The sequence below is a fragment of the Zonotrichia leucophrys genome, chromosome 1 (genome assembly GCF_028769735.1).
Source record: "Zonotrichia leucophrys gambelii isolate GWCS_2022_RI chromosome 1, RI_Zleu_2.0, whole genome shotgun sequence".
NCBI lineage: Eukaryota > Metazoa > Chordata > Aves > Passeriformes > Passerellidae > Zonotrichia > Zonotrichia leucophrys.
The window spans coordinates 96,901,490-97,045,668 of record NC_088169.1 but is presented as its reverse complement, the minus strand read 5'-3'; the positions used below and the strand labels follow the sequence as shown (position 1 = coordinate 97,045,668).

The 144,179-nt window shown below is 38.5% G+C and overlaps 1 protein-coding gene across 1 annotated transcript; it reads left to right on the top strand.

Moving 5' to 3' along the window:
- The first annotated feature begins 51,342 nt into the window (after positions 1–51,342).
- Positions 51,343–113,690, top strand: NECTIN3 (nectin cell adhesion molecule 3). The gene is made up of 10 exons (XM_064701749.1): positions 51,343–51,378; positions 51,970–53,182; positions 76,620–76,958; positions 83,716–84,012; positions 85,700–85,817; positions 87,877–88,028; positions 101,863–102,001; positions 103,353–103,434; positions 110,197–110,259; positions 110,757–113,690. Exons 1-10 carry the CDS (start codon positions 51,343–51,345, stop codon positions 110,931–110,933), a joined length of 2,616 nt encoding a protein of 871 aa, XP_064557819.1. The 3' UTR covers positions 110,934–113,690.
- Positions 113,691–144,179: the final 30,489 nt, after the last annotated feature.

Here is a 144,179-nt window from a genome sequence, read left to right as displayed (position 1 = left end):
TATTTTCATTAAAAATTTGAGTCAAGCCTGCTTTTATCGTGTAAAAAGATATACAGAGCTAGTCAACCCTTCCTTAGTTTCAATTCTGTGCCTGCTTGCTTGAACTGGAGTATTTTATGTTACATTTCACAAACTGAAGATTCTTTTTCAGATTTTTCATATGAACATTATTTTCTTGTTTCCAGTACTGTAACACTTTTATTAGTGCATATAATATTACAGATTTTTAAATGAAAGATAATAAAATGTCTATTATAAGCATTCTTATTTTATCCAATAAGTCTGCTGTACATCCAGTTCGTATTTCCACAGGCTGCAGCGTATTAATCCTAAATAATCAAGATTAATAGGAAATTCTGTGTTGCTTTCTTCTGCTCTTCTTCTGTATGAACACATTTTACTACAGAAGGTTTCTGGCAGCTGGCGCTGTCTGTACTACTAGCACAGGAGAACTTGATCTTGCCCTTGGCTTCCTTATATAAAGGCTATTCAGGCTTTTGTAAATCCAATCTAGTTGGCTTTGTTTGTAAAGCAACATAGAATTCAAGCTTCTTCATTTAAGAAAAAGTTACCTATTTATCTTTATGCAACAATATGGACATTTAGTGAAAGCAGATGGGGTTTATTTCAGACATGTCCAATATCCAGATTGTCAAAGGGAGTTTTATGAAAGCCCAGTGAGGCTCTGAATTACCATGAAAGGGGGCCTAGGCTAAAGGTACAAGAGGCCAAGCATCCACACCTGCAGTGCAGTGATAGCTTCCCAAGTCTAACTTCTATTAACTATTCCATTAACACTTTGTTTAACAAGTGCTACATTTTGTATGACTTACAGCACTTTCTATGAAAAGTACAGATTATAGGCCTAGTTTAAGCCTTTAAGCTTTTAATTGCCAATAAAGAGCTCTTGGCTCATTTGACTTATTGCCCCATTAGCAGACTTTGTATTACTTCCAAGTTTTATTTGAGATTAGCACTGATTCACAACTGCTGTCAACAGGATTGTCCTTGATGCAGTGGCTCCAGAGAAATAACCTAGAGCATTTCCAAGCAAGACTTCTGAAGAGCTGAATCAGGATAATTATCCAAAAGGGTTAGAGTGTTGCTGAGATCTGAAGACCTGATTGAGTAGAAGAAGGGACTTTTGTCCACAGGCAGCAGGTCCTTTAAAGATTTATCACAGGAGGTCACTAGAGAACCTGGTGACATCACTGAAATTCAGTGCAGGCAAAATTTTGTGTGAATTTTATATAAGAGAAAAATAGCCATGGAAAAACACCAGTGTCCATCAGGTCAGTGATCAGGGAAAAGGTCAGAAAATTATTCATTTGCTCTCCAGACCCAAGGGTGAGCCTCAGGTGAGGATTTTGCTAACAGTAACAAAAGGACAGTATTTTCTAATCTGTGTAATCAAGAATGTAATCCTTTCTCTTTGCTAGTAAAAAATATGAGGTTTTTTCACTGTAAGCTTGTGTAAATATATGAAACAGACTAAAATAAAATTGACAGGCAGTAAGCATTCTCTGTTTTTCCAACACTACAAAATGCAAACCCTAAAGGACTGGTCACTCCAAACAAATTAGAGGCTCTCAAAATTTGGTCTGTCTCTCCAGAAAGATGCAAGAATAATTTTGAAATAAAAACCCATTAATAACTCTGATCTTCACTTCAACTACTCACTTGTCACTTGGGCAAAATCTCAACAAGTAAGCACACTGTTTCTTCATAAGAAACATAACCTCCTCATTTATTAACTTTTGCTGGTTAAAATAAAAACTTTTAAGTTTTGCACCTCATATATGTACTACTTTAAGTACTGTCCATTGGTACTAACTGTGAACATGCTTGTTGTGTAGTTAGAAGCATGGCTAAAAGCACTTAAAGTTCTATGCTTTAGGTATCAAGACCATATTTATGCATCTCATCTGATGTAGCTAAATGCTTTAAATTCATTCAGAAAGGCCATATTTTAGGATTCAGATTCCACCTCTCAGATCTTTCTAGACAGTTGTGTGATCCCATATCTTTTTGTTTCGTTGATTCTTCATTAAAGTCTTGGGATTCCTACTGAATGAGGAAGACAGAAAGGGTTACTGGTGTCTGCTAGCATAGTTTCAGGCAGAGTTTTCTTCCAAAACCTGGGAGCAAAGGAGCAGATGTGTTGAGGAGGAATGTGTTTTATGAACTTCACTGTACTCACAGATGACTGGCTTTAGTAGCCCCAGCTTATAGTGCCAGAAGCTATTTCTGCTGGCACACCTCCCTTCAGCTCTGTGCTAATAAACCCTCCTAGTTCAAGCATGGTTTTACTAAGTTTAGTGTATGAGCTTAAGTAACTTCCACCAACTCAACAAAAGCTTGAAACTAGTGAGACAGTGAGGAAGGATTTTCCAGCTATTAGCTTATGGGCCACATATTTATTTCTTCTGCAGAATCCAACCTAAAATATATCTTCATCACCTTACACTGTGTTGGAGTGAATGAAGATGAAGAAGGATATAATTTAGAGCCAGGATTTTGTTGTTTTGTTTTTTCTTTAAATGAAAAGTATCTCATGCTCAAGCAAAGAAAAATACTAGTCAGGAATTACCAGTTTTATCATTTTAGGGAGTTAAGAAGTTAATTTATGCTACTGTCGCTACCTGTAAGTTTACCCTGTATTCATATACATATCCTTCTTACATCAAATTATGACACCAGCTGTCTTCTTCCTAAAATCCAGTTTGCCTCATTAGCCTCACTTCACTAGGTAGGTGCTACTCATATACTTGTCTGCAAGGTCTCCTTTGGGTCTTCAACTTGTGTCTGTCTCTCCATCATTCCCTGCGACTCTGCAGCATAGAGTGATCCCTGGAAAGGAATGGGGATCAACTCACCACCTCCCTGAAATACATCCTTGTTTTTATCACCAAATTGAAAAATCTGGTCACAAAATTTTACACTTATGCCAAGAAACATTCAGGCAGCCTCTGTTGTGACAAAATCCAAAGATATCCCTCCTCCTCCCTGCTCTGAATAGGCAGAACACAAATAAAGAGTGGTGGGCCGCTCCTAACAGATCTGTCACTGCCCCTCACCAGCCTGCTTCATCAGAACTACAAAGCTGATCCTCAGAGTGATTTCATACAGTAGGGCAGGGGAGAAACAGAGACATACTCCTAACATGCAGACAGTAAGTAACACTACTTTTGCCAACTTCTCCAGTTTGTATTATATATTTATGGTGAAAGTCCTAAAGAATATCTGAGAAACTATGGGTCTTTCTGGCAAGTTGTATTTCATCAATAAGCAGAGATGTCTCTTCCACTCAAAATGTTCTTGGGAAGTAGAGCTGTGCCTGAGGCCATTTAGCAAGGATTCCACAGCCATAAGGATTTGCAGTAGCGAACTTTGAAATCAAGATCATAATAATTCTCATGCCTTTTTAGAAGAACTGTAATATCGGTATTAAGTCATGATCATTTCAGCATATAAATTCTAAGTATGGTTAGTCTTTATCTGAATTTCCCACTATTTTTCAAAGTATTGGTCCTGCCCTCATGCTTCAAGCTGAGTTTTGTTCTGAGGCTTGAGGAATACCTGCCTTAAGGAGGCTGGAGTTGGAGACCTGGTCTACTGAACATCAGCAGAAGTGTTGTGGTATTACTCAATAGGTTTATTTTTGTTATGCATTTCAGTAGCAGAAAAAATTCCAAGAGCAAAAGTTTTTTCTTTCTGTGGCAAGTGCTAGGCAGTAGTATCAACGTAGGCCAGTGAGTCAAATGGGTGCAACCTTGGAGATCCCTACAGAATCTTCTTACCATTCCATTTCAAGTAGCCTTTTTTTAAAAATACTTACTTTTTAATGAGAAACAGTATGTAACATTATTAAGCTTGATTAGGCAAATTTAATTTGCTAGTTAATGTATTTGTGCAAAAGAAGTACTCATCTTAATCGTGGTCCTTAATCTTTCAGTAATCTAGAATAATTTAAATAACTACAAAGTCTTTAATTTGTAATGAAATGTATTTGAAGTAACTTCTTCTATAGTCTCTTCAAGTGTCTCATACACATTGCATACTTGCCTTTCTGGCACTGGTGCTCCTCAATTTCCATGTCTCAGGTGGCACAGCCATATCCCTTTTCTGTGCCTTGATCATTTGGACAATCTGGTATCAAGAACACATTTTATGACTATTTGGCATTCTCTAGTTGAGAGTTTTACCATCCTGGGTTACAGACACCAGGTGTAATTAGTTTCTCGGCACAGCAGCAGTGCTTGCTCTGATATTTGTCTCATTCATCTTTCTATTCACTAAGTTGCTGCATTACCAGAGCTCCTTCCACCGCAGGGGTCTGCAAGAACAAGGAAATCAGAACAATTGAACCTTATACCATAGAGCTATACTAGTATAACAGATTTTCTGGAGGAGTACTTCTAATCATCACTTTCCATCCAGGACCTTATCTTCCTTTTTCCTAAATTTGCCCTGACTTCATTTTCAGTATGGCAACGCTCAGCAGAGAGGTGGCAATACAGCAGGACACTAGACATTTAAATAGTCAGCTACAAGTATCTACAAAAGAGCAATCCTCCTCAAAAGCAATTGTTTTCTTGTTATTTCATACTTTCATCTTAGCTGTTATGACACACCTTTACATATATCTGCTCCGGCTACTCAATTTTAGTTATTATTTCCTCTGAACAAATAACACTCCTGTTCTGTTTTGGGTTCTACTATTTTTATCTTATAGACTTGTGTTAATTCTCACTTAATGGGTAAAGGTAAATGACTTCTGATGCCTGTGATTTAATTTTCTATTTTACTTTATCAAATGAACACTTCAGTCAGTAAACTTAAACCTCTTATTATTTGAAGCATGCAAAAGATGCTAAAGAATAACAGCTGACAAAAAATGTATCTCTGCTTCAATGTATTCTGTAGAGTTCATCCCTAATCACAGCCTAAATGAAATCAAATTGAAACAAAATCTAAGCATAATTTTGTTTCACTGCTGTTTGAGTGCTCTGTCCCCGCCCATTGGTTTTCAGAGTGCATCTCTTGTACTTGTAACTAAACAAGCCAAAGCTGACTGTTGTGAAGGGCTGAAGGTTTCAGTTTGCTAGATGTGTCCCCCTGCCTTCAAAACAGAGCACAAGCATGACATTGCAAAAGGGCAAAAGTCCTCCAAATTTCCCCTGTTACAAATAATATGTTTTCATACCAACCATGTTTGGTGGTTTTTTCCCCTTTCTTTTACAATTAAATAAGGAATAAGCAGTACCAATGCACATTTACTGATCAGAATTACACCCAGGCTATTACACAATCTACCACTACTGGTATGTTGTCTGTGCTCCCATTATTTTCGACCTGCTTTCTGCAAATGATGGGAAAAAAATATGTTCTACACCATGTTCATCATAAAAAAACCCTCCAGGCATCAAATTCAGCATACGCTATCATAGACAAAGTACAAAAAGCATCCAATTCTCCCTTTTCATTTATATTCTCTCCTGTGGTATATTTTTTAATGTACTTGTACATTAGAGACATCTAATCCTATTATTTCTGCAAGGTTTCATCAGTATACAAAATAAAGTTCCCAGGCATTATGTTGGTCATCCTTATCCCTGTGTAAATGAACAACCCTTTGGAGCAACAGTGCATAAGTTTCTCTAAATGAGATTGAAGAAGTCTCCTAACTGCAATATATAGTGTCATTATTGCTTCATTCTCTACCAAGAATACCTTTGGCAAATTCTAGAATTGTCTATAATAACCTTTGTTACAGCAGAGGTTTTCTCTCTTTATGCCATAATATACTGAGACTACCAGCTTATATTATCCCCTATCACAAAAGTACAAGACTTTGCCTTTCGTGCTGTGAATTTTTCGCCATTTTTACTATATCATTTGTTTTGCAAAATATTACACTTCTGGTTTCTATTAAAGATGCTCCCAAGGTTTGTCTTAGTGCATTTTATTATTAGTGCTCTTAGTATACTTTTGCCTATCATATTCAATATACATATTTACTGAAGGTCCTATGACATATCTTTGCTAGATGCAATTAGTTAACTGAAAATTAGTTAATGAATTATTAAAAATTTACTAATTAATATCTGAAAATTCAAAAAATCTTTATTTTTTCTCATTAATAAGGATTGCTTATTTAATATTTCTTCTACCAATTTCTAACTTTGTCTGTTCTGCATCATTTTGATTTCTTTGATTTCTCTTCTTGCATGCTGACAACTGCCCTGTGCTTGCAATAAATCATATTCACTCCTTTGCTACTGCAAAGGAGTGAATATCGTTTATTCCAAGCACAGGGAATTTTTCCAGGCCTGTTTGTTGCAAAACAGGAAGTTTTTCCTTGCCTGGAAAAACTTCCTGTCAAATATTCCGCTCCACCACTTAACTTCTAACCCAGCTTGCAAAGACATTGGTTATTTGGTAAGATTTGGGGTGTTTTTATCTTTACTGTTTTTTTAGAAAGAATTTAAGACTTTTCTTTTGATAACAACACTCAAATTCATGGTAGAAATTCTCTCTAAAACAATATTTGTGTATAATATTCCTTTCATACAAGACTTCACAAAATAAGTTCTTCATAAAGGGTCTTTGATACTTGTGAAGAAAACCCTCCATGCAACTCAACAACAACAACATGCTATTAAAAAAATAACCTTCCAAGTAAGGATTACATATTTCCCAAGGGGAATAAAGAACATCCAATAATTCATTTTCAAACAGACCAATAAACTATTTTGTGCCCTGTTTAGAGGCTTAATAAGAACTCAATAAATCAAAACTTCTGATATGGATCACTGTTTTAGTCTTTTAAGAAAAGTATCCAGAGGACAAACATATTTATATTCTTGTTGAGGTCACTCCATGGCCTATTGGCTGAAACATTAATGCTTTCCATAGTCTAAGGCTATATGGATGTTACTGCCAGGCTATCTTCCATTTGCCTTCTTCTTTATGATTTTAGTAAGACACTAACTTACAAACCAGTATAAATCTTAAAGCTACTTTTAAAGAACTATTTATTCTGCCAATGCATTAAATTTCACACCTTGTCAAAGCAAGTGATGCTCAGTCAATCAAATTATGTAAGTGCATATGTTAGTGTACAGTTTTGAATTCTTCATTTTATTAGAAGTCTAATACAAGTTGTTTTTCTGGTGTCAAATATTTGGTTATTGTCAAGCATTTTTCCTTTAAGTTTCCTGTTAAATCTCAACATGCAACATGAGTTACCTTGCCTATTTCCACCAACTGTGGTCAAGTGTTTTGTACAACTGATCCTCATTGTAAGATCAGTTCTAGATATGTCTCAGGCAAATAGACCTCACCCACATGATGTAGACGCTTGTTAAGCAAAACAGTTAACTGAACAAGTTAACTATTGAAGTGTGGCACACAAATCAAATGGGTGAGTCCTGCTGAAGATTTGTCACAAGTTTATCAGGATGCCACAAATGCAGATACTATTTTAGAGGGTCACGCTGGGATTCACAGCCTCCTTTTCAGTTTCCCTACCTGTGTGTTTGTAGTCTCTGATTCATGGAAATAGCCTGCTTTGAGCAACAAGTTCCTTCTTCTTGACAGGAAACTTACTCTGTGTGTGTTTGAGCTATTCAATAGAAATGGGTTTTCCACAAATCTATCACAGTTATATATTCAGCATTTTATATGAAGGGTGAACATGGAGCCATGTGCATCCAACAGAAATCATGAAACAAAAAAAAAGAAGTCTTGTTGGTAAACCCATTTCAATTTTTACTAAATTTCCAAACACTATATGGTGGAACTAAGTGACCCTTATCTGGCCATGCTGCCACCTGTTCTGTAACTCCTTCACCTGAGGGTCACAGCAGGATGACATCTCCGCAAGATACATAAACTCTTGTTCACTCTTGCACACAACCAGGACTGAGACTGCAATGCCTGCTGTCTGTGCCATGAATGACCACACAGCAGCAAAGGGTGCACTTTCTCACATTTTTTGGCACAGGTTGCAGGTGGAACTTCCTTCTAATTCTGGCTCATTTGTCTTCCTCCCTAGTAACCCTGGGCACCACTCGAGGAAAACATTACTGATCCTCTCTGCCAGGTTCCTTCTCTCTGCCTGGCATGCCATGTACATCTATGCACTTCATGCACAAATATTATAGTTTCTGGGTGGAATATCTTACTGCAAATCATGCTGTCTTTCTGTGTGATAAACACTGGAGGTTTTCATTTTCAATTCTTTTGTCCTTCTACTCCCAGGACAGCTCTACTATTTATTGTTGCTTTTCTCAGTTTACAATGTGCCCTAGAAAACCTGTTCAGCTAGTTTTTCAGTTTCTTTGATTGATTAACTTTTCTGTTACTAAGCCTGCTTTCTGGCAGTACTATTTTGTCTTCTTGTGCTAAACTTTGCAACAGGATCAATCAAACTCGAATGAACCAGAGAACAATGGTGGAATATACATTGTTTGGTGGTCTGACACCTGACCATTACTGCTTTTTTACATCAAGCTCCCTAGAATGATGTAAGTTTTCCTAGAACAATGAATTTAATATTCAACTTGAAATAAATATTTATTTCAAGTTGAAATTATTTATCTATCTCTTTGCAGAGCATAGATCTTTAGTTTTGAGTCGCAATCTTAGCATACCACCTTTGAACATGTCTAATTTTCTCTTTTGCTGTAGCCCACAGCTTTCATGCTGAGCATTGAATGACAATAATTGGAAAATTCTGGAAACCTGAAAGATACTAGGTCATTCCACAGGCATCCTGACTCCTTATCTTTTGGTTTTTTTCTGAACAGGTTTCTTGCCAGGCTGTGCTGCTGTCCAAGCCAGAGGGGAGAGGCTGGGAGGAGCCTGGATCCATGCCACAGCACAGGGATTCTTCCCTAACAGCTCACAAGTGACATGCAACTACAGTTGGGATACTGGAGCTGCACAAAGGTGTTCCCACTATGCTCAAAGCATGAAGATAAGCAATGTGGAGAGCTCTCTGAGCTCCTTTGCCTCTGGATCCTGGCAGTCCTGTTTTTCCAGAAGCCTGGGCTAGTGCTTAAATGGGAGGATCCACAATTTAAATACTGTCATCTCTTCCATTTCAGTGCTTCTAGATGTTGATGTTCCCAAAGATTATCAGCTATCTACTCCCATTAGCAGTCAGTCTTCATTGTTTTTCCTTATAGATTTCTTACCACCCTCTGAGCCATGTTAAAGAAGTCGCTATTAATATGCAACAATGTTTATACTGAAGGGTTTTGTTTTAGTTTTGCTAATGGAAAATCTAGGACGACTTCTTTTCCCCTGTACAGCTTTTAGTGCTGTTAGCAGCTTTCAAGTGCTCCAGGTACACCATTTTCAAGAGTTAAAATTGGACAATTTAACTTTGACAAAAATTCCTCTTTTGTATCTTGAAGTCTAAAGTGTTTGCCCACTCCTCAATCCTGCTCTTTAGTACATGGTCAATTTGTTTTGCATTTATGTTACTTACATGCACAAAGCTCAATTCTTATCCTTTCCCAGAATTTGCCTACACAAACAGTCACATTTAAATTTCATAGCTCCATGGTATGGGAGGGCAATGAATGTTAAACTTCCAGTTTAACCTTTTTTACAGCAGTATGTCATATTTTTCGTGACATTTTGTTGGGCATTAAAGCGTACAATTTTCTCCTCTCACTGCAGCAGCAGCAGTCATATTTTAGCTCTCATTTAGTAACAGTAAAGCCAACCCATATGGTTCTTCTATTACTTTTAGAGATGCAACAATACAGGAAAAAGAATTTGGTTTTTCATGCCCTTCAGGGAAGGGAAATACTAATTGTTTCTGATATTTATTTTGTGGTGAAACTGTGGCATATTGGAATATTCTCTCAAAGTATACTGGGAATATTAAGTTGCAAAAGTCTTCAAGTCAAAAAAACTCATAATGAACATGGTAAATCCAAGTTTCAGTTAGTTCAGGTTTGACAATTTGAATACTGCTCATTCATTAGCAGTATTACTGCTCATTCATGCACAGCCCCAGAATTTTCAACAAAATTTAAATATTTCCTGATACTTTTAGTTAATATTTAATACAGTGCTGTGCAAACTAGATCAAAATATGTCTAACATGTCTTGATCATTTCATAGGCTCTATCTCTGAAAAGAATTTTTTTTGGTCATGTGCATGCCCATTCTGCTGATACTTTCGCACCATTTCTAAGTCCTACAACAATACATCTCTTTGTCTAATAGCCAAAGGTATCAATACCTCCTCCTCCACCCCCTACCATTGTTTCTCCATTTCTTTAAAGATCAAAATCACTCAAAACCAGAAAACCATACATTAAGTATCTTGGCATTCAGTATTGCTCCATCTTTGGTAGCCTCATAATGACACACTGTATTCATCACTACAACAATGCAAGCTCAGGGTGTTTCTTTCAGAAATCTACATTTTGCATGTGAAATAGAGCTAATTAGCTGTAGTATTTGGGGGCTTTAAACTTATTATTGCACAAGTTTTCCCCAAGATCTTCCTCTCTGTTCTAGCAAAATTATTTCAGTGTTTCAGGACTTCTGGAAACCTTCTGGAGTTCAGGAAATAGCTCTACCGTGATCCATCTAAGTCACTAGGATAGGCACACCAGAGCATTCTTAGTTACAGGCTTCCACTTGCCATGTTTACACAATAAGAATACTTGCATGACCTTTCTGCAACATTTCAGGTCAGAGTTACTTAGAGAGTGTTTCCACATTTTAGCTTTGCTAGAGGCAAGTCAGGTTCAATGGCTGCAATGACACCGTCATTTTGTTGCCTTTTTTGCTGCTATGCTGGGAATTCAGAAGTTATCTTCCGTGTCCTGTCACTATTTGTCCTGGTTTAGGACAAATCTGGGAGAAAGCCGCACCAGGACAAAATCCCCATCCCATAAGCTGCTTTGCTTCTCTGTAGAGATTTTTCACATGTGGAAAGAGACTGAGCGTTGCACAATACTTGAAGGTAGTATATGCAGACCACTAACTTCTGGCTCTTCACTCGTGCCCCAAGGTTACTTCCTAGACATCTTGGATGTTGGGTCCAAACTTTTCTAATGCGTGTTTTCCAGGCTTACAGTGCAAAGAGAATGCAGAGCTTGGCATCCTCCTTGGCTCTAAGGGTGGAACCAAACCCTCGCAGGAAACAGACATCACATACTGTGTGAATGCAATGACTTCACGAAGTCACCACCTAGATGCCATGCCCCAAAACTGGAGACAATCCCTTTCAAATACAGGATTAAAAGCCCAAGAAGAATACCACACATGATGCAGACAAGTAGAAAGCATCAAGGGGAAGAGCACAATAAAAGGCAGGTTTTAAACAACTATCCTGATAGTCTTAGTGTGCAAGCAAGGCTTTGACACGTATTGGAGGGAAAAATATTCTCAAAAGGAAGACCATATAATGATCTATTTTCTCAATAAAAAGCAATAGTTATACTGGAAAAAAACAAACAAAAAAACCCCCAAATTACCAAATTTTATGTTTGGCTTCTCAAAGAATAAAAGTTGTAACAAGTGTTGCTAAGCTGATTTGTGAAGATGAAATAATGGACTTATTAACATTGGCTTTTCCTCACAGGTAATATTTGTTTGCAGTTGGATATTTTTCTTTTGTCAAAGTTGCTGGTATGGCAGTTATCAAAATGAAAAGATATACTTATCTCTTGAAGCCACCCATTCTGATTTTCACTGGCTTAGGTACTTGCCCACACAATGCATTCCTTGGTTTTAACTGGCTTAACTACCAGTAAATGATAGTGCTCTATTTCTGAGTTTTCAGGTCTCAAAGACAAGCTGCTGTTTGAGGACTGGTGACTCCTTTTTATGCTGCTTTGTGCCAGCCCTAAAAAGCCTGTGAGCAAAGGAAAGCCAAGCTGCTCCCTAACCAATGATCCTTTAACTTATAGCAAAAGTGACTTTCACTACATGCAAGAAGAGAGTTGTAACTTGTCAAAATTTAGCAGGGCTTGCATTTTAATCTGCATGTATGAAAATAATTTGAATCTCTGTTTTATGTTAAGATGCAGTACCACATATGATTTTCTACTCTTGTTTTATTGTGTGGATTTGAACAGATCTTAGGCAGCCACTATCCCTGTTCCCTTTGTGCCTCAGGGCTTTATTAATTGTGAACAATAGGTCACTGTCCCTGAGAATGAAGAGAGGCTAATGCTTCCTAAGTACATTATTGCCTATTCATTTGCCCTTAAAATCATTTGGCTGAATTTCATCTGTTCTTCCATCTGTGAAATCATCATTTAGCTGAATGGTGATTATGCAGAGTTCCTTTCCAGTTCTTCATTACTGTTTAATAGCTGTGCTGTCTTTAAAAGATTGTCTCATTTTTAATATAGCTCAAATGCTTCAAACAACTGTGTCTTCACATATGATGAACCCTCTCCTTTTCCCATCACTGAGTTCACTGGTGGGAATGCTAGGGTAGCTCAAATACTAGGAAGGACTGGGATTTTTTTTTGTCTTCTCTATTCACAGTGGAAGTTTAAGGTTGTTTCTCTATATTGAAGCCACCACTGTAGACATTGAACTATTAGTGAATGAGCAGGGTTGTAAGTAACAATTTTACATAATTTTAATGTATTTTACCCATCATTCTATTTCTTCTTTAATCACAGAGACCTTCTCTGGCCCTAGAAAGCCTTAGATTAGAGAAAATCAACTTCTATCTAGCATGATATTTTAATGCTTGCAGGGAGTACTATGACCAAGCTATGAAGTTTACTTTTTCACTGCCTGTTTTAAAACCTTGTCTGTAGAGAATATTTTATTATATATGTATTTGCAATGTATCCTCACATTACCATGCTTTTGTCATCCATTGAAGCTTTTTTAAATTTGGGGGTTTTTTTCCTAGTTAGCAAAGATTTACATTCCTCTATTAATACAACTAATCTATTTTACAGGTGATTTCCTAGGAAGGGAAAAATGTAAAAAGCAAGTGAAGGCTGTGTTGCCCTGTTTGTCCTAGAGCAGGCAGTTTCAGGTTATTAAGCTGTTAGCCACAAGCAGCCTGTGACAGGTACATTGCACTCCAAAGACACAGCTCAACCTGAGCCAACAGTTCCTCCTCTCATGTCTGACTATCGCTTGACTCATGGCTCAGTTCCATCAGCATCTTCAGGGTATCTTTTCTACACAGACAAACACGAATACTGTCTTCTAAAGTTCTTTTGCCACTGGCAAGCAGATTTCTATTTTCTAGATGTATTGTATTAATAATTAAAAAAAGGTCAGAAAACTTCTATTTCAAGGTGTATAGAGTCTACATTCTACCTTGTTGCAACTTTCTCTCATATTTGAGAAGAATGATAAGAAGCCAAGTGCTTTCAATGTCTTTCAAACAAATAAGCCACAGTCCTCAAACCAAGAAAAAAGTCTCCATTTGGGGAGGGAGAAAGAGTCACTTTGTTCCCTGCCACAGTCTTTCCTACCCAAATGGAATTTGTCTACACAGCAAAATCAAATGTGATTGCTGGAAAATAAGGCACATCTTATGCAGCATCAGTATACGTCTCATGTCAGGATTAAAACTCACTGATAATCCTGGGGACTTGCTCTGGGAGCAGGCTCTGGTACCTGCATTTCACAGTGAAATTACATAGGGCAGGTAAAGGCAATTATCAATAACCACAGTCCCTCTTTCTGCTCTTTAGGGGGATCATTTGGGGTCTTTCAAGGAGGAATAAATACAGGCATTAGCTTAACTGGGGTTTTGCTCATATTTTGATTATAATATTAGAATATATGTGTATTTGCATAAATTATTCCAAACTTCATAAATTGAAGATTATTTAGCTTTTTTGGTAGAGAAAAATGAAATCTACTTTAGGTCACTGGTAAAGTATCTCAAAATAATTTTGTTACGTTAGTGTAGATATTCATAAACCAACTTTGAGTTAAGCTATATTTTGAAATTTGTCTTGAATTTCAGGCAGTCACATTATTGGTCAATTACATTCAAAATTATGTGCATATATCTCATATGACAAACTAGAAAAGGGAAATAAGCTTTGTCTTTTTCCATAATACATTGCACAGGTGGGCCTGAGCAATTTTTTTCTTTCGTTTTTAAAGGCAAACATTCATATTGGTGGGCCAGATCCCTGACTGTTTATATACAAAACAATTAAATTTAGGAAGATTATTATGGCATAATAATGGAAGTTCATTTGTATTCCTTGCTGATCACACCCCTAGGATGCACAGAGATAAATACAACATGCCCTGTACTTACATCAGTATGAGCTTATACTTTCATATAAGTACAGACATTCTGAGGCTGACCCCCATTTGGCTCTGACCAAATCAGGTCTCTCAGCAATCTGTCTTGACAACTCAACAGCAAGAGGCCAAACAGGTTAAGTATACATTTTATCTTTATTGGCTGCTAGGAAAATTAACATCAAGTTTTCCTTTATGGGATGAAAAACTTCTGCCCATAAAGAGTGTAAGGAAAAACTGAAAGTGGTAAAGGTGCATATCTACTAATCAGTCAGCAAACTTTGTTGAGATCACAGGAGTCCACTTTGTATTTCCAGTGCTAAATGGATGTAATCAGAGTCTAATCCTAACTGGTTTACTCCATAACACATCCTTCCCTTCCCCTACCTTCAACAAGTGTAATGATAAGGCTTCTCTTGATGATATAACTTTGTATTTACAGAGGTAAACTTATACATTGAAGTTCAAGTTTCCTTAAAACAGCAGACAAAGGCTTATTATTAAGGCTTGTTATTTTCATTAAAAAGTGCCACTATGAGCAATTCTATTGGCTCAGTATTGTATTTTCATTCATTTTGACTTCATCTTCATAACTTAACCATTCAGCTGTTTCTGCTAACTATACTTTATTCAAACCTAGCTATCAACATTATGTATGTCCTAGATGAACAGTGTGAACTGAAATGCCCATTAAAAGCATCCATGTCAATGTAATTATTTTTGCATCAAATATCATTGATAGTTATGTTTACTGCATGTCTGCAATCTTGTGAAAAAATGTAAGTATTGATAGTCCAGCTCTCATCACTTACAAACAAGTCTCTCACCCTACTTCAAAAGAAGAAATGGAGATTTTAAGTAGCCTAACAGCAAGGGGTGTTTATTAAGAGTGAAATATCTTTTGTAGTGGACTACAAGATTGTTATATAGTGTATCAATTATTCCATTTGTGCCAGAGTACAACTCAGCAGAAATTCAGTGGTTGGTAAACTAATTATTTAGCAAGCTCTTTCTTCCAGCCACCAACAATCAGCCTCTCTCCATCCACTCAAACAAGTTTATCCTTTTTAAATAGACATAAATTTTTGTTTTGTCCTTGGGACATCTTGCTTACGACTAAAGCAGGCTGGAAACATCTGGAACCCTTGTTGAAGGGGTGTGGCAGGCTGTAGCTAAATGCTCTCTGCAGGTGTTTTTTTATCAGTTGTTTTCAGTTTACCTGTAATGCTGCTGTTTGCTATCCATGGAGGAGCCAGCAGGATGCACCCCCTAACACAGCCATGGCTTTAACAATCTTCCAGGGGAGCAGTGCAAATTGGTATATCCTACCTGACAGTTGTACCTCTTGATTTTGACTCTTTTGGGGCTTACCTATTATCTGGTCTCGTATCACATGTTAGGAAGAACTCCAAAGTGTTCAATTCTCAGTCTTCAGATAAAAGCACTCTTTAAGAAGAGCACTATGTTATTTACAGCTACCAAGATAACCAATGATTGAAAAATACCTGAGTTTGTAAAAGTCATGACTGTAACATGTGTGACACTGTGGAGTATTGTGGAACAGACTAGAAAATTTAAAAGAATTGGTGTTAGGAAAAAACACAGTAGGGAATCTATGACTAAGAACTTTTTTCTCTAGGATTTTTTAACCTGATCATTTGAAGAAGTCTGCTCATTGCTCACACTTCTCATCAATAACCAAGTAACAACGTCTCCTATTGGATATTTATATATTATCATAAATCTCTAGTTTATTTTACTTATAGGAGGCACTTGAAACTTGAGAAACTTTCAAGCAAAAATCTGTAATGAAAATCTTCAGTTAACAGTCAGCCATTATACCATGCATGATACTAAATTTTCAAATAAGAGTAGCATTTTATCAAGAACACTGTTGGGATATTTATTTCCAGTCATTTCATGAAAAGTCTTGAAGTTTAAGGTATTATGTCAGCACTTTTTTAAAATGACTGTCAATTAAATGGCAATAAATAATTCTCTGTCAAAGACTGAAAAAACCCATACACTGAATCCCTCACCCCAAAAGAACTACTGAATGGGTTTATATTTTATTAGCATTTGCTTTCATGAAGCAGCAAAAATTAACAGATAACTATTTCTTCTTTTTCTAATAGAAATATTTCACTTCGTTCTTTGCATTACAATGTTGGTATGCAAATCTTTGGCTTGCACATCACCCCAGAAAAAGAGAAAATGAAAGAGAAACCTTTGGCAGGAGAGGAAAAGAAACTGCCAAGAAAGGCCAGTCATCATGTAAACCCTCCCAGAAATACAGTAATCCCATCACAAATCTATGTGCTGGAGCTTTAATTTTAACATTGAGGCTTTGAAAATTCTAGCAATGGGAAATGAAGAAATTTATTATTTTTAAGGAAAAGAACAAGAAGTCATCAGTGTTTTTCTCCTTGCTACATCCAAACATGATTTTTGCACCTGTTCTCTCTGAAAAGGAGTTGTTCTTTTTGTGTCTTATTTTCAGTGATACAGGCACAGTTTTGCAGAAGGCATGCTGGTATAAACATTTTCATTCTAATGTCAGCTGACTTCTAATGAGAATTAGGCAATGTTTTCAGAATGACGTATGCACACATGTTTTTCCTTTCTAACTCTAGAGGAAGAAAATTCTTTTTTCTTTTTTTTAAATAAACTTTTTTGTTTGAGCAAGCAGCTATCTCACTAAAATCTTTGTTCTTATAGTAAAATTTACAGTGCACAAGAAAATACTTTAAGCATATTAGAAGGAAATTAATTATAATGTCCTTGTGACAGTCTTTGAAATATACACACACACATGCCCAAACACATGCTTAAGTTGAGACTAAAATCAGCACATGTTTCTGATTCTGGTAACATTTCTGTCTATTTGAAGAATGTATTTCCCTCAAATTAGAGCATACCTTCCAAACAAACTCTGACAGGGAGCATAGATTCTCATCACAAAATTTCGAAATGTTTACATCTGAGAACCCAGACTATGGAGCCAACTGATTCACCTCGAGTTTATATTACATGACTGTACAATTACTAAGTCAGAAAACTGCGTTGCATTCCTGATTAATGCAGCAATTAGAAATTATTTTGCAAATATAGCATCACTGAATTTTCTCACAGTCAGTTACATTTTAGCTGATCTGGTTTTCTAGGGAAAACAATGATTTCATGTTGTCTCCATCAGCTACCTCAGATGTGTCACTCATCTGTGAATGTCAGCTATCTACCACAGCCCCAAGTTCCAGGGATGTCAATGGTACGAGAAGTACCTCATTATTCTGTTAGCCTATTTTTTTCTTTTCTTAGAAATGTTGACTTTAATTAACTGAAATAAACTTTAAAGGCATTTTTAATAAAGAAAATATAAATTTATCTAACATTTTTATAAGCAAATATTTTTGTTATGTAATTTGGCTTAGTTTGGTTCATTTTTTATAGAAATGTCTCAGTGATTCCCAGGAGAAAACAGAGCTTCTTTATCCACAGTTATATCCACAGCATCTGTATATGTAGGTGTATATATATATATACTTGTGTGTGTGTATATATATATATATATATATATATATATATATATATATTTAAGTGAGAGAACTGTATAACAAACAAACATTGGATTCTGTTTTTCACAGAGTAAGCCAGTAGCACTATACCAGTGAATTTCAAGTGTGGAAGAAAACATCATACACAGCTACCTCTCAAAAGCCAGTATACCAAATATCTATCCATAAGTAAAACACTTCACCTGTTGAATGTTCTGTCCCTCTAATTTTGCTAGAGTTAAACAAGTGTAACTGGAGAATAATGTCACCTGAGCACAAGTATAATTGGCAGCACGCTCTTTCCTAGGAGAGAAATACTATCAGCCAGTGCACACTACATTAATATACAGGACTGAAGAAAAGTATGAAGAAATTAAAAGAAGACTCTTTCACCACAAAATAATTCAGAATGGGAAGAGAATACCTCATTCAAACAAAACTAGAAGATTCTTGAAGAATACATTCTTTTTAAGCAAGATTTTTGGCTCCCTTTGTAATAAGGGGAGCACAGCAATGTTGTATTTTGCTTGTAGAAAGGACCTTGCCCTGACCTTATGCAAAGCACATATAAGTTTGTTTTCTCATGCAGTGCCATGTGGAAAGTCCATATTTCACTACTGAGCCCAGTCATATTGTTTTAATGTCCTGGATTAACAATGTGAGAAACAAAGATTATACAAATGTCCTTCCCAAAGTAGCAGGAGCAGAGCTCCCCAAACGTGCAAGACTTACACAGACCAAGTAACTCAAATCAGAAAAGAAGTTTTAATGTCATTTATGCTGCCAGCAATGTCCAAGTCCATTTAAAAGGATTTTGACATAATAAATGGGTCTATCAGAATACACTGACAAGTGAAAATCTCACATAATTGACTATCTCCATTTGGACTTGAACTGTTAGCTCTTATCTGGGCTGATTTATCAGTTCACATCAGAGAAGTCTCCAGGATCCTGGAATAATGTGTTGTCTCATATTATCTGTGTGAGCACATATGGTATCTCATGAAACACAAGATGAGAAAAATATTTTGCTACTGTACATCACCAGGAATCCATCTGTTTTCAGCATGGCTGCAGCAGAGACACTGCTACTCAAAGCCCCCAGCTCTTCTAAGAAGACTTCATTTGAAATATTGTTTAGTGTAAACCATAATCAAGCAACGGGAAGAGACCAGGAAAATGCCTAATACAGTGGTCAGCACCATCATCTGCCACTCAGTGATGAAGTGTATGACAGAGCATGATATTTTTCACTAAAAGGGATAAAATAAGAACTGCTTGTGGGATTACTCACAAGGTCTAGGAAGACAGTTTTGTTCTGGGAGAACATGGAAAGAAAATGTTAACGGCTGACAGAACCTTCATTATTCTTTCCTTCCTTAGGTCTTCCCAGAGACAGAGTGAAAATTTGTGATCTTTCAGACTTTTCCTATCTTCCTGCTTTTTACTATTTAGAGTCATTTTTTTACTAGTGACTATGAGAACTTTGGAAAACTTAGCATCACCAGCCTGAGAATCCTTCAGGAAGGCACAGGTTGAAACTTCAAACCCATGACTAAAACTCCTATATAAGACTATAGATTGACTTGTGAGTCAATTGTAATAGTACAGTTATACATGCATGGATTTTAACTTCATTTGTTAACACAGTGAAAAAAAAAAAAGCATGGTTGATTATATGCAGTCTTGTAATTCATCTTCAGTAGAACTACAGCTTCATTTTTGCACATGAAAGAGTGCCAGGTACTGGCATTTTAACATAATCATTTCTATTTAGCTGTGATTCTAGGAAGACTGGTAAATGTGTACACATTTTACCCACAAGAAAAGAAACACTGTCAAGAGCTTATGAACACAGGGATGAATTTGTAATCTAAAGCCAAGCCATGGTGTGCTAGTGCAACAAGAGTTCATAATTCTTTATGCAGGCTAAGGAACATCAATAAGCTGCTTCATAAAATAATGAATGTTTGTAGTAATAATTTCATGGATTGACTTCAATTTAATAGCCTTTATTTCAATATAAGTTCATGAAGGACATCATTGGAAAATAGGTTCTTATGAAATACATTCAGTGAGAATTACCATTAAGCTCATTTTGGTGTATTTGGTGAAGTCTTTACATGCTGTCACTGTTTATGTGATGATTCTGTTTCATAAAATTTTATGTGTCAGTTAAAAGCTGGACATTTGCAATGGCTTTACTGAATATTCTTATTGATTAGCTAGAGCTGGTGTGACTCTGTGTTGCATCAGTTTTATCTTTGTCCAATACAAATTACTTCTGAGTGTCTTTTGATTTACGCAGCATGAATCCATAGACACTTTGCATCCTTTCCCTCCATCTGCCTGAATTTGTGGTGCCAGACAGTGTCACATTCACTACCTGAGGGATTAATTTTCTCATTATTCAACAGGGACAAAGCAAGAAGCAGACCTGCCAATGTGCTCAGCCTTGACCTGCCTCTAGGGCAGAGCAGGTAATGCATTCCCTCTGCTCTTGCCTCTTTAATAAGAGAGCTAAGAGCAAAAATCTGTGCTATTAGCAGTCCTCTGCGAAGAAATGGGCCTCAGATCTTTTACTTGTTATTTGAACTAGTGACCTGAAGATAAAGACTTTGCATCTTTTTCATTGAACCTTTGCAATATCTGGGTTACACGTTTAAAATATATGCTTGATTTATATTCAGCATGTCCAGGACACAGTTAATTCATTGAAATATTCATGTATTTTTTATGACTAGCAAAGCTGGATAGCTCAGTTCTCACTATCCATTCCCATTCCCTCCCAACATACCACTCTCTCTGTTGTGAATCAACAACTGTTTGTGCAGTGAATCAGATTTTAAAATGGAGACCCATGAAAAAGTTATACAAGAGAACAAAGTGAGCGCTATGTAAGCCAGTTCTGATGTCAAAACAAAAATATGTGCTACCAAGTTCTTTGTTCATCCTTTACTAATTATTTGTAAATTACAAAGAATAGTACAGAAATTATTTTTGCATTTCAAAGCTTGCAGAAAAAATCCATATAATGAAATAGCAAATCATTCTACAACTGCTGTAAACTAATCTTTTCTATGCAAACAGCAAAGAAACCCAAACAATAAACTATTAAATTGGTAGTGAAGAGAATGCAGCAACATATGACAATGAGAGCAAGAGACTGACCAGAGTTATGACTCAACTCTGTGCAAGTCATTTCCAAGTGCTTAATTTTTTCCTTTAAAATGTAAGTAAAGAAAAACTCACCTTTCAGTGTTAAGAAGCTCTGAGCTCTGGAGTACATGAAAAGAGTTATATAAGTGCAAATTGCTGTGCATATTTATATATATTAGGAAAACATCAGTTTTTCATTAAATGCTTTTCTTTGTTCAGAAGTCCATGTCTTGATCTAGCAAACCTTACTCAGCCCACTCAAATGACCAAAATCTGTGATTCGTTCACTCTGTGCATCAACACTAAAGCTTTGCAACAGCTTTGCAATATGCCCCATGATGAGATAGGCTGTGATGTCAAAGTCTGGCAGCCTAGGGCATGATGTGAGTTTAGATGGGAGATCATCAAGAATCCAAATGATACTTTTTAACATTTACTATGTCCTTTGACAGGTGTCATTTTTCCTTGAGTCCATACTGAATTAAGAACTCACTTCGCAGTGTGCTTTTGGAGGTGGTCTTCACTCAATAATAAAACAGTGACAGAAACCCCGCTGGACAGGTGGGGTTCATTTTTTGTGGGACACTAGTAGGGCTTAAAACCTTTCTTAGCTGCTAAGAAACATCACATACTTGTTTTCTTTCAGAGAAACACCAACTATTATGACATCTTATCTTAACTGCTTTATCTTATCTTAATCCCCGTGTGAAAAACAGGGTTTCTCCACCTCCCGGCTAATTCTTACACAGTGTGCACACCCTGTTGCTCAGCAGTTCAGAGGTTGATATTCATTCTTTTTTGATCTAGTCCATTTTTATTACTGTTTCTCATCTCAATTCTATCAGCAACCTTGGATTTGCTCCTTCTTAATCCACTTTGATGTAAGACCAGCCACTAACTGACTCATCAGTTCACAACCACCATCAGATAAGGTCCTGTTTTCAGGGCAGCTGTTTCCAGCTCTCTGCAGTAGGATTATCCATAGTGCTAGTCCAGAACCATTTATGAACTGTGCCTTCCAAATATTCAGACATTACCTACACATGCATGTTTTATTTTTTAAATCACATTTTATTTTGGCTACTACATATCTTAATAATCAGCATCCTCTAGTGTAATGTATAGTAATATTGCCAACAGTAAAAATGAGCTGTGCTTACTAGAATAGGCTCAAAAGGTTGAAATACTGAGCTAAGAACTCCTTCAAAGCTGTTACAAAGTGCTACAGACAGAACAGCAGGAAGGGGAGAATAGTCTCAGCTTGCTTGAAGTGAGTTTGAGCCTACCCTGTGACCTGACCCATCACAGGTTTATCTCAACCCTCCTGCATCAGAATAGCCTCAGAGGGCCATGCCAACATGGGCTGCTCATAGCTGAGCAGAGTGAATCTAGACTAAATGGAGATATCCTGCTATTTTATGATGTGTCCACTGGGCTGCCAACAGAAAAACAACTTAGAAGGAGGGTGGTAGCTCTGGATAACCTGGGAATTCAGCAGAGGAGGGAGAGGTTCTAAGGGCACAGACACATCACACAGCAGAGTTTAGAAGTAGAAGGTTGTAAAGCAGCTTTTTATGTATTTCACTTATGTACTGGTTTAGGGCAAATTTGTTAAAGAATCTGCAAAGGAGGGCCCCTCCAGAAAGCGAAACCCACACGGCCCCTCCCCCCAACCAGTTCGGGAAAAAAATTCCTCGGAGAGAGGTGGAAAGAACCTGTTTATTTGACTGGCCCCGCACCCCCCAGCACACAAAATGAACAATACCCGATGACACCGCTCTGAGAAAGATGGCAAAATCAGAAAGTCTCTTTCGGGGGTGGTTGCTCTGTTCTCAGTCCCTCCGGCGCTGGGCCAGCCGCTGCAGCCGAACCTTCGGTGTTCCCGGGTCCCAGTCCGGAGCAGGTTCGAGATGGTCACAGGAACAGGAGAGGAGAAACAGTCCAGGAAGCAATGTGGACTGTTTAGCTAGAACTAGCTAATAAGCAGAGGCAGAAAGCAGAGCAGAAGCAAGAGCAGAAAAAGAGAGCAAGCAAAAGCAGCAAGTAAAAGCAGCAAGCCCCAAAGCTGGAAGTAAAAAAAAACCAGCTCTGTCTACGGCTTGTCTCTGTGTCCTGATAAGAGAAACCCAAACAAAACTTCCACTCTTCAGTGCCGGTCTTAAAGGTACAGAACAGATGAATGGGGATATACAAGCATCATAACGTCACCCCAGGACAACTTACAAATCTCTAATGCAATAGTATTCCAGAAAAAAAAGTTGCAAAAATGCAATGTATTGTCAGGTTTCATCTAGTGTTACTTAATTTCTCATTTTTCTGATGTTTATGATGTAAAATGAAGTAGATATGCTCAATATGCTAAGACTAATTACTGCCTACTTTTCATTAGCAGAGACTTGCTGTTGGTATCCAAAAGCATATCCTGTTCCATGAGTTCTAGCATGTGTATGGAGTACTAATAGAAAGCTTGTTTATCCAAGAAAATAACGCTTAGCTGCTTAACACTTGCTGTGTAAATTGTTGAGCTTGCTAGTTCTTTCATCAGGTTCAAGAGAGACCTAAAATCCAGCCTAACAAAGGTCAAATACATGCAAAATGATCAGTGTCTCTCAAACCAGTGGAATTGATGCCGTTTCCTATGATCTATTGGTGAGACTTCTGCAAAGATATCAGAAAGATGGCACTCCACGCTTTTCTTTCCTTAGGATTGCAAAGTATGTATACGCTTACAGCTGATGGCTTCCTTGAGATGCTTAAATAAAAACTAACAAAACCAACCATGAGAGGATTTTCTACACATTGTGTAGAAAACCCATGCTCCCGCATACAAGACATGTCTCATTTCTGAAGGTGAAGAGGGGGTTTATACTTGAGCTTTGAACCCAAGTATGGGTGTGTCAGTGATGATGTGTGTCATCACAAAGAATTTTGAACATAATTACATTGGTGGCAAATGCAACCAAATCTTTCAAAATGGTGAATGGAGATTATCGTACAAAGAAATATTTCCATGCACCTTAGATTAATAGAAATCCAAGTCTAGAGTTATAAATAAAGTTCTGTATCAGTGGCAATCTGAAGCAGATTTTGAACTGAATCCAAATCCAAAAGTTTCATCTTGCCCTTCCCCACAACTGCTTTTGTATCTGAAATTCTGAAAGTTGACAACAGCATTGTTGAATCCAAGACTATTTCCTCTACAGGCTTCAGAGTTGGTCTCCATGCCCCAGAACATTAGAAGTATAAATGCTGACTCTGTGTGCAGAAAAACCACCAAGGATGGGAATAAATGTCATTGCTTCTATCAGCCAGAGGGCTCATTTAAATCAAACATGGCGTTACAGAAATTTCCCAAATTTATCTTTAGAAGCTGTAAAGTGAAGTAATCATATGGCATGAATCAGGCAAATGGTTTGGTAATGATTTAAAAGCTGAGCTTTAGGCCTATACAATAAGTTTTTGTTAAGAAGTTAACATGTTTTAGCTCAGCACAGCAAAACGGGTATGAGAGAAAACACACTAATTAGACCCTTAAACAGCCTTGTGATGGGGCAGGATCTGTAAGTCTTCACAGGCCAAGCTGATGCCTTGAGAGGCTACCTAAAACAGAGGATAGACAGTGTTAAAAGAATTAAGTAGGTATTTATTAGAAGGCCTTCGAAGAATACACCTTGGGCAGTACAAGAGCCTGGCTAAGGCCACACCCAAAATGGACAACAGGTCACACATTTTCACACTTTTGTAAGTTTTGGTCGATTTGCATATTAGGGTTAATTGTCGGCTTACAGCTTCAAGTCATGAAGTCCCATCCTTCCAGATTGCTCTCCTCAATTTGCTGTTTATATTTTTGGGCCTGAAGCTGCAATGGTGTCCTTGGTTCTTGGGGTGGAAAAAGATTGTTTTGTCAACCTAAACTCTGAGGAGAACTTGTTAACACTTGATATGATGTTCAGAGTTACACACTAATGTAGAACAGAATCTGGATAATATGAAAGCTAAAACTTAAGGCATCAAAGTGACCCAGCAAGCAAAAAGTCTGAGGATCTCCTCTCTATGCCAGATATTGCTATAGATGTTGTCAGTTGTTAGGTTGCAAGTTGTGAAGTTAAGCTGATCCCCTCTGCCAAACATTTTGGGCACATTTTGAATTTAAAAAAAAATCATCCTTAAAAGACTAGCCTAAGGCCATCTGATACAGTTAAGAAATTATTTGTAAGCATATGCACATGACCCTTTGTTGACTTCTCCTTCATTCTTACTGCTGGTATGAATTTGTCAAACCAACGTTTGTATCAAACGTTGTACAAATGTATCAGGCCATACACTTGGGGTGTTTATATTTTTATTAGGAATACACATGTACGCTATTTTGTCCTCTCCTTCATTCATTTTTTCCACAGCAGGGCATCTCAGCCTATTTGGCATGCAGGCACATCAGCACAGTACCGTCTCCAGTGAGCACCAAGAGGCTTTCCAACAGGAAGATGATGAATCCACAAGACTGGAAAAAAGAAAGTGAGAGGGAAAGTTTGATTCAGTTTCATCCTGCTGCTCACTTGGAAGATCATCCCCGGGCTCTTTCCCTGCCAAACTGGCTCTGTAGCTCCCACTGCACCAGTTCCCTGTCAGGGCATCACAGGGATGTTACAGCCGGCAGGGACAGTCAAGGGGGACAGGGATAATTACACAATAGCTGTAAGGGAAATGCCCACAGACAGCACACTTGGTAGCAGTTCTTTGCCTTGCAGATGTTCTGTAGCTGTCACTGCACTGGAGGCCTAATTTATTGCAGCCCTTAGGATAAGAACTTCTACTTTATTATTAAAGTATTTCTACTTGTTCTAGTGGTGTTTGCTCTCCTCAGGTCCCAAGAGAAAACAGAGAAGTTAGACACTGGCTTCATCTTTTTAGTGCCTTCATGTGTCACCATGTTCAATATTTCTGTGCTGGAAGAGTCCTTGGGCATTTCTGAACATTTCAGTCAGTCACTTTCCGGTGTTTGCTGGGTGTCTCTGTTTGCACTCAGGTATTGCTGCCTCATTCTTTGCATTGTTTTCTGCAGTGAGTGGAAAAGGCACATTACCCTGCAAGCTAAAGGTGGTGCAGACTGTTCTCAACAACATCACTTACATAAACCTGTACAGGTAGAGATTTTGGTATTTTGTTTAGACCTGCATAGAACTTTCTCTTTTTGCTGCTGCTGTTACAAAGTGTACAGCTCTCTGAAATTGCTGTTTGCCTGCTAAAGGCTTGCTTTCAGGAGGCAGGAACTAGTATTTACCATTCATTTCAGCACAAGCCTGTAAAGGAAAAGGTGCTTTTTGACTCATTTTGACATGTAGCTTTTGATATTTTTCTTCCAGACTGAAGAAAATGTTAAAACAAGACAATTGCAAAACAAACATGACACTTCACTTTCACAAATGTTGTACTTAAACCAGATATTTTTCTGCTAACCACGTCACATTAAGACCTACTACAAAATAAATGATTTGATGAAAATGTTTGAGGGTTTTTTCTTCATTGTTCATGCTTTTCTCTTATTAGAGAAAGGAAGATATAAAGAAGGAAATAAAATTGAGTCAGAAAATTATTAATGACTTCTAAATGAGTTGCATGGGAAAGTGAGAAAGTTCCAAAAACAAGGCACTGGATAAGGATCACATGTATTAAGAAGAAAATGTAATAGAATTACAGCAAGATGTAGAAGTTCACATTTCTGGGATATAACACAAAGGAGATGATAAGTGAAACAAAGGTTTGAGGAGGCATCAGTGCATGTTAAAGTTAAGATGGTTTGAGGAGAGAGAAAATTAACAGCTAGGATGAAGTTTTTTTGATGGGGTAAAGAAAGAAAGAAAGTGGTTTCTGATTGTGATATGCCTTCCACAGAAATGAGAAAATTAAAGATCTGAAAAAGCTGCAACTTTGATGACAAGACAGGAGGATTAAAAAGAAAATTGCTGCATTCTATTTGCCTGTCTTTGCCACTGAGTGCATAAGATCTGGCTGATTCCTTGATGGCACAGCTTCAATGTGGCTGTGTAAGGGGCAGGAGGAGAATGAGCCTGGGCTTTGAAAACACATGAACTGCTCAGGGGGCACATGCCAAACAAGGAATCAGATCTTTTTAAATGAGATCTTAAGAGAAAAAGCAACTTTCGTCAGGGCAGGGAATGGCTATAATTTATTTTATTGAAGCTGACAGTTCTAGGTAATTTATGGTTAATGTAAACTATTTAGACAATATTTTCAGTTTTAGGTGGTTAAATGAAGGCATTTAAGTTGATTTTCAACACAGACAGGAAGGAAGTTTGGTTTTCAAAAGCCACAACTTCAGATGGGCTTATTGGTGCTCTGTCAGTTCCTAGCTAGCTGTCAAAATATGGACTTAGGAGCCTGGTCATAGTCAGCCAAGAAAAAAAGTCTAGTCACAAAATATACTGCTGAGCTCTCTGTGAGAGCCTTAAAAGCTCAGAGCAAAGCTTTGGAGATAAACACTATATATACAACAAATTTTGTTTCTTGTTCAAATATCTGGGCTGATTTAGGTGATCATTTTACTTGTTAGACTACTTCATCAGTATGTGGATGTTGTCCTTTCAAACAGGTGGATTTTCTCTCACCCTCACTAAGTCACCTTGAAACTTTGGCTAATTATAATGCCAGAGTGCATTTTTAGCAAGCACTACCATGGCCTGGTCTGACTCCATCAGCTGGACTTGGGCAGGGGGACCATTGTGGATTCCTGAGCAATGCCAGGTGGAGATGGCAAGCCTTGGACCATTGTTTCCTAGTGCAGGGCTCCATCCCCAGCCCAATCTGCCCCTCACACAGATTCTCTCATTTCCCTCTCCCCATGTGAAGCCTGTTGAGTTGTGTCAGCAGCACAGGGAGAGATTTGCCCGTAGAATGCACAGTATCTTCTCCCCTGAGAGGGTCACAGTGACTCCCTCAGGGCCCCTGCTCTGTGTGCCCAGCACAAACAGACCAGAGGTGGGGATGGGGAATGGATAGGAGAAGGGAAAGGGGCAAAACAAAGCCATAGGCGAAGTTGTTACCTGTTTGGAGTCTGTGTTCCTGGGAACAAAATACGTGACAAATCCTGGAATTGCTTGTCTCACATTTTTCCTAATGTATTCCCTTAAATATTCTTATGTTTCTCTGTACACAGGCAAGGAACAAATAGCTCAGGAAAGACATTCATTGGTTATTATTTTAACCCTAATTTCATTTACACTGTTCTGTGGAGAATTAAAGTTCCTGTATGCTTCTCCTCTAATCAAAAGGCAAAAGTCTTTTACAATATGCAATGATTAACAAATTAAGTGAAAGTATTAAAAAGATGGAAATAGTATCATTTAGTTTACCTGAAACAACCATAATTGATTTATTCTACCCCATTAAATTTTGAGTCGTTAAAAACCTAGGATAGAGCTATTTGTGACAAAGATTAGATTAGAAACATTAGATCACTCCTTGCTGACTCATGAGTTTTCCTCATCATTAGAACAAGCCCCCAGTTTAAAAAAAAAAAAATGAAGCTTTTTTTAAAAGGAATCTCTAAGGTTTATTCTGAAAGTAGTGTCCAGCTCAACACTTTTTAATACTGATCTATCTGAAAATCACTGAGGAACGCTCAGCTACCTCAAGTCAATAATAGGTAAACTGAGGGACCAAAAAAAATATTGGTCCATGCTAGACAAGAGCACTGAACACATTTGTTTTATCAAATTAGGAGAAGACACACAACTTACAGGCTCCTAGCAATGCTGTAAAGGAGCTCAGGGAAGTTATGAAGCTGCAGGAGTGCCTTGCTGAGCATGATAGTTTTCATCAATGAAAAGCTGGCAGCATTCACACGGCAGATTATACTGGTGGTTCTGCATCTGGACATATCTTCTGCCATCCTTTAAAGGTCCAGGTTAACATGTTTCTTCTACATATCAGCATTTGAACATCTCTTTGTGAAAGTGGTTGGAGAAAATGAAGGGCACCAGATGAGAACAAAGCAGTCTGAAGTGCATATATAACTGCCCTGTAAATAGCTGATAGAGGTTTTTGATAGAGACACTATCTGCACAAGTGCATTAAAAGCCACACTGAATATCCTTCAGTGTAACTAGCTGCAAGATGAATTTAAGCAACAGTTGAATAGACAGTCAGGACATGATACCCACATTCAAATCCCCGGATTAGCCCCACAGTTCACATAATGCAGTCCCCGAGGTCCACTTTGTAACTGTTTCTCATCATCCAAGATTTTCCTTTGGATTCATGAAATTATTAATGTCTGGAAATCCTTTGAATTTCCTTTCAGCAGCATGAGGAAGCAGTGAAGTTATTTACCCAATTAAACATCTCTGACTTCCCACCCTTATTTTAAAAGTGGTGATTTGGCAACATAGATAAATGAATATTAATGACAATTGTCTGCCCTTCCTTGGCTTATCTGTGTTTCATCGTCAGCTGTTGCTAAAACAATTTGCAATTTTATTTGTATTTAAATGTATGTAAATAGCGGTGCAAATTGGAGTTGCAGTTTCTGACAGAGGTCTAGAAAAACATCATTCCAGAGATGCTTATTTTTAAATGCAGAAATGTGAACAACTTTCTTTTCACAAAGTCCTCCCTAGACAGTGAAATGCTGCTCTCCCTCACAGATTTCTATCAGAGGATCTTTCAAACAGCTGACCACTTTCAAATCGTGCTATTGTCCCTACCTGCTACAAATAGCTTAGCCAACTTTGAACCAAAACCAGTCTTTTCACTGGATTATGCATTGCAAAAGGCTTTGGATTATTTTGTGTGACTGGAGCCCTTATTTACAACAAGAAGATTATGGTTTTAAACAATAAAGAATTTTTGGACTCATGAAGATTCAGATATTTTAATTAATTTGCTAAACATTTCAGGATTGAAGGCTCTTGGTAATCTTCTAGTGCAATTGATACCATAGCAATTCCTATGTTTATGAACACTTTAAAAAATAGTATGTGCAGCTCCTCTGGTACCCTGGGTGACAAAACGAGTCCCACTCACTTACGCTATGCAGATACTGATTGAAGCACCCAGGCTTGTTAACTTGGCTACTAGTTTTTAAAAAAACAACACTGGAGACCTCATAAATTCTGGCATTAGTTATTACTCTGTTGCTAAAACATTTGGCTGTCTCACAATCTTTCCATTTATTCATGGTTATTTACCCATGGGATTTGTAAATGAGATTAAACTCCCAGTGTTAGAAGAAGGTCCCCAGCAAAAAGTCCACTGCACAGGAGGTTCCACAAGCACCAGACTGATGAGGCTTCATTTCCTGTTAAGTGTTATCTCATGGTTCACTGTCTTTGGCGTTTTCATTCTGAGACCAAAATGAAACTTCTGCCATGGTCAGACATTTAATACACCCTTTATGTGTGCATTTTCATGTCTATATTAAGATTGGATCTTAAATGGCAGCATTTACCATAAAAAAAATGCCAAAAGGGTCTTGTTCACCCCTGTGACCCCTTATTTTCATTACATTTGTTGAAATTGGACTACCTTTTCAGCCGGTATCTCTATTCAAGATATTGGAGTTGGCCAGCTTGCTCCCAGTGGCAGGAAAGGTGGAACAAGAGCAAATGCCCACTAAGAATGCCAACTACTTTATTTACACCACAATTGAAATCAGCCCATGACCCTCTGTCCTGTAGGAGTTTTGGTCCAGCCTTTGCTTTAATGAATGTAGCCCCACAGGGCAGTAACCTGGAGAAATGTTTTGCTGCTACACCATGCAAGCTGCACTGCCTCACAATCTCTTCTCTTACTATAATAGCCAGCAACTTTGAAATGATTCAAACTGTAAATAACTTCTGGGGCTTATCAGAAAAGGAACAGTGTGGAGAATGATAAAATTGTTACTGCAAATAATAGTCGGAGAACTCCAGGTCATCCTCACCTCCAGTGAGGCAACTACCTACCTTCTCATGGAAAACAACAGCAGCTCCCCTCCCTTAGACAAGGATCCATGCTTTGAGAACAGATGGCGTTACTTCTTATGCCAAGCACTCTGTGCTTCACTGTTTATTAAATTGGCCAGAGAAGACTGGAAGATCAGCTCTCAAAAAACACACATTAGCCATGATGTTTGCACAGTGCACACTGAACCAGTGCCCACTGAGGACCTTTTACATTGTAAAGACATGCAATATGCACAGGTGGACATCAGGCCCTCTGGGACTTTTCCTCCAGATGATTTTTTTAACTCTGTTTCTATTTTATTAATAAAATTTTCTTCTCATTTAAATAATTTCTTGAAAATCATGGCAACTGCCTTATAATGCCCCCAGTACAGATGGTGTCTGTGTCTAAAGCTGGTGGAGAAGAAACACTATTGCTTTGACTTCACATCTTTCTGGCTCCCCTTTGAATCCGTCCTGTGACTTAGATACAGAGTTCTTCATGACTGCTCTACTTCCCCCTAAAACAAGTGCCAGAACTCTCAAGTGCCAGAACTCCCAGTCTTCAACATTAGCATGCCCATAGTTTTCAGCAGAGCAGAAAGCAAACCTCCTAGCTTTCCCTCTGCTCATCTCCTCAGTAGTGACCCAGTGTCTGGGTCACTGGCTGAAGTCTGGAACAATCAACAGGTTACAGGTGTTTGCTGTTGTAGAGGTAGTACTTGAGACATTTACAAAACTGGCATTTCTCAGGATTCAGATTTGTTATCATATTTATCTTCTCAATTTCAATTGTCTTTACAGTACTGTAGTATACTACAGTTTTATGATCTAAAAAACAAACAAAGAGACATCAAACAGTTAATTTCTGTGAAGAAACAGTTTCTGGAAAGAATAATTCCTGTTATTGATTTTGACTATTTGGTATTTTTGGGATTTTAGAGATTGCTCTGAAAAGAAAGTATGACCCTGATGTAGAAATTTGTAGCACTTCACCACAGCCTCAAGTACTTGACAAATGCAGTTATACATTACCTGTAATCATCATCTACAGGGGTATCTACATTGCTCTCAGCAGTAAAAAATCACACATTGCTCTGTTAGGAATGCCTGGCAGTGGTAAAGTTCCTGGGAGAAGCTCTGGACTTTCAGTTTGTGTGGGTTGACTGCTGAAAGATGAAAGTTGTTTAACAGGGCCTATGCCCTCTGACCATTCCTGCATTCACTGCTTTGACTTCCCTTCCTTTTCCTTTTTTTTTTAAATTTAAATGAAAAGAAACCCCCAAGTCTGCCTTGTGATGCATTAAATACTATGTTTTTGTTCTCAGTTTGAGGATTGAAAATTGATCTCATTACAAATAGACATACATTGGACAACCTATCTCTTCAGGTAAAGGTTTTCCAAGTCTATGGAGATCAAAGTGGCTCTGAAAATATTAAGTTGGAGAAGTTTCTTAGTGGTCAAACTTTAAGTTTACAAGCCAGTGGATCCTGCATAATCAAATCAGGTCTCAGAGTTGGTTCCAAAGCCACATCAGTGGGCAAGTTGGAGAAGCTGCAGGATGGGTTTATTGAAACCCAGAAGTCTCTGGAAACAGCAAGTTGCAATGAGACGGGAAGAAGAAGGGAGCTAGACGAGTCAGCAGGGAAGCAGTAGAGGAACTCTGACCTAAGACCACTCACTTTGTTCCATGTGGCTGGAAGCCATTCTTATTTCAGGTTCATTATTCTTCACCAGCCAGAGGACTTCAGGAAATCATCTTTTTTCTTCTTTAGTCGATTCCTGGCTAATGTACAAGCAGAGCTTTGCTTGCTAAAAAGAAACATTATTTACCGGGATTTTGCCATAAGGTTGGGTTTGCACGGGAAATCAAATCTACTGAGCATTACAATCAGCCACTGGCCAGCAGCAATGGGGGTACCTGTTGTAAGAGTCATTGCAGTGTCATCTTCCCCTGGATAAGGATAAACCCCTGAAGCCGCAATTTTGCTCAGTTTTTATAATCCAGCAGGCCAGGGCTCTACATGACCAGCACAATATGTACATAAGTTGTTGTAAATCCGACAGCTCACATAGAAAAATTTCTTAAATATCATAGCTACAGACATAAGATGTTCCACAGTGGCCATTTCTGGAGGAATGGTTCCTATTGTCTATTTACAAATTTTTATGTATGTACAATCCAATCACTTCAGCAACAGGGACATGTTGGTACACTCCAGCCAGGATGTCAACAAACATATTTAGGCATAGAAATTACTTTTATCAGGGGCAATTTCTAGATCAGTCTACAGTTCCCACTGGGTGGACTCTGATAACAATCAGTCAACTACTGCATTATGAAGGTCCAGTTAATCACTTAGTTTCAGTTTAGTCCATTGTCTCAAGCTTGTCCATTATCTCATCCATGAGGAGACAGCTGGGATATTCCTGAACCCCTCAAGAAATTAATGATTTGGTGTGCACATAGGCACCGTGTTACCAAGCAGCACCAAAATTATACCTAAAGAACAAGCTTGCTTTCACTATTTATAACTCACAAATTAAGTCCCACAGTTCTTGTCACACCTAGTTGTCCTGGATGGAAGGGAAAAGATGTGGAATAGTTTTCCTGCTCTTGATGATAAACAATTGTCTGCATTAGAATGTCTCACTTGCAAAGAATTTAATCAGCCAAAGAAGAGGATGACCACTCAGATATTTGCCTGCCCTCCTTCAGAGTAGCTGTGGGGAACTGAACTTTCAGCTGTAAGTTGGAATGTCTGACTTGTGTAGTTCAAAGGGAAGATAGCAGTTCTAGCATACCTGTTATTTCCTCTGCTCTGAGGAAAAGAAAGAATTGAGAGCATGATCTGGACTTTGATCAGGCTGCTTTAATTAAAATATACTGAATTTTTCAACTCTCAGCCAGGCTGAAAGAAAACTCAGATTCAGTCTTCATTCTTCTACTGGATATACAATTTATTAGTATGAAGTTAGCTTCTTCCTATTTGAGACTTACAATATCCTATAAAGTGTATTACTCTTGATGCTCAGATTTCATAAATAATACATTTCTAAAGTCATACAGAAAGGAAGGGAAGGGAAAAGGAACAGAAGCTTAAGGGAGGGAAGAGGAACCAAGGGATGGAGGGAGAAGGGATAGCAGATGAGAGGAAGGGAGGGGAGGAGGCATTTTCTATCTATTTTAATGTACTATCACTTATTCTAGCAAAATTGGCATGCTTTATACTAAATGAGAATCTAAATTGAAGTAACTAAATTGGTATATAAGCCTGACTCAACTAAAAAAAATTTAAAAAAACAAACAACCTGAGCATCTACTGAACCTGACACTTTCCCTTTTGATATGCATTTATGTAAAACAATTATTAAAGGCTTTTATGGGAGTTCATTTACTTCTGTCTCTCCAAATAATGACATTCCCATGGTAATCTTTCTTATCTTCAAAGCTTTGATCCTAGCTTTACAGGATATTTTTTTGCAACAGCAATGCTGACTGAAAGGTATCAGCAATGATATAATTCATCAGTAGATATTCCAGTAAATATTCTTTGGGACAGTCATCTTCTAATATGAGAGGAAAGATGTAGTCAAAGGGAAAATAATATGAAACTCTCTCCTTAGATCCACATTCTGCAAACACTTGAATATTCTCAATATTAACTGATCGACACATGAATGTACAATAGTCCCTCAGTGGAAATAATCTGCAGCTCACAGAATCAGATATCTTGTTTTAATGCTAAAGCAGCTCATGTAAATCACATGTAGCCAAAAACACTCCCTATTCAAAATTGTATGATTGATTTGTATCAAAACAACCAAGTTTTAACCATAGGTATTCAGACAGCTGTCTGAATGTCATACATGTCTTTTTACATGTATGTAAATGTTCATTAGAATGTCCAATAGCTTCCCTGGAAGATTAGTGAGATTTTACTCTGGGGTTAGCTAATAAAAATAAATTGTTGAAAACAAACAAACAAACAAACAAACAAAAAAAAGCAAGAATAATTGTCACAGGAATTGGATAAAATATTCCTGATACAGTCCTTGGGGAACAACTCCATTCCTTCCTTCTGCAGCAATCACTTCCTGAATAGTACATTAAGCTGTGTACAAAGTTATGTGTGATTTCACAGAGCCTGACATCAGCATCTTGTTTCTAATTGCCAGCACCATATGATGGGATGCATTAACTTAAAATACAAACCTATTGGAAGTGATTCTTATCTCAACCTCACTATCAACAACATAGTACCAAAAGAGTCATTTGAATTATCAATATTTTACTTTCTACATCTGCATTTGTCCAGCTATAAAGAAATTATATTAATCACTTATTAAATCACCTCAAATAAATAGATGAAATTTGCTGGAATCAACAAATATAATATCAGGAAAACACAGACTAATTCAATATGTATCTGAAAATATGCTTTTATTATTTTAGTGGTATTCTATAAACAAATGTGTTTTCTTATTATATGTTTTATATTCAAAATTGCATAAGTCAAGGTGATCAGAGTTCTAGCTAGCTAGCTAGTTGTTTGAACTAAAATTCTTTCACGAAGATTTTGGTTTCTGCTTTTCTGTCCTCGTTACAACAAAGATCTTCAGATTTGAAGTAATAAAATGCCATGCATTCCCATGGATAAAACCAGAGCTTAAAAAAAGCTCAGCAAAGATTTTGCACAGTTCACATGTCAGACAAACTTGTGCAGGCTCACATTGCAGCAGAATACAAAGAACAGAAATTCCTAGCAGTCTGTACGTATGCATTCACTGAAGTTGTCTGTAATTTTCAGGTGATATTGGCACAATATTGCACAGAAGAAACCACAAGCATTTACAAAAATCTCCTCTACTAAGAGTCTGAGAAGACAAAAGCAAGCAAAGACAATAAGAAGCCTGGGTATAGATTCTAAAGCTATTTCAGTCATGGGAATGCAAACATGGGCCAGTCGTGTTTCTCAGTAAGATGAAATGAAGCGACTCAGAGATCAGCATGGTATTACAATGGCATGGATACTGAAAATGTAAGAATTACATACAAATATTACGAGGTGAAAGAGAAATCTCAAATTACATCATTATTTGCATAAATAAATGTGAGTGTGTACACCATATGCAGACTCCCTCCCCCTGACTTCTAGTACAGAAAAACGTAAAGAGAAGATTTTCTTATACTCTTTTACTTACACTTTTTCTAATGTTGGATGACTTTGTCCTCCTTTCAGTCCTGTTTCCCACAGAAAGGTGTGGGAAGGAAAGGAGGTTCCATTAAAAAAATCCAGTCACTGTAGGCTGAATGGTGAATGTAAGGAACTTTCATCTAGCAGATAATTTACCTAAGAGGATTTCTTTCTTTGGGTACCAGTCCTGCAACAACGATCATTCAAATGATAATCAGAAGGGGTGGGGGACACTGGCTTTTCTATGACTATGTGGCTTCAGAATTGTATCAATATGGTTTCAGAGGTCTGATAAATATCAAGAATAACTTTAACACTGAAAGTCTAATGGCTGCTTTTTTGCACAAGAATTACAGAAAGGAACACAAATTGCATTCTTGAAGTGCACTTCTTTCTCTAATACATATGAGCATTAAGCAGGACTAGATACTGCATTTCATTTTTCGAACCGGTCATTTTTTTAACTTTGCCACACATTTCTTCATCCTGAGAAACACAAATTAGACTCCTAGTTTTTACAGAGATATTCACCATAACATTTATGATTAGAGCACTTTCCTATTTTCACTTAGCATCCCTGTGTGGAAGATTGTAGTTCTGTACCATCATTACCCTGAACAGTAAGAAACATTTAAAAAAATATTTTTATTTAAAGTGAGTACCACTTAGACAATAAAGAGTTTTACCTGCTATACATGAGAAGTAATGACCCAAGTGAAAAAATTGAAAATAAACATCTTAGGTGATGAACATAACATTTTAATGCACCTTGTCAAGATACTGATTTGACTTGAACTCTGGAGTGACTCCGGCATCTTTTTATATATCAGTATTCTCTATATATTTTATCAGCCTATCTTTTAGGTTTCTGAGTAAGCAGTGACCATAAATAGTAACAGGATAGAATATGTTAGAGCATATTTAAGTAAGGATAAGATGGTCAACCAAGACATCATTCTGAGACAGTATTTAATTAATTCTATCATGACAACAGGAGATATCTCTGCTTAACTTGCCCTATTTTCCAGACAAGCTTATTCAAAGGACTCAAACTTCTGGTCATTAATGATTGTAAAAGTGCCTAATGAATTAGTTACACTCACAAATTTCAATATTCTGGTCAAACCATATAGAAGTATATGTTTCCATTAAGTCCTCTCAAATTTTCCATTGGGGTTTTAATTTTTACTTCTTTAAAATATCTCAGTAATGGTATCCCTTCCAAACACCCATGCCTTCACTTGGTTGTGTTGATGTCATAAATGTGAAGTCTTGTGAGCTGTGAAACATCACCATGTGTCTGATCGTAGTTTGTTAAGATTTTTTAATTTTGCTTCCTGTTACTGTTTTTGGTAGGTAGTTTTTTCTTCAACAGAAAGTGTCTGCACTCTATCAAAATATTAAGACACATCACTGGCTGTCTCAATATTAATCTTATTTGTGGTAAAATGATAAAAATGTTCCCTCTGGAAAGTACAGAAGAGATGTTACAACAGCCATAGGAATGAGTTGATATTGAATCTATTTGATACGGGTAAGAAATTTTCATAACAACCTGACAAATGTCACATGCCTCAGGTTCAGAAGCTACTCAGTGTCATGACTGAAGTTTTAGTGTATGGCACTAAGCTGGAAAAGCAATCAGTAGGAGGTCCATAAAAAATTACTTTGATTGCATGTCACTGTGCAGGCCTCCAAAATGTTAAGCTCTCCCAAACTATATCCTTCAGTGGAACTAAAGGCTTTGTCATGTGAACAAAAAATGTAAGGGTATGTTCTGCAAATTACTTCTCTTATGGGATGCCAGAAAACAGAGAAAACACCATCCAGATTTCGCATTTGAGATGGATATCTCTGAAAGGAGAAGACTTAGAGTGGAAAATGGGTTTGTAGCACCATTTTTTATAATTAGTCAAGGGTAAATCTCAGAAAAGAGTGCTTTTACACATGAACTCACACATACGTGTACACTTACGTCCTCATACACATGGAGAGAAGAGTAACAGCACAAAACCTTTTACCAACATCCAAACGAGCCTCTGTGTCCTTCAGAACCTGACACCCCTGTATGTGTGTCACATTAAAAGGTGCACATACAAGAGTTGCATATGCACATTTATGCTTGTGATTCAAGTCAGACAAAACCTCCGTTTGGAAAGAAGATTGATGGTATTAGTGCCTCCAAGGTTTCAGCAGAGGCTGCTCCTTACTTCTTGTGTGTTCCATGAAATTGTTGCTCTCAATATCTTCCCTGTAGGCTGATAGTGTTTATGTTCTTATGGGACAGTAGAAATTAAAAAAAAAAAAACTTACAGGAATATAAAACTTCAGATAAGTAGAAATAAGTAAGGAAATTCAGAACTTTCAAAAGTTAGAGCTACTGTATTTCTTGTGCATGTGAGAAAACAAGAGTCACTTCTGGCAATTAGCGGAGCTCCACTACAGAGCTGCTCAAAGATTCAGCACTGGGACACAAATGGCAAGAAATGCTGCACCTTCCCTTCTGCAGCAACTCTGAGTCTGGGTTAGTTACAGCGTGGTGCCAACAACTGGCATTACAGCACAGCAGACAATGCACACAGCCAGCAGTGACCACAGAGGGCTGTAGTCAGAAAGGGTGCAGCATCTTTTCCCTTTGCTTTATAAACTCTATCCCATTTTCACTTTCACACACTTCCCAATTTCCTTTTCATGCCTATACAGAGGACACTGAGGTTTTCTCCAGTCACATAAAGTCTGTTCAGGTGCAAACTTCATACATAAAAGACTCGCAAAAATTGTGATGAATCTCGGCCCACAATATATTCCTAAAACTTCCCTTTCCCTAATTTACGTGTCTATAATGCCAATGCCTGCACCTGAGCTAGTTATTCAGCTTGTCTAATTGCCCAAAGTTAGAAGCAAGCACTTTCAAAGGTATGTTCATCTACTTTATTTTGATTGTCCATTTAGAATGAGATGCACTGCACCGCAAAGATGCTTTTTCCTCTACACTGTCTTTGAAGAAAATCCAGAATGGAAATAATAAATACATTTTTCACCAGATTAATCTCTCTATATTTTTCAAATCAAAGAACACCTTATAAAAGACACTTCCTCTAGCTGTCCATAGGCTCATCCTGAGCCTCAGTCTTTATGTACAATCCATGTGATAGTTTAATAACCTTAGCTAAGTTTTTCCTATCCTGCTGTGAAATTTTTATTCTGGTTGGTTATGATGGAAGAAGGGGGGCACTCCTTGTTAAATTACTAAAACTTTTAAAGTAGCTATCATCTGTTACAAAGCTTCCACAAAGCCATGTAATATACCTTCAAGGGAGGTTGCCATAACCATCTGAACAGGCAATTAGCCATAACTGTGGCTGCACCGCCAAACACCTTTACAAGGTTTCCTAGCGGCAGCTGGATGTGCTACAGAGATGCAGTCCATGGGTGAGTAAGTGCAGTTTCCCTAGCTCTGTGCTGTGTTTCTCTCCAGGAAGAAAAATCTGTCTCAGCCATTCAGACGCTGAAACTGGATCTGTTGTCTTGCTGGGGTTCCATCCATTAATTACCCTGAGGATTAAGTTTAAGGCCTTCGACTGACTTTGGGAATAGTCTGGAACCAAAAGAAGGAGAGTGGCAAGAACCTCTCTTTTGCAAATGTCTGAAGCTAGACAGCAGAAGGTGCTACACTTTGCAACAAATGAATTTGTCATCTTCGCCTACACTTGCTCATTCTGTGAATTATAGTTACTTTGCATGGAGGCAAACAATGTAGGAACCGTTCTATTTTGTTAATTAGTCCCATGAATTTTTACTCATATAAAATATCAGAAAGTTGCACATTTGCACCTTCATGGGTATATTAATGTCATTAGTTGTCTATTCTGAATGAATCGAATTAACTTTAAGCTGAATTTTGCATAGAGAGAAACAAAGTTCTTTTTGTTAGAGAAAAGAGCTGGTTTTGAATGTTCACATTCCTCTTTGGAGGGATCTATGGGTAGTCTGGAATCCTAACACAGGGAGTATTTTGTAGAAAATAGCTGGCTGCCTGATTGAGTCAAAAAGTAGCTGCTGCTGCACTAAATCTCTGCCAGAGTTTAGCATGAAGGCATATCTGAATGGGGAAACAGAGCCTTGCATTTTAGAAGCATAATATGAGAAATGAAAGTGTCACAGGTGACAAAAATGGCTATTTCACCTGGGAAGGAATATATATAAAATCAAAACATGCCATGAAATCGGAATCTATGATACATTTCAAAATGAGGGGAAACCCAGCAGATTAATGTTGTTTGTACATTTTCAGCAATTCTGCAGTCACTTTGTACTTAGCATTAGCCATGAAATGACAGCAGAATCAAACCCAGTAAATATTTATTTAGCCCTAAGGTATTAAGACTAATCCCTTCTGTTGTCCTCTCTGTTGTTCTTTCACACAAATGTGAAAAAGTTGGCACATGCAAACTTTAATTCATTAGTGATAACAAATGGGGATATAGAGCTATTTTAACTTACAGAGGTACTTGCATAAGCAGTTACAAAATCATTATACTGTTCCTGCAATGTAGGAGAAAATGTTAAACTTTGTAGTGTGGTGGCTCTTAACTGACTGGTGGATCAGAGGTTTTCTGTACAAAGGCCTGAACCCCATCATCTCATGAGGAGAATTTTATGCTGAGTATTTTTGTGCTGCAACCAGGAGCTGACAAATGCTTGGTGGGATTTTACTGGATCAGCTTTACATTAGTTCAGAAAAAAATAAGTGAAAGAACATGGTCCAAATCCTTTTTTTTTTTTTGTCTTTTGCATCAGCACAGCTTTTTTAATAGTTAACACTTGTGCACCCTGGAATTGTGCCACATATCCTAACTCTTCTCTGCCCATTTTATGGGCTCTGTGTGTTCCACTTCCATGCCAATTCTCTGAAGCTGGGGCCTGGTGTGCTCCAAACACATCTTCTAGATACTCACTTCTGAGCGCCATGAGCTTTCTGCTTGCGTAGCTATTTCATTCTGCTTCTTCAGCAGATCTCCATGAATTCAAGAAATACAGCAAGCTCACACCTTCCCCAATATCTGTCTATGCAGGATGGCCTTAAGACAGTTTTTCGATGAACTCTGTGGGCTCCAGATGAGCTTCTTATCATGGCAGGTTTTTTCTGCAAAGCTGCCTGGTCATACCCTGTACATCTTTCAAAGGACAGTTTGAATTAAGCCAGGCCTATTTGAAATCCTGACCTCATTCCTTGCTCTAACATACTTCAACTCTGAGGAATTTTGCTGGTCATCCATTCACACATGGTCTAGATACCTTTAGCCCATTGTGTTACCTGTGAATATTGAAAAAACAAATTAATTTCATTGTCACACACTTATGAGCTGGGTTTTTTTTCATTCAAAATGTAATTTGGTCTAAACTAATAGCCATACACTGGGTTATTGATGCCTACAATTATTATTAATACAGCAGAGCAAATTATGATTCTATTTAGTTCAATAATTACAATAAAATATAGAAAAATCTTCTACATTGAATTAGAAATTGACTTATTCTGTGTTTTTTCATTGTAATGCTGCATCTTGTTCCCAGATTATGTGCCTCTAATTATTTTGTCTCTGAAAAATATAGACCACTTGCCAATAAAAAAATGTTGTTTGAAAGAAGAAACCCAAAATGATTCATTAAAATATGTCAAAATAAGCAGTTAGTGATTTTAAAATGAAACATTTCTGATCTTTTTACACTGCTTCCATATTTTTTCAGCTGCAATTATTTGCCAAATTACATTCATTGATGTGAACAATTTTGGTCACTTTAAAACGGTACTTTCGGTGACTTTCACAGTAACTGAAAAAAAAATAACTCTCCCTGCTGTTATAACAATAAAGGATGTAAAAATATTCTCTGCAAAATGGAGCAGGAACAGTCATAACAGCTGAATAAGAAAGAATATTTCTGTTTCATGAAAGTATTCCAGTAGGCATTTTCCATCCTGTCTGCATTTAACAGTTGTGAGTGGTCTACAGCTGTGATCTAAAAGCTTTCTAGCACCTCACGTAAAACATTTTTTCATCTCCCAGGCTGAGGTTCCTCTCTTGCCTGAGTTAGAGTTTGTATTTGAGTCTCAAATACATACCCCTTAATCAGTAATTTAGTGTCTTCTTTCTTTATCAGGGCCCACACTGTCTTCTCTGTCTACTGAATATGTTTAATGTAATAAACATAATTTACTAAATAGGGGTTTACATATTTCAGATAACTTTTAGTCTTGGAGATTCTCACTCACCAGAAATTCCAACTTTTTTGAAAATGGTGTATACTCCCTTGTGAGAAAATCTGGTTTGAATTCACCTACATTTTCTTATTATAACAGGAGATTTTGGTGTAATTTCCCAACTCACTGTAATCAAGTCAGATCAGCACTTCTGTACTGCTAAGATTAACACATAGGCTGAATTCTACATGTGCCAGAGACACTATTTTTGTCATACCAAGCATATAAAATAAGTCATGTGCATAAGTCTTTGCAGGATCAGGTTACTTTTAAGAAAAGTTTCATATAACACACCTATTTATATAAATACATTCATACACAGGTAGAAAGATGAGAGATAGAGAAGATATGAGAATGATGACTGGGTCGCGGCTAGAATTCTATTTTGTGTAGAACACAAGAATTGTTCCTCTGGTAGTGTATAACTAGAAAGCCATAAATTTCTCTCTGTCTTCTACCTCTGAGACCTTAAATTTTAAAAGATGTACTTATGTATTACTGGTCAGGGACATATAAATATTTAATAGCATAGAGCTCTGCTCGTAATACACCAAAATTAAGGACTGTAGTATTTTTCCTTCTGGAAAGGAGTTGTGCAGTACATAATTTATCCTATTCTCCACACATATCGTGGAGGGCACAATGTCTTCTGTTTATTGACTGAACAGAGCACCAAAATCACCTTTTTGGCCAAAGTTCTAACACCCCAGTTCTCATGCAGGGTTCACATCCTTACAAATGAAGTTATTTATTAGTGCCTCACTTGAGTTATTTGCTTCCCTCATGGGTTCCTTATGGGTACAAATTACTCCTGTGGACATTCTAATTAGACACAAGATGAAAATTTTTCAGAAAGAGAATAATCAGCCACTGGAATCCTGCCAGGGACTCCCCAACACTGGACACTTTTAAGATTCAGCTGGGCCATCTTTTCCACGCCATGCTTTTGCCAGAAAAGATTGGACCATATGATCCTTGATGTCCCTTCCAAGACAGAGTTCCATGATTCTATGAATGTAATTTCTGAGATTATTAATAATATTATTAATAAGAATATATCAATCAAGTCAGTCTGACTTTGGAGAGGCTTTTATATTAATTCACCTTTCTGAGAACTTAAGACCTTGATGAAGGTGCTTCATGGAAAATGGAAGTGATACAACCAACAAACAGTGCAGCTAAAAATGGCTGTCAGGGTTTAGAATGAGTATTTTAGATCAGTCACCCACGAATCCTTGGAAATTTGATAACAATTGATAATACATTTTGTGCTATCACAATGTGAAATTTTTCTGTCCTGGCAAAAATGTGCTTAGTTTCTCATTGAATATCTACATGGTTTTGGGGGCTGTTGGCATTTATGCCTGAACACCGCCTCTCCCCAACAAGATCTGTTAGAATCACTCTGTTACTGATATAACCACAAGTATTTATGCAGTTTATTTAAACCTCATGCTAAAAAGGCATTGCACCATTATACATCTCATGACAAACCATTCATTTCTGATATGTTTAAAAGAGTCAGATTTGGGGTGCCAGCGATTCAGGATGAGCACGACTATCTGCTACTTCTCTGTATTTCCCATTTTACTTACTGTGAGTTTAATTTAATTGATTGCCAACAGAGAAGAACACAACTGATTAAAAATAAAGAATAGAAATAACATAAAACAATATTTGCAGTTTAAAATGTGTAAGTTAAATATCCAGCCTACTCAAGGCAGTGGTCTATAGTGGAACATGTAATCTTCTCTCGAAATGCAGTTCATTAACTGGATGATGCTCCTCCTGAACCACATGAAATCATTTACACAACAGAACTGCAAATATTAACAAGTTTTTTGTGATCATATTATCATAAACAGGGAAGAAATAAAGAAACTATGAGAAAAAAAACTCCATGAAGTTCCATGCCCTGCAAAGTCATGAGGTAATGACTTTTCTAAGATTTGTCATTCTAGGTGTCTCTGCCTATGGCAGAGGGATTGGAACTAGATGATCTGTAAGATTTTTTACAGCCCTAACCTTTCTATGATTCTATGATTCTACGATTCTATGATTCTATGTTCTATGACTCCATGATTCAGTGATAAGAAGGCTAACAGCTCCCATTGCACCAAAAGTGAATATGGCTGTCATCATGGTGTTTCGCAATCTACTAACTTCAGGAGAAAAATCTGAAGAACAGGATTTGTCAGGTTGGCATGGTTCTTCATGCTCATCAAACTGTTTAGAGAGCTTAGCTGAAGTAAAAAGTGAAATGGCATAGCAGCTGGTGCAAAAAAATCCTTAAACATTTGATAGATGATGTACATTAGAGAAAGCATTGCTCTGGCTGAGAGAGGGAGAATTGCAACAAAGACCCTAACTTATTTTTGCCATTATGTCCATTATACCTAGGATTACAGCAGAAAACAAAGAAAAAATGGCGTTGTTCCTTTCAAGTGCAAAGTGTGACTGCATTTCATTCTGCTCCATTCCTTCTGCAGACTAAAGCCCAAGAGTGACTACTATGTTTTTACACCAAAATATAGATACATAAATAAATCACTAAACAAAACTGATCATCTGCTGCAGGACAGATGTTAACAAAGCACTTGTGACACAGAAGTGAAATTGATATTAAAAACATTTGCAAACAACCCTGTGACTGGCAAGCATCAAAAACCAAGAGATTCATATTTAATGTTGTTACTTTTCTCTAATTCAGATGTATTAAAAAGAGACACCATATGCTCAGGGGTGGGAACAGGGTGGATATACCAAAGTGACATTATATAGAAACTATAATAAAATTACTGTTGAAGAATTATTCCCACATGACATGCCATTGAATGTGCTTGAATGTAAAGGAACTGACAAAACATATATAATTAAATATATAATTAGGCCTTAAAACTTCCTGTTGAAGGATAGTATTGAGGATGCAACTAATTTTATAAGGCATTAGCAGGTATGAGTTTGTGGGCAGGAGAAATATGTTTTACAGCCTGTGTTTCTCAAGGTATTTACATCTACATGTCACTTAGAGTAAGTATTCTTTTAAGTGGGTTCCTCTCATTCTTAAAGTCACACAGGAGCGTGTTCTACCAGCCAAGCCTCCATTCCTCCTGGATCGTGTCTGATAAAGGATGACATTAGAAGAATGTCAGGTGTTTCAGTTACTGTACACGTCATGTAGCATATTCCTTTAAACTGATATATTTCATGTCAGTTGAAAAGAGGACTTTTGTATTTCTGTTACAGGATAGGCTGATTTGGATTACTTAATCCTTTCTGATTGGATTGCTATAAATTAGGGACAAAAACCTCAGGCCTCATGAACACTTAAATAAGGTGGTGTAGGTGTACCCTGATTCCACTCTCCAGCCCCACTAGTTAAATATAACAAATCCAAACCTCATTTTTGCAGAATCTGAAAACATTTGTGAATTTGGGACAGCTTCCAGAAACTTGCAGAATGTCTCATTCTGGTGGACTGCAACAAGGAAACAGTAAATATTTCTGAAATGAAACATTGATACTTCACATTTAAATTATGCTTTTGTTGAAAAACTGACCTAATTTGAAGGGGTCAGAAATGCATATAAAAGCCAAAAAATTAAGCTTTTTTTTTTTTTTTTTGGCACAACTGAAATTACATTTTTCCCTGGATGACCAAATAAAAAAATCCACTGTTATGTGCTCTTAATCTACTCAGATTTTGAGCTTGTTACATAACGATTTTGATCAGGAGATGATTTCTTCATAAAATAGTTACATAATTGCAATCTAGGTGCAGTTATTATTAATAAAGGATTTTTTTCCCTTGCAGGTATAAGGCTTTTTGCTTCCTCATAAATGCAGCTTTCTCTTGTATATGGGAATAATAAAAGGGGTGCAAGATATTTGCATAGATGAAGACTCTGGCCTCAGCAATGCCCTTGTGTGTACCAGTGATGCTTTTCTTGGTGTGAAGACACACCTTGGCATTGATCTGAGGTTAAAACAGCATTTTTGAGGCTTTTCACCTGCCTGTAACAGTGTCTATTAAAAGAGACATGTCGAAATGAAGCACTTTTGTGCACAGAGAACTGTTTTTAAAGCTTCATAAGGTTGCTTCAGGTTTTTGGGGTTTTTTTTCTGAAAGGATCAAAAAGCGTGTAGGTGCATTCTGGGCTACCCTTTTCAGGCGGAAAGTAGAAGGGGAAATTCAGAATTCAATTACATATGTAAAACCATAAAAGTAAAGTGTAAAAGCCATCTAAAATTATTATGCACGCCTCTTTGCCACTCATAGTTTTAAAATACTTGATCTGTGAGATAAAATGTGCTCAAAATCATTCAAAGACTGAAACCTTCACTTAGTTTCAGGCCAAATCAATTTTTGTTGATACTCAAAAAAGGCAGAACAGAAAATGCAATGTACACAGGCTTCATAAAGTAGAAAACTACAGGTTTAACAATGTGACCTTTTATTACTGAACCATGCTATGTTTCAATCCTATGCTGGTTTTTGAACTCACAGAAGTTAAGATGGTTTCAAGAATCAAACATGGATGTAAGCAGCAGGAATACAGCATGTTACTGCAGTCATCTTGTGACTTTACCTTGATGCATCTTTCATACACTACATCTCCAAGCTGCATCCCTAAGGCATAGGCAGGCATAACCTTTTGGTTCATGCACTTCACTTATCACACAGTGGAAAACCTGCTGCATTTAACTATCAATCCACAGAGGAAAAGATGAGGAAAAAAGAAAAGGACCCAAAGTTTACACCATTTTTAGTACTTAAATCCTTGCCAAGATGTGCTCATTTCTAAGGGTAAGAATAAGCATTCTCAAGGAAAATGAAAAGACTAAGGGAGGAGCAGTTGAGAAGATGAAGAGAGTAAGTCTAAAAAGAGCAAGCTCCTCCAGGGAATTCTAAACCTGCTTCTACTTTCATAATTAAGTGAAGCTAGTGTAACAGCTTCAGAATAAATGTTCACATTAAAATGGATGTTAAAAATCTCTCTTCCTTTTCCTTGAATCAGGAACCAACTTCCTGCTGGGCCTGAGATCATGTCAGTGAATTGGCATAATGAACATATCACTGCAAAATGTAGGTATGCACTATAAAATTGTGACCTCATTGAGATATATATTTCTTTTTTGGGAGTCATCTTTCTTCTTTTTGGCACTGTAGAAAAGAGGGCTGATTTTGGTTATCTCCAGTTGTGAGAGAGCTCTGTGAAGACACCAATAATCCTCCTACAGAGCTGGACCATCCCTCCATAATCATCCCTCCTCCACCACTATACCACAGGGTTCGGATGAAACATGAGGTCAAGGTCTCTCCCTGGTGCAAGGAACTCAGCCAGACTGTGGAGGTGTGCCTGGAGGCGTGTTTGACCACTGGAGAGACCAGTGCCAAGGGCAGGGACCTGCCCTATAGGGATGTCCACCTGGCCCCAAGTAGACTGGCAACATCCTCAGCTTCTGGCTAATAGTTTTAGCCAGGGAGCAGCCCCAGGGTGAGTGAATCACTCAGCATCTCCCTCTGCTGCACCAGCTACTCCCCAGCTACAGACCAGGACATGGTCCTTTGGTTTTCTTCCCCTCTTTCTATCTTCTAACCACATACCTGCTTTTAAAATGTCATAGTACCATAACAAGCCCTCACTCACTTATTCTTTTTCCTCTCTTCTCTACCCATTCCCTTCACTTTCCTCCTCCTTGCCTTCCTGTGCTCCTTCTACTCATCTTAGGCATATAATGCTTGTGCCTAGAAAGGTTGTAATTTTAGAAGAAAAGTATGCAAATTGTGCATCTGTCCAAACAGACATGCATGAATCAAGTAAGTTTTGTATTTATTAGTATAAAATATCATACTTCAATAAAAATGCAAATAAATGAAGAAGAAAAAAGGCAAGAAAACAAGCATGCAGAAGGAGAGCAAGAGACTACAGTAAAGGGAAGCAGAGGAGAAAGAAAACAGGGAAGCATTGCCTTGCAAATGTGCTTCTGAGAGGAACCCTGAAGTTTTCTGTTCTCTTTGTCAATGAGGTAAGTGGAGACAGATCTAACTGGAAAGTCTACCATTTCCTCACCTATTATTTTTTGTCAGCCAGAAATGTATGAGGAATTTACTTAGTTGGCTGTGAGTTTTAAATCTCTTGGCTAAGACAACAGGAATCACAGTTGCACTGCAGATTGGATTATATGTACTCCTGATCACGATGTGAAACGCAATGCTGGAGAGTGATTATTGTCAGTAACTGCATTACTCTTTTGTGACAAAAAGCCTGAGGTCTGGAACTTTTCTGAGTTACATCGAGAACTTGACCACTCTGTGAGCAAGAGAAACAATTTTCTAGAGGTACTTTGTAATGCAGAAGGAGTCAGACACTCATATTTATCCTTAAATGGATAGTCCTTGATTGAAACAAGATTTAACTATGTCACCTTTAATAGGATTGGCAAATAGATTTTAAAAATATCATATACCATGCAACTATATGTATATTATTCTTGGCTAAGCTTGTTCATGATTTAAATCAAAATATTATGATAGATATTTTATGAGGTGACAACACAGATTGGTTTTCATTATACTGTATGCAAAGAGTGGGAAACAGAAGAATAATCCATCTTTATAATATATTCCTAATTTTAATCATTTATGCATAACAGACATGATTATTGAGCATCCTTCCCTCAAAAATTTCTCAGTGTATCCAACAGTATTAAAAACACACTCTACTAGTGGTAAGGCAAGCTGTGTGCTGTGGGGTGTTGTCTGAGCCCTTCCCAAACACATCCATGGATGATCAGAGCAAGGAGTCCATCACTGGGTCAGGAAATGCATACACATAAATATGCAGACCATGTCCTTTGGTCTTGCTGGCACTGCTGTCAGTCACGCCTGCTGCACAGCCTACAGAGATGCTTTTCCATGGCTTTCTAGACATGGAATTGGACAGGCACCTTTCTCCATACAGCACAGAAAACAGCCCCTCAGGCAGCAGTTTTGCTGAGGCACACCCAGAGACAATTAGTCTGACTTCAGCTGGAGGGACGATGCAGAAGCACAACCACCTGTTAGCAAATCACAGAAACTCCCTGCAATAACAGGCTAAATACCTCACCCAGCTGGAAGCACATGAAAAAAAGAGACAGGTTTTGTTTGGGGTTGGTTTGGTGCCGTTTTATTTTAAAGGGTCATAATGGGTGGTGGTGTGCAAGCATACATTGCCAGGGAGGCCCTGGTCCCATCCATTGGAATGGAGGCGAGAGTGTTGAGAAAAGCACATTGTTCTGCAGCAAATCTATTTGCCCATTCTCACTGAAATGAATAGCCCTTCATTCCAGTGGGAATTTGTGCCGTCACTTCAAATGTTATGCATATAAATTAATTTCACACTGCTTCAGGACTCTGTTTTCAAACTACCAAAAGGGTTAAGAACTGAGAAGGAAACACTTGCCAAACTCCCCGGTCTAAACTAGGCGTAAGATTTTTTTTTTTTTTTTTTTTTCCCTTGGGGGGAAGGGCAGGTGGGTGAACAATGGCCAGAAAGAGAGGAAAATGGGGACTGGAAATAAAGTACAGTCTTTTGTATTTCTACAGCTCAAAGATGCTTTTGAACAGGACAGCTGCCAACTATGGAAAAGAATCTTTTATGGAAAAAATATGCCAGTGACAATGGATTTACAAGAAGTGAGCCAGTGTGTCCTATATGCATTTATTCCATATTATGCAAGATTAATTGTTTGGAGCATCATGCCTTCAGGAGTGTTCTAAGCATCGAGGAGCCAAATTTAGACTTGGTATCATGAAGTCAAATTTCCTTTTGTATCACCAACTCCCCAGGATGCCTGATTACAACAGTGCTGAATCTGGCACTGGAAGATGTTACCTACAGACTGGGCACAGTTCTGCTTAAATATGACAAATTGCATTTGCTTCCTTAGCCTGCATGAATTGATGTACATAATTTGGTGCTAGACCTTCAAATCATTTTATTTTAAACAGACTTAATGCTTTTTGTTGTTTTGGAATGAGAAGGAATAAAAATATAGCAGATGGCAATTTGAATATACTTGTCACAAACAGGATTTTAAGGTTGCACTCTCAATTACACTGTGGCCTCATTATATTCCCTACCCATCCTAGGAATGCCTTAAACTTGGTGTAAATGTAATTATGAAATGTAATTTGTTTTGACTGCTAACTATAAAATCGGATTAATCTGTATAGGACTCGTCTATACAGGGAAATGGAATAATTACACCCAATTAAAACATCTACCTGGGATGTTACATCAGCAAAGCCACAGCAGTATAAATTATTCTGCTACAATTATGCTCATTAGTTTTCCCAGGTAAAAAGGCTCTTATCATAAATAAAAATGGGTCTCTAATGATTAATTCAGTATTATATTTATCCAGGTTTATTGGCATGGGGGAATACATTGGTTACCATGGAATCAAAAGGCAGAGTCTAACAGCAGAATAAAGGACCAGGCATCAAAAGTATCAGCAGAGTGAGAAACCGTCTTTTAAACAAAAAGGTTTGCCATATGAACATGTCTGTGAACCTTTGGACAGCATCCTGTGTACCACCTGAGTGACTCCATGTCCCTACTGCAAATTGGGACAAGTACAGTTCTGCACTAGCTGAGGATTAGACTGGCAAAATTACACTGATTTCATAAAACTTTTCAGTTATGTTGGTTTTCACAGCAAAATGTTGAGGAATGTCCAACATCCATCATAGCCAGCAATTTGCTTGTAGTAACTCTTAGCCTGAATTCTGTTTTGTTTCACAGTTACAAATAAATGAGGCCAGTTAATTGGCAAGCAGTGCGGCTGAAGATGGAATGAACATACTATTGTGAGCATCTGATAAACTTAGCCAAACACATCTTTGAGAGAAACCACTCTTTATGTCCACTATCAAAAGAAATCAGCAAATATTTTGGGGAATATGTGGTACTTATGTGAAACCCACTTGCAACAGCAAGTATGGTATTTATAGCAATTCAGTTTTTTCCTTGACATTTTGCAAGGACAGTGCATCTGAAATGAAAGAGAACCCCTAGACTGTAAAGAGGCAAGACTCTCAAGCCACTTCTTTTAAGGTTCTGTATTTTGCTATTGAAAAATCTCAGCTGGGGATACATCCATTGACACCATACCCACAAAACGATCAGCGCCGAGATGCAGTAAAGAAACTGCATTTCTCATAAAAGTCACCTTTAATTTTGTGACCTGGTTACAGACTGCTCTAATTCTCAGACAGCCCTTAGTTGGACTCCAGGGACCTTGGGCAGAGGCACAAATTCCCTCTTCACCTCGAGCAGTCACTTAGCCCTAACAATACTCGGAGCATTGGTCTCCGCCCGTGGCTGGGGCACCATCGCTCCCTGCGGGGCAGCTCTGCCCAAGTCGGTGGCAGCGTTTCCCAGAGCAAAGCTATGTGCTGTGCTACAGCCAAGAATCCCTAAAGGCATTAGCGTGACAGAAACGCTGCCTGCTGCCCCCGGACCCCTGCCGCCCCTCTGCGCGGGCTTCACAGGGCCGTATTTGGTATTCCTCGGTGAACTCTGCACAGGGCTCGATCTGGTCCCAGATAGCTTCAGACCTTCGGATCCTGTCGTCTCTGACGGGCTCGGTACCGCCTCGGAGCCGTGCGCTCCACGCTCCCCGAGTGCCGCCCAGACGTCGGCCCAAGACCCGTCGGGAAGAGCTGCGGCAACGGAGCCCCTGCCCGGCCCCTCGCTGCCCCGCACGGGGCTCTGCCAAGGGCAGCGTAAGCGACGCGAGGACAACGCCGGGAAAGTTTATTGTTGGCAAAACCAGTGGGCACGTGCTGCACGCCAGCGGCCCCAGTGCGGGGCTCCAGCCCAGCGGCCAGCCGCCTCCGCCGAGGAGGAACCGGCCCTCCACGACCATCCGGGAGCGGCCCCGGCCGGATATCCCGGCTCTCGGGAATGCCCTCGCCCGGCATCTGGCAGAGAGAGTGCTGCGGCCGGTCCCCCGCCGCTTCCCGCCCCGGGCGAGCGCTACTAGCCGATCCCCAGCCCGTGGGGCAGTGGCCGCCCAGGCCACCCCGGCCCGGCGACGGGGACGGCAGGAGCCTAAGGGGCGGCGCGAGAGCGGGTCGCGAGTGCAGAGTCCGACCGGGCGGGCGCCCCCGACAGCGCTCGGGCGGTGGCGGAATGTACCAAAAGCCCCCCGGGGGAGGACGCCGTTACGCCCCCTCCCACCACTCTCCCACGGCACCCTTGATACCGACGGGAAAGCCCCTCTCCGATGCGCGGGGCGCGTCTGCGAGTCCCCACAGTGCGGGGCGGGAAAGGTGGGGGCGAGGCGACCCGCCCCGGGGCGGGGGAGGGGTGGTGGGGGTCGCGGTAGAAGCGCCTGGCACACACGTCCCGCTTTCCCCTGCTCCCCCCTCCCTGCGGTGGGTGGTGCGGTCCGCTCGGAGAGGGCGGGAGCACCGCGCCCCGCCCCGCTCAGTGACACAGGCTCCGTGTGGGGAGGCGCCGGTGGCTCGGGCAGCGGGACCGGGTGGGACTGGCCGGGCGTCGTAGCGGCGGCGACTGCGAGCCGAACCCGGAGAATGGCAGGGGCTGGAGTCGCTGCGGAGGCTGCTGCTGGTTTCTCTCCTTCGCCGCCTCCTCGCGCCCGCCGGGAACTTTTCCTAGCGACTGGTGGCGGTGCCTCCCCCCGGTGGTGGCGGCGGCGGCGGCTGCTGCGTTTGGCGGTGCCTCCCGGGCCGGGGCTGGGGCTCCTGGGGCTGGTTTTCTCTCGTTTCTGCTGCAGTAAGTGAAACTTTTCCCCTTGGCGGACGGGCGAGGGGGCGGGTGGAGGAAGAGGAGGAGAGAAACCCGAGCCCCGGCAGCGCCGGGGGACGCGGCCGAGTTGAGGGAAACTTTGTCTGGCGCCCGACGGCGGGGGCCGCCGGCCGCCCTGCGCCGGGGGAACCGGGCAGGACGTGGCTGGGATGGTGAAGGAGGGAGGTATGCGAGGCAGGTCCGAACCGGAGCCCGCACCGCCAAGACCTATGGACTCTTTCCTCCGGGAACATCCGCTGCGACCGCAGTCGAGAGAGCGGGTGTCCCGGGAGGCCAAGTATCCCCGGCGGTTGGGCTGAGGTGGCAGCGGCCCGGGTGGGGCAATAGGGGAAGTTTATTCTCCTGCTGGGGCTTCCCCCGGCGGACGGCAGGTTATCCGCTGTAATTCCCGTCCTGAGCGGCGGGATTTCGCTTATTTGCGGGAATTCACGGGCGCTCCCCCCCCCGCCCCCCACTTCCTTATTTCCCATCCCGTAGGAAGGACAGAAGGGTCTTAGTGTTTTATCTGGGTGTGCCTGGGGGGAGGAATAGTACGCGCTTTGCCTCAGGAGGCGTGGGCTGGTGTCGTTGTTCCTCTCAATGAGGGTGAAACCCGTGCTGGTTTCGGTGTGGGGTCGCTCGCCGCTGCCGCTGAGGTGGGACCGTGTGCTTGCTCTACATCACCCGCATCCTGAGCAGCTGCTGCCGGGGACACTGCGGTGCGGGCCCGCCGGGCTTGGCGTGACCGCCCGCAGGAAAATGCCATCACCTACCCCCCCCTCCCGTTCATCTTCCTGTGGAGAACAAACAAGCAACGTAGCAGTTGGAAACTGAGCAGGAATTTATTTATTTATTTCTAATGTACTGCATGCGGTGTAGTGTTTTTTTTTTTTACAGCAGTGGAAGATTAGAGGGGATAAAAGTAGACTTGGACAAGTGCAAATCGAAAACCCTCATCCTGCCGTTGTATTTATTCCCAATGCAAGGGAATAGTTGGCAAGGATATTTTATTATAGGAGACGCTGTGTCCCTTCTCTCTTTAATGAAGGAGGAAGAAGTTAGAGGAGGTAGTCTCTGGAGCTTCATGTGATAAAAATACCCAGGAACGAGCAAGCCGTGCCGCCGTAAAACACTTGTGTAGTATCTGAGAAATGCTTTCTCAGGGAGGGAGTTGAGGCGCTGTAGGATTGTGCTGGTGCATGTAGTAGTCTCCCCCCTCTGGCAATGATGTAGCTTTCAAAAAAGGTGATTGTTACTAAGTTTGTAAATATCGAGAAGGCAAACTTTTTGCACTAGCACTTTTCTCCCCTCCCTTTGTTCAGTGTTTTTTCTGCTTTTTTGCAATTAAAAAAGTGAAGTTACAGACTTGACATGACCTTGACAAGCTATTTTTACATCTAAATGTAAAGTTAATAGTAACAATGAAGCTAATAGCATCCGTGCCTAGTGTCATACAGCGACTCAACCATTTTAGTCTTGATAAGTGTAATTTGGGTTGTCAGTCTTCCCAGGTTCTTTTTCTTTGCATAAGTGATAACTTTTCAGAAGTTCAGCCAGAAGTGCAGAAGTGGCAATGTTGTGTTGAAATAATTCTGTTCTTTGAGCACAAAGTTTTGAAGGTAAAAGGGAAAACTTGAAAAACTGTTACAGACTTTTAGACTTGGAGGTAAGCAGCAGGGAAAGAGGTTTTTTTGTCAGTATCTTAGGTTTTAGTTTTCTTTTCACCTTTAAATTTCCCACAGTTGTTTTCATTGTATTTGTAACTGTAACATGTGACTATGAAGGAAAAATATTAATACTGTGCTCTTAAATATGTTTTGAGCATGTTTACATGTTGATGGCACCCCAAACTATTTATTGCTTTTGGTTGCCTTTTGTCCTGCTACTCAGCTAATTCTGATAATGGTAGCAAAAGAAAGATTTGAAAACGCTGCCATAAATGATCCCAATCCTAGTAGAATAAAGTCGCTACAAAACCAAATAAATTTTTATCCAGTCATTTTGATTGACAGTTAGAAATTATTTATTTGAGCTATAATTCCTCAGAGAAATATTGCCAAAAACATCTCAACACTGACACCAAAAAACTGAAGGGGGAAAGAGAAAATATATCAGGAAATCTGAAATAGCAGCTTTTCTGTTTTTGAGTAAATATAGACCTGCTTTAATAAATGCTGCTTTTTTTACGAAAGTAATACTACTGGCTTCAGGTTGTGCATACAAGTACTCCTTCCACTTCCCTGTCAAACAGTGCACGATGCCACAAAGTGCATACTGAACTTGCGCGATCAAAGTAGTGTAACCTTGAACTAGGGGACTTGTGTGGCATCTATAGAAGCATCATCATAGCCTTTAATCTGGAAAGTAACTTATTTTGCATTGCAGCAAATGCTTTTCAGCTGTGCTTATTGGAGTCATGTCCTGCAACATATACTGTAAATGAGGACTTGTGTGCTACTAAATAACAAATTCCTCATAATTCCTGAGTCTCATTTGTTTGCACACGGTGAAAATTTTTTTGCAATTTTTTTTTTAAATGTAAGCTTGAATTAAAAATAAGCAGAACTGTAAAGTGAGGTGAATAGAAGGATGTTCAAGATGCATTTTTCAGATATTTTGTTGAAGAAATAATTTTTTTTTCTATTTAAATTGCTGGCTATGTTAAGTTTCTCAGTAAGGTTAGACAAAGAAGTATACATATGTCATCTAAGATCCCAATGAATTTTTTTTTCTTACAGGAGCCTGGAATGCAGATCTCCAGACTGGCAGTAGAGCTGGAAGGATTGGGTTATAAAGGTGTAGATAATATAAGAGTGCAGTGTACCATATACAAAAATAATTTAAAAAAATAAAATCCCCAAGTAATTATTGATGAGAACAATCTGGCTAGAAACTATTTTTACTATTTTTTCAGGTGAAGTCATGGTAAATTTGAATGTCAAGCAAAGCAGGTTGCCAACTTGGAAACGGGAAGGTGTAGTAGAGTTATCAGCAAGACAACAGAATGTGGTTTTTCCTCATTTTATGTTAATAGTTAAGAAATCTTTTATGTTTTGAAAATGGTATGGAAATGAATGCTTGTTTGAACAGGTGTTTGGTGAAGGAGTACAACAGCAGTGAAAGAAGGAATAGGAATGCTGTGGAAGGTGTTTGAAAAGTTGGAATGAAATAGTGGTGAACCATGTAGTAGGTTGGGCAGTGTATGAAGCTGCTGTGTGAAGAAACAGAGCAGCTGCACTGGTAAGAACAACAGATAGGAGAGTTTAAATCTGGATTGTTTGATAATTAACAAAAAAATTTTTTAATGTTGCCAGAAGTTTGTCCAGACTGTACTTGAGGATAACTCATTAGAATATGAGGTGTGATCTTTTGAAAGAATTCCTAGCTGTTTCATTGTGGTACATCTGCTATTTTTCCATGTTACTGTTACACTGTGATGCTTTTGGTGTGCAAGAAGTCCAATTTACATATAGAAGTGAAGTACAATGTTATTTGAGTTAGGATCTGAACACCTGGAGTGTTATAAAAGAATTGTGATGGTTATTTAGCCACTTATGCTACATAACAGTTGACCAGTTACTTGATTTAAACAGTGTTTCTCTCTTGCCTTCTTAAGCAACTTAATTTTATGTCATGGGATATGCATTCTCTTTGATAGTGGAAACAAAAGAAGCTCTAGCAGGATTTACTTTTTGTGAGATAGAGAGTCAAGTATCCTGTTTAAAAATGTGGTCAAATCTAGCTTGTTTTCTTTCTGATCTCTTTTATGTAGTATTGCTGACAGGGTGATATTGAGAAACAAAGGACTGTTCTGTAGGAGGAGAAGCAAAAATATGTAAACTTTATAGACTACTTGTACCAGTTGATTACCCTTCAGGTGCTGGTAATAGAGCTTTTAAGGTAGGCACAATGTGATGTAGATTGCATCTGGTGTGAGGAGGGAAAATGAGTTGGGAGTGTGTTGCTTCAGAAAGCAGTGTCTGGGGCTAGTGAGTGGAGCATTTGTGAAGCTCAAAGAAAAAATAAGTTGGAAACTCTAGAATCAAAAGTCTGAATTGTAATTTGTAGAAAACAAATCCAGAGTGAATGAAATTAAGATAAGAGATGAGTAAAACTTTCTACACAGAAGATAATCTTGCTAAGTGCAAGCTGCCTGCAATGCTATTGGTAAAAGTCTTTTTTTAGTGTTGGTTATGTGTTGAAGAGCAATAAACTTTGCATCTGCTGTTACACCAACCTGTGGCTGTGGAGGTGGCTGCTGTGTGGCTGAATTCAGCTTTGTCCAAACAGCTCTTTATCAGAAGGTGCGGTTGCAGACTGCTCGGGTATGTGTGCCAGCAAGTGAGAGTGCTGAGATTGTGTGTGTTGTCTGCTTGCTCTGGAGCCGCTGTGCACTGCCACTTAAAGGTGGCTCTGTGATGACGGATTACTTTGCTGTTTGTGTTTGTACCTTAAGCTTGTTTCCAGCTTGGAATGAATGTGTTGTATTGGATGAGAATTATTGGAACTTTGCTTGGTTGGTTTTTTTACCTTGATGACTTCTGTTTTGATTGGTATGTGGATTGTTATGCAGAAGTTTCTGTCAGGAATTTTCTAAGGCAGCTGATAGTTGGAAGTAAGTGACCAGATTTGCTAAGTGAAAAATAGGTATAGGTGCAATTATTTAATTATTATTACTTTGTTATGCCACATGTTCTTGGATTTAGTGGTTGTTAGAGGTGGAGGTATATATGGTCTTTAAAGGTGCCTTTAACCAAAACACTTTTGTGTTTCTATGGTTTGTTTTTGGTAGGGTTAGCCTGTCTAAAACAAGATTCTTTGAGCAGTACTTATTTGGAGGGTAGTTGTATTCCATGCCTCAGAGTTCATAGGTGTCTGAAATGCAGTAATGTATTTTTGAGAGGTTGGAGATGATGAATTTTTGATTAGACATTAAATAGGTTGATCAAGCTTTCTTGTTAAAGGGATCATTAGTATTATTGTTTATTTCTGTTTAGAAAGCAGAAGGATTGCCTAGAAAATAGTATCATCTGAGTATGGGGAGAAATCACAAGAAAAGCTAAGAAAGAAAAGATAGGAATAGCTGAATGTGGCAAAAATGCAAGGAAATATATGAGAAGCAAATAAAGAGTGACTTGTGCAGTAAAGGATGTGTCAGGGAAAATAATTACTGTGTTTCTGTCTCTGTCATGGGGACAGATGGTAAAGCTGTTGGGTGAAAGCTTGTCTTAGTCCGCTGGATGTCCTGGATGGTGAAGGTGTAAAACACTGTGTTAAAAGGAGGTGGAGGTGTGTATGAGTGAGGCTCCTGAGGGGCCTCATGGACAATATTTGCATTCATTTGATTCTAAAAAAGGTGGCCCATGGTTGCTTAGTACGTAAGCTCGTGATGAAGAGCTTTGAGGTGTAGCACAACTTCCAAGTCATGGTGAAAACACCAAACCCACTTTTTTGGTGTTATCCAATACATGAATGCTTCAGGAGTTACTTTTCAGGTAATTAACTTTCAGACTTTGGACTGCTTCAACTGTAAACCCAAAAATTTGTCTTTCTGTCCATAAGTTAGCAATAGAAGAAAATTAGCAGCAGTAATGAAAAAACCCTTTAATGTCTTAAAGCTTCTGTTGATGTCCTCTATCCTTTTACCTTGGTTTTTTCAAGTGTATGGGAAGGTAAAGGTAGGTAAAATTTAGGGTGTTACCAAGAAGGTGGCTTTTAGTTCAGGTATTGAAAAGCAGAAACAAGCTTCCAGACAATCCTCTTCTATCATAGCTGCATACTTTTATTAAATATTTCTTCTTCTTTTCAGTTGTTTTTCAAGTAGTGTGCAGGAGTAAGGGCAATTTTAATTCTTTAATAGTGTAAAATGTCATCCATCTTATTTTCAGTGAGAAGGCTAGTTGAGTGTAACTCTTGAATTGACAGGAATACTGAGATTATCTGCAAGCAGTAGACAGCTCTTGCCCATTTCCCTTCCCCAATCCCCTTCCCACATCAGATTTTCATTATGTGGCATTTAAGATAACATTATATGTCTACAGGGATTAATTGTTTTCTCTTTTTCTGTTCGTCAAGGTTCGTATAACATGATAGCTCTTAAACTAGTTCTGGGATTAGTTTATACAGAGCTGAGTGTTCTTTTGAAAGTGACTGTTGTTTTGAATACTTCAGTGTAATGCAGTGGCATGTGCAAAATTGAAATTGTGTCATTCAAATGGCAATCTCCTGCCAAAGTGAATAAAGACTAGTCAAGCAGGTCTCCATAGCTGATATGTGTACCAATGAGTGGAAAAAAAACAGCTGAGCTAGCTTGATGAATTTATTGGTTACTTTTGGATTTGTTATTTTTATTAGCCCCTCGGTTAGAAGACTCAGATTAGTGTTGGATTTAACATTTTCATACTTTGTGTGGGCATTCTTTGTCCACTTCTGTTGCTTTTTTAACTTGAAATACCACCCAGCCATGCTGCATGTGATGTATTTGTATAAGCTGCAAACTAATTATTGCTGGGACAAGCATAACCAAAATCAGCCTATTGGATGAAGAGATGCTGGAGAAAGGATATGAGGAAGTTGACATGTTCAAGATGGGTAACTTAATTTCTTTTCAGTGTATATAATTTGGTAGAAAAATAGTAACTTTAATGTTGTAAAAGTTAAATTACATCAAATACCAAGTAACTTCCTCATAGCAACAGATTAACTTAGGGAGTAAGACTTCTGACTCATATGTAACTTGGGGGTAATTTTTTCCCCAAATTCCTTTAATTTCTCCAACATTGACTATTGACCATTGCCACAATGAATAACTAACTCTGCTAAGGTTGATTGCTAACAACTGGAGAAGAGAAGTCAAGAGCTGGTAAGCTTAATATGATTTTTTAATATAAAGATTGCATTATAAAAATCCACTTGTCAACCCTTCACCGATGCTGCTGTTCCTGTGTTTTAACTGCTTCAATGCACTTTTGATTTCAACAGATAAATTTTCTTGAAACAGAAGTAATGTTATTATGACTTCATTAAGGCACTGTGCCATTTAAAAAGACACTACTAAAGTAATCAACTATGAGAAACTTATGGTTGTGACCATACTGTGAATCACTTTTTGGGAAATTTAAATGCATCCTGTTGAAAGTTTCAGTGTGTTACTGGTAGTTGAGGTAGCATAAAATAATCTGCCTCTGGTAACTAGCAAGTGTAATATAGCCGTTTATCCGGGATAGGATCTATAGGAAGAAGCATACTAAGTTCTGTGTAGCTGTCTGAGGTATCCCAGGTGGTTTAGACTTCTGCATGTGGCTTATATGTTCTACTTCCAATCTTTAACATCCCTTCCAACTCAAACCATAGTATATCTATAGTGTGTGTACATATATATAGTGTGTATATATATAGTGTAACACAACTGTTAAGTTCAACAGTTGTAAGTAATTAGGTTTTTTACTATAACTAGATTATCACAATTAATGTATTAGTGTTTCCACCTGAATATTTAATAACTTAAACTACCTCCTGATAAATCAGAATGTAATCTTTTGTGGGGAAACAGATTTGTGTAGGCTTTATGGAAAATCTTAAAATGATTCAGCAGTGTTCTACCTTACAGAAAGAGGTGAGGACTGTGTGACTCTACAGAATGGTTAGTGAAAGTTCTTTTTGTGATGAATCTCCAGAGCTACTCTACAGCTGCATATTCTGAGTCTCAAGAGACATGGCTTAGGTATAATAAGTTGGTGTGGCTACAAATAGGTGAAAACTGAAGTGAAGTGAGGGAAAGCAGTTTTGATGGTGTCTCCACAATCTGAGACTGCTGTGAAAAGAGATCCTGAATTGGTTGCTGTAAGTACATGGGAGAAGATACTGAGCAAAAGAATAGTGAGTGTTATTAACCTTAAGGGGCTTTTAATAGGATTTCCTAATATTTCCTTGTAGCTAAACTGGTGAGATATGTTTTGGGAAGTGGATTATTAGATGGGGGAAAATTTTTGTGTCCTGCTGAACTCAGAAGATTCTGAGTCCATCTGGAGGCTGGTCACTGGTGGCACCAGGTGCAGGGGCAGTTCAGCTGCATTCTGACCTCTCTTCCAGGTTGTAAGGCACTTCAAGCAAATTTATGGATACTATGGATGACTATGAGGGTCAGTTATCTGCTGAAAACTGGGATTGAGTGGGATGTCCACAGGTCAGAAATAACTGTTGGAAACCTTGTGAAATTCAAAAGCAGATCTGTCTTGGGGGGGATGACCCCATGCAGCAGCAGAGATGTGGTGCAGACTGGTGTCAGGTGCCTTTACAAGAAAGATCATAAAGGTCCTTGTGGGACAGTATGTGCCTTTGTCGTGCAAAACATAAAGAGCACACTGGGCGTGCTCAGCCAGTTCAATGAAGCAATTTGGACTTCTACTATTTGGGGCTTGTGAGACTACATCAAAAGTACGGTGCACAGTTTTGTGCTCCCAAATGTGCGGCAGGTGCAGAGGTGAAAGGCCACTAGGGTAGGGAGTCACCACATGATGTATGAAGAGGGCTGGAGAAGTGGGTTTGTTCAGCTTTGAGAAATGTCTGAAGTGGGGCACCCTAATTGCTATTGGCGTTGTTTAACAGGCAGTAGAGGGAAAACAATGACAGACTCTCCTTAGCTATGCAAAGGGAAAGGATAAGAGGCAGCAGACACAAGCTACAACAAGGGAAGTCACTATAATGTGTTAGCAGTATGTTTTCCCACACAGACAATGAAGCGCTGAAATAGGTTGTGGAATCTCTGTCCCTGAAAATATTCAGAACCTGACTATGGTATGACCCCTGAGCAATTTGATCTGACTTCAAAGTTGGCCCTTTCAGTTGGGGATGGGATTGGATAACTTCCAGAAGTCCCTTTCAGTCTAAATGAAGCACATAGTGTACATGGGCAGGCATGAGCTAGTATACTATAGTTGCTAGCCTTGGAAGGAAAGTAGAAGAAGTTGGAAGTCTTCTATTTAGATTAAAATGTCAAAGTAAAGTCTGAAACAAGTTTTTCCTATAAATCAATTTGACTGCTAAAAACTTACTTCAAAATTGAATCCCATTGTTACTTCCTAATATAAGTTATATATGTTAGAGAAGTTGTTAAATAAAGATCTGACTACATCTTTTCTGTTACTTCAATAAGTAGCCAGTAAGAACAATCCTGTAGAGCACAGAGCTGGGTGACAGTGTGAGACATACTGAAAATGTAGCTTAGCAGTAAATTGAGCAGCTATTAAACAGCATTCCCTAGGCTTACTGTTGTGATGCAGTTCCTGGACAAAAAGGGGTTAACTTTCTGGAACTGCCTGCATTGAGCTGGCCTTAAGAGCTAAAAAAAGCCAGCAGTGTCAGCAGTGCAGGGGGCAGCGGCCATCCCATAACTTTGTAATGTAACTGATAAATCATCAGATTTTTTATGGACAGCTGAGATTTGCTGCTCCTGACAAAATAAGTTTGTTCTACATTTCATTGTATAACCACAGTTGTTCAATACTGGCAGATAACACCAAAGCTTTACAGGTAATTAATAATGTGAAGTTAATATTTAGCTGTCCTTCTGAAGTTGTTCGAGGCTTTGCAACATTACATAGAGCAAAGTACATCCTCCCTTTTTACATAGTGCAAAGTGCAACCTCCCTTTTCTTCCTGCAGACCTCAGTTCTCCCCAGAGTAGGTGATGTGTGGAAAGACAACATACAGAAAGTCAAGGAGTGGTCTACTTGAGGCAGGTCAGGGCTGTCCTAGGGATTGAAGGTCTTGTTCCTTCTGCTAGGATGTCACACACATCAGTGTATGTGTGACACACAGTGCACCAGTGTTCCTGACCAGTTTCTAATGGCTTTCTGGTTTCAGTGTAGGAAGTACAGTGCAGGGGACAGGAAATGCTGCATGTTTACAACTGTTATTGAATGCTTAGAATGTTACTGAATGCTTAGAATTTCATGTACTACTTACTCATGTCACAGAAAAGCCAAAACAGAAACTCCCCAGTACCCAAAATCCTGATAACAGAGTGTTTATTTAAAGCAGTTCAGAAACATTGCTTGTACAGAAATGTTTGGTAGTTATGTGGACCATGTGCTCTCATACCACTAAGTGCAGTGGGCAGTCTTTGATTCTGCCATGTCCCTTTCTCCAGTTAAAGTTGAAGAAATATTCAGTTCTGCGTGACTTGAACTTTTACTTTATTGTTCCTACATAAAAGTAATGTTCTACTGAAGACAAAGATATTAATACAACAATATTTTCAGTATTGAACAACTGTGGTTATGCAATGAATTATAGAACAAACTTATTTTGCCTTGTTCTCCCCAAAATGGCTGAAATGCTCTAGATAGTTGGTTTTGTGAGGATTTGTTTGTTTAAGTTATCCCAAGTCAGGAGGTTTGTGCCTAAAACTTCTTGGTGAGGTTAGGAGTTTCATAGACCTTGTGTTTTAGTATGGCACACCTCTAAATGTCGATAGTTTTGCCTTGTCAAAACCAGCCAGCACTTCTGGTGATATCTGTCAGAGTTAATTGGGATTTTTTTGTTGGTTTTGTTAAACTGCATTGTGCTTATACTGGACATACTAAGGCAAAGGAAAACAACCTGTGTGCTCTGACTTCATTGGCTTCATTCATCTGAACTGAGCAGTTCAGAAATTCTCCTTTCCACCCTTACCTTTGAATAGGTAAAATATGGCATAGTTCTAGGACGTGTTGCTTGAATTTGATCATGTTTTTGTTAGACCTTATGTCTGAACATTAAGTTGAACAGTAATTGTGAATTTCAGAAATTGGCAGTTAATTGCTTCTCGGAGTTGACTTAAGTTTTCCTTGATAATGAATGCAGAGGTGTAGTCTGAGAAGTGCAGTGTAGTATCGGAAGAACAGAAAGTATATACTTATGAAAAATTAAGTTACTAAGTAACAAAATAATTAAGTACTGATATAGCACTGCACAAGTCAGTAAATACAGATACAGAAATATGGTAAACTTGATTTATATCTTCGTTGCTTCTCCTAGCAAGCTGGGTTGATCATCATTTCAGCATGTGTGCTGTGCAGTCTTACAATTAATATGTAAATTCTGGCTGACCATTGCAGCTCTCCTGTGCTACCTGGTGTAAATACTGTGAAATGCATGAAAGATCAGGTATTAATTATTTGGACTTCTCTAGTTGGTGAAATTTCCCTGAGGAACAAGGACTACTGAACCAGAGGCAGGGTCTGTCTGATGAAGTAAGGTGGAGGGTTCTTATCCAAAAGCATTGCTAGCTTGTGAGGAGGGTTTTAAACTATGCATGTTGAGATGACCTTTGTTTTTTCACTAATCTGAAAAGAAGTAAAGCAAGGAGCAATCAACAAGTGTCCAAGGGGGATATGATGGAAATTGATTTTTATCCCTTCCCTTGTGAAGGCAGCACAAATGTGCACAATTGCAGACTTAGGATCTCATTGGGATTGCAGTAATGTTGTGGAATAGCTTGCATGACTGGAGTCATGCAATTAGCTAGCTCCATTTGTACCTTCAGGAAAGGCAGGCTGGCAAGGTGAAGAAGAGTGTCTAGAATGCTTGGAGCTAGACTGGCATGGCTAAACAGAGAGCTGGAATTCAGGAAAAAGAGAGTTCATGAGCTTTGGAAGAATGGGCAGGCAACTCAGGAGGATGTGATGTTTGCAGATGGAAAATTAGAAGCACCAAAGCCCAACTGTAATTTAATCCGGCTACTGCTGTAAAGGAAAGTAAAAAAAATATTTTTACAAATACACAAGCAACAAAAGGAGGGTTAAGGAAAATCTCCATCCTTTTTTGAGTGTGGAGTAAAACAGTGACGAAGGGTGAGGTACATAATGAATTTTTTGCCTCAGTATTGAAAGTTAAGACTAGTTGTTCTCTGGGTACCCAGACCTCTGAGCTTGGAAGACAGGGATGGGGAGCAGGATGAAGCCCCCATAATCCAAGGATAAATGATCAGTAACCTGCTGTGCCACTTAGACACACACAAATCTGTGGGGTCTGATGGCATCCACCCAAGACTACTGACAAAGCTGTCAGAAATGCTCTCCCAGCCACTTTGAATGATTTACCAGCAGTTCTAGTTCACTGGAAGTTAGCAAATGTGATGTCCAGCTACAAGAAGGACTGGAAGGAGGATCAAGGAGACTACAAGCCTGTCAGCCTGACCTCAGTGCCAGAGTTGGTTATGGAGCAGATCATACTGAGTACCATCACTCGGCATGTGTAGATGTGGCACTTAAGGATTTAGTTTAGTGGTGGACTTGGCAGTTGTAGCTTAATGGTTGGACTCAGTGATCTTAAAGGTCCTTTCCAGCCTAAACAGTTCTGTGATTTTAAAGTCTCACATCTGGACTGAGATAACTCCATTCAACTGCACAGGCTGTGTTCCAAGGGGCTAGAAGGCAGCTTGGCAGGCATAGGTATAGAGCCCTGGTGAACAACAAATTGAGCAGTATCAGCAGTTTGTCCTCACAGCAAGGAAGGGAGACCTTATCTTGGTCTCTAAGCATTACAGCAGATTGAGGGAAGGAATATATTTTGTCACTAGAGTACTGTATCCAGTTTATGGCTCATGGTACCGGGGAGACACTACCAGAGCAAGCCCAGAAGTGGGTCACTCTGTCGACTGGAGCACAAGGTGTGTGAGCAGAGGCTACAAGAGCTGGGCCTGATCAGCCTGGGAAAGGGAAAGCTGCAGAAAAGGAGCCCTTATTTGCTGCCTGATGAGAACGTATTAAGAATGTAGATCAACACTTCCTTCAGACACCCCACACAAGGGAATAGGAACAAGCTGGAGTGTGGAAAATCCTGAGCCAATGTAAGGAAGTAAAACTTGTCTGTGAGAGAGAAGGTGTCCAAAATATTTGAGGAATCAGTGGCAGGTGGTGATATTCCAAACCTGACTGGACCAATCTTCAAGCAGTCTGATATAACTCTGAGCAGAAATGAATGGCCTCTTGAGGTCCCTTGCCTCTTTACCTACATGAAATCATTATTCTCTATGTCAGTATTAGAGCTTGTTTAACTTTGCCAATGATAAATGCATTATAAAGAAAGCTGTGCCTAGGAGTTCACTTGTGTTTGTGGTAATTGCTAGGTGACCTGGTTGGAAATGATCACTATAGCTTACATCTGACAACATGACCTGTTGAGCACCTTATCAGAGGATTTCCATGGAAGTTTGGTTGGTTGAGTTTTTCCCTCCCCTCTACAGGCTTGTACTGATGGGTAGTGATTCTGGTGATTTGAGTCTGAATGCTTCAGTCTGACAAATGAAGTCAGAGTGATTAAGTCAAGAATATCTTAATAATGCTTATAATTTAGACTCTGGGATAGACATGAGTTTTTTTGGTAATCTAGCAAGATGCACATTGTAATTACCCTCATGGTTAGGATGGCAGCTTATGTAAATACCACTGTATAGCAGGAAAGTGACTTGCTACTTTATAATGAAAGAGAACAAACAGCAGTGACAAGAATCCTATACTGAACACTTTGTATTTTTGGGTTCTGATTAAGTTGCCTTTCTTTTCTGTTAGTCTGTGAAATGGCAAGTTTATTATATGGTAGTGTTGAAACAACAGCCATTTAACTTGGAAGAAAGCTGTTTTTTGGACGGGGTTGGGAGCACCAACCCATGTTTTTGCAAGTTTGTGGCTAGGTGGAAGAGAATATACTGTTATGTCATTAGTAACTTCCACATTTTGAAATTAGGCAGAAGACAATACCTCCTCAGACTTCTGCAGTATTTTAGTGGTCAGTCGGGCAATCCCTTACCCCCAATTTCTCTTCCCCTCAAAAAAAAACCCAAAAACAAAAAACCAAAAAAAGAGAGAAAAGTGGATATTGTAATAGCATTAAATTGCCTTTCTAACTAAGGAGTGGAGAGGCATGGAGTCTGGAAGGAAGTCGCAGGGTATTTATCTGACCAGACCAGATTTAGCTGTCATCATGGTTTTTTCTGGAAGGATTTGTGTGGTGGAAGCAATAGTTGTAGGGGGTGCTGGAGGATAGTAGGATCATGTCAGTTGCATTTCTTGGAGTATGAGGTGCCCTAATTATATATAAGTGCTAGTTACTCATAGCAAATTGGAATAAAGATGAGTTACAGAGTATTGAAGTACCTTAAGAAACTGAGGGATTGAATAGTTAAGTAAGCTGAAGATGGTTGTTCAGTGATGCCCATGAGGCACCCTTTGTGAAGGAGAGTATTAGACTTTGTGTATGAATTGTTATAAATATTAAATATTTGTATAATTGCAAAGAAGGCCTTGAGTAATGTGCTGGTCAGTTCTGTGAGGTTTGCCAGAGGTCTGATTTGAAGGGGCTGCCTGTACAAGGTCTGAACTAGGCAGTGCACTGTTGGGAAGCATGTCCTCTGTCATGATGTTGTATTGGCATCCTCTTTGAACTTGACGTGTAGTAATGCCAGCTTTGAAATTTCTTAGCTCTGAAGAGTATACTAGAATTGAAGCCTTTTAAAAATGAACCAATGTCCAGAAAGTGACAATTTTTGTGTAATGCATGACATTGTCTGTATCATGAGAGGCAGTTTATATATAGAAGTCAGAAAAGCTGAAGCACTAGCTGACTAAAACTATGTGATTGGGTGTTCCTGTAGCTCTCCAGAATGGAATTTCTTTCATAATCTTGAACTCACTGCCCTGCAAATAAATGAAGAGATTGAGCTTTAAAATAAATTTTAAGCAAGCAACATTAGAGTTATATCTAAGCATAAGGTTATAACTTGACTTATTATTAAACATGCTCAGAATGAGTTACTTTTCTCAAAGCTGAAGGCTGTCATTTCTCCTAAATCTTACTTGTTGTTGAGAATAAGACTTGTTTGTAAGGAGTGATTTGTGGATGCCACAGTGACTCAGCTGAGGACAAAATGAGGCTAACAGATTTCATGGGGAGTTAAATATACAACAAACCTAAAATTTTGAAGAGTTAAAAGCTTTTAACAAAACACGTGACAAAAGATTAATATCTGCTTGTGGATCAGAACATAAAAACATCAGTCATGGAGGAGACTGGTCACCTGCTGTGAGCTGGCTGTCCCTCTGATGAAGAGAACCTTTACTGAAAAAAGTAACTAAAGGATACAAATAGAAGGAAATGAGAATTGCATTCGATAAGAAAGTAGTTATTTTATCAACTTGCAATGTTTGAGTTAAACCAAATGCAAGCTGACCTGAGCATGAGAAGTATCTGAAAGTGCTCTAAGTAATTATGTGTTAGCAGAAAGTACTGGCATTTTGTTTCATAATGTATTTGAAGTTCTACCTACTGAGCATTAAAAATGAAATGATTTTGCCATTTTAGATACTGTCAGTGTTAATTTCTATTTTGTGTTTTCCGTTTTTGATTCATGTATATCTGGGTTGGTTTCTTGATTTGCAAAGCAGGTGGAGGATAGTCTTAAGCACAGTTGAAGAAACAGCAGTTTTCTAGGAAGAGGACTGGGACTGAGACTTGTAAAAGGAGTGCATTTTGAAGTCTTCTCACAGTAGCTAGAGCTGGATGAACCCAACGATGATGCTAGAACAAGTGATATAAGTATATGGGATGGAACGTTCCAAGTTCCTGAAGTGAGAACTTGTCATTAAGTCCTTTAGCATGTGTGTCATATTGGCTAACTATTTTAAGGAAGACTAGTTTATTACTTCAGTAAAAATACCTATTAATCTGATAATAACAAAGCAAATAAATCCTTGATCGTGTGTGTGCAGGATCAGCTTAGGTTAGTTTCTTTTTTTTTTTTTTTTAATTACTAAATATCAAACCTTTCTAAAGTAAAGGGTGTGAAGGTTTGTCACTTTGGCCAGGGTGTTTATATCAGGAATTCATATTCTGTAGCATCAAAGGATTTCTTTATTTCAATGGGCTTGGTTGCTTGGGGGATTTTTTTGCTTCTGTTTTTGTTCTTTTTTTACTGCTTTACTAGTTCATCGTCTTCCTAATCTTCACAGGCATTCTCTTTTTTGCAGTGTAAGTTCTTTCGGACTTTTATCGGGTTACCTTTTATGAGAATAATAATGGGTTCTTCCAGTCCTTTCCTGTAGGTCATGCTTTCTGGGCCTTTGAGCGCACTTCGCTTTCAGACTCTCTAGATGGCTGATATCTGTTGCGTGCTGTTCAAGCTGAACAACTCCAGATGGAGCCTCACTGATGTTGGCTAGAGCATATACTTCTATGTTAGCATATTCTAGAGTGTCATTTTCAATTCTTGATATGTAATCACTATGCACTTGCTGTAGCTTTCAGAACACACTTTGCTCTCTAACCAGTTATTTAACACTCTTGATGTGTTACTTAGACCTGTTCCTGCTGGCTGCTAGTCTAATTTGGACCCGCTGCAGCTTGAAGGTATTTTTCTGCCTGAGTGGGAAAGGTTTGTTAAGTGTAGCTTCACTTGTTTCTTTGTGTATAATGCATTAGTCATCAGCCCCACCAAGATTCAGATGTACAATTCTTTTGACCTCAAGTCTTCTGTTAAATATTTTGGTTATGTCTTTAAACTGGATGCCACACAGGAGGACTTCAGCCTTTCTCACCAGATTAGTTTGTCAAAACTATTGACTCATCTTTTGTGTTTCAAAAGATTTCTAAGATCATCTGGAACTCTTTAACAAACTTTCCAGTAAGATGTTAAAGTTACATTAAGGACTGCTTGTTTCAATCTCTTCTGTGTATTTATACTTATTGCTCTGATACTTAGGGATTTGAATTTATATAAATGGGGGTGTGAAGCATTTTGTGGTGGTTAGGCAGTAGTGGTGTGTATATGGATAACTTTTGAACTACTTGTTTACTCTTACTACTAGTTTTTTGAGGGAGTGGGACTTGAAATGAGATGTCTTCCTCCAGTCCTGCTTTTGAGCCTGGCCTATTGGAAAAATAGTACTTCATTGTCCTGCTTATTCCTTTTCAAGGAGATGGGATTGGAAGACTTGGTGAAACAGAGTTGGAAATATTAATTACAGAAAAACTTTCAGCTGCCTTACTTATTAGTTCAACATATTTTAAAACATCTGAAAGTTTAGTGTCAGGATAAGCATGCATGTCTCAATTTGCTGTGTGTTAATATGTATAAATGATTATAATGTAAGAACATTTAAAATGGACATTGATGTTAATATTGTCTTAGTCAAAATTCCACACAAAATTTTAAAGTTCATGGGACTTAGTAAATATTCTTAGTGAGTAGTTTGATTTAAAGTTTTGACCTTATAAAATTGGCTTTCTAAGAGTCTCTCCCAACTCCATTTGAATCATGAGTCTAACATTCCTTTTTAACTTCCTCTAGTGTCTTAGCTTGTCCTGCTGCTTGCTACTAAAGGTCTGCGGAGCATGGTGGTAAGCAGAGTATGCAGGGGCACAAGTGCTGTCTTACATGGAGATAGATAAACTAGAACAGAAGCACTGGTTCACATGTGAAAATGGCATTCTGAAATAAGAATGGTGGGTAACAGCCAAGTCTGATTCCAGGGGCAGAGTTTTTCTGAAGCTCCAACTCCTGAGTTGGGCTCAAGCTAATGTTAAACTCTTAAGTTGTAACTGCTTTTTCTTTGATTTTGTGTTGCATTGGAGTAAAGTGTCCCTTTGAAATCTCTTTCTTTTGCTTTCTGTGTTGCATATGTCAGTCTTGTAGGTAATTGTTTATTGTGGAGCTGAAGAGGTTTGCATATGTTGTCATCTTTGACTCCTTTGTGCTAGGATGACAGTTCTTTGTCCAGTATTGCATTACCTGGCCTTTTAACAGGCAGTGTGAGTTCTCTCTCTGAGCTCTGGATGCTATCTTACGAATGGTAGCTGTAGCTTTCCCAACAATTATTTCTATTTCTTGCTCCCTCTATGTAGATACACATGTTGATGCAGCAACTAGAGGAAGATAACTGAGAGTCTCTTCCATCAGCTGTGGGGAATGAAGGAGCAGAGTAAGACAGGCCTCCTGGCTGAATGGTGTGATATCTTGTCAGCTGTACCTTTAGGAGCAGCCAGATGGTGGTTCAGAGTGTTTCAGAATTCTGCAGAACATCCTGTGATAGCACTTAACTGAAAATCCATCAGTCTGGAGCTTGATGTTAGTAAAACCCTTCAGTAACAGCTAACTTTTGAGACAGCACTGAAATTGAGACTGACCTCTTCACACAGTTCTTGTTGCCAGTCTCTTTGAATTTTCAGTTGCTTGGAAAAGATACAACTTTGTGCAACTTTATTTTATAATTTTCAACTAGAAGTTGTATTCCCCTTTCTATGGTTTTTGTAAGAAGTCAGGCTATAGTCACCTAGAGGAGAGCTGCTCATGCCATAAACCAAGTCAACACCGGAACCTCGTTTTGGGCCATTTGCAGGCATAGGAAGTTAACATTCAGAAGTTAACCATTTGCAAGTGGTGGATTTGCATGCACTACATCATAATGTTTTTAGTTTCCTGTCGGTATTAGGTAAAGTTGATTTAAAAGATAGAATCCCTTGAACTTCAGTAAAATGAAAAAGCAACCTGAGAGAGCCTGAGAATTTCAGTAGTCTTGGCTTCAGACTATCGATTTGCTATGCATCATTTCACTGAAACTTTTTACATTCAGGTAGGCTTCTCTATGCCTGTTATACTGTGTGCTAAACATGGAACAAGGTTTTAAGTTGAAGTTTTGAGATGGAAGTAATACATTCCTGGTTTTCTTCTTTAAAAAAATAAGGCAAGTTTTGTACCAAAAAAAAAAAAAAGGAACTTGAGCTGAGTCCTGTAAATGCAATGCTTATAGAACCTAATCTCGTGCTGTTCCTGATCTGAGCTCACTTGTCCTCAAAAAACTGATTGACACTCCACTTCAAGCAAGGATTGCGATAAAGTAGATCCTTAGGTGAGAATAACACGAGGTTATAATACTTTCTCTTTGATTTAAGTGCAGTTTTTTCCTACGTACTTGGTTAGCACTTCTAATTGGAAGCTGGTGTTGAGGCATTTTGTACTACTTAATCTTGAATCTCCTCCATTCCTTGGTTCTGATCTTTTTTTGACACAGTAATTTGATCATGCCCTGTTGCTCAAAAGACACACTGACTTCTTCCCAGTCATTTAGGCATATATTTTTATAAAGCCTTAAGTTGAGGTTTCAGCTTGTTTTCTGCAGTGTCTTTGAGTGATTTGTTTTTCCAGTTAAACAAATCTGAAAATGCCACTGGATATGTGGAGCTGTGCTCATTGCCTGTGTTGCATTGCCTGTTGTGATTGGCTGGGCTAATTCAGAAGGTTAAATTGGGAAGAGAACAAGTGAGTTTTTGAAGGTAGGGGTCTCTTAGATACCTGATGAGTGCTGACACAGGAGGAGGAAGACTGCAAGAATAAGCTTTCTGATGTCAGCTGAAATTCAACTGGCCAAACAATAATGCTTAGCCTGACTTTTAGAGTGTTCTGCTGACATAGCAACTTGCTGTCTGCAAAATGGAATGTTCTTGTTGTTTTGCTCCATTTGTGATTGGGCCTCTTCTGAGTTCCCTGCTACTAGTTTGTGCTAAGGCCATGTATACCCATGAGCTGAATAACTTGCTGATAGAGGGGGAAAAATTTTTATGCTCTTCTGTAGTTTGGCTTTGTCTTGTGGAAATAGTTGGCAGGTTATGGAAAATCAGTGGCTAGAAAGGGTCAGTATGGTCACCCTGTCTTGCCAGAAGGGTGCTGTTTAGTGGGTAGCAAAATGCATTGCTTTTATAGTTAGACTTGTGCATGGCTGCTTCATATAGAAAATCTAAATCTGCTGTTATTTATTGCAACAAATAACAAGCCTGTAAATGTGGAAAGTATTCTGTCATTCCAAATCATGAATACTTTGTTGTGTTATGAAGGTTGTTATAATTCCTCAGTATCTTTTTTTCAGTTAGTAGTAGAAGCTTAATTCAGAATTGATGTTGAAAATATTATCATGGTCAGTATTTGATAGCACCTAGTTCTGTGGCTTTTAATGCTGCAAGTGAGCCTTAGGGATCTTTTTGTTTTGTTTACTCTTTAAACATTCTGTCAAGTTGCATGAGTAGAGTCATTGCCTTGCTGTTTCAGGTAGTATTCTTGACTTTATTGCCAAGCATGGCATTGGATCACTGTGATCAAAAATCAGGTAGTGTGTAGGGATTTAGCTGAAATTGAGTCATGTTAAAGGGCTTGAGATGGCAATCTCATCAGCCTCTGTGTGAAACAGTACAATTTTATGTATTCCAAGGAAGCAAAAAGGAAAGGGAAGGCACATCTGTAAAACCTTGGGCAAATATAAAGAAAAAAGAAAGAAAACCTCATGACGCTGTGTTTACCTTGAGAATTTACAAAACATCTTGATTACTAAGAAAGTACAAAGTGTATCCAGAAGTTTTGTTGAATGACAGACTTCAGTATTGTGAACCTGAGGCAGAAAAGGTCAGATTTCAAGAGGAGGAGGGTCAGGCCTCTTTAAAACAGTAAATGCATGTTCTATGTGCCTGTGTCCTAAATTTGGATCAGTTAAGGACCTGAATAGTGTGGTCTTGAAGTGGCTTGTTCTTCAGAACCTTGTGCATTATGAGCCTCTAAATGTGTTATTTTGGGGGAGACATGTAGCTCGTTCTTCAATTACAATCTGTGAGCAGAATACTGACTCTTGAGTGGAAGTCTTTATGTCAAAGGAAATGCTTATCTTGAGCATCCTGAGCCTTGGAGAGCCCTGAATATCTGCATGGTAATTAGCTTGCTAGTTTGAACTATTGGCTTGATTGCTCTGCAACTACAGCTAGTTAAATAACTGGATGGAGATACTGTTCCAAATCAAATATGTGGCATTGGCACGTCAGATTTGAACTATTTCTAGCACTTTAAACATTTTGGAGTCTATATACTGTTTTATGAGCTGTATGTAAGTTCAAGTTAAATAATTTGTGAAGATAAGTTTGTTTGTTTGTTGGTTTGGCCTTTTTTGCTCTTTGGAGTCTGACCATGTGTCAGAAGATAAATGTAAAAATGTAAAATTTGGAGTAGTGATATGTTATCTTTCTACCTCCCTTGCTGGAGAAGGGGAAGAAAAAAGATCTAACTGATCAACATTCTATACCTGCAAGTGTGTTTATGTCTATAAATATATATGAGTCCTGCTCAGTTCAGTCTGTAAATCTTGAAAATAGCAGCAATGAAAAAGTTTGACTTCTGAAAATATTCATGTAATTCATGTGAGAACACAATGTTCTCATAGCACAAATGAGCTGTTAGAAGTATTCCTTGGTGGGAAAATTGAGTATTGACTTTTTAAATGTACAATGGTCATCTTTATGTAGCTAAAGCCTCCAATTACTGGAAGCAGAGTTGTCAAAAAAAAAAAAAAAAGGTAAAAGGAAGCAAAAGAGCTCATGTGTTCAGTTAACTGGGATATTTTTTCAGTTTAGTTTGTTACCTTCTGCAGAAGTGTGAACGGTTTTTGTAAGTTCACTTTTGTGTGGTTTTTCTGTACTAAGCTGTTTAGGGTTATATACAACTAATCACTATGATAAATTATAGATTAAGATTCAGTAGATTTAATGTTGCAGAAAGCAGATTTCTGAATGAAAGTGTTTTTCTTTGCTTAAATTACATTACAGAATATTTATATCCTATGCATTCTGAAATTCATTTCACAAATGTAACTTGTGAATTTATTTATAAGGTAGAAAGCAATAATCAAATACTTATTAAGGAACATTCCACCTTATGTTTAAATGTAGCAATGGCAAGTGGAGCTGAATTTTGGACAGAACTCTGCATTCCAGTTTACAAATAGCTGCCCTCTTTCCAGTGTCTGTCACAATAATGTGTTAGATAAAAGGCATGAGGAGAATAGACAGAATGTTCTTGCACTACTTGTCATGGCAGATAGTCTCTATTTGAAACATGTTATGGGTTTTTTTTTACTTTTCTTATTATTTTTGTCCCTTCACCAGCCCCACTTACCTACTGATGTATCAACAATATTGGTCTGAATTTCTGGCTTAGTTTGACTCATTTGTGTAGCTTAAGCTGTTCATACTATTGATGTTAGTCACTGGTTTTATACTGAAGAAATCCGTAGCTAAATCACTTTTTTGGATGACTTCATTGACTGAGAAATAGTTTAAACGATGAAAAAATCAATCAATGGGAAGGAGAAAGCTTTTAACAATGGATTTGTAGATAAAGGCTTTTAAGGACTGATTTCCTGAATGCATGGCTTGCTTTTTGTATGAGTTTGGTGAGTGAAAAGGCAGCTAGCTCATGTCTCAAGATGGATGACTTCTTCATGCTTATGAGCATGGGGCTAATAAAATTTATACTTGACTTTTGCTTCATCAGTGAGCTTCTTCAGTTACAGCTTGAGTACTGACTTGGTATCTGAAGAGAGAATCAGAGCATTTGAAATAGCTCTGTTAGAATCAGAGCTCAGAAAAAGGAAATACACTGTGGACTAAGACTTTAGTTCTTTTTTATCAGGTCAGTTTGCTCCAAGAGAACTAATGAGTCAAGTTGCTGGACCATCTGTTGGCAAAAGAAGTTGTGAACCTGTGGTAAACTGAACTGCTTTGTCCTAGTGGATTTCCTTTTTTGAAAGGAGGATGGTGTAAAATGCTGAGCTTAGAATGTAGTTGCTACTGTGGAAGACATTTTAGGTATTAAGCAGAAATATGTTGAATCCTAAGCAAGCACTTGCCTATGCCTACTCTTGCACATTTACTGTCTGAGACAAGATCTTGTGTGAAGACACACCACTGCACTGAAGCAGAAGGATTGCATATGTATGATGGTAAATGTCTTCATTAGGAGGTAGGGTAGGAGAGCTCAAGTTGAGGTCTTTGAGTGACTGTCACTGTAAACATGGAGTGCTTTGTGGGATTTTGATAGGGGCTTTTTTGTTTTTTTAATTGTTGCTTTGCTGTTTAATTATTTACTGGTATGGTAAGTGCTAGAAGTTTCACTTATTTCTACTTATAAAAGATATGACTTCATAAAGATTATTTAAGGAGAAACACGTAAGTGCAGTAGTTAACGTTAAGTTTTTGCTTGATGCTCTAGATCAGTAATCAGACTGCTAAAAAGTACCATGTCTTGTGGTTTTGGTAAATCTGAATTCACAGAATGTTCATATCCAGTTAAATTCCCAAAAGACTGTTGCCCAGTTACACAATTATCAGGTTGTTTTTATATGAAGTTGTGTATTAGTGGTAGTATCCTCTGAAAAATGATTGATCTGTGCCTAGGTTTGATGTTTTTGCTTGAAATGTGTTTCTGTAGTATTCCAACACTGTTGTGAATCAGTTAATCAGAAAAAAAGCAGGAATTCCCTTCTAAAAAGGTAAGCTAATTATGGAAGAAGGCTTACTGTGAAAACCAAGCAACATGTCTTCCTTGTGTAGCAACTAACACTTGCTTTGTTTTTAGGTGCCTTAGCTGGACCGGTTGTTGATCCACATGTGACAGCAGTTTGGGGGAAGAAGGTTGCACTGAAATGCGTAATTGATGTAAATGAAACAATAACACAAGTTTCTTGGGAGAAGATAGATGGTAAAAGTTCACAGACTATTGCTGTTCATCACCCTGAATATGGAATATCTGTTCAAGGAGAATACCAAGGAAGAGTGGCATTTGAAAACTACTCACTTACTGATGCAACAATCATCTTAAAAAATGTAAGCTTTTCTGATGCAGGAGAATATGTTTGCAAGGCAGTTACATTCCCGCTTGGAAATACGCAGTCGTCAACAACTGTAACAGTATTAGGTAAGTCAGCTTCTTTTTGAAAGCAAAATTCTGCAAATAACTTACAAATAAGTTGAATTTTACCATTTAACCTAAAGAAAATGCAAAATATGTGTTTGGTGGGCTTTCATTACAGGTGTACAATTTTTACTAATGTCATAGAGGAGACTTCTTTTGGTTCTGGCTTCTTTAGAACTTATTTGACTGTCTAGTTATTAAAAATAAATAATGAGTTCCTATTTAGGCATTATGCTGAAAACAAACATCCAGTTTGTATTAGCAGTGTTTTAGAGTTTTGACAGACAATGCTGATACCAGGGACTTTTGTGTTTGTGCTGGGAAGCTGCTGAACTTGGGTTTAGTTACCGCCTTGGCTAAATTCCCTCAATTAGTAGTGGGTAATCACCAGTCTTCAGAAAAAGCAGGTATTTCTAAACCTTGTTGATAACTGTTTGTCTCAGTGAAATAGTCCATCATCTGTAATGAGGTTAGAGAGCTCCCAGTGAGGGTCCCGTGCCTGGAAACATTTGGATGGGACTTTGCAGCAGCCTGGTGTAGTTGAAGATTCCCCTGCTTATTGCAAGGGGAGATTGGACTGGATGACCTTCAAAAAGTCCCTTCCAATGCAATTCTATGATTTTATAAATATGCTGCTAACACAATAATTTAGTATAGCTGCTTAGGTCTGGTGATGCAAACTGTTCTTTGCACAATGTAAATGTAAAGCAAAATTGTCTTAAATGACTGCTGGGAATTGTGGAAAGAGAGTCAGTTTAAGCTCTTGACTGTTTGTGGATAGTCATAATGTGAAACTTTGATAGGCTTGAGGGTTTGTTTACACTAATTTTCTCCCTCTTGTTGAGGGCTGAGTATTGCTGTCATAAGGAATTAGTGCTGAAGTGCAACTCAGGTGTTACTGCAGTGTAAGGTAAAATGATTACCCTGAAACTTGAAAGCCTGTTATTAAGTTGCCCTCTCCTTACAAGAGTGTTCTTCTTGTACTGGTGTAAGGTATTTCTGTATCTCTTAGCCCAGGAGTAAAATGATATTTTCTGTAGCTGAGATGGTTGTGAATGACTATTCTGTAAGCAGGTGTGCTTTTTAGGATCATCTCTTGGTCTTTGATACCAGCTTTTCATAGTAGTAGAATATTCAATGGGATTAATCAGAGGGCTGTAGCACCATATGTAAACTGGTTTTCACCACAAGGTGGGGCAAAATAAATGCATTAAAGCAACTGGCTTAATCCAATTTGAAACCAGTAACTTCACCAAAACTCTGTGTGATGCACAAAGCATGTGGTCTTATGGTTCTCTTTTTCACCTGACTTCCATCAGTACTGCAAGTGGCTATGTGTGTGGTTATTGAAGCAGTCTCTTCACTTCAGGTTTCAGCTATCGTGCTTTACCAGTAAGCTGTGGGAATTTCTTACTACCTCCCCTCACCTTTTCTAGTCAGTTCCTCTTTCTAAGATTGGGGTTTTTTTTCAGGTAACATTAGTTATTGTGTCCATTTTGCACTCATAATATCAGGTTTCTGGAGGAACTGGTAAAGCACATGTATGTTTCATGTGCTTATTATTCTACATTTGGAAGAGTAGAAGGACCACAACTCGTTTCATTGAATATACGTTATGAAAAATTGCATTTGAAATAAGCAAAGAAGCATTAGTCAGGCATGCAGTGGTTCTGATCATAGCTTTTTTCATTATTGATGTAGATGATTGCCAATTGCTGTAAGTCTTTCAGGACTCTCTAAATGGCAAAACCCAGCTGTTATTTGCAAAGATGCTTTTCCATCCTAGTTACCAGCAGCTTCGCTTGCATGTACCACTAGGTAGCTAACCCTCTGTTGGACTTAAATTCTGTGGCCTCAGCTGTGTATTTTCTGTCCTTTTAGAAACTCTTTGCTACACTGACTTATAGGCTCAAACTGTCAAAATACTGGGGAAGTCATGATGTTCAGAATATGTTTGTAAATTAATAAATTGTGAACTTTGCTGGCCTGAACTCAGCAATTCCAAGCTCATCAGAATCTTAAGGCATGCAATTGCTGTAATTTAAATCTTGATGTAACTTAAAATAATCTTCAATGACACATTGGCTGCATTCTCCCACTGGTACAAAAAACTCTTCCTTAAGTAAGGGAAAAAGTTCCTGTCCTAAGACTGAGGCTGTTTCCAGTTGAAGCAGGACTGCCTTTTTTCCTAGTCCCTGTCTGTTCTTATTTAGCGAAGAATTTGTTTCCTTCCCCTGTGTAGTGGACATACTTAGTCATGTACTAGATGCTTTTACTCTATAAAGTGGACACACTGAAGACAAATGGAAGAAAGAAATAACTGTAAGATAAAATGCCCTATGTTTTGCCACAGCGCACTGATCACTTAAGACCATCTTTAAAACTTCTTGTGTGCCCCAAGTTTAACACATGAGCCATGTTTGGTGACTTTGCCCACTCCCAGTTTGTTTTGTTTAGTGCTTCATGTCATCTTAAGGAAATGTACTGTAAAAGAAGAGGTTAAGACAGTAGAAATAGGAAAATGCTTTTAGAATCAAACAGATATATTGAACTTTTCTGAAACTTTGATTTGCCAAACTTACCTTGTTAAACTTTGCAAAAAATGGCAAATAATTTTTGTGTCAAGCTGTTGGTTTCCCCAAGATCCCATGATGCTGACCAAATGAGGCAAACTGGTGTCTCAGGGCAGAAGAAACGGCTTGTTGCTGGGTAGCTTGCAGAGCTGATATAATTTTTATGTGATTAACTTGAGTGCTGCCCATGACTACTTAAAATACTTGGTTTGGTTTAACTCTGTCTTGCTAAGTTGGATTTCTTATCATGGGTATTGATCAAGTAGGTCTTGTTCCTCTGCAGCCTAGCTCTTACCAATGCTACAAGTGAGGAATGAATTGTACAAAGCAGTGTAAAAGGCATAGGTCACGAATTAGATCCTAGACACTCTAATGCAGAAAGTCTTCCAATTAGGATTAAAAGATTATGCATGTCAGGCAGTATAGATATTGGGTACTACAGAATACTCAGAAGAAAGAAGTATCAAGTAGATGGCAAATTAGTGAACTTACTGGCCTTAAAACAAAGAGGCAAACTGCTTCCCCCCCAAACTCTTAAAACAAGAAAACCTCAATAAGTTAATTATTAAGTATTAATTAGCATACAGGATAAAGTACACAAAAAGATAAAGCTCCTGGTTTTGAGGTGAGAGAAAATAAAAACTTGAAATACTGTTTTGGAAAGAAGTTAATGAAGTGCATGTCAGATGCGATGAAGAAAATGACAATTTCCAGTGTCATGCTATTGCCAAGGAATCAATGAATTTAATGTCGGGACGAAATAATCCTGTGTGTGTTGTAATCATGCCAACATCATCCAGACCTGTGCCCAGTGTGCGCCGAAAAATAGTTTTAAAACCAACAGAAGCAATTGAAAAATGCTTATGAAGTACAGAAAAACCAAGAAGCAGCTTTTTGGCCTCAAAACTTGATGCAGTAGGATTTAATGCTCATGTCTGGATGCTATATTGTGTTCATTTTCTGTAAAAAAGTATAAGGACCAGAGCAGCAAGAGATTTCTGGTATGCCTATGTTGAATGTAAGGTGAAGGTTGAATAAGCTGGGTTAAATTAGGTGGTGGTCATGAGTCTGTAAAAGGGCAAGCATAGATGGGCAAATTAGTTGAGACCTTTTGAACAACTGCCCATCTATCTTCCATGCTTCAGCCATCCTGTCTTTAATACTCAAGTATAGTTCACGCCATGATGTTGCTCTCACACTGTGGAAGTAGGTCTTGCTTTTGCATCTTAGGGGATTGATGGCTCCATTTTCCACACAAAGCATTGTCCTTACTATCTTTTTCAATTTGGCCTAAATAGAGCATAAGGTTTCTACTGAGTGAGTGTAGCAGCTTCTCTAATGTTCTCCCAGCTGCCTCTTGTGGCCTCCACCGCCACTGTGGGCAGAGAAAGTCGTTAAAAATCACACTCATGTGGTACAACAAATGGTCCTGGGATAAGAGGACTGCATATAGAAATTACACTTCCACAAAACAAAAAATTAAACCAAAAAGAATGCCAAAACCCTGCTTTGGATAATCTGTTTTCCAAATTGAAAATGGTAAAACTGTTTTGCACTGTGAGAGATGAGATGTCAATACCTCCTTGTAATTATGGGTTCATTAACTAGATACTTCTTAATCCATGACTGAAACATCTAGAAAGGCCATAGAATAAGTATCTGGGCTTCTGCTTGTTTTGTTTCAGTTGTTGGGACAGAGTAGTCCTGAATGATAAACTATAGAAATGAGTATCCTAACAGCTGCTTTCAATTTTTCAGTATGTGGTTATTTAGTTACCTTGCAGTTGATGTGTCGTACAACAATCACAATTTATGAGAAGATATGACAATAGAAGCCTAAACATTTCTGATGTATAAAAAAACTAAACATGGAAACAGGTAGGACTGGGAATAAGTGTATTTTATGACACTGAGTAGTTTTGAATAGTTAACCTTTGGTGTCTAGTTGACAAATGTAAAACCAAATACTGCACAATGAACTCAAACTGACAAATCTCTGGTATCATTTGAGAAAGCAGGTGTTTAAAATTAGTCTGTCATGCTGCTTGAAGGCTTCTTTTTCTAAAAGTACAGTATTGAGTAGTCTTCTTTGGGTCTGGACATCTGGACAGCAACTTAGTTAAGAGTTCTTGTTTACTTACATATACCTTCACAAAGAGGTGGAGAAAAAAATTACACAGTTGCATACTTTGTTTTGAAGAAAAATCAAAGGAATAGAACATATCAAGCTTTTATTTCCAGCTGAAATTATTTGAGTCTAGAGTTTTGGCATGAAATGCTAATAATAGCTGCTAATTTAATTTATTTTACTATTGTGGAAATCTTGGGAAGGGAGGAATACAGCAAAAATTAGAACTTTCATGTATGTAAAATTCTAAATATAAATTTGGGTTTATACTTCTGCATTTTAGTAATGCTACAGAAGCTATTGAAGAAATCTCTACCAGTGATTTTGGGACTACAAGGCAGTAGAGTTCATGTTAAATCAGGAAAACCAAATTGTGGGTCAAATAACAAAGCTATGTTATGTCAAGTTCTCCATACTAGGTTTTAAAGGCTTTTTTTGCAGCAGATGAGACAATGCTTCATGTGTACATCAGCTCAGATATGCAAGCTTACTGCACAAAGCTCTAGCTGTTGCTGGTGTTGCAGAGCAGGGAATCAGATTTTGAAAGAAGCTGTATTAAAAATATTTCAGATCTAGAAGAGTGAGTGTGCAGCTTGGTAGAAAGTAACCTGCTATTGGCTTATTTTCGGTAGGGTTACTAACAAATCTCAGAGGGTGGTCATTCAGAGAAGCAAAGTAGAATAATTTGCTCTTGGTATCTGCCCAAACAATCCTTCAATTTCATAACAACTTGTATTCTTCAAGCATTTCTATGCATAGAACAGAAGATACGTTTTTGTAAGGTTATCCATTTAATAGTTGCCTTTTCTTTTAGTATAATTGAGCAAATGATAAACCAACTTGTTCAGACATGAACAGTGTTAGACTGAGCAGAAAACAGTCAAAAACTGATCCTGGCACTAAATGGGCTGAAGCTGACAATATTTGTTATCTTTGGAAGGTATAGCTAGTTGGAGAACTTGCCAGGTATGGTACTTTGTTCTGTTCTCTTACAAGATGTGTCTGTGGGTCAGCTTCAATTTATTGGAAAGAAATTCCATGAACTAACTTTTTTCCTTCTGACACTGAAAGGCACAGAACTTGCAAGACTTATCTCTGCTTTGTGATTAGTGAGGGCTGATCCACTGAGGTGGATTCTGAAGCATTATGGTGAGTAGCAATGACCTTCCTTCAGAGGACTTCAGTAGCCAGATTAGAGCAAGAGACCAGGATTGTGGAACAGGCTGGTACACTACTGCAAACCTGTCCCTTACAGAACTGGTGACACAAATGGGCCATTCTAAAACAGCCCAGCCATGGTTTGTATCTGAAGCACCAGGTAGTTTTTCTGACTTGGGCTGCAGCTGGTGGGTGGCTTGCACAGGGCCAAAACAGATTTGCTAAACCAAAAGGAAATTTTTTGGAAGTTTTTTAGTCTATAGCCCTCAGCAGTAGACTTGTCCATGAAGAGAACAACTTCCTTTTAGAAAGAAATGTGTTCCCCAAGTTTTTAAAATTTTGGGGTGAGCAGTGGCTTTATGAGGAGGTCACTTCCTTCCACATGCAAATTACTTTAGTCTTAGTATTGAGTTCCATGTAGGCAAAATATATATATAGGCAAAAAATTTATTTGAATATAAAACAATGAATTTTATTTTTATTGTATTTTGTTACTGAAATTTTATTTCCATATAGATTACTTTGTATATTAAAAACTTAGATAAATTTTATGTACAATTGCATATTTCTGTGCACTTATTAGATCCTTTATTCAGTGTGTGGTTGGCATATATAATAAAGATGCAGCTTGGAAGTAATTTCTATAATAGTGATCAAGAAAACTAAAACTCCTAATGTTAGAACACTGAAGTAGATTTCAAGTGACACAAACTAACAGTACAGGTAGTGTCAGCAGGCCAAAGCCTTGTAGAACTGTCATCTCTTGAGATATGCGTAGTCTTCTAGGATGTCTGATTAACATGAGCATTTGCAAGTGGATTAGATCTTGTTTAACTTAAGTAGTGACACTTTCAAAGATGTGGAATTCTTGTTTAAATCTCCTTTTTTTCCCCCTCCTTAGTTGAACCTGTTGTGAGCTTAAAGAAAGGACCAAACCCTCTAATAGATGGTGCAAATGGGACAGTAGCAGCCACTTGTACAGCAGCCACTGGAAAACCTGCTGCGCACATTGACTGGGAAGGAGGCCTTGGTGAAATGGAATCCACCTCTACTTTGTTTCCAAATGAAACAGTGACAGTTGTAAGCCACTATGTGATTGTCCCGACACGATTTGCTAGAGGAAGACACATAACTTGTGTTGTGAGGCACCCCACCTTTGAAAAGGAGATGCGTTACCCTTATGTGTTGGATATACAGTGTAAGTATTCTCTGAGGTAATTACTCCTGGTTTGTATCTTGCAACTTCCCCCTTAATCAGTGTTCCACAGGAAGGAGATGAGCTTCTGCTTCAGGAAAATGGAAACTGTATAGAAAAGCTGTGGTAAGAGGCAGGTCAGGCAGGAGTAAAAGCCTAGGGTCTCTGTATGGAAAATAAAGTAATGAAGTTAGAATACTGTTACATTTCTACTGTTTTGGATATTGAATCATGGATAAACATGAGAGTTGATCCAAAAGCTGTTTATAGTGTCTTACAATTTCAGCAGTATTAAAAAAGAATGCTAATGAAAATTCATGTATGAGATGCTAAGTTGAAAATAGGTCTTAAGTTACTTTCAGATTATTCACCAAGCTTTGTCCACTCTAACTAGCACAAGGAAACAAGAACATAATGATATAATTCAAACCTGCACCGGGCTTCTTTAAAAAATTTATGGCTTTTAAAAGACATGAGTACAAAACAAGGTGGCTTACAATGTTGCTTAGTTAAAACCAGTCAAGACATGTAAGCTTTAGGCATGTGGTCCCTTTTTGTTAGACAGTGCATATGTGAACAAAACCAACTATTTTCGTGTTGGTCCTTTGGTGGCCCGTCTTGGCTGTGTGCTGCTTTAAAGTTCCTAGATCACAGAAGTCTGTCAGTTCAAGTAGAACAAATGTAGCAGCTGGGAAAAGTAGACTTGGCTTGGTTTTGATTTGACTAGAATTTGATTTTGGCTTGGTTTTGTTTGTTTGGTAAATAATCACTTATTTTGGCATAAAATAGTGATTAACACTGTTTTATTTTATTGGTCTTGAAATAAAGTTCTAGATTGGAGGGTCATTGATACAGAAATAAAACTGAAGAGGATTTGTATTGTCTCAAACAGTGACTAAAATAATTGTTTCCTGTTGAAACTGAAGTGAGGGGGCAAGTTGGTCTTCACTATTTTCATCTGAGATTAGTGTTAATGCATGTTTCAGAATTTCTAACAAGGTTGTATAGTAAGGTACGCAGCAGCAAGTGAGAAGCAGCATGTGCTCTTCAGTCTTCCCTAACACTTATTAGCTTTTGCAACTGCTTCTCCATTTTGGTTCTAGTTTATCCCAAATCATACTAGTTTGTCTGTTCCATGGCTTTTAAGTATTTTTCCAACGCCTCTCTGAAATCACCTCCTGGCTTTTTAGAGCCATAACATAATTCTACATTTTGATGTCAATGGATAATTTAATCTTTACAGTTGGCATCTGTGAACTTTTTGGTGATTTCTTAATTGTCTGGTTTCTCCCAAGGTTGTTTCTGGTCCTTTGCTGTATCTTTTTAGTGAGAAGTAGTTCTAAGTTACCATTCCTCCTTCCCAAAAACATGAAACTGATTCTTTTTTTCTGAAGTCCTCTCACTTCTCAGGGTGCTGTGTGGTTGCTGAAAACACACTGGGAAAGTTGCACTGATTAAAACTTTTTGTTCACTGCTGCATATTAATGTTGTAGCTTGGAACTGTATCATGCTCTCTGTGTATTTTGGTGGTGGTCTTTAAATTAAAAACAAAAAGGCAACCAACAACTAAAGCACACAAAAAAAAAAAACAAACCAGAAGAAAAGTACCTGTCTGTTCTAACAATCTTACACATTATTCGCTTTTAATGTAAAAATTGTGATTGTTCATACATGATTTTTTTTTTGTCAGATACCCCAGAAGTTTCAGTAACTGGATATGATGGAAACTGGTTCATTGGAAGAGGAAATGTTCAGCTCAAATGTAATGCTGACGCAAATCCATTGCCTATGGAATTCATGTGGACCAGGTAAATATTTATGAAATAAATATGGCACATGATTCAAGGGGTATAATCACTTTGCTTACAGTAAATGCATGTTTTGAAAACAAAGAGTATGTGACTTATATTGGTCATATTGGTTTTATCCAGCTTTTGAAAAGGGGAGAACAACATGTGTGTTTGTATGAATACAGGTGATATCTTGTAAATTTATGTGCCTAAACAGTTTGTCATTACTCTCAGGGTAAAGTGTCTTTAGTTACTCAAGGTACACTGAGCTTTCTGTGTTGCAGCATGTAGAGCAAAGACCAATAACTCTAATAAGCATCCAACTATTATTTACATATGCCTCTAATGAAAAAATTTAAAAGCTTATGTATCATCCACATTTCATGAATCTGTGGACTAGCATCCCAGGCTTAGCTCAAAATCACTGTGATGAGAAATTTCAGCGCATAAAAATTCCAGTGTTTAAAAAAAGCCCCCAACAGCTATTCCATTTGCTTCTTCAGATGCACTAGGTTCTTAGTTCTCTCATTTGAATTTGAAACATACGTAAGAACTAATCAACACTAGAAGAAATGAACCTATTTAAATACATTTAAAGCCATTTGAGCTTCAGAGATGACTGCTAGACTTCCTAAACTTGAAATGGAAGAAACTTTTACAGGAAATCTAAATTTTCTGGAATAAACCTGGTATGCCTTTCTAAGCACCAACAAAACCCATCCAAAAATCTAGTACTAGTGAATAAGAAAGTTCATGTGTAGGGGGGAAATCCATGTAAAAGAAGGGTAGCTTGAGCTTGGAGAAGTGCTGTGTTGAACTGTGTACCGTTTGACTGGTATCAGATTACAATAGGTTGTAGAACTACCTTACCAACGAGATTTGTCGTTTGGAATCCAAGATGGCATTGTATTTACTGGGATAGTGAGATTTTCATGGTTAGTAATATTTTTAAATGTTGCATATATGAGAATTTTATTTGGATAGAGCTTTCAAACCTCTTGACTATTTTTATAACATTTCTTGAAATAAGTACTTCTGGTACTATGAATTATGAAGTATGTGACTGATGACTTTTATCAGCAATTCTGGGCAATAATCACAGTAAAGGACTAGGGATCTTGTCCTTCAGAACTACATTTTCTGAAGATTGTATTTAGTGTTAACTGTGAAGTGTTTGTTTCTTTTGAGTACCTGTTTTAAAGTGATGGTTGCCTTTTTGTTCAATACTACTTTAAAAAAATCACACTTTCTAAATGCTTTCAAGATATTGTCATCTAGTGTTCTAGTTTGAATATTGATTTAGGCCTGCTTGGCCGTTAATAGGTACTTAGATAAATCAAAATGGATTTCAATGGCATGGAATTACACAGATGTTTAATGGACAGTTGGCAGCTCTGTTAGAATAGGTCCAGGGCCTTTGTCCTTTCCCCTTTTTCTCTTGCGTTTACGCAGTTGTTACTGCAATCTCAGACAGAATTGTACAGGGAAATGATAGATTTAGAAAAGTCAATTGATAAAAAATAATTATTCAGCCAGTTGTTTCCCCAGGTGTATTGCCAAGTACCACATTCCATTTCAGTGCTGTAATTTAGACAGAAGAGTGATGGGAGGTAAGAAAAGACAGTTCAGGAGAGGAGAAAGTGCTTGATTTCTTGCTCAGAAGTTCTAGTCAAATTGTCCTCCAAGTTAAGAATGTATGGACAGAAATATCTACTGGATGCAAATGAACAGGCAGCTAATCCTGACAGCAGAAGTGCTTCTTAGACTGTTAGTTTTCAGAGCTTGGGTTGTCTTGTTCATCCAAGTTCTTTTGAGATGTTGTTTTGCTTAGCTGTAGTAGTGTTGATTTTAGACAGCTTGCTAGTTCCAGCAGATCTGACATTTAAAGGATTTTGCCCAGAAATTAAATACTGAGTAAACCTTCAGGTGTACACTGAGAATACTGAAGGGAAGCCCACTGGAAGTGTCAGAGCACAGTGAAAAATTCATTCTAGAGATTATTGGCAATATTATTTTCAACTCCTTCTGTTTAAACTAGTTGTAAATATACACATTTGAAATATAACTGTTCTTTTAGGTTGGATGGACAGTGGCCTGAAGGATTGTTGGCTGTTAACAATACTCTGCAATTCAGCAGCCCTTTGACTTATAACTACACTGGGACTTACATCTGTAAGGTGACTAATGCTCTTGGTCAGAAAAGTGATCAGAAGACTATCTACATATTAGGTAAGTTTTACTTCTTAGCAAAGACAGTATGTTAACTTGGAATATTTTTTTGTCAGTGATCAAATGAGCAAACTGAAGAGCCAGTTATTGCATGAAATATATGAAAAATATATGCTTTTTGTGTGAAAAGTCATTAAAAGTGAATTTAAAAGCTAAAGCACAATTTGGGATTAAACTGACTCTTGAATGGGAACGTATAGTGGAAATTCTTATGGTTAAGGTGCTTCTGAGATAATTATTTTCTCTTGGTAATTTAACTTTTTGTGCGGTGTTAACCTGTGTTTGACAAGACACATTAACTGCAATCAGTAGTACCTTGTCTTTAATAAATTGAGAAAACACATGTTAGTGGAAGGAGAACAATTATGTTTAGAAAAGCTAAAGATGTTCTTTTAGGGAAGTTAGAGTTATGTTCTGAATTGTGTCCATTTTATACCAGTTACTTGTGTCATTTTCTCAGGGTGCAGATACCCAGTAATCATCAAATTAAATACCTCATGCAGAACTCTTGCTGATCTACTTAGTACCATGTAGAGAATTTGTGCGTCTGTGTAGCACTACTGCTGCTGGAACACACATCCTTGCATCATTAACACAATGTAATTAATGTTTTACTGTGACACCTTTTTTGTGAAAGAGCACTATGACTTACAGTAAGCATGACTACTTCTATACACATGTGGAAAAGCTGTTCAGATTTCCATAAGGGATTAAGTAAGTTAGCTTGATGAATAAATGCAAATATTATAGGGATTTTGAAGGAAGATAATAGACATGAAAATCAGAACTTCATTATGTTGTATTGTGTTGCTGCTTTCCAGTAAGTTCTTGACATTAGTTATTTCATTAAGTAAATTAAGTGTCAAAGCACATGTTGGCCCATTAGAGAATGCAGAGATGGTGGATACAAACATAGATGACTTCTTTGTTAAAACTTCATATGAACACTTAAGAGTTAAAATGAGAATGAGAATATAAGACTAAAACTGTAAGTACAAAATGTTTGAAACCACATCAGTCAGAATTCACTTTTGACAGTTCTCTGATCTTTAGAATGAATTATAATGTTGAAGTCAGTCACTGTAGGCCACTGTGGAAAGCTAGCAAGTTCTAATTAACTGTCTAGTCAATGAGCTAGTTAACTGAAAACTTCTAAATAGTTTGAGACAGTTGAATTACTTGTAAACTACTTAATACCTAGAATTTTATATAATTTAAAAGATTTCAAGTGCTGCCAATTGTTATGAAAGTTATTTCTGTGAGAGTTACTTTTGGATGTTTTGTTTCTAAGGCTGCTTCTAAGGAGATTTCATGGCTGCATAGCAGTCTCAAAACAAGTACAAAAACTGGCACATTGTAAGAAATATCAATTAAAAAAATTAGAAAATCATCATTAAATGGGGTGAAATGTTTGACTCAAATATAACTTTCAAATACACTTGCTCAAAAAATAACAGTGCAGTTTATAGCTCTGTTCTCAGCCTTATTCTAAGGAATGGGGAAAAGTTTTTTTCAAGTCCACTATTATTCAAGTTGTCAGTTCTGTAAATGTTATGTGATCTAAATAGACCTCATGCTTTTTACCGTGACTGTCATGCATGAAAATTAAAGGTTGTCATTCCAATTATGTTTTCAACTAACAGACTAAAACAGGCCAACCAGGAAATCCTAGATAATATTTTCTAAAATGAATCAAGTTTTTTTAAAACGCAGGGTAGGCATACAGGCTAGTTGGGCCGTGGTGATGGTTTATAATCTAGCCTAATGCAAATCTTACAGAGTTTAAAACAGCTCAGTGCAGAGATAGTTAAGCTGCAGCAGTTGGCGTTTGCTGTGAATTGATGGACGCTGTTTATGTGTGTGCTGCTTTTCAGCTGTGCTCAGCAACTTGGTTTTACTGTAGCAATTTAACTGCAATTAGCAAACCTTAGCTGTTTTCAGGGAGCAACAAAACTGAGCCTCACATATTGTGCAGTCATACAGTGTCATGGTTCTGCCAGGTAGGTCTACCTGTAACAATAAAGTTTTTAGCTGTCAGTAAATTTCAGTCTTTAAAAGTGTTATGTTGATCATGCTGACAAAATGATTAAAAGCATTGTGTATAAACTTTTTGTATATAGGAGATTTGATAAAAAAAGGAGAGGTGAAGCAATTATTAGTGTAACACCTGTATTGTTTTCAGAAACAAATACTAAGTACATTCTACTGTAACTCTTGAAAATAGCTTTACAAAGTGATTGGTTCTTTAATTGAAATGCCCTTAAGTGATGCAGGATGGGCAAGTGACCATAATCAATTCACTTACCACCTGTGATATTTGACTTAACTCACCAGGTATCTATTAATAGTAAACATGGCAGTGATGTACTGTAGAGCAATAAGCTGAAATAATCAATTAGCTTATTTTTCTGTCTTTGCTCTTAGCCACTGCATAAAACTTGGCATAAAATGTGAACTGAAACTTGGAAGTTAACAGACAAAGCTGTATGATCTTTCAAATTTTAATTATGAAGCTGTCAAAAAGGATTTATGAAGTTAATGTTTCTGAACAGTCACCATGCTGTAGTTGTTAAGCTTTTTAACTGCTAGAAAAAAATACCTATTAAGTTGAAATGTATTGTAGGTTTGGAATATAGCTGAGCAAAAGATTGGTTTTGGTTCTGATATTCATTGTTAAAGTCAAAGCTATATTTTTAATAAGTTCTGTTGTGCTCCTAAATCTTGTTAATATTCTTGAAGTGAAATACAGAAATGAAAGAGAAGTAGTTGACAGGAACTAAATAGTATCTTCAGCTTCCAGCTTCAGGAGATTCTACATCATTATAGGAATAGAGAAATACTCAAATAGTTTTTGAAGTGTGGTACTTGTTTTTATATGGCATTTAAGGCGTAGTCATTTTTGCAATTTTTATTAATTCTGTGATTCAAAGCTAATTTATTAATTCAATAATTCAAAACTAAACTTTTTCCATAGTTGTCCAGCAAAAGCAAGTCATGCTCCTAGTGGAGTTCAAGCATTGAAGTAAGTTTTCTAAAACATGCTATCAGTTTGATATATAAAGCACTTCCTTGTACAATATTGATTTACTCAGTTTTCTTACACAAGGAATTGAATTTTGTTTTCTTGACTCTTTCACTTTCATACTGTTTAATGTGGCTTTCCCTTTCTCCCCTTGCAAGGGAGAGGTGACCTGTGAGGCTTGCATTAAGGTTGGAACATACTTCTTCTGTCATGACAGCCTTTGGAAGAGATTACTTTTGTTAAAAGTAAAGCCATCCTTTGTTAGGCAGCAATCCTAGAAAGGTGTATTTTGTAAGCACAGGGGTCACCTTCTTATAGAGTGGACACTGTGAGGATTAACATAGCAGAGACTGATAGTTGGTTTTAGGTTTTGCTGCTTCATATATAAACCTCTGTTCTGACAGCACCTTGTGAATATGGGCACTCTCTTATTTTCTAAATTACATATTGGAGGGATGTTGACAAACTGCTCTTTAGCAAAGGGCTTTTGCTCCCTGGTCTAGTAGGCTTTGAATTTTCAGTGGTTTCCTGAATATTCTTCCATGCTGGAGGTTACAATAATAATAAGTTTCTCTTGTGTCCCAAAAAATACCAAAGTCTTATATCTGGTGCATGAAAATCCCAGCTAGAAACCACAAAAGCACACTGAACTTTGAAAGTGGATGATTGATGAGAGAAATTGTTGATAGCAATATTAGTATTATGCTGCCAAAATAGAGGTGGGGGAGCACACACTGAAAAGAATCCTAAGGAAAATGTTTAGCTCCAGTGTGAAACCTTTGTAGGCAAGACACTGTGGGGTGACTGTTATGCAGTATCCTCACTAACTACTTGACATTAGAGTAGCAGTGGCTGGAGAAAGAAAGAAAGAATCATAAATTTCCAAATCATTTGCTCTCAGACTTTGGGTCTTCCTCCATGGAAAGCTAACTTTCCTGCTGTCATAAAGGAGTTGCTACATAAGCTTTTCAGCAGTTGAAAGAGCTGATTTTTAAGACCTGACTGCACAGAATTATTATTCCATTTTTAAGTACTTAACATCTAAGGATCATTTAGCAAGAACAGCAAGTCAAGACACAGTAGTATGTGTGTATCTGTGCAAACATACAAGTAATACATACACAGGCAGGTCCTTGCCACCCAGTAAAATGATGTATGCAAAGAGAGATCTTGTAATTTGTTCAAAGCCAACTCACTTGTGGATTAGATGCAATTGATAGCAGATCCTTGTCTTGTAGGAGGCAAAAAAAGGGGACATTTGCATCTTGAATGGTGTGGGATTGTTTTTTGCTAATAGAGAGAACTATTTCTGGCCACTCTGTTGTGGCTTTTGGAACCAGACAGACTTTGTCTGTTAACACAAATCTCCAAGGAACCTTTTTTTCCAAAACTTTGTTTCTGTAATATGACAAATTCTAACCCAAATAAATTATGACAGTATTGAATTATCTTACCTGTTGTAGAACTGGTCACTTTACCTCTCAAATACTTCATAGTAGGCTAAATCCAAAATGGTTTATGGTTTAAGAGTATTGTGTTCTGTTGTTGACTTTTTTTTTTAACAATGATAAGCTGATAATACCAAGACAGGATTTAAACCTAAAACTTTGAAGATAGTGATCTGCTTTTTAGGGATGATTCATCCATCTCTTTCTACTTTCTTCTCTCTGACATTTGGCTTATTGTTGGCTTTGAATTGGCAACAGAAGCAGAAGTGAGTCCCAGAAATTTGAAGGATGTGGTGTAGCAGGAGGATTGAAGCAGGGAGATGTAGTGTTTCAGATGCGAAACATGTTATGTTAGTTGGATGCCTTTACTAAACTTAATGGTAGAAACCCCCCTGCCCAAGATAAGTTGTTGGTATTGTAAGAGCTGAGAAAACGATATCAAGAATAGTCATTTAAGGGAAAAATAAAAATATCAAGCTGACACTGTTGAAAGCTGGTACTGATTTTGATGGGAAACATCTAGAAAACGAGTGTGAAAACTAAGCAGTGCACTGGGACCATGGTCCTTTAATTTGAGGTAGTATCAGAGCTTCATTTGAAATCAAGAGCAAGTCTTTTATTGGCAGAAAACGGTGTCAAAGGCTTTAAAACCAACTAGGAAATGGAAGGAGACAATTTCCTTGCTATACTCATACCAGAAAATTGGGTTTTGCTTTGTTCAATTATGTCTCTTATTTTAATGGGGGTGGTAGATATGTAAGAGTAGAAAAATTTTGTTGGGGTCTTTGCTTGCCCTCATCATTACTGCAGGGTACATGTAGTAAGGATTTGAACAGGCCCCAGAACATAGTAAGAAACAAAAACTGTAAACAAGATGTATTTAAACTAAACCCAGGTATTTTCCAGAATTTCTGATACTTTCAGCTCCCTGACCCACATGGATATTTTAATATGTTGTGCTTTGTGCAACAACAGAAGCCTACCTCAGTGAAAGAGACAAGAGCTGTTAAACATTGGGTACGAAATACAGTGTTAAAGGAAGTCATCAGTAAGAAATTGTTGCTTTTGAATAAAGTGCCACATGAAACAAAATTTAAATTATGCCCTTAATGTTTTGTGGAAAGCATTAAGAAGTCAAACATTTATCAGTGATTATGTGAAATATTAAAGAACTTGTTGAAATGAAGTAGTGTCATCTTTCATAGCTACAGATATGAGTGGCATTTTCTTCATTTGGAGATGACATCTGAGATGTTATTTGCAAGCAAAATATTATGAGGTGGACATAAAACTTTGGCATTCCTCATCTTAAAGTTGTTCTCCATTTAGGAAACTTGCTTGGTACAGAAAGAAAACAAAATTAGCTTACATTTAGAAAGTTCTGGGTGATGTCAGAAGTGAACTCACAAATTCTTAGTAGCAATTGACCTTGTTTACAAGAAGGTACAGTTTTAATTTTGTCATTCTTCAACAATAAAAAGTACCAAAATAAATAAATCTTAGAGATATCATGGTTATGTATTGCAGGAATGCATATGAACAAATGCTTAATTGATCCTGTGTTTGCAATTGATTTAATATGTTAATTAGTGCTTGTTGGTAATGCAGCTGGACAGCCTGACAACTGGTGAATGAATGGGAAGTTTTGAAGGAAAAACTCTTTGTAAAACACTGAATTTCAAATGTATTAATAAGGTTGTAATTGCCACTGTGCTTATTTCATATATGCAATGGTAAAATTTGCCAGGATACAAATACTACATCCTTGTGATTGTGGAGAGATAAGACTTAGGACCTCAGTATCAGAGGCAAAACAATTACAATGCCAAATAATTAGAGCCACAGAACTATATATAGCATGGAAGGATTTTACTGGTACTGTTTGAAATTGTGTTTTAAGATCATAAATCTTGTGTCTTAAGCAAATACCTTTTCAAGGAGGAGAGATTTGAACTTCATGACCTAGGGATGTGTGGGACATAGAACCCTGGTAAACTTGGATTCTTTAATCTCTACTTCTTTGTTAAATTACCAAACTCACTTTAAGTTAATTTCTACTAAAATCATAATCTGAATGCCTCTTATTCATTTTGGTAGTGCATCTTTCTTGTTCAGTTTCCTCTCTTCTGTCAAATTAATTCCATTTATGCATAGTTCCCTAACGAACCATCACTTCTCACATAGTTAAGGAATAAAATGCCCTTTGAAAAACTGTGTAAACCTTTACTTATGCTTAAAATGTTGCATTCAGCAGCAAGGTGTGTAGTAATCATGACAAATGTGAGAATTCTGTCTAGTATGAGAAAATTGTATGTCTGTCTCTGAGTGGTGAGATTAAAAATCATACTTATGGCTATTTAATTGTGATTTGTCAAATAACTGAAAGCTTGACAAAGATCTAGTTCTATCTGGTTTACTTTATGGTGGTAAATTTTGGGTACTTCTAATGTGGTGGTGGTACTGCTTTCATGGCTCTTGCTTATGGGCATTTAACTAAATTACATGATATAATAGGCTGTCCATGCAATATTCTCTCTGAAAGGTTCAAGCTATAATAACATGTTTAGAATTAATTTTTTGATTTTAAAATAGTTAGCTTGTAATGGGCAAGGCAAAAAGTAACTTCTTTTCAGTGTGGCATAGAAATAAGTGGAGTTGTATATAATATTGTGGTTGATTGGTATGGTCTCCGTGTCATCAGCCCATCACTTGGAACCTTGCCTGCAATAGAGATGCATACATCTCCAATAGACCTAAAGAACAAAGGAAAAAGCTGCATGCTGGAGAAGCTTGGTATCTGGCGTCTCTTGTTTACATGCATAATCTGACATGAAATCAGTTTATATTTTATAATGCGGAATTAATATGGAAATTTCTTTGTGCATGAAGGATCAAATGGCTTATAGAAGGAATGCATAGATATAATTTTTGGTTCAAATGTTTCAATTTTTTAATGTTTTAAAAACCTGAAGGCTCCTTGCTCAACATAAGTGTTAGAGATTAATACATGCCGTTTTTAACTATGCTTTCACTAATCCCAAGGTGAGGCTGAGTAAGTTTTATTAATGAAACAAATGTTTTTTGAGAGAATAGCTTAAAATCAGTAGTTCATGTGACTGAGCACGCAACTCATGGTTTTTCATTCTTATATTCAGTGCCCTGAATTATTTCTAAAGGGGGTATTTAATGTGGAATAGTTGACACTGTGGCATAATGAATTAATTTGCTCCAGAATTCCCTATGGCTGGATGGAAGGTTAGAGGACTGCTTGAGTTTTTCCTCCTTGGAGGAAGTAAATAATGATGTTTAGTCAACATCTGAGTAGAAAAACTCCATCTCCTTATTTTGAGGAGGGTAAATTTTGTACCTGAAGGTTATTTTTATTTTGTTTGATCCTCATACTTGCTGTACTGCTGCAGCTTAACTCCAAACCATGTGTAAGGAAGCTAGTTCAAAGCTTGTGAGTAATTTAAGACTTACATAGTGCCATGAACTTGAGAATGAAAAACTATTCTTGTAGAACATACCCATCAACTTTGCTTTCTTATAAACCCTTAACTGATTTAGCTCGCATTGACATTCTGTGCCTTTTCTGTGTCTTGTCTACTTCTTTGCTCTTTCCATTAGATCCTCCTACTACTACCACTCGACTGCCCACGGTTCCCTGGCATCCTTCGACTGATGGCACCACAGGTTTAGCAACAGAACCTAGAATAATAAATTTCCCAACATCAACCTTGCCAACAAAGCAGGACGACACTTGGGGTATCGTTGTCGGTTGTGTGGTGGGTGGGGTTCTTTTGCTGTTACTTCTTGGTACTCTGGTTGGAGCCGTCTGCTATAAGAGAAGAAAGACGTTCCGTGGTGACTACTTTGCTAAGAGCTACATTCCACCATCAGATATGCAAAAAGAGTCCCAAATAGATGTTCTTCAGTCAGATGATATGGGTTCTTACCCTGGCAGTATAAAAAAAGAAACAAAGCATCCAATGAACTTAATATCTAAAGATTATTTAGAAGACCCTGGAAAACCTGAGTTGAACAATGTTGACAATACTAACAGGTACCAGGACCGTTATGAAAGACCAGTGGATTACCATGAAGGTGGAACATTTGGAATGGGTTTTATGCATGGTGAATTTTATGAGGAAGATGACTTTGTTTCTCACTTAGATGGCGCGGTAATATCTCGGAGGGAGTGGTATGTGTAGTAACCACTGAAAACTAACATGTACCTGTAGTTCACTTCATTGGCTGGTCACTTTCAGATTGTTTATACTTACACAAGAGGAGGAATAAACTTTTTGAAACTTTTTTTGAAGGTTTTTATATTGTGACTTGACACAATGGAAATACTGAATCTGGGGAAAATGTATTTGAGCTGCTTTTTTTTCCCAATGCTGTACTACTGTTTAAGATTTGAGTTTTAACACAGAATGCTTATATTGGTCTATGTCAGAGTTAAAAAAAAAAAAGACTAAATTGAAGTTGCCATTCAATATCGTTTAAGAATAAAAAATGGCTGTCTTGCCTCTCAGATTTAAAAATAAGTTTACCCAAGGCAATGATCAAATATAATCTTTGGGGACTTTGAATTACTCCGATCTAGGTACCATCCACAGTAAACTTAATGCTTCTGTATAGCAAATATTTTACCAATTAAAATGAGTTACAGCAGAATTAAAGCTTTATTTTCTAGGGTTTTTTCTGCATAAAAATGAATACCTCTTAGCATTTTAATGAGCCTTCTTGTAACTATATACTTAAAAGTTAAGTCATTGCACTGAAACTAACTTATCAGCAACATTTTGAGGAGTAACTGTAAACAGGTCAAAGGCTTGTATTTGAATAAGATGAAAGGTTATTTTTTTAGTCATTGATTTCTAAAGCTTACTTTAGTGTCTGTATATATACATACAGTGAGATGTTTTGTTAGGCCTGTAATTGGCAGGGTGTCAAAACTCATTAATGCATACAAGATGCTCTTTGCAACTTCACAGTGTGCAATTTTTGAGACCTGTTTTGGAGGCTTTGTTGGAATCTTACCATTGAATTTAAAAGCTGGTTAATTGGACACAGCTAAGGAGAAAACACCCCTATAGATTCCAAAGCTGGAGGCTGATGTGAATATGCTTATTTTCCCAGGTGCCAAAAAGCATTAGAGTTTCTATGACCAGAAGTTAAAACAGCGGTTTTACGCTGCTTCCGACTGAGTAACAATGCCTGCTTTGAAGAGGGTAGCCAGAGTTTCAGATTATTAGTAGGGAAGTAGACACTTGCACTGCTACTTTAGGTATTGAAAGCGCACTCTTTAGTGGTGCAACTAGAGTCTGTGAAACAGGAATTCAGTCTCTGTGCAGTCTCTGTACCGCAGTGGATTTGTTTTCCCTGCATATAATCCATACTGATTTTACATGTTCTTTAAAATGACATTGTATCTGGTATACATAGGAAATCTTGTCTGACATGTGAAATAGTTCTCCTTTATTTTGAGCAGATTCATCAAACTAAATCTGCCGATTATATGAGGAGGAATGAAACAACTTTAGATGAATTCCAGAACAACAATGAATTCATAAGTAGAATATTAAATCTTTTGAAGTGCCATTTTTAAATGTTTAGCTTGAGGAAATTGAAGCTGATATGGCTCTATTAGTATTTGAAAACTGAAAAGGGAGAAGTCTGCTACCGTTGATGTGAAATAGGCTGCATAATTACAGCTGCTCCATGAGCATTGATGCTGGAAGTTCTTTTCTGTCCTCATGATGTTTGGTAGCTTACAGCATTTAGAGCTTCCCAAAAATAGTTATATTGAGTGTTGTAGACAATACACTGTGATTGCATATGACTGCATGTCTTTAAAAAAGATTAAGACAACAGCTTTATTTGAAATTCAAATGGAAAAGCATCCCTAAACAACTGAAGTTTAGGTTTGGATTAATGGAGTACTGATACGTGATTGACCAGTCTCAAAAACAATAGCAAGTGATATTGTGGTTATCTGTAGTTTGAGTGCAAACACAAGAAAAGGAGTGAAATTTCTAGCAGAGGGTTCTGATCCAAATTATCTCTGGAATAAAGAGATTATACCTCTCTTCAAAAAAAACTTGATATATCATCTTTAAAAGATGGTTTTACTTGGAAATAAACATAACCATAAACCAGTTTTCCACATGGGATATCTTGCTTTTGTCTCTGTGGATTTTTTGCTTTGATTTTTTAAATATATATATATTTAATTCCTATGGGTTGAGAAGTTGAAATGTTCTGGAGTTGAAGTTATTAATAGGGATAGGGCTTACGTGCGTTGCAATGTTTTGTACATTATGTCTACTGTAAAAAGAATTGATTGTACGTACAAATGGCTGTTGTGTGAATAAACTTTTTCTTACATTCTGGAACATAGGTAGTGTTCAAAAGTGTTGCACAGGTCTGTTCTTAAAAATTGGAGATGGAAAAGCACAATAAACCCAGAGGCTGGATAGAATGAACTAAAGTGTTTAAGCTGTTTGAGATGGGCTGTTTAGTATTCACCTAAGAGAGCATAAACTTATAAAACAAGTGTCTTCAGAAACTCTTTTAAGAAGATTAAGAGAATGATAAATGGGGTGTTTGCCATCCAAAACATTTGTTTTCAAGCACAGCTGATAAACTAACTAGACATTGCATACATCAAAATAGTCTTGTTTTTTTCATTCTATTGTCTTTGTTTGCTTTAACCATATTTCTTGGAATTAATCAATTCTCATCTATTTCTTACCATCTGGTGGTTTAATTGCTTTGTAGCTAGCACCATACATGTTAGGTGCTCTCTGGCTTGTTCAGCTTGTCATGGTGGTCTGGGTTTATGATCATTCCACTGGTTAGACCAATGTTTTGCCAAAGCAATTCAAAAAACCAAATGAAGTGTGCCCTGTGATAATTGCATTTAAGTTCTTGTGTGACACTGTGCTGGGATGTTACTATTTTTCCTGATGTTCAGAAGTAAATGGGTGTTTGTCATCTCACCCAAAATCAGACTCAATGGGTGGGCTTTGATTGAAATTATAACACTTTCTGATGTCTTGACATGATAGCAGAATTTACTAGAAGAAAAGGCACCATGAAGTTAGGATGAAGCAGTCAAGGAACTCTTCTGATATAATCACAAGGCCAAAGTATCTTTGAGAATTCTACACCTAAGAATGTATATTAGTTAGTTGAGATTTTCGCACTTCAAGAAGAGGGCACCCAATGTAAACTAAACTCAAGCCAGTTTAAATGCAGTAGTTAGGTGACCCTTCCACTGATTCACGTGCCCATTCTTCAGGAAAAATTATGAATTATTCTTGTGTCATAGTTTAAGCCCAACTTGCAGCTAAGCACAACACAACTGCTTGCTTTCCCCACCCCCATTTCTTCCCACCCTGGTGGAATCGGGAGGAGAATCAAAAGCAAAACTTGTAGGTTGAGATAGGAGCAGTTTAATTGAAAACAAAGTAAAATATAATAATAATAATAGTAATGGATAACGAAGTGGGGGAAACAAACAAGTGATGCACAATACCTTTTTCTGGGTAATTTCCCCAGTTTATATACTTGGCATGTTCTGTGGTGTGGAATATCCCTTTGTCCTCTTCAGGTGATCTGTCCCAACTATGCTCCCTCCTAGTTTTCTTTTGTGCAGCTCCTCACTGGCAGAGCATGAGAGAGGCACACACACACAAAATAAAAGTCCTTGACTTAGGATAAACACGACTTAGCAAAAATCAAAACATGGTCAGTTATCAGCAGTATTCTCATGCTGAATCCAAACCACTGTACAATCTCCTGAGAAGAAATTAACCCTATTTCAGCCAAAGCCAGGACAGTTTATAGTGTCCAGGCTGGTATCTGATGGACACGTGGAGCTTATGCCAGGATAACCGATATATAAACCAAGGGTGGTATGTTGCGTTCATCTTTGAAGAGCAAAGTAACTTCTGCAAGTTGTTACTCTAGGACTTTATTCCTTAACATTAAGGAAGTCACAAAAAAAAGCTTACTGCAGTTTTTTTCAAGTTACTTAAATATACTTTGTGAGTGTAATCCCAGGGGAATGTTCATGTCAGATCTTTGGTAAGCAGTGAGGGGACAGGAATTGTTTATTAGAGTGCAAATCAAGTGTTGTATTTTAGGTTGTTTTTTTTTTTTTTTAATTGAGGGGTTTTGCTCAGCTTTCCAGCATACAGGCAGAACAACATAAGAAATCTGAGGAATTGATAAATCATATTGTATAGTCTTTGGGTTTTTATCTGTGAATAGAACATACAGCTGAAGAGGTTCTCAAAATTTCTGTCAGTAAGAGATTAAATAGAGAATGGTTGTGTTGCATTTGAATAATAATAGACTGCTTTAGAAATACATTGAAGGTAACTGTGTTAATTTTCAATTTCTTCACTGTTGAATTTTGTGATTCAGTACTCAATGTAAATGAGAGCATTATTTAATGTATGCTGACTAAATTTTGTAGGTAAGTGTTTAGTGCAGCTGACATGAATTGTTCCAATTGTGAAACTTTTTGTTGAGCCTGTTGGCACTAGTTTAAAGGACTGATGATTTTAAGTTAAAGTATGTTAGCAGCTTTTCCAGTTTTGAGACTTAAAATTTGATTTCTAAGCATAGTGAAAGGAGTGGCCTTTAAAGACTGACAAGTATGCTAATTCAGTATGGGAGTTGTTCAGCATTGGATTTCACAATGCTAAGGTCAACAGAAAAATGCTATAAAAGGAAAAAAAACACAGCTTTTTCTCTCCCTTTATTAAAATTTGTTTATAAAAATTACTTTCTTGTAGCTTGAAGTGTGAAGTCCTAAAGATGATAGGTGGTCTTAGGGTTTACTTTAATAAGTGTAAGCCAAGTATTTAGTGTTTGTTTGCATATTCATTGCTTCTAGTAGTTAGTATATGGGGGTTTTTACCCTGATTTTAAGTTTTTTCTTTTTCGCTTTCTGCAAACTTAAGTGCCTTTAAAGAAAGATTGTCAATAAACCATAGTTGCCTAGGTTTTTGAATTAACACCTTGTTAGCTTATTTAAGTGCAAATCATATGTTTTGTAATGTCATCTTACCTTGAAATTGAGAATGAAAGCATGCTGCTCATACTTAATAAAAGTAGTCCATAAAATTTTTAAAACAAAAATTTTGATTTCATGAGCTCTCTTAATTTCCCCAGTTGTTTAGTTGGGTAAGTTGAAGCAATACTGCAGAAGTGCTAGTGCAGGGCAAGGCTTTCTGTTTGGCAGTGCAAGGAAGAAGCATTTCTCAGAACAACGCTGAAGTAGCTTATCTGAGTTTTAAAAGTATATGAACTTCTTATAGTTGTAACCTATGCTATCACATTGCAGATGTGCCCTTTAAGCAGACATCTTCTGTTGCTGTAGCAGGGGCTGTGATTGGAGCAGTCCTTGCTCTTTTTATCATTACCATCTTTGTGACAGTGCTGCTGACCCCAAGGAAGAAAAGGCCAGCCTATCTTGACAAAGTGTGAGTATGTGTTGGACGTTTTTTCTTACTCAGTTGAAAGCGATATGCAGAAAGAGTTTGTTCTGTTCAGTAATTTAAGTGTCTGACTTAATTTAGCAGCTATACAGCTTTTTTAATTTCAGGGCTCTATTTTCAGAGTACAAAATGTGAAATCACACATTTCTGAAAAAGAAATAAGGAAGGTAAGAATTACTTTGGAAGTAATAAAGAGCTTTATCTCATGAGAAGTTTGGGGTTTTTTGGAAGAAAACTATTCATAGATTTAACTGGAGGGCAAAAAAGGGTTCCCTCTTGACTGGTGCCAGTGACTGCTAGTTTGTTGTAACTGCAGATCTAACTTGCAAGGTAAATTGGCCATGCTTTGCAAATGTGAAGGCCCCCTAAAATAATTCCTGAAATGTTTGTAAAATTAAGCGAGCTTCCACAGATCCATGCTTACTGATTTCTTGTGCTTTTTGGAATTTTGGTTATTTCTTAAAGCCTCTGGCACAGACTTGCAGTTTACTCTGTTCAATATGATCAAACAAAAAAGAAGGAAACAAAAACGTCTGATAAGATGTTGTCAGTTAAAGGGGATGATGTCTAGATTCTGTTTGGAACATGCATAAAAAAGTAACAAAGGCATACAATATTTGTAAATATATGTCTTTTTACATCCCATATACAGTTTCTTAAATCCCATATACAGTTAACACTAAAACTGAATTGGAAATGTTGTTCATATAGTTAAAGAGAACTAAAGTAAAATAACTAAGAACCTTTAGCATAAAATAAGTTTCCTCATTTGGATTGAGCTAGCAAGATGATTCAAGAGTCTTCTTTTGAGCAACTTTTAACATGGTTTCTCTTAAATTCTGTATTTGAAGCTTATTTCTGTGAATGATCTTAAACATTTAAATTATTTTATAACCACTTGCTTTCACTGAGAAAGTTAAAATTGAAAAAGTCTTGCATGTAAGAATTGCTAGTAAGGCTTTCTCAAAGGCTTTCTAAGGGAAGTCTATAATTTAAAAAGTTGTTCAAACTGTATCTCGTAACTATGAGAAACTGTTAGATACCAGTAGTTTCTAATCCTCCTTAGTTGAAGTGTTTGGGGGGAAGTTCAGTCTGCTAAACACAGGATGCAATAAATAACAAATTCTGGATAGTGCTTTTCTACAAAAAGTGTCTTCCTGAATAATAGCCAGTGGTAGACATATTCCATTACAATATATCACATCTGAGTCATTGCTGACTGAAAGGTGTTTGTCCCTGAGTACTGAATGCTGGATGATTTGGCAGTTATTATCTGACCATTCAATTGGACTTGACAAACATGATGTGTTATATTTCATTCCCCCTTTTACTACAGGATTGATCTTCCACCCACTCACAAACCAGCCTCATTTGGAGAGAGAACGTTGTCAGTGCCACAGAAAGAAGCTATGCTTCAGGTGAGTAAGTGTTTATATGCATCTTAAATTGACTTAAGGAAAGTGTTAACTTTGCTTTATTATGTTAAATTGGTCTGATTTTGTCTTCCCGGTAATATATGGAAACCTTTCAATGGTTTCACAACCAAGCTGTTTCTCTACTTGTGTGATATCCAGATCTGTTAACTATAATGTTAAAGTCATCCTTAGAGGTGGAAACTTGTAACAGCCTTTGACAGACACTGCTCCTTTTCAATTAGAAAAATCTATAGTTGAAATTCTGTGGTAAGAGAGTATACATAGCTTTATGAAGCAGTCTTCATAAAAGGGAAAAATTATGCTTGTAAACTTAAAAACTGGCCTGATCAAAAGCTCCCTTGCTGGTAACAACTGCCAATCTTTTGAGTTATTAACGGTTGAGGGGTGAGGATAGGTTAAAATTTGGGCTTTGATGTGGCTAATCTACCAAAATATGAGTTTGAGCCTCGTTGAGGATTACTAAATCACTTTTAAATATTTGCAATTATGCAACTTCTAATTTTATCTTTTCTGCTTGCATTTACCAGCAGCAAATGACCTCATACCAATTTCATGACAAACAGTTGAATTTTTCGTGTGCTTTCAGGGGTAGCTTCTTGTCATCTGAAGTAATGCTGTCCAAGCAAGACAACAATAGGCAAGAAACTTCTTTACCAGCATTTAATGATTTTGTGGGTGTAGTCTGATCAAACCAGTTTTTAGAGGTCGCACTGGAAAGCTGATTCTAGCAAATGAAACACTTTGAGTAAGCGGGGAGCAAGGAAGGGTAGGTTCTTCCTTACAGCACGGTTTTGAAGTTGACTAGAGTGCTTGGGAAACCCCAGGTGAATTCAGGCTTCTCTTGCACTAGACATTGTAGAGGAGACCTGTTCTTGAGAGGTCACTTAAGCTAATGTCAGTTATAGATCCTTGCCATGGCCCCTAAAGTCTCTTGTGTATGTGTGTTTATATTACATTAATCAGTCAGATTTTTTTAGATTTCTGCTTACGTTGAAGAAAATTTCCGTCATCTGTCAGTATTTGTAAGAATTAGATTGTAATTGTTTTTAATAAAATTTTTGTTCCATCCTCAGTACATACCATAAATAATGTGATTCTAACCACTGATGTGCCAAATCATAACACTGAGCTAATTAAAATAATAATTTGTTTATAAGAAATATCATTTTTCCAATACTATGATGTATTTTTGCAATTTTAAGGACCTATAAAAGTCCTTTCTCATAGAGGGGGAAAAGGGGGAAAAATCTTCACCTACCTTTAAGAAAGATTTTGATGGAGTTCTTAATAACATTGAAAATATTCTTGTAGATTTTCTTTGTGATTGATGGTTACTAAAGCTCAGCAAATAGCAGTTGCTGATAAAAGCCTTCCTTATGTCATAAATGTTACAATGGGTAATACTTGCGTATATTGTTGCTTAGTGAAGCAGGAAAATATTCTGAGATCCACTGCTGCAATAGTAGTGGATCTAGTAGTAGCAGCCTGATTATTATAACATTGTGAAGGTAGAAAACATTTTGTTGGCATAAAGAATAATGGGTCTTCATCTTCTTACCTTAAAGGTGGTTAAGTACCAAAGATGATACAAAAGAACCGGCGCTTTTCTGCGCTCAGGATGGGCATCAAGGCTATTTCTTCTATTACTACAGTACTCAACAATTGCAATTTTTGATGAATTACTCTTCTGCTAATATTTCTGCTTAAAGTATTTGAGAAATATTCTCTTGCTTATAGAATCAAAATATATGGTCTATTGTGGTATTTGTGCATCTGTAGTGCTGCTAGATGGCAAAATTACAACACTAGGAAATGCATTTATTTGTCCTTTACAGAGCAACTTATAAAGGAGGTAGACATAAGAGAATGTGTACCTTATTGCTTTCCTCTTCAGAACTTTGCTGTCTTTGAATTTTTTCTAGGTTGTGCTTATTGCGATTTCTGTTAATTGGTTCTAAAGAACTTATGCTGAACCTGACTGTAGTCTTGGAATGTTTAATTAAATGTTTTATGAAAATGTATTTTGTAAATAGAGAAAAAATCATAAAGAGACTGAATTGAATATTTCTTTTCCACAAATTAGATAAACAGAGTTTTAAGTTGTTTTGGGAGGAGAAAGATTCCCCTTCAGGTTAGGTGTTAGCCAGACTTTATTTAAGAAATGGATGTTGTCACAACACTGTTAGCGTACCTGTCTTTCTGTCTGTGGAACTCCAGAACTGAAAAGACCTGGAGCTGGAGGCTGTCTTCTAAATGATACTGCCTCTAATGAGTATGTACTCTGTTATGCTTGAGGCAAGAGCTTCATTTTATCTAACAGAAATAAATGTCAAAATACTAGCTTTAGCCAAGAAGTGATTGGTTGTATTGTTTTGGTGTACCAAGCCAACATTTGGATAGCTGTAAAGAGGCAAGAGAAAAAAGTTAGCAGCCTGTCAGGATGTCTCATCTTGTGTGACTAAATGTGTGTACTCACCACTCTACTACCTGGTGTTCCAATTGCTGTCGTGCCTACCCAGCATGAGATGCCAGGTGAGCCTCTCACTGGGTAGTTAAGATGTAAACTTCTGGATCTTCTAAAAAGAATTGTAGGGGAAATGTCACTGCTTTGTCAACCACAACAGATGATCAGTTCAGCCTGAGTGGAAATGATAGGCTACACAAAGGTGCAAAGTAAAGGAGTGAATTTAAATGGTGTCTTCTGCATGCTCACAATAACTTAGAATTGAAAGTGGATTTATTCAATTTAGGCTGATTCTGGTAAGTTGTTAAAAATAATGTGCTAGTTTTTCAATCATCTCTGCTGTTATTCAAATCATGGACAAGTAGCTTTTTTTTATCTTGTGAAGTATTTAAGATTCAGTACATGATGCTGAAATTCTCCTTTTTGTACTCCAGCAATCATTATTTAACTGATTTTATGCATATCTGAGTCAGCAGGTGATGGCATTAAAATGAAGAGAAATTTAACTGGACCTGTGAATAGTACTGGACAGCCAGTATCTTTCATGGATACTTCTTGAGACTCGGAAACTTTCAGTTTACTTTAAATATACATTCTCATTTACCTGCTAGTGTTAATAATGAGCTACCAGTATGTACAAGTACTATGTAACTGAGTACTCATAATTTCTCTGTACTGGTATTTGAAGATAACAATTCATGTGTTCTTGTGAGTCACTTCAGAACTGAGAAAAACTGATTCACTTAAGGCCCTAAAAGAGGAAGGCAAAAGTCCAAAGCATAAAAATACAATGGAAAAAATTACATTATAGCTTTATTTACTATGAAGACTTGTCAACTCTTTTGTCAACAGCACTGTTACTTTTGTCCAGGTATTCTTTTAATAATCATTGCCATGGAAACGCTATTCTGTTGCTCAGAACTATCTATTACATGTAATGTGAAAGAGTGGTGAGCAGCCTGAAGGTTATGTCCTTGTTGAGAGAGGAATCTCTGCTTAACAATGTGGGTTTTGAGGCGAATAAGGAAGAAGTTGAGCAATGGAATATTTCCAGTGGCTTAAACAGGAATTTTTCTATTGCATAATATTTTAAAAAGGAGTGTAAGAGGGTGTACTAATTCTGGGAGTCCTTGGCATCATTAGAGTAAGCTTCACTGTTTCAAACAATATATTGCTAAGAAGCAAAAACTTATTTACTTTCCTCTAAACATGTTCAAGATGGGCAGTCTTTGACAATGTTAAAGAACTGAAGTTATTATTAATTTGACAGGTACTTCTGAAGGAAATAAAAAAACATGTTTTGCACAATGCAGTGCAGCATTCAGAGTTGTTGAAGGATTAAGAATTTAACAAGGCTCTTCTGTAACAACAGAAATAGGAGTGGATAAGGGAAATGCAGCCCAGTCGGTATGTCTGGCCATGAGAAGACTGACTTGAGACTTGCAGGTTGGAAGAATGCCTCACTATTTAGACAAGCAGAGTTCTTTAACTGTAATATTTGTATTACTGATCAAAACAGGAAAGAAAAATATGAAGTTGTCTTAGCACTGTTAAAAGTATCAAATACCATTTATCAAATGATGATGTTTCTGAATCAAATTTGGAAACATCAGCCACTGAGCCCTTAAACCTAGTATAATACTGATTCATTTATGGATTATGGCTCTCTTGCACTCATCTATTTCTTTTCCTAATGCTTTTTATACAGGTGGGAATATCTCTTCCTTGATGAAAAAGGAAGCAGTATTGTTATTATTTGCCTTAAACCAAAGAACTGTTTAGACAAACAAGATTGAATGAAAGGGAGCACAAAATGTGCATCAATAAAATAATCTGTACTGATGAAGGATCTTGCAATAGGAAAAATAAAATTACCAGATTGGGGTTAGAATGAGGCACATGGTATTCTGGTTTCCAGTGAGTCTCTAAATCATGTCCATATCCACTGTTGGTAGAATTCCTCAAGCAAGCAGATTTTTTTGTTGTTTTGTTTTGATTTTTGTTTAAAGAACATTAGCTTTTGGTGGAGATGGGACTTTTTTTGTTCCCCATGTGTGTTTTGTCTCCTTGTGTGGTGAACTCATGCTCTCAGCTCAGGTTTGAAGGAGCAACACATCCTGCTAAGTGGTAAGTCACATATTCTCAGAAATGCAGACTGCATTTTAGGACTTGAGAAGCAAAAGCATGGTGACTTTAAGGGCAGGAGGGGATACTTTGAAATAGAATTATAAGACAAAAAGCTTGACAAACTAAAGTTGAAAAATAAACCTGTGAAGATGGTGAAAAATAACTGTTGGATGAGTGGAAACGGTTAGGAAATATTAGATGATTTTTGAAGAAATTTTACATATTAAAAATTAACTCAAAATTACTTCAAAACTTTACTAAACAAATGCAGAAAGGTAAAAAGTTAAGGGGAAGGAGGAGAAGGTAAGAACAAAATATTACTGAGATTGGGTTCTCTTCAAAATAGTTCTTGAAAGTAAGAATACGGATATATGACCACTGGAAATGTTACCTACCTGTATGAATACTTGTGGAGGGGCTTCTGCACAAAGATCAGCAACCTAGCCTACTTTGTGTTGCTGCTGCCACTGTGATACTGTTGGGAAAAGATGAATTGCAAAACAAAAAATACATACAATTGTGCAAAGGTGTTGCTTTAGCCTATTGTGGTCCTGTACTATGTGTAGCATAAAGGAAGAACTTTACTAGGAGTGATGATACCAGAGTACAAACTGTACCCTAAACCATAATTCTTAGATGGCATTACTTGGTGTGATTTAATCAGCCATTAACTCAGGCAGTTGGTGATTAACTGGTTGTTTGAAGGCAGTCCATTTCACAAATGAAGTTTTTCTATCATAATGGTGAAGAAAAAAATAAACGTGAAAGAAGGGAGATTGCAATGCTTCTGCATGAAGTAACTTCTCATTCACCAACATTCCCAAGTCCTGCTCCTCAGAACTGCTCTCAATCACTTCTCTGCCCAGTTTGTGTTTGTGTTTATGATTGCTCTTACCTGTGTTTATGATTGCACCTGAAAGGTGCAGGACTTTTCTCTTGGCCTTGTTGAACTTCACAAGGTTCACACAGAGCCACCTCTCAAGCCTGCCAAGGTCCCTCTGGAGGGCATCCCTGTTCCTTCAGCATGTTACCACACCACACAGCTTGGTGTTATTGGCAAACTTGCTGAGGGTACCTTGATCCCACTGTCATGTTGCCAAAGAGATGTTAAACAGTGCTGGTCCTGATACAGACCCCTGAGGAATGTCACTTGTCACTGGTCCTTGCTTGGATTTTGAGCCAGCAATGAGCCATCTCTGAGTGTGACCATCCAGTCAGTTTTTTATCCACTGAGTGGTCCACCCATCAGATCCATGTCTCCTCAGTTTAGAGATGTCATGTGAGACAGCATCAAATGCTTTGCATAAGTCCGGGTAGGTGACATCAGTTGCTCTTCCTTTTTCCGTCAACATTATGATCCTGTCATAGATAGCCACTAAATTTGTCAGGCTCAATTTGCCCTTAGTGAAACCATGATGATGGTTACCAACCATCTCCTTATTTTCTATATGCCTTAGCATAGTTTCTGCTCCTTCATCTTGCTGGGCACTGAAGTGTGGCTGACCTGTAGTTTCTCAGGTCATGTTTTTAGACCTGGGGGTCTTATTTCCCCTTTCTCAGACAGTGTGCACCACAGTCTTGCCACTACTTCTAATACAAGATGGATAGTGGGTTAGTCACTTCCTGTGAAAGTGTCTTCAGAACTTGCAAATGTATCTTATCAGGTCCCCTGAACTTGTTCACCTCCAGATTCCTTAGCTGATCTTGAACCTCATCTCTTATTGTTGGCAGTTTGGCTGGGGTGGAACTAATTTTCTTTGCAGTAGCTGAGTAGCTGGTATGGGGCTGTGTTTGGGATTTGTGCTGAAAATAGTGTTGATAACTCAGGGAAGTTTTTTATTGCTGGACAGCATTGGGACCTATTCTGCTTCTGGTTCTGCCCTGCCAGCAGATGGACTTGGGGTGTACACAGAATATTGGGAGGGAGACAAGATATTGGGAGAGGGAACACAGCTGGGACAGGTGACCCTGACTGATCCTCATCTTTTTTCCACTCGCCATTGGATTGTAAGAAGGATTCTAAATGATAACCAGTTAAGACACTACCTAAGGCAGAGTGTTTTTTGGGATGACTGGTGGTTTTTTGTATTAACCAAAGCTGTTCTGCAGTTTTGAATCTTGACTTGTTTCCCCTGTAACTTTTCTTCTTTCAGAAAGAACATTTTACTTTGCAGAGTCAGTACAGAGAGAGAGATGCTGGAAACTTGCAGCACATGGTAAATAATAAGATGGCTTGAATTCCTGATTGAAGCTTTGATTTCATCTTACTCCATAAAATAAACTTATAATGTTGGTTTTCATGAACAAAAAAAATATTTGTCCGTCCTGGTCAATAACTGTTTGATTGTGTGAGTTAAGTGAAAAGTGGCAGTACCATTTTAATATCCTATAGTAGTTTGATGACTAATTTAAATACTTAAACACTCCGGCTTTCTTTTCTTGGTGAGTAATACAAAGCATAAGAGTGTTGACAGACATTTTTGTAGTTGCTGGTTTGCTCTTTAGATTTATTGATCTTTAGAGTCCAACTGCATTTGAAACAAGCATTTGAAGTTAACTGTCTGCTAGGGAAATTTATAAGTTCCTGTTTCTTTATTCATAGGGCTGTCTTGGAGATAATGTATCTTTGATTTTGCTTAAAGCTTTACCAAGAATAGGAATTTCAGGTTCTATACATGAACTATGAAACTTATTACTTCTTATGTGTGTTTAGAAAACTGTGAATGGAAGGCAACTTACTTGTGGGGCTGAAGAGCCACAGGAGCAAGAGGGTCTTCAGCCTATGTATCCTGTTTATCAGCAAACTCACTACAAAAATTGGAGCAACAGATACCCCCAAAGCTCAGGACCTGGAAGAGCCTACATCAATACAAGGGAGCATTATGTATGATTCTGTACCCAGATGTCTTTAACAAGGAATTTATTACCTGTTGACTCTATGACCCTCATGTCTTTTTGGCTTTCATCTCTAAAATAATTGGGTTTTCTTTCATGTGTGAAAAAAATGGATGGAGAATTTTATACAGGTAAACCATATGGAATTTAAAACTTGCCTCTAGTACTTGGTATGTCTGTGCTTTTGTAGTAATATTGATCTGCCAAATGAGGAGAGCCACTTAGCTTTTTTAACCTTCACAGTCATAATCTGTATAACCTGTATTAATTGATTGGCACGTGCCAAAATGTAGTTAAGCTTTTTTTGCTGGCTATTTCTGGGAGCATTCTCTCTGGATATTTTAAAGAACCTTACCCATATAAAAGTGAATAAATATGAGCAAGGCAGCTGAATCCCTTGTGACATTAGCAGTCTCAGGCTGAGCCATCTTAGCAACTTGAGATATGAATTTGACTGGCCTTAACTATTGATTTCTCAACCAGTTCTACCTCTCTCAGTCAAATGAAAAACTAGACTACCTCTCAAATACTGACTGGCTGGTCCATAAACTACACTATTTTTCTTCCCACCTTGTTAAAAGTGAAGCAATTGCCTTACATCAAAAGCTTTTTGTTGTCTATTGATTCTGCTTGTTGCTGGCTTTGGTTTTACAGTTAGGTCTACATGAAACTTAGTTGAAGGAGGTAGATGACTAGGCAGACAGAACTTTCTCTAAGTGTCTTTTGTGAAGCTACATCTGTGTTCCCAAATATGACTCCTATTTTAGGTGCTGCAGAGTTTATTTTCCTTGGTAATACATACATTCCTTGTTTTTTTCTTAGTTTACAACAAAACTGCCTGTGATGTGTTCTTGTCTTAGCAAGAAAAGAAAAGCTTCAGTCAAATTCAAATGCTTGTTAGCACTGTCCTTTAACCTTAACCAGTAGTGTGAAGTAACTGGAGAATGTCCTGATATTACCAGTGCTAAAAGTATCCCACATTAATCTTTTGTGTCTGTGGTAATGCTTAAAAAATGCGCTCATGATCTTGCTAGAAAAATAAGTTTTCCTGTGAACTAAAAAGTAAATATTTAGCAAGTAAAAATATGTATATAATATGTTAGTGCTGAAATGAGCTCATAGGGCAATCTTAAAATATTTTAGGACAGTAGAAAAATGGGTTGTGTCTAAAATTTGCCAGAGAAACTTAAGAGACTTGAGTATTCTCTAAGTACATTATGCACATAAGTACAGAATGATGATTTTCAGTCAGATGACATGAAGAACAAGATGTTAGAATGCTTGGTGTCATGCTGAACTACCTGTTGTACAGAAGTGAACATTACTTCTGGGGTATTAGTGTGTTTTTCTGCAGATGTTTGAATTTTTTTAGAGGCCCAAGTCAGGCTGTAGAAGCAGCAGAATTGAAAGCTAGCATAGGTGAGTGTGCTGCAGGCAGGGGGCTGTTGTTAAACCTGTATTCAACCTGCATTTATCTCCATCACAGTACAAGTTCATGAGATCTCTGTCCACAATTGGGCCAGGTAAATAAAATTCTTCTAGTTTGTTACAGGTAGCAGCTAGAAGATTATGGCTTGGGTGCCTGTATTCTGGACTCTGTAGAAGTAGGTATTATCTGTTCTCTTGCTAAGCAGCTTTCTGTTAAATGATGCGGTTGAAGTTGACAGCTGAAGGAATGGCAAAAAGAAAGGTTGGACAGAACCTGCTTCTTGGGAGCTATCTTTGAAGCAGTGACACCTTGCTTTTCTCTTGGGAACTGGGCACATTCATGTAAATTGAGCAACTGTTTTCAATTTTAAAGTTTACTGCTGTATTTGAGACCTAAAAAAAGGCTTGTGTCCCTCAAAATTGTTTTTCCATAATGTTAGTTTAAGTAGCTATCTCTTTACATGAGCATTGCCTTGCCTATCCTTACATTACTGCAGCTCCAAAAAGCATCAGTTGTCAGAACATTGAAAGAAAACAGTGTCGTGGCCAAATGAATGACAGAATGTGGAGAGGAACTATACTGCTTAAGGTAATTTGATCAATATTACTGAGCAAAACTTGATACCAAAAATATTTGAATAGACATTATGGGATGGCTCAAAACTTTTGCTGTGGCAGTGTTTCCTCTGCATTCATTAGTACAATGTGTTATTGAGCAGGTGATCACTTCGATCCCTTTTGCAATAAAAACATTTATTTTGGATTCAGAAAAAATTCTTCTACTGCTTTTTATAATTATTTGCAGATACTTTCCTTTCTGATTTTTTTTTTTTTTGAAAGAGATAAAACTTTAGGGGAAGGAAGAATGCTATCAACAAAGCTATCATTGTTTTTTTTTTTAATGTGTAAAAATAGCTTAAAAAATAAAAATGTAATCCAACTGTGTTGTCCAAGTTACATACCAACAAACTACAGAAAGTTTGATTTGCAAGCTACCCATTAGGATGTAGTTTCCCCTAAAGTCATTAAGGAAATACATTACCACCGACAGGTTTGTTGTCTGTGAGAAATGGTTTCTTTGTAATCTATTCAGGGACATTTAATATATTAAGTTTTTGAATTGTTACTTTTAGATTTAAGTGTGGCTGAATTTGCGGGGAGAGATTTGGCAAAGAATGCTCAGAAGAGAACAGAAAAAATGTCTGCTAATTAGGCTTTCTCACTAAAAGGATTGTACATATAGAAGTAAGTTTGATCTGCTTTTGTAAGATGTAGAAAATGTCCTTTTATATTTTTGTACATTTTTAAATGCTTGTATTTGTAATTTGACTGGAATAAAAACATTCAAAATATAACATTTTCTTCTGTTGCTTGGATTTAAGATTACTTAAAATGCAAAGTCTGATAAAATGCATCCACTTTTTTGGTGTTATGTTTCTTCTGTGATTGTATATGCAGAACATGTTCTTTTTACTAACTCTACCTACCACTTTGGGATATGTGGTGTTGCTTGCTGAAATCCTTCTAACTTTCATCTTACATAACAGGAAGCATAAAGTACTGTGTGAAAATGAAGTACTGAGGTGAACTGAGCACCCAGATTCTCTGGTGAGGTAGGTGGGGAAGGAGGGGAAGATTAGTAATTTGCATCTCTAGCATTGGTATATGTAAATTGTCCTCTGCCCCAGTATCTCTAAATTCTACAAGGTAGTCTAATTGTAAAAAATCTAAGATTTTAATGTTTGGAGTATGTCCAGAATGACTGTGGATACAATACAAATTTTCATTTGTATTGTATCCACAGTCTAAGAAATTGTACTACTAAAAGTAAGGAAATACCTAACAAAATATTATTAAAGGACTCCCACTGTTCAGTCACAAATGATCTAATGTATTTTGTGTTGAGCTCAAGTAAAGCACAATAAAGATGTGTGATAACTCATGAAGAGCGAAGGGAGACTTTTCACCTTCTGACTTGTGTACTTTGCCTTCTTTCTGGCAGTGTTACTGCTCTTTTGTCCTCTGAGGGATGCAAGTTCAGGTGCTGTGTTGTTACATAGGTGATTAAAATTTATTATAGTAACTTTTTAATGCCACAAACCTGAAAGCACTCTATCTGAAACATTGTTTTGTGTGAAGGCTGAGTGAGTGCTCTACCAACAAGTAGCTGCAGAGCAGGTGAAATTGTTTTGACAACTTGGGCCACTTCAGAGGCTCCTGACAAGGACAGGTAAAGCCCCAGGTGAAAAAAGAAATGTCTGTGTAGTTTCCTGCTTGAATGCCCTGTGGGAGGTGGCCTGGGGTTTTTTGTCCACCTGTGGTACATGTCCAGAGTATTGGGAGACTGGGTTTAACTTTCTGACAGAAGGTAAATATGTGATATTTCTGCATTTATTAAAAGGTATTACATGGTTCTTGGTGAATAACTTGATACCTTTATTTGAATTATGTTGCCAATGCACAAAAAATACACTGTGAATCTTAGTAGTAATTATTCAAAGAATGTGAAAAACCCAAGTAGGATGTGTTAGGTATTTTAATCTGCACTGACAACCCCACAGTGAATTTTTTTCTATATTTGTTTCTACTTGATTTTACGCTATATCTAAATCGAGATCCTTCAATTGTCACTAGAAAATAAATTGTATTTAAAAGCCTACAAGTCAAACTGTGACTCTTCTATCCCTTTGTGGGACTAGTATTCAAGATTTTAAATCAGAATTGATTTCCAGCTTGGTCTCAAAATAAAGCAGACTTCAGCTTCCTCATCAACTGAGATGAATTTGCATATCTGTGCAAGGCTACACACAGAATGCATAGAGTATGCTAAATATATTAAAACATTTCAATTTCAATGAGTTTAGTCACAGATTTGTTATATTCCGATCTGAAGTGTACTAGGTTAAATTAGACTTGTTATCTAACAGAGATTTATGGGAAATAACTTCTCTAATACTGATTGTCAGAGGAAGAAGTTTAAGATATGCTATAAAAGATTCCACTGACTTTTCTGGTTGTTGTTGGTTTTTTGTTGTTGTTGGTTTTTTGGGGTTTTTTTTGTCCTTTTCTCAATGTTAGATTTTATTTATTTATTACTGTTTTGGGTCTCTGAATAGTGAGATCTCTAATAGTGTTGCCACATTAGATCCTGTTCTTAAGAAAGTGTGCCTGCAGCTTCAGTTTCCCTGACACTTCATCTTGCCTGTCCTATTAAGAAGTCTTACATTCCTTTGTAGGACTTCAGATATTCTGTGCTTGAAGAGCAAAGTATTTTGGGCCAGTATTGTTTACCCAGTTCAGCTTATAACAAATTCCAGAAAATTACTCTTTCCCTGCTGATATGGACTGTGTGCAGTAGAAGGTTGTGTGCAGTGCAGCAGCATACCCACAGAAGATGCTTCAGCCCTGCCAGTTGCCTCCTGGCTGGTCAGTGGAGAGGCAGACCTTTGTCCAGATGGGGTCTTTGCTGTCACCATAGTGTTTTGTATTTACCAAATAAAGAATTCAGAGATATAACTTTTCTGAACTGCTGTCATAATTTGGGAATAATTGCTTTTAGGCACTATTTGTGGCAAATGCTTAATTCATTGTCAAGTAGAGTAGTTGGATTTCTGTCTTATGTTTGACTAACCCGGCTCTTTGGGGACCAGACTTCAGCTACTGACATGATTTCCTATTAAGCATAAAAAGTGAAGGAGCCCGACTTTAATCCCACAATTAAAAAAGTTCTTTGCTTCTTTGACATGAATTGAGAAGTAAGAGACAAATGGCCATGGGCAAATAAAATGAATTTGTGTTAGCTTTAAAATTCAGATTGATGGGTAGCATCAAATGTAGATTGGTCTATCCAGCTAGGCTAAGCAAATAGACAAAAGGCTTAAGGGGTGGCCAGAGGAAGGAACACACTTTAAGTGCAATGCTTTAGTAATGCTTGTGACATCTCATTGTGTTGCTAACTTTCATTTTGGCCAACAATACTGCTAATGACACCGCATTTGTAGCAAAAAACCCGAATATTGGGCAAGGCAACACGTCTCAACAGTTTGGATGTGTTTTTAAGAACTTTTAAATCTGACTATTAGAAGATTGGTGCTTAAAAGTCCAATCTTCTAATAGAAGATTTAACTTTAAAGTCAAGCCGTCTACTTTACGCTTCCCCCTACTCTGAATTCTTCCTGGGTGGACTTCACACCTTAAGTCATGTGGCACAGGTGTATCTACTGCATGTAAAAAAATTGACTGGTCTCTAATTTTCTAGGATTGGTGTGGCCATTACCAAGGTTTGTGTGGACAGAAATATGGTTTTCCAGAATTCCTCACTGTGGGATTGTTACTTGATCAGCCAGCAAAGCCCCTGGTGTCCTCTGACTTTGTACACTCAATGGTATAAGCCAGAAGCTGCAAGTTCTCTTTCTTGCCTCTGTTCTTTCACAATGTGTTTCATTCAGTCCCATTGAAGATTAGTAATGAAAGTGTTTCACATTAAAAAGTTGTCAGGCATCTTAAAAGTGCCTGCTTGTTTCTGTTAATTTGGTAGGTTGTCTGTCTCCTGTTCCTTCCCTCTACCTTTGCTCCTTCTATGTCCTTAGGGTTTTTCTTTGTTCAGTCATCTCATATCTCTCTTTTTTCCAGCTAGGAGTGATAGCAGTCTCTTCCTTAACCTCTTCCATTCTTTTTTATTATATTGGCCAAATTATTTCTCACTAATACACCTAGTTAGGGCTTTATTAACAAAAAAATAAAAACCTAATGCTGTTCAAAGATGGAGAATAAGTTCTATTTTGTTCCATATTTGTCTCTTAGCTTTCTGCTCTGGCTTGTTGGGCCAGTGTTAGTTAATTTTCAACTCTATATGGAAATGGTTGAGATTCAGTGTTGCTGAATTCTTTTTCTCCTCTTTCATATTCTGTAACAGCTTGAGGAATGTGGAGTGTCTGTGTTTAACTCCGAGAAATTTTCAAAGTGGAAAATGGGTAACTTGTTAACATCAGGTATTCTCATTACAGCTGGACAAATTAGGATGATGTGACATTGCAGATGGTTGAATCACCTGACTTTCAGGTGATACATGATTTATAGTAAGCAAGAAAAATGGCAAACATGGAATGGAGCTTGGAGGAAACACTTCCTGCTTATACAGGAAGGTGACATTTAGACTACTTGCCTATTCCCTTCTTGAGACAGAATAGCTGGAGATAATAAAGCATAATAAAGTGTAGTATAATGATAACATAATAGTATGGCTAGGAATCAGCAAACAAACAGAAAAATATTGTTCTCTATCAAAGCAGTGACTCTGTTTTCTGAAACAATTTTAAATGAACCAAAGGTAACCATTGTCTACAAAGCTCCTCAGTTTTGGATGTGTCCTAGTAGCAGGAAGAATCTGGTTAATCTGGATGTTGATGCTACTTAGCTGATTGTTGCAGTTTATAGTAGGTTATCCCAAAGCCAGTTTGTAGACAAAGTGAGAAATTTAGAATTGTCACTTTCAAATGTGTTACTATGAAATCACATTCAAGTTTCACCATCTGCTTAATGTGGGATTTGTATACAGCTTAATTAGCCACATAGCTGTGCCCTAGTCTGTTCAAAGATTCATCTAGAAAGCCAAAGATAATTGGATTTCTAGTGTCACTGATCACACTCAAGTGCGTGATTTGCACAGCAAGTGTAATTGACCCCATGTGTATGTGAAATAAAATGCCCAGTGGATACTTGTATCTAAAAGCATTGATTATACAGTAAGTAGTTTGAGTAACTCTATTGAGAAATAATTCAGTCTTTTCAACTGAAGAAAATCTAATTAACCAAGAAAATCTATCCTTTCAAGGCTGCTGAGGGAGGAGGGTGGAAGAAGCTGCTGTCAACACCCCAGAATAAAAAGTCTCAGATGATAGTCAAAAATAATTTCAACTGCAACTGAATAGCCAAGCAAGTAGTGGCATTGGCTTCTCTTGTAATGGAAGCTTCAGCTTTCAGGTAAGTCTTCCTCTTGGAAGACAGAAGATGAATAAGAGTTTTGCAAGCCTTTGCTTGGAAAAGACATCAGCCTTTGGTGTCTAAAGACAAAGCTGGGGATGCACGATGGATATTCCTGGATGCTGCACGTGCTCACTGCAACTTTGACTTCCCCTTCGACTTGCACTGTCTGTGAGGGTGGCTGGAAACCTCAGCAGAAGGGCTTCCGCTGCAATTCAGCTTCTCTTGACATCAGCAGTTGGATTTAACTCTTTCTGCTTTCTGTCTCCCCTTGCCCTGTCCCCTCTGCTGACACTTTTAGCAATATTTTGGGTTTTGGTTTTTTTTTTAATTTCTAATGTTCTAGAGTTAAAGGAGCTGATGTTGGTGAGCTTTTGAGATGGTGACTTAGACAAACTATTGCAGACCATGGTATATGATTGTGCAGTAGTAGGCTAAACAATGCCCTGAGATGTTTGGAGCTGCTTTGGACCTACTCCAGCAGCATTTGACAAGTACTGTGAAACAGTTCTAACATGTGTTAAAAGGAAGAGCTTCCTTAGGAAATCCCATGGAGTCATAGAGGTGGTAGTGCTTTTTTTCTGCTGTTCATTTTCTTCTTCTTTGATTACAGCTCACAGCATAATGTTCATAGGCAGATGGCATTTAATTTGATCACATACAATTCATGTCTTCCAGTTCCTGAGTAGACATTTGGTAAAGGGGAAAAAAACCCACTGAGGTGATATGCAAGTAAACTTTAATCTGAAATGAGCATGTTAAGGGCTATGCTTAAGTAGTTTCTATGGGAGCTCACTGATAGTTTAGAAAAAAGTCAGACAAGCTAGGCACTTACCATTAAATGCCAAGCTATAGAGAAGCCAAACCTTGCAAAAAAAACTGGGAAGAAAGTTTTTTAAATTACATTGAACTTCCCCTAACTCCAGCTGGCCAAGCTGCTGCTTCTGTAAATAAAAATATTTCACTGATGTCACACAGTAATACGTTTTTTTTTTTTTTTTTTAAGATTCAGGGAAATAAGCAGAAGAAAATTCTTCTAAGGTTCCTACACACAATATGTATATGATGAAATACATGTTGATTGATGCAGTTCAGGAAACTGTCTGTTTGCTGTCACAAACTCCATCTTGGCATTTCTTACAAGTTTAATTGTAGTAGCAATTAAACCAATAATAGCACACTGCAACAGCAAATGTTTGCTGGCTTTTATAAATGGAATTTTGGAATTCTCTAGGAAATCGAAGTATTTTTCATATTTCTTCTGAAGCCTATTTACTACTTTCTCTTACAAAGATAGGTTTGCTGCTCCTCTGCATTTACTAAGTATTGCTTTATTTACTTGGAGACAGAAATTTAATTTTGAAATACAAGGTCACTGTTGGCCATGCTTGACAGACATAACTAACAAGTTCTAAACAAGACCCCTGTATGTGGGGCTTTTGATTAACCTGCCCCCTTCCTTTTGTGACTTGGAATCTGAAGTCTTTTTACTGAGCTTTGTAATTTCTGTAAGTCTGTGCATTTAGCACATGTATTTGCTTTGAATTACAGTTAATTTAGACTTACATGCCTGACATTTTTGAAGATGAAACTGAAAAGAAGGAAAAAAAAAAACCTCATTAAAAAAATTACCGAACTGGGTGCTGGTATATTCTACCACCCAAGTGCTAAAAGACCATTTTAAGAGCTGCCACTGAAGTCCCACTTATTAACTGGAGCACTAAACAAATAAAGCTGAAGGGAATAGTGGTTGAGGACTACTGTGCATCTGGATAGCACTCACCCTATCTCAAGATAGCTTCCGTTATATTAAGAGCTTGTATCTCACCCTGATTAGCAACAGGAAATAATTAAAATATAATCAGGCTCTCTTCATTAGAAATGTTCTTGAATACTTTGAAAACTGTCAAATAACTGTCTTCAAAACTGAATGTTCCTATAAATAAAGTAAAAGAAAAATGTTGTGTCTCTGATTTTTTTTTCATGCATGTTTGGCATGAAAATACCAGGATAAGCATACATTGGTTTTGTAAATGCAGAAGACTAAGGCATTTTGGATATTTACACAGACTCAGACTAGCAGGGACAGAGCAGACTAGCTCTTCCATAAGGCTGAGATTCCAGAAAGTCACAATTTCCAATCAGCTGGTGAAGGGATATAGATGGAGTTTAGCCTAGGTGTAAAATGTATTTAACTCTGAGCCATTGATGCATTGATACTGGTAAGCTGCTTGTCCTGCTGTTTGGATCTCCCCCTGGCTTGGGCAAGTGCCCAAACTGAAGTCCTTTCTTAGATAAAAAAGTATCAAAGGTACCTTTTTGTATGTTTCCCTCTGAATGCTCTGCTGTTATTGAAATGCTTCTTGTTCAAAAAATATGTTCAGTGAACACATGGGACTGCCTGTAATAGCTTTTATGTATCTTCAATTAAAGCAATAAATGTCAGGACAAAGTGATTTTGCTTCCCCTTAGGCCTGTACAGTTGGTTACCAAAGAAAGCTGGTGGTTCCTGCCAGGTAGGTGGTCAGTGCTGCTGCCCTCATTAGGTCTGTGATTGCCTGGAGTAATTATACTGCAGCTTAACATTTGTGCAATCAGCTGGAAAATACAGAGAAATATAAAATGGTATGACCCTCATGATACAATGCTGCTGTGCCCCTTCAAGTGAATTTTCCCTTTTGAAAGATAGATTTTTCCTATTTTTTCCCATTTGAGAGAGCATTGTATGTACAGTGACATTGCTTAATGGAAACTGAAACACTTCTTTATTTCCCAAATTGCAAACCTTGGAAAAAACATAGGTGAAGTTCAAATTTGAGCTGATACTGAAATTTTTCAGGAGAACCTACACTTCCATTCAGCCTTTGTGAAACCTGAAGATATGTGGTTTTATTGTGAATTGAAACCTAGTTGTATTCTGCAGTCTTCTGCAAATTCTGTGCATCAGATTACAAGGAAAAAAATGTCTGCAACACAAGTAAGTTTTAGGTTTATTTCTCTGCTGTTTCAAGTTTGTGTTCTTCATCAGTATCCTCCATCGCATGTCTTTGCCCTTAATAGCTGTCTCTCAGAAATTCATTCAGCTATAATACTTCTTAATAATTAAGGATTTTTTTCTGAAAAGTTCCTTTTTTTTTTGGTTTTTTTTTTTTTTTTCTGGTAAATGAAAGTTACAGTGTAGCCAAAGAATAGATCTCCCTTTACTTACATATTTGTTGATAATGCCACTTCTCCCAGTTTGCATGAATGCACCTTGGGATGCAAGAGTGAACTGAGGAAAGAAAATCCTATTCGATCAGGATGAGACACCTTCAGCAGCTGTAAAAGGTACTGCAAGGGACTCTCTGTGCCCAGAAATGTGCTCCTTGGTGTGCTGTGATCTGTCACAGGTAGAAGAGGGTAAGACAGCAGATAGAAACTGTGAGACAGTACAGGGGGTCTGTCTGAAGCTGATGGCTTAGCAGGTGATTTCGGTTAGTGTGTCACCAGTGTGAGCCACACTGAATGTGCCCTGTGCACCCCCACATGCCCCTGAATGCCAGGATGAGCTGTCAGTCCTGGCAGGCTGCTCCTGTGCCTTTGAAGTGAAACCATATGGAGTGTGAGTGCAATTAAGGCGCTATTGCTTTTGCACTTGCTTGCAGTTCCAAATGACTAAAGATGCCCTTAGTACCTAAGGAATTGCTTAAAATATAATGATGATCATCTTAATGAACACAGGAGAAAGTGGTGGGATGCTTCTTTCAGATAGAATCATATATGATGCCAGAATAGCCTCCTGATACTGAACTGATGGTATGAATTTACAAATGAGAAGGTTTGCTGAAAAGGAAGTGTCCTACTTTAGCTTCAACTGCACACTTCCTTCATTTTTGAAGTCTGGAATTTTTTCGTCAGCCATAGTCACTATAAGAGACTTGCCAATTTCTGTCTTGTCTTGGAAGGACCGAGATAGACAGAGTGCTCCCCAGGGGATTTCACAGAGAGTGGAACTGGTCTTTTCCCTTGGCTTGCTGACCAGGGCACACTGCTGCAAGGTGGAGTTCACCAGTGCACCCAGATGTCTTCCTGCAGAAGCCAACACTTGCTCTGTTGTTTCCCAGTTTCTGCATTTCTTATTGTATGGATCAACCTGAGCTTCTATAACCGAGGAACTGAACCCTGTCATACACCTGGTTTGATACATGTGTGCTGCGCATAATAATTTTGACGGGTAGTGGTCACTGAACTTCAACATTGATAAAAATGTTGACTCTGTTAAAAAGGGAAAATTTTCTTTGTGTGTTTGGTCTCACTGTGGGTTTGTGGTTTACTTGTCACACTGCAAGGGGAATGCTTCATTCCTTGCTGCCATGGTAATGAATCAAAGTTATCAGCAACACAGCAGTTGTGGTAGGTGTAGGTCAACTACAAGCTCAGTCTCTTATAGTGCCTTTAATACCACTTAAATATCTCCAGAGACCTGCTCTGGAGATTGTCTTTCAATACAATAAAAATATTGTATTTCAAAACAATAAAAATAAATCATTATTTGTAGATAGAAAAAGGAGCAATGGTGTCATTTGCTGCCCCTATTTCTCCACCATTCTGTTGTAAGGACAGAATCACTTTAGCAAATGATCATATAGCCTGGCTTATTGCAATATGTAGCTTCATAACCGGGATAGCTTCTAGTAAATATATGTATTGAAGAGTATATGGTCTTTTACCTTTCTCACACATCTTGGGTCATTAATTTGTAACTTAGACATTGTACCCAACTTTTCCCGGTGTTCAGGAAGCTGTCTCTAACTTGCAGGTTTATAAAACTCCTTGTACAATAAAATCATCTTTCACATGTTTACTATGCCTGAATCTGCCTGATTATTGTGATCAGATCTAGAAGGTGGAGGTACATGAAAGGCTCAGCAGCCTGATCCATTGAATTCTGCTGTTCTGTGTGTTTCCTTCCCTATTGGCAGAACCTGGATATTATCTGGTTTAGGTTAAGTCATTGGTGGATTTTGCTCTCAGACTCACTGCAACACTCAGATTCAGGATTTACAGAAAAGGAAGTCCAATGGTTAAGAGTGGAAAAGGACATGACTCACTCTTTCTCAGAATAAAGAATAATATACCTCTTGGAAAATCTGATTAAAAAACCAAATAGCAATGTAGTATACACACACCCCAAGTCCCAGGAAACAACTCCTGAAAGCACCATGATGGAATTGGGGAGCAAAATGTATAGTATTGGGCTTCATTAGTAATTATGTCATGGGGAAGGAATGGTCCACTATAAAAGTGTAGCATTTTAAACTATGCTTTTTATTCTTTTAACTGTTGATCCATTCTGCAGTTCATGAAAACATGAGTTTTGGCCAGCAAGGAAAGAGTAAAAGGTGCAGTTTTTTACTTTGGGTGAGTGGCTCAGTCTAAGGAGATGTTTTCATCTCAATTGTAATGCTAGCGGTGGAAGATGGCTGTTCCCAGACTTTACTAAGACTGCCTGAAAGTGACAGTGCAAACAAGTTTCTGAATGATGTGATGAACAGGGAAAGAGGGACAAGGATTAGTTTTAAATTGCTAGTTAAACATCGAAGCAGACTTATATTGGAAACTCACTTAGGTAACATTTATGAGCCTGGGGACAAAAGCTGTCTGAACTGACAGCAGCAAATGAAAGCATGGCTGCTGAATTGTCCAAGCTATAAAAGAAATCAGAGAGAACATGGGGTACTTGTTGCTTTGGGTGTAACAGATGTTGCACTATGTACCTCTCCAGTCTTACAAAGTGCTTACTGTGACTTTGAAATTTTTTGTGTAGTTCCAGATATTTTATCTGTGGAAATCCTAAGTCAGTAGTAACTGTGCTTCCCAGAGAGCAGAAATGCTTTCATCTCTCTGGTTTAGATGGTGGGTACATCAAAGCCTAGAGAGTGAACTGCTTCCCTGTTGTTAAATGCTTGAGCTCTGACACATTGCTGTCTGGGGTAGTTATGTGAGAAATATCCCAGTAAATCTGCTGGGACATTTGGAGTACTTATTAACTTAAAACTAAGACTAGGGAGATATCTCAGGCTGTGAAAGTAAACTTGCTACTGTCACTTCTAGTTGCTCATATTATTCACTTTCACTGACTGGCATTGCTTCGTGTGTAAATCTGTTGTTTTGTGGAAGGCTGTTTAAACATGGGATGGTTCTGCTGGCTGGGACATCCTGATTTCCAGCTTTAGGTGCATTTGGTAAATCCATACTATTTCCTCTTACAATGAATTTTCTTCAGTTTGAATTCTTCCTTTCTGGTGTTATGGCCTCTGTAGCCAGCAGCTGTATTTCTCCCTTGCCCTTCACAGGGCTGGGTTAATGAAGTTCAGCTCTCTCTTGGCAACGCCAGACTATTGCATGTAACCTCCTAAAAGACAAATAGCTCCTGAACCTTTGGCTGGCCTGCTTTGTTGTGAGCACTTGTAACTTTGGTTTTTAAATCTCATACCAGATATCAACTCTCACACGTAGCATCCATGCTTTAGTTAGTGTTATTTATTAAAATGCAGAAAAGGGTGGGAGTTTTTTTCCCCATCCAGACACATGGGAAACAGTTTGAGGTTCTTTGGCTGCATGGGCTTCTTTTGCCACATATGGTGGCATTGTAAGTGTTCCCAGTGGCTGACAGAGTAATTAACCTGGCTTTAATTATTTGAAATGCTATATTTGGAGGAGGAGGATACATAATATGAACAATGAGGCATTAGGATGAAATTAATTCCATCAGAGTGGCCAGGAAGCCCTGCAGAGCAGAGTTGTAGTGCACTTGAAATCCTACCAACCCTGAAGTCTCTGGGCCTTGCCTGTGTCACTGCCTGCTAATATGTTGGCTCAGTAGAGCACCTTAAATCACGCATAGCTGGAACTGTAATTGCCTATTTTCCCCCACCCGACATTCTTCTGTGGCCTGCAGGGCAACTTCTGCCAGGGCCTTACTCATTGATTTGTGCTGCTTTTAAACCCTGGATGGTTTTGTATTTGGAATAGATCACAGTTCTACATAGATATTTTATTCACCAACAATGGGAATGGGAAGCTGGTGGTTCTAACAGCAATGGTGTCTTTGGAGGAGACTCCAGGAGCATGCAGCAGGATCTGAAACAGTGTTGTTTAACTCACTTAGAAAGCCCTGCTGTTAACAACGCACAGGGGGTCTAAATATAACCCTCACACCCCCAGCATTTTTCACAGTAGAGGTACATCCAGTGAAGATCCAGGGGTTAGGCAGTGCTTCCAGGCACTGTGAGGTTCCTGTGGCTCCCCTTGGCAGAGGCAGGAGATGAGCCACAAGGAGCACCCTTGAAATGCGAAGGTTTCTTCTGGTGGGGATCTGTGATTTTGTACAAATAATGGTGTGTTTGCTATACAGAAAAGAGAATTTAACCACCTCCATTAAGCTACTTGGTGGGCACAAACAAAGCTTTTGTTCCTGCCCCAGTTAATTTTCAAAACAGAAAATCTTCAGTAAGGGATGTTCGGAGCGACTAGAACAGAGAAGCGATTATTAATCCTGAAGTTTAGCAACCACAAACAATGGAGTTGCATGGAAAATTAAAATTTGGGATTGGCTTTTTTGACTCCAGAGTACATATTCTCATATTACTTATTAATTCTCTTGAGGTTTTGTGTCTTCTTATAAAATAGCAGTAGGTCCAATTTATTGAAGTAATGAGGAAATATTTGCAACTTTTGACTTTTTCAACATCAATAACTTTACAACCCAGAGAGAGTCATGGTAATTCTGGTTTTGCTATGTGAGTTTAATGCTTTGTGGCAGCTTTTGATGTCTGCTAAGCCTCTATTGTTATGCAACTCAGAGGAATTGAGTGCTGGAAAAGTTATTAGATGTCTTGAGTGTGTTTCACCAAATGTACAGATTGTCTTAGGATCTTTGAACATAGAAAACAGTCTAAAGCCTAGGTGCTATTTCTTATTATTACTGCAAAGTATTAAATGCCAGGGGCATGGTTAAGCCAAACAATGGGAACGTTTTAAAGCAAGTCCTCCTGTAGAGGGGCAAGAAATAAATGGCCCTTCCCCAGTAGCTCAGCTTCTTAGATGAAAATGGAACCCAATATGTTCTGTCCCTTGCTGTTGGCTGGCTTTCTCACATGTCTGAAATAATGAGTCAACACTAATGAGCTGCAAGCCCCTAGCGCAGGGCCAGTGAGTCACTGGGCAGTGCTCAGGCTGCCAAGCACTGAAGCACAGCACAAGCGGGATAAGCAACTCCTGTCTCATAGAATTTGCAGCCTGAGAGCTCTTGCTGCTGGTGTAGCTGAATTCATAGGGTTTGTGAGTTTCTTCTCTTTCTGAAACTAAACTTCACAAATCAATGTTGCCATGGAGAAGTGCCTCCTCACCATCAAGGGCAGACGATGAACTAATTAATTGCAGAAATCTGACTGCAATAGTGATAATACCCCTGGGATATAAACCAGTTACCATTAAATTCAAATAGCCATTTTCAGGGAAGCAGTACTTCCTTCAGCACAATGTAGTGTTGGCTAATCAACTATGATATGAAAATATAGGCACTGATGGCTTTGTAACCAAGAATGTGGATGTTCAGCTAGTTAAGAGTGAATAGATACATCTGATTTATGCCTTCATTTCTACAGATGTGGATACAGGAAAATGAAGAAAAGGTTCTCTTATGCACATTTGGAGCACACACTGAAGATACATAATTTTTTTTTCCTTCCTTTGACATTTTATTATTAGTAAAAACATGATACTCTGATGCAAGGAACTTTCTGATTGCTGTGGGATTTCTACATAATTGTTCTCCCTCTCTTTTTTTCTTGCTTACCAATTTGGCTTTTGTCTAGGAAAGTCCTTTGCCTTGTCTCTGCTGTCCTAAGTTACTTGGTGAAGAGCATTATTAAGGAGAAGAATGTTACACGTTTAAATAGTAGTAGTAGTGCTATTTTAAATCTTGCTAGCATGAAAACATTGATCAGTTTTTTATCAAAGGCACATTAAGAATGTCAAACAACTGGAGAAAGAGGTAAAATATCAAGTTGCTTGCAATTCTAAAAGGAATTTTTAGTTGCTATGGAAAGCAGGTTAAGCATGGGAGGGAACCTGCCTTTGCAATGGCTATGGGAAGAGGAAAATGAAAGATGCCACAAGCACCATATGGGCTGGTGTGTCAGATGGAGCTGGGATGCCCTTTCAATATACTCTGCAGCTCAGAACATGCAGGCTCCTCAGTCACTGCAGAAAAGGGCAGAGAGCATTTCTTTACCTCAGAAATGCCTCTGAAGTGAAGACTGAGGCTTTTTCAGAAGAAAATAGGGATGCGTCCTTTCTGGAGATAAATCTGAAGGGATACGTGTCATCTTTGTCGTGGTGTGGTTATATCCCTTGCACGTCTCCTTCTGCACCTCAGTAAGCAGAGTCAATCTGTAATTACAGTGGCAAATCTGGAAACCAACATCAGGATCTTTTACTGAACGATAAAATTTCAACTAATCAAGTGGTCCACAAGAAATCCTTCACAGTGCCATGGCATGTTGAGTAGGATGCTTGTAAGGCTCTTTAAAATGTTAGGTAAGTTGAGAATTTGCCCAGAGAGTCAGAAGATGCATTTCTGCAGTTGCTTTAATGTTTGAGCTTCACTTTCGGCTCTAAAGGTGGATCTGTCAATGCCTAATGAGGTCTGTCTGAGCTCCAGCTGCATGTGACATTGTAAACAGTGCTGGCCTGTCCCAGTTCTCTGGTGGCTCTAAGTAGGAAAGCAGTGCACTAATGAGGGGGCTTGGCTGTGTTTCCTGCCCCCCTTCTGCAATTAGGGGCTGCCTGGCTGGGCAAGGAGGGGAGCTGAGTGCTATGGATTGGTGTTGGCTAAAGGCACATGGAGAAGGGTGACCTCCTGACTAACACCTCTGTGCCTTGCTTAGATTATTGATTTTGGGGGAGTATGTTCAGCAGGGAGGGTAGTGCATCTCTGTGGACACTCTGAGGCTGTAGCTGTGAGCCCTGGAGGGAATGCACGAGGACTGGCTGACATCAGGTGTCAAACCTGTTCTGTTCTGCATGTGTCTGCAGCAGGAAGAGCTGGCTGTTGTTGCAGTGAAGCTACTGGGCTGGATTAACCAATGATTTGAATGCTGAGGTAAATGGTCCTTTCTCAGGACCAACTTTCATACCAGTGTTTGGAAAACTAATCCCTTTGTAGTGAAGGAAGGCTAAGAGACCAGGCATTTGCAGCAGACCCCCCCTACCTGGAGATCATCTTAATTGTAAAAAAATGTTTTTACATTAAAAAAAAAAGATCAGTAGGTGCCTTTCTCATAGTTGTCTGCTCATTTTGCCTAGTTATTGCAGTAGGGCTGAATGGAAGTGCATTTGCACAGGATTCCTCTTCCTTATCCTCTGTAGCAATGAGCTCATACATTAATGTATCCCTTCCTGGAATAACTCTGAGAAGGGTAGTGCTTGTAAACAAATGGAGAAACTAGAAATCATTGAAACACTTTCAGGGTATTCTGGTCACAAGACAACATTTGAATGCAGATGAGTAAATAACAGAACAAGAAATTTATGAGAGGCTGCTGCTTGTGGTTAAGGAACAGTGAAAAGTCAAATTAGCATAGAAATGGATATGCATAGATTAGAGGAATGAGGAAACTAAAGTTGCACCTGTAGTAAACTGAATTGGTAGGATAGAGTGTTTCTATTGACTGTGAAATAAATAAATAAATAGGAGTTCCAACCAAGGTCATGTTGGAAAGCACTTACCTAGAGGCTAATACAGCCTTTGTGCTGCCAGAAAAACTCTGTTGGATTCAAAGCTGGGAATTAGATGCCCTAGATGAGCTGCTTATAGAGAACAGTGATAGAAATGCTGAATTCAAAAGTCATACAATGCCACATGATAAAACAGTAACGAAGGCAGGTAACAGTCACTGCAGTTGTCTTGCCAGATTAGATTGAGGGGTTTGCATCACACTGAGTTCCAGAGGCTAAAACGACTTCATCACTGTCTTGCTGGACACCAGAGTGATCTCTTGAAGACCTATCCTCTCCTGTCCTGTATCACACCATGCCTCAAAGCAGTCCAAGCAGCTAGCAGGCTCAAAAAAAACCTTCTTCAGGAGCTGGAAGTCTTCCAGAATGCTAAGATCTCTCCTTCCATCATATATGTTTTCCAAAGACTGTTCTCTGCACAGGATACATTTGTACCAGCAGGTAAGGAAAGCTGAAGAGAGTCCTGGGCTACTTTGTATAAGCAGAAATAAATTCTTAGAGGGACAGGTGAAGTCATTAAAATGTTAAGGTACAGATGTACTGGCATTTTTTTCCCTATTAACAGGTGATTTCTTTTGGTTCTTGACTTAATTTTCATTGACAAGTATCATCTTTAATTCACTTACAATCGACCTCTCTTCATGTCTTTTCATGAAAAGCAAAAAAGGCTTTTTTGATGGAGAAGATAAAGTTACTTAGGTGAAGTGTGAGTTAGCTTGAATCTGAAGCACTGGGGTATTTGTCTCTGTGATCAGGTGATGGCTTTTCAGTTCTGATGTTCACCTACGAGAATATCTGTCCTGTTTCAAAATTCTGCATATTTATAAGACCCCCCATTTCACTTGATTGTGTGATACAGAAGTGTGCTGGATTGCCAAGGAAATTGTGTTCTATTTGCCATCTGTATGGCAGTTGTCTTCTGTTAAGTGGGCAGTATTTCTTATCTCTTCCACACCCACTCCTCCCTCCTGGGAAACATCTGCTTATAATAAGCCATTGAATATCACTGCATGACTGATAGGAGCTATAGTATCCCATTGTGAGATGCTCCGCCCAGAGGGAGGAGCCAAGCATTCCTACACAGTTATAATCTTGAGTTTCTGGAACACCAGCATGGCTTTCTCCACTGGATTTCTCAGAGGAACAGCTGCCTCTTCCACTGGATCTTCAGAGGAAGACTACACCTTTCTACAGGATCCCTGCTCCAACAGAACCACACCTGACATTCCAGGAGGACTGCAGCCACAATTCCAATTGGACTGCTACCAACACCCTGACCAACAGGGTGTCAGGTTGTGCTCTGACTCTCTCAGCGTTGTTTTAGTTTACTGCATTGCTTATTTTTATCTTCTAATTTTCTTTCCTAATAAAGAACTGTTATACCTGCTCCCATATTTTTTGTCTGAGAGCCCCCCTTAATTTCAAATTTGTAACAATTCAGAGGGAGGGGGCTTACATTTTCCATTTCAGGAGAAGCTCCTTCCTTCCTTAGTAGACACTGTTTTTCCAAATGAAGACAAGGAATTGCTTTTTTTTCATTTTAAAAGTGCTGGAGTTTCTTCTAATTTAGAATTTCTAACACATAAAGTGCCATTGCAATCTACTCCATGATGTAGGTGTATTCTCCAGTGTTTTTATTTCATTTAAATTGCTTAGGCCAAAGGAACCGTGAGCAAGAACTTTGCTCACGGAGCTTTCCGGTTGCTCAGTTTACTTGCCTTGCTTCACCTACAGCAAAGACCAACCTCTGAGACACTTTTTTACTGAGCAGGTTCATCTCTCCCTGTACTAAGCAGCTCACCAAGATTTCCTCATCCTCCTGCTTTGCCTACTCCCTCCCACTGCCTCTCCATGTTGCGACTTGCCAAAACACGAAACAGTAGTTTAAACTCAACTCAAAATCAGTGTAGTGACTGATTTTTGAAAGAGGCTGTACCAGTCTTGCAGCTGCTTCCTTGCACTGGGCATCAAATCCAACATTCATCTTGTCTGCCTGTCAGGAAGCTGACAGCTGAGTTCGCTTCAATCTAATCAGTAGTTTAGGGAGGTGTTATTTTTCTGGCTGGATCAAGGGTTTGCACTGCAGCCACCTTACTGTTCAATCCAGTCAATGGGAAACAGGGTGAATATTTAGGCAGCAAGAGGCACATTTGGGTAGCCAGACCTCCCCTTTGGCTGTTTGGATGGATTAGGCATGTTCAGTGTGAAAGCTCTAACCACTAAAATTTAACACCTTGTATTCACCTAAAACTGAAAAGATATAATGAGTAAAATTTCAGCAGTGTAAATCCAGAGACTTTGTTGCTGCTTCTTGATAAAGACCAGACACAAATTATTAACCTCGTTGCAATTATTGGCCCTCAAAATCTTTCTTCCAGGGTGACCAGTAATTACTGAAAGGAAGAAATAGAGGAGGATCTTGAGCACATTAATCTATGTAAACTGCTAGAAATTGAAAATATATCCATACTTTGGTAATTCTTTAGAGGGCTAAAAGTGGACCTGCTTCTCTAAGTAAACCAACTTCATGTGGTAGATAGGGACAGGAGATCAGAAGATCACGCGATGTGATGGAAAGCGGCAGGATTCCTTTTCCCCTAGTGCCCTGAGATAAGAGATCACCCTAGAAATGTAACTAGGAATGTAGCCCCCCTAACAATAGTAATGCTGGTAACTTTCCACTCCTTACTAACCATAGATAGTACTGCAGACCCCCTGTGACGTAGAGAAGCCCCTTAGACTATAAAACCCCACGAGATGAGACAATAAAGGCCTTTGACCATCTGCCACATTGGTATCTGTGTGCTCTTTGGCCTGAGCGACCCTGGTGAGTTTGGGTCGCTGTGCTGCTCCTCGAAACCAGGTCGCCTTGCCTTATATCAGAAGGCAACAACTTCATTGGTATAATAGTTCAGATTCATGTTGCTGTTCCCAAGGTGAGAATCTGGACAGGATGTGCCATGCCTTGTATCAAGTGCAGTTAGAAGAGACTGCACAATGCACAGACAGGTGGAAATGGGAAGAAAATTAATTTTCCATGTGCAGTTCTGAACCCTTTCAGATGTTGCATTTTCTCATGGACTCACTAGCAGAAAAGTGCAGCATGTGTCTGTCAGTGGATGAGATTTATTCCCCATGAAAATTTTAAAGCTCACTGGAAATTACAGAAAACTTCTTTAGAGGCCAATAGTGTAATGAGGTGATGTTCTCTGATGCATAGATGTTAGGTTTGAACATAAGGTTGCTACCTGTAAACGTTTGATTTAAAATCTCCTTCTTTACCAAGGGAAAAAATCTCTTCACTTGATTTGTTTAGGCTTGAATCTGTAACAGCTATTATCTCTCCTTATGCTTAGCAGAATGATCTCTGAGCTCAAGGCAGTCTGGTGTGTGGCTCATGTTGTACAGGAAATGAGTGGTGTTCATGGCAGCAGTGCAGCATTTTAGAAATGTGAACATGAAACCAGGCACATCAAAGAGCCACTTTTGTCAAGAGCTCTAAAATGCAAGTTAACCAATGCAGTCCTTGCACAAATCACTGATAGAAAATCTATCCTCCAAGAAGTTTTCTCCTGTGAACTTTTTCTTTCATAATAAATTAATCTTAGTGAATGGCACACTTGGCATCTCTCCTACAGAATTATTTGTTCACTTCCAGCACTTAGCTGCTCATTTAAAATCCTGTCCTGTCATCTATGCATGAGGAATTGCTCAGGCTGCCCACATCCAGTTTAGCTTTCCTTGGAAAGAGGATGTTTTTGGAAGTGGAGGTCTTCCTTCTTTCCATCTCCTTTGGAACTCAGGAGAAAAGCAAGAAGAAAATATGGTGTGGAGAACTGATGGGTTTGGGCTTAGAATGGAAATAACAACTTGTCATGGTTTGAGCCTGGCACAGAGCCAGTGCCCCCCATGAAAATGCCTCACCCTGGTGTCTGCTGTGAGATGTGACCAGGAATAAGCAAAACAGGCTCCAACTTAAACATAAAGAACACTTTATTACCTAAAACTACAGGAAAAATAGGGAAAGACTATAAGGAAAAGAAAAAAAAAATTGAAAACCTTACAAAAACCACTTTTCCTCCTCCCCACTCCCTGACTTTCCCAATCCAATACATTCTCTCAAAAACACCAACTGCCCAGCCCGGCACGACACTTTAGTATACTCAAACTGCAGTTCATGAAGAGGAAAGGAGTCCTTCTTGTTCCATAGGCTTCTCCTGGAAACACACTGAAACCTCGGATGCTTCCTTGTCACTTCGGCACCGCCCGGGGAAAAAAAAGTCCTTTTGCCGCTTGTGACATGTTCCTTCCATGCCCAGTGCTCTCACCACCGAGACATGGCCAGAGCTGCTTTTAGGGTTGTCTTTCAAGGATGCCTTGTCTCACTCCAAAAAGGCACAGTCTCTGCTTTTGGGACATCTGTCCCCCCCATATTTTTCCAACCCCCTGGGGCCGGGGGTCCTCACGAATGAACCCTCCTGGTTTTGAGGCACTGCCTCCCCCTAAATGCAGTCTGTGTCACAGGAACAACTGAGTCCATGGCTACAAGAAAAAGTCCAGCCAAAAGGCCACTCCAAATCATCTCTCCCCATCCAATCATCTCCACAATCTTCGGGCCAAAGTCCTTGTCTCATCTCCCTTCTTATTCAGCTTCGAGGAGGATTAGCATTTTTGCAAGGCCCCAATCATGCAAGAAAGGGTTAAAAGTTTTCAGTCTCTGTCTGTCCTGGGACGAGATGATACTCCCACACGTGCTGCTGCTGCTGCCGGCCGCTCTCCCTCCCGGAGCGGGGGGGGGGGGGGGGGGGCTGGCCGCCCGATGTCTCGATGTCTCTTGGGGCTCTGCCACCCTTCCATCCTTGAAAGCCCCTCAACCCCCACCTCTGTCCAGGCCCCTGGCCTACCGCATGGCCGCCCCTCCCCCGCCCAGCAGCAGCGGGCTGGGCGGGGGAAGAGATCTGACCTCTTCGCCCGACGATGTCCCAAAGAGGAAGTGCCAGGGCAGTGCCTTGCTTTTAACCCCTGTGTATTCTCGGAGGTGTGTCCAAACCCCACTGGCCACACCGGACGCCAGTCTCCAACCCAAAACCTTCATTGGTTTGACCACAGCTTCCCAGAATTCCCCCTCCTTCCTGGTCAAACCATGACACAACTGTACAAATGTTGGCTCCTGCAAAAGGCTGAGGAACTGATAAACCTGTATGTGTTACTGTTCTCATGATGTGGTTGTGATGGCTGCATAGAAAAGCCAAGGAAGAAACATCTGTGAAAGATGAAATCTAACATATGAAAACTCAATTTGAAATTATAGCTTGGGATCTGTCTGATTGTTCTGGTAAATGAGTAGCAGGAAAGCCTTTCAGGATAAAATTGATGGTGCTGCTGCAAATCCTGCTGTCCAGTGTTCTGTCACTGTGAGCTTCTTCCAGCAATTTTTGGACTGAAGTCTGAACCTGGTTGCTAGTTTTCTGCTTTTTTAGGACTTGAAGTAAGTCCATTCAGTTTAATCCTGGGTGATTTTTTAATTAGCTCTTTTAAACCCTATATTAACAGCCCAAGCGTGTGTTCTAGAATCTGCCACTTGTGCAGACTAACAAGAAGTATTTTCTCTGCACACGAAGCATGTCCATTTTGTTTCCTTTCCCTAACTCAACATGTGGGAAGGAGGGACAAATTTTCCATAGTACATAGATGTGTCCCAGAGGCTGCTGAATGTCTCAATTAAGATGTTCAGACTCTCACAGGAGTGATGCTGGAATGTGAGGCCCTCAAGAAGATGATCTACTGAGAAATGTGTCATAACCTGTGCTCCTGTGCTTTGCAGCAGGGTATGTCCAGGATTGATCCGCACCTTTTTTCATCACCCTCCTGCTGAGTTTTCTACCACCAGCAAGGATTGGAGCTTAAATGACATTGTTTGAAGGATGGAGAGGGGAAGAAAAAAAGCAACAAGCTCTGTGTTCTTACTGGTTTCGTGCTATCATTTTTTTGTTGTTGTTGTTTTGTGCTATCATTTGAGCAGGAGTGATGACTGACAGCATTTAAAATTCGTGTGCTCAGGACAGTGGTCTGGGGAGGCTGATCTGCAGATGTTGCGAATTTTGCAGGGAGCCCTGGCTTGTCATGGTATCACAGGGTGCCAGGAATGCTTGTAGATGAAGTTCATAGCATGTGAGCTGGCAAACAGCAAATTCTGTATGACCATGAGCTAAAATAATTAATAATCAGTACAGTTGAAAATATTAGATTTCACAGAATTTCTACAGGGTTTTTTGAAGGTTTCCCGCCTTGTTGGGGAGGGCGATGCCATCAATTAAACTTCATTAGCACTCTGAAGATACTGCTGGTATGCTAGGCTTGCAAACAAAGATTTGTTTGTGAAGATGCTGGCTTAATCCCCATGTGAATTCTTCTGGAAAGATAGCAGGACAATATATTTTTCTTTGCAATAAATTATTCCCTGGATAATGGAAATGAGGAAAAAGTATTCTGCCATAAAAGCATTCTAAAATAGCTTCTACCTGGAGTCAGCAACTGTCCGGTTTATCTCGGCTGTTTGAGGGGCCTGGAACGGAACCTGAGGTGGCCTTGGGGCAGCCCGCGTATCGAAGGACGAGAAGAGGCTTCAGTTCTTCTTTCGGTTTTTATGTTTATTAATTGCTTATCTAAAAGATGTTCTTTCAGCCGAACAGAGATCTGCTCAGCAGTCAGCCATGAGCACACTGTCCACCCTCCCGGGCAGCCACGTATCTTTATACCCATTGTTACGTGTACAATATTTATCATTTTTCCCCAATACCATTTATTCTTATAACTCGGTGCACTCTCAGTAATAACCAATCCAAAAATGCCACCGTGGCCAAAGAAGATGGAGGAGAGGAGGAAGAAGAAGAAGGACAGGACACACCCCAATTCCTCCATCTTACTTCTCTAAACCCCCCTGTACATAAATCCTAAACCCTGTGTCTCACCCTCTAATTAACTAATCCCTTCACCATTCACCCGGTGAAGCCCTCATCCTTGTCGTCTCCTGTGTAGGGTTAAAGTCCAGCTACCAGACACTTCTGGCAACATTCCAGGACTCCTGAGCCCCCCAAGGTGGTCTCGGTGGCTCAGCACCTCAGGACTGAGATCTTGAGATCCGACAAAAGTATTCTGCCATAAAAGCATTCTAAAATAGCTTCTACCTGGAGTCAGCAACCATTTTGGTGTGCCAGATAATGATTTGCCTTGCCAAATTGTAGGTGAAACATGCCCACAAACAGGGCTAGAAGCTGGAACATTGCCTCTTGGATGCCATTCAGCAGCCAACAAAAAGTGTGCTCTCCCTAAAAGAAGGCAGGGCTCCTGGCTAATCTGGCTCTATTGTGTGCCCCAAAGCTGGAGGCTGCTGTCTCTCCCCAAACACCACGGCTTCCACCAGTTTTGAATGTCACTCCAATCTCCTCACAGGCTCTGTTGGGCAGATATTCATTCCACTGGCAATGAAATCCAGAGATTGCATTGACTGATCTCCATTGTGAAACTGGATCAAGAGAAAATTGCAGCACAGGGAACTTGCCAAAATCGCCCATCATGGAACACATACACATAGTTGCCTGTGTGGTTGCAAAGTCTATTAGACCTGGACGCTTAAAGGAGCTGCTTGGATAACTGTTGCTCAGTCTGGAATAGATTTTCCTGTAAAACCTTAAAATTAATATTTTGGGAGAAAGGTAAGTTTTTCTGTTAGTGTAAATAATGACAAGTAAATCATAAAAGGTAATTGCAAAGACCAGGCTTGTGTTACGAGGGATGAATCATTATGTCTAGCTTCTTAAAAGTTATTGTATTAATACTTAGTGTGTATTGATATAATCTCCAGGAAGTTTTCCAGCAGTGTTTTATCTCTAACATTTTTGGATCAATAACACAAAATTAGAAATGGTAAAGCTTTTTCTCTAATGGCCACTGCTAACAGGCTCAAAAAGGATTCCAGTCAACAATTTTATTCGGAAGCCATTGTCTCTAATTGTAAGTTGCTGATTGGCTATAATAATATGCTGCCAACAATTGATGAGTCATACCAATAGTCAGATCAAGAGGTTTGAACAACAAACCTAAATATAGCAGACACAAACAAACTGGAGAGTCTGAAGTCTATAACCAAGGGCATTGCTAGCACAGCTGTTGGAATACATGGGGGAATATAATAAAAATTGTTTGCATTACAAAAATGGCAGTAAAAACCTGTTTCTTACAGGGATTGATCTGACAAATAACTTAGAAACTTCTAATTCAAACACTGGTCCCAGGGTGCTTATTGCACATGAAATTTAATTTTTGCTGCAGATGCTCAGATTGGATTCTTCAAAATCTGTTGTCATATGCCCCTTTCCCTTTTCTATTTAACTTTTTCCATTTGTAGAAGTGGGCATTGAAGGCCTCTTCCTGAGACTTTTCAACCTCAGAGCACATATCATGAAATGTGGTGTCGAGTCCTGAGCAGGTTGTAGGAGGACTCGTTGGCTTTGGCTTTGTTTAGGTGTTCAGGAGGGGGACTGCATGCGGACAGCAGCTCTCTAGAGGAGCAGAGGATGTGGCCAAGGGATACAGATGACTCAGTCAGCCCTTGTGGGACACAGGGAGGTGATGGAGTCTGTGGATGGATCTGCTACACACCACCCAAAAGTCTCTAGGGATAGGAGACTAAAGGAGTGGCTGCTGCAAAAATTCAAGCAAGAAGCCTGGAAGAAACAAAAACCAAATGTAATTTGGTTAAAAGAAGAGAAGCAGGTGAGGTGCTGGTCCATCTGCTACATATAGAGGAAAGGGAGAGCCTTGAAAGGCTCTGGTGATAATGGCATATTTCTGGGTGTAAGGGGCTGGAACTTGAAACCAAGTATGGCTTTCTCTAAGAAAACAAGTATTTACCAACCTGTCCACACATTAGGGGGACCTACATATGTACAAGTGCTGCATTTCTTCACTTTGCTTTATCTACTGATAAATTAAATGAAGGTCTTGTGTGGATCCAGGTGATGCCTTTGATGCCAGTGCAGGGGAGAAAATATTGAAACACTTCGTAAAATATGATAATATTCTTTTTTAGAGTTTGCATCTGAAGCTGTCTTGGAAAGTAAAAATGTTTCCAAATAGTGGCCTCACATTTTTGCTTATATGGCTGTAAGGGAAATAAATATGTGGCTGCAGAAAAGGCTTCGCTGTGAGTATGTGTTAACTCAGATAATGTAGCAGGGGCCCAGGGTGTGTGCAGCTTGTCTCAGAGGGCTCAAAGAAGCCTCTCTGCCTTAAGAAAATAAGCCTAAATAAGTGTTTGATAGAGCAGCTATTCTTTTAGAAGAAAGGATTGCATCCCTCTCTGCTTCATTTAGAGAATGGGACTTGCCTGAATGCCAGCTTCCATTTCTACTGCTGGAGAGTGGCGTTCCTGTGCTTTTCTTCCCCCAGCTGTAGCAGAATTTGGGAAGGATCCCAGATGAATGAGAAGGCTGAAGTGAGGCCGTCTCTAGAAAGAGCCTGCCTGTGCACTGGCTGCTGCACAGGAGCCTGAGGTGTGTGGCTGCAGAGCTCCAGAGGTTTGGAGAGCCACCAGCTGGCTGGTGCTCAGAGGCTGCTGCTCCTGAAAGGCAGAGTTAATTCCCTCAAGGGACTGTGGCCCCAGGACAGGTCATGGCTGATGTATTGAAATATTGCTACATGTTACTGTGACCAGCAGGTGAAGCAGGTCACTGGGCACTAAGGCAGTGCGAAGTTTCCTTGCTTAGCCCACTGGCTACGTACCAAGTGGGTTAATGATTTACTGTAGCTGTTTCATGGCATGTTGATCAAACAACTGCATTACATGAGAGGGAAAAGGAATGATGGCAAATTTTACAAATTCAGTTTAGATCATGCAGGAGTTGCTTTGGACATCATATGAAGCTAGAGGTTCGAAGGGCTTGGGTGTGGAAAGTGTGATCATTTCAACACTAGAGCTATACTGGCAGGAAAGGAAACATGCTCATTACATATCCACATGCCTCAGTAGGTCAGGAACATGTTTGATGTAGACGATATTTAGCTTTGTAGATTGAAGAAATATGAATAATGAATTATTTTCTTTGAATGCTACCTTGAACACACCTGTTGCCTCATATAACAAAAAAAGGAAAGATGTTAAGGCAATAAGACAAATATTAATCATAATTTTCTTTCTTGGATCTCTCTTAAGCAGCTGTCTTATTCATTGCTCCATTTCTACTAGAGGCCAATGAATTGGAATTACAGTACTTTTATAGCTGCATCTGCCTGAGTCCACTTCAGAAATGTTAGCTCATTAGCAGGAAGACACTCTAAAATGCTCCACCTTATTTGTCTCCAGCTCAGCACAACCAGAGCAGAGAAAGCACAGATTTTTCTCTTGGATAAAATGAAAAAAAAGGGTTGCTGTTGAGTTTTGCTCACATGGATCATGCAGCATGGACTCAGGCCCTCACAGCATGTGGTGGATTGCAAATTAGTTCTAAACAGTCCTAGAGGGTGAGTGCTGCGAGTGTGTGGGAGGATCCACATAGCTCCACTGGAAACTTAAGATCAAACTGTTTCATAACATTTCTCTTGTTTGCATTTTCCAGCTGGGCTGTTTACACTAATAATGTCTTTTTTACTATTGCAACATGTGTGCTTCCCTTGTTCTTTTCCTCTGCCACCTCTGTGAATCAGCTATGACTTGTATAAAAATGAAAGGAGAAACAACTCGGCAAGTACTCAAAGGCTCTCAAGGTTTAAGAAGGGATGGAAGCAGATGCTCTAATATGACTAATCCTGCTTTTTGTCCTTTGTCAGCAATGGATGTTTTCAGCCTGGTGCTGCTTCTGAGCCTGAAGCACAGGAAATAAACACAGGGTGGGCATAATGCCATACCAACCAAGGAAGTTTTTATGCTTAAATTAAGCCCTTTGAGGGTTCCAGGTTCAGATTGTAGGTGGTTTTGATTGCTTGAAATTTGCAATTGGCAATTTCAAGGCATTTTCTCAGCTTCTGGATCAAGAACTCGCATTAGTGCATGTAAACCAAGCTCCCTGGAAAGAGTAGTTTATATAGAAGACCATGGGAACAGTGTTTTAAGAGAGCATCAGCCAGTTTTAATTGAGTTGAAAAGATTTCCAACTGCTCCCTGCCATTCCTTGGTGGGAAGTAAATTGTACTAATATGTCAAGGACAATGAATGAATGCCAGTACTTGCTAGTCCAGCCTTCTTGTGCCATTATCCCAATGTGGCACAGGCATATCTTGTGGACATGGGTGGTCTCTGCAAGAAATGAGGACTCTCTATCCCGCACTTGTATGAGTTCATGGGCTCAAATCACAGATCATGCTGGAAGACAGTTCTGCAGAAAAGCACCTGGGAGTCCACATGGACAGCAGGGTGCTCCTCTGCTCAGCACTGGCAAAGCTGCATCTGGAGAGAGGTGTCCAGTGACGGGCCAATAGAAGAGAGACAGGGACATACTGGAGTCCAGATAAAGGCCACAGAGCTTTTTTCACATGAGAAAAGGCTGTGAAAGAGCTTTGGCTTATCAGCCAGAAGAGAAAGCTTGGGAAGATCTCATCAATGTATATCTGATAGGGAGTGAAAAAGCCAGAGGCAGACTATGCTCAATAATAATTTGTGGCAGGATAAGAAGAATTGGGCACAAATGAAACAGAAAATTCCATCAGAAACCACTGCTTTACAGTGTGGGTGGTCCAGAGACATTTTGGATTCTTGGGGATTTTCAAAGCCTGACTGGATGCAGTCCTTTGCAACCCATTCCAGCTGACCCTGCCCGAGCAGGGGTTGAACTAAAGGATCTCAAGAGTCTCATTCCCACCTCAACAATTCTATGAAAATACAGCTGGATTCTGTGACACTGGAGCTTGAATAAGGACAGCTTTATTTAAGTATAAATTGGAATAAGGTGAGTAGGTTTAGCTCAAAGCAGAGCAACCATTCTGGTTTTGTGAATATATGTAACAGTAGATCTCCTCACAGGCTTCAGTCTTCTACAAGCTGCTCTCTGTGTGGTGCCTGGCATAATGAGGATGTAGCACTGCAGACACTGCTGAGCATAGAAGGGTAAGTTCTTCAGTAGCTTTCTTCTTTTCTTCTTTGTTTCTGAGGAGAGCTGTAGACAATTACTTGCTTTCACAAGTTGGACTTTTCTGGATTTCAACAAGTATTCCACTGTGCAGGCTCTTCAATATGTATTAAGACACTGTTTTGCATTAAAATGTGGGGTTTTTTCTCTGCCAGAAGGTGGTAACATCTGCTTCTCTAAACTACATTATACTTGAAATAAAAATCTATTTCATTTGGTTTATGCTGTCAGGACCTGAGTGACTTTTTCACAGCCCTGTAGATTAGGATCCACTGTATTTAGTTTTGTGAAAGCTGCTTAGTCTTGGCAAATGAGAAAAAAATCTGCAAGTACTTTGCAGACTTTAGATATTGCCCAGGTATTCAGGAGGGGAAAGTAGACCACCAGCTTCCCCTCCCACCTACTTGGAGATGACATTGAGGGGATGCATGACAAGTGACATGGGCTTGTTTTGTGCCCTCATAAAGCTGCAGTTTCTTTTTGCATGGTATATTTCAGCAGAATTGACAAGTTTGACTAAAATTTGGTGCCAAACTTGTGTAAAGTGAGGCTGCAACAAGATGACAATTTATGTGGATGAAACCTCATCACAATGAGTACAGATTGTAAACACATCAACAAACATTAAAGATCTTGTATCCAGCAGAAAAGAAAAAGCATAAGTGGCTGACTAACAAGTGTAACAGGTGCACAGGCAGGAGAAGCTTACATGTGACTGACCTGTACTGGGTGCTTGTAGTCCACCTACTGTGGAGATGTTTGATTTCCACCTTTCCAGCTGCTCACGTCATGATCTCCACCCCTGTCAGCCTGATCCATACTCATAACAGCCAAAGCAAACCCAATAACCATCTGGAGCAAAGGCTGCAAATTAAAGAACCTGGTGCATTTGAATCAATTTATAGCTGGATCTGTGTGGTTGGATTTGGGGTGTTTCTTCCTAAATCATTTTAGTTACCTCTGAAACATTTTCTTTGCCTATGGAGGGATGTAATTGGCTGCATGGGAGTGGACGCAACACAGGCAAGTTCGCTCTACCTTTCAGTGGCTGCAGCTGTGCACAAAGCTCCAGAACACCAAGATATGAGTCATGATGCTTTGGGAAGAGTGGGATATCTTGGTTGTTATAGCCCTGTAACCTCTTTACTTTGTAAGGACTGATTCTTGTTGGGCTCTTCCTGATTTTATCTTAACCATCCTATTGCTTTAGGTCTTTTTTGTTTAGCAGCAATATTTCTTTATTATTTTTTAATGAAAAGGAAGCTGTTAACTAATTTGTTTTGCTCTTGCTTAATTTTGTATAAGCATGTGGAATTAGCTTAATTTTGTATAGGCAATTATAAGAAGCAGTTATTTGAATTTAACATTTATTATCATACCATAAATTAACATGGGATAGAGGATGTGGTACAAAGGAGTAGAGACATGGGGCAATGGAGGGGGCAAAGGATAATACTGGAAGCCCTAAGACTATTGACAGCCTGACTGTTCTCAGTTTAAAAACTGCCACACACACTCAGTTAAAAAATTGTAGAGCTTGACAAAGCCAGTTTTAGTCATAATAAAGAGAAAAGGAAGAAGTGTTCAATTTATGGAGAGAGTTTCTTACCTATAGCAAATCTGAATGTTGCACATCAGTGCAAGAAAGATTTAAGTGTAGAACTGTCCTAGAAAATGTATTAAATTACTCAAATGGGCACCCTGGAGGGAGAAGAAAGAAGCCATTGGTGGCATAATCCTAGGCAAAGAAGAGGAAAAAACCCCATCATGAACATCCTTCTAACAAAGGACTGGGAATGCTAACAAAATGTTTCAAACCTTGTCCCCTGTCCTTCCCCGCAAGCTGATCTTTGAGGCTGATTTATGTCACACTTGAAAGCCTGAGGGACACAGTAAGGGAGAGCAGAGCAGAACATCAGGGAACACTCCTGTACAGTGATCTTTGCACTACTGAGCTATGCATTGTGTTGTTTAGATAATTGGGACTCTGAAGGTTAGTGTCATTGCAACTGCACTGTAGTAACAGTTTATTGAATTTTAGTTAGGCTGTTAAGATTTTAATTAGTCTAATATAGAATTCCTGGCCTCCCAAAGGAGGTATTTTCCCTTTTGCCCATAATAAGACTTTGAGTGTAATAACTTGTCACATGGGTACTACAAGGACTGAAGAATGATGAGTGTGTTCACAGAGAACAAAGGACTGTACTAATGCAGTGAAAGAAATCACAGAGAGAAGCAGACAAAGCCAGAATGATCCCCTTCCCAACAACTAACGATAGAATACTTGTGCTGTATTAGTTATGTTATTTTAGCAATCTCCTGAGAAACCCAGTGGGAGGTGTTTCTGGTGATGAATAAAAGAAGCCAGAAAAAATAACAGCTGTCTGAAAGAATTTTCCTGCATTAGGTAAAGTAGGGATATGATGATGGGAAAAAAATGTTCAGCTGAGATAGCTTAGTAGTTCATGCCAATTTCTGTTCTTAGTTTAGCTCACAGTTGATTGGCTTCATTTACAGGGAGTGGAAGCACTGGATGTTCCTAGGATAAGTCTTATTGTTTGTCTGGTTTTTTTTCCAGATGGGCAGTTTCAGCCGTGTGATAGAACTGGGAATTGACATGAAGCTGACATCAACTAGAACCAGACACAAATTTAGGCAAAGCCAGCTGACTGATTAGGTGCAAAACTGTAATAAGTCAGTAAGAAGATAGTAAGAAGATGTGAAGGAGACTCAATCCAGCATTGTCCATGCAGATTCTGACCTCCTTGAGAAATATTCCAGCTCCAGAGCAGACATTTTTCACATGAAAGCAATGTTCGTAAACAGCTTCCAGTAGCCATGGGATTTTAGGCTGATTTAGGTCATACATATGTGCCTTTACCTGATGCTGGTACCTGAAATTACTGAGTGAAAGATTATGTCAAACA

Coding starts and splice junctions, on each gene's coding strand:
- NECTIN3 (XM_064701749.1), top strand. CDS start 51,343: ATGTGGTACTTATGTGAAACCCACTTGCAACAGCAA. Junction 76,959..83,715: donor AACAACTGTAACAGTATTAG/GTAAGTCAGCTT, acceptor CCCCCTCCTTAG/TTGAACCTGTTGTGAGCTTA. Junction 84,013..85,699: donor TTATGTGTTGGATATACAGT/GTAAGTATTCTC, acceptor TTTTTTTGTCAG/ATACCCCAGAAGTTTCAGTA.